We start from the raw sequence: 144,179 nt of genomic DNA on the forward strand, positions 1-144,179 counted from the left end.
AATTCCCACTTCCACCCTTCAGCAGTGAGGTGTCCTCTTCCCAAACACTCTCTTCTACCTGGTACAGAACCCAGATTTCAGCTCTCAGCCCACACAAATGAAGAGGCGCTGCCAGTGTCCTTTCCAGTTTCAGAAGTGGCCTACTAACCAGATATATATCTAAATATCTAATATCCACTCTTATTACAAAGTGTATAGAAATGCCCAAGATACAACACAAACCACTCACATTACCAACAACTAGGAAAATCTCAACCTGAAAGAGAAAGACAACCAAGAGATGCCAATACCAACATAGTACAGATGTTAAATTACAGATATGGAACCTAATAATTCTTACTTGGAAGATTTAATGTAAATGTCTTTGGAAGATTTAGTGTAAATGTTGGTTTCGCAGTGTAACAAGATTGCTCAATTAAAGGAGATCTAATAAATTAAATTTAATATTCTATACAACATGTTTATAAAATGGTCAAGACATCAGTCACCACAAAACAGTTAATGGAAGCAATTAAAGACAGCATTTTAGAAAAGAAAATGAAACAAAATAAGAGTCAATAAAAATACCATTTCACTTCATCTACATACCTTATTTTAAACTAAATTATATAGTATTCATAACGCATATATATCCCTTTCCTTGTGCACACACAGCCCATAAACATTATTAGTGCATTCATGTAATTATTGTAAGTACATACCTAAATGCTCACAGATTAGCATTATTCAAATGCTGTCAAGCACAGTTATGACTACTAGTTATGAAGCCTACTGGTGAAGAAAGATAATCAAAGTGCAAACTTAAGTAGCTTCCTGCCTACCTTGAACTACTTTCTATATTCAAAGCCGCTTAGGCTCTCTTATGATCTAGTTCCTTTAAAAACAAATGTGAATTATCTGACTGAGTTTGACAGTCCTAAGACACACTTTCACTGTGAACACTGATTCTTCTCTCTCTTTTTAAGTCATTTTTATTAACTCTTTATGGGACAATGCCATGACTCAGGGAGTTTCCTTCCCCTGAGAAGAGACTATCAGGGTCCATGTAAGCCTTTCCACTCTTAAAAGGTAGAAATGCCTGAACCGTGGGCTTTGAACCATTTGATGTCACCCACTCCATGATCACTGTCCTCTCCTGATGCATTTCATCTGTTGCTGTTTGCTGGATGATTCATATTTAAATTTAGACAAATGCAAATAATATAAAGTTACCAACTTCTCCTGCTGTAGATTTCGTTTGAAGGTGTATGGGCCTCAGGTATAGGTCTTATTAGGAAGGGAGGTTTCCATTTTATTAATAATAGAAACCAAGGAAGGAAGTTGCTTTCTCTTAATGTCTGTTCTAATGTGCTACCATGTTCATGAAGAATTATTATTCCAAAATTAGTAAATCACAAAAACACAGGGAACAGAAAATTAATCATAAGCAACCTGAAGCTAACATTTATTTTACTTAGTAGATAGGATATTTTAGAATAAATGTCCATGGTATTCAGATGATAACTATAACATACTTAAAAATAGTCACTGCCGGGTCTACTGGTTAACTGTAGTGTCACATCCACGTACACACTTAGCTGTGAAGTTTAGAGGGAAAATAGGGGCTTATAAATGCCCCATCTTTGAAGATAGTTCCTTTTTCCCTCTGCTTAATGAAAATTTTATTATGCATTATTGCAAAACTCAGTAATAACATATAGGAACTGCTACCGTTTTTCAGGTAAGATATGAGATACAGCTGAACCTTGTGTTGGTAGGTAAGGTATGAGATACAGCTGAACCTTGTGCTGGTAGGTAAGCTCCAGAAATCGTGGCAGAGCACTACATTACTTGTATATTTTCTTTTTATGGTTTGTTACATTTTTGAGTAATACAATGGAGGGAAAAGCAAGTATTGCTTCCAGTTAATTCCTCCCTGACGGCTTGTGTAACCACCACAAAACACACCCATGACAGTAAGAATTCAGATTATTATGAGGGCAATATCCAGAGCACAGGATTTCTGCAGAAACGCCTAAGAGGTAACAGCTGTGTGAAGTTCTGCTAGCATCAAGACTGACTTGGGAAGCAGTTCTTTTCTCCCTAGCTAACATCTAGAATCTATTATTCCATGCAAATCTCTATAATCACAGAGTTACCAAGTATATTTGCCTGGACTATACTTATGGGCCTTGCTCAGTGGCTTCAAGGGCTTTTAAGAATTCTCTTCCCAAATAGAAGGGGAAATTTTACGGGAATTAAACAACATTAGGAAAAGTAGAACAAAACAGAAATCCTTCTAGAATAACTTTCATATGTGACTTTATAGTGTATTATACACGCAACTGCAAATGGTGGCCTTTTAGGCAATCATACTGTGTGAGTACAATTCTGTGTCTCGGTACACACAAAATTCAGCTTGGCCCTTACTAGGCAAATGCAATCTGAACTCAATTTTTAGGAAACCATGGATTTTTCCTTCAGGGAAGAAACTGTTTGTGGTGAGGTGGTTTATTTTGTAAGAAAATTATTGTCCAACAAAGCATTTTCACAGGCTAAACGTAAAAATGATGACACTTTCCCTGCTTTCTAAATGTACCTAAATAGTTCAAATGCACTTTACAAAAAAAATGAACCATTAACCATTTCTTCTTTATATAGTTTAAAGAACTATGAAGCCATATGTAAAATTGGCTGCCTGGCAACTGGTATCGCTTGATTGATGAATTCGTAGATTCTAAGTCCTGCTAAACCCTTTCTTTCAGAGGGAAAATAATCCCACTTGCCTTTTGTCAACTGTAAATTGCCTGCATAGCAGATCTAACCCCACTTTCCATTGTCCTGCTTTTGATACTAGAGATGAACCTTGCGAATATTTCTCCTTTAACAAATGGTAAATTATTAAGTGCCATTAGCAGGTTGCTCTAGGGGATAGTACAGGGAGAAGAGGATTGCTTCCCATGTGTTTTGCTCTGCTTGCTGCTGCAGCACACAGCATCTTAAGATACAGGAGGATGCTCAGTGAGGACCCATCGGCTGAATTACAGGGCTTATCATGGGCAGCATCACTGACACTTTAGAAGTCAGCTTCTCAGTCCTCCATGGCCTCAGGCACCTTCCTGGAGAACAGTACAAAGTAACATTTCCTCCTAACAGTTCCCTAGAACTGGCCATAGAAATTGGCCTCCTAGCAATTTGTACTAGTAATGTGTCTTGGAGAACTTCTCCACCCGTAATAGGCCATGGTCATAATAAGCCATGACCATGGTGCTCCAACCAGGGTAGAGGGGGAGAGTAACAGATTATTCTACCCTTAGCCACTCTGCCTCAGGCCTACATGTATAATTCAGTATCACTCAGAACTCTTTTCTCCATTGGTATGCAATGCTTGTAGACTATACTCAACAGCTTATACTTAACTTTCTCTGTTAAAATTATACCAGTTCCTTTCTACTGATTGGTCCTTGAATAACACAATCTTCAATTTACTATAAATTCAGTAAATAAAATTTATCATCTTATTAAACTATAACTGCAGAAACTATAAAACACCACTTTCAAAAACTGTGATCTCTTCTCATGGAAGTTGAGACTAGAGTTGTGGTAACCAGGCTTGGGGAAATGGGGAGGAAGGGGGGATGGAGAAAGGCTGAGCAATAGACAGCTCTTTGGAGTCACAGAGGAACAAGAAACACTGGTATGGTGAGCATCGGTGAAGACATGACTGCACTGAACAGTGCACTCCAGAAAAGTGGACAGAGGAAAAAGAGAGTTCTTACCATAGAGATTTGAGACAATACACATGTATGCTTATTTAAAAGCTAAACTGTACAAAGGATATATGTGCCACACTGCTACATGTCACGATATATATTTGTGTGTAAATGTATATAAGATACATTTAAAAATTTAGTATGTGGTAAAAATAAATTTAAATAAAAAATGTCATCCCACAACTGTTAAGTAGATATTATTTTAAGTATCTGCTTGATAATACAATATGCCATCTAACATAAATTATTAAACTATTAAAGTTTATCTCATTTCAAAACGATTTCCCTTAGTGAAAGCACTGCTGAAATACATGCATAGAGATCAATAAAAAATGTCAGATAAAGCCGGGCGTTGGTGGCACACGCCTTTAATCCCAGCACTCGGGAGGCAGAGGCAGGTGGATCTCTGTGAGTTCGAGCCCAGCCTGGTCTAGAGCCAATGCCAGGATAGGCTCCAAAGCTACACAGAGAAACCCTGTCTCGGGAAAAAAAAAAAAAAAAAGGTAAAATAAAATCAACTATTTCAGTTCTGGAGATCAAACCAGGGTCTTGGCACATGCCTGTTGGTACTCTACCACCACTGGGCAACATCCTAACCTGTCAACTGTGTGTCTTTATGAAGTCACTTCCTCTTCATACTGTAGAATGCAATTCAAAGTTCCTTTGAATTTACTTGAGTTTAAAGTCATTCACGATCATTTCAATCATAGACGTTAAAAAAATCAGGATAATATTTAAAGTTATCGAGGGCCACTCTCACATGTATAAAATGAACACTTTCATATCATCTCCACATAAGGGTATGTTCTTTCCCTTGTCCAGATGCAGAATTCATCTAAAATTGCAGAGTTTAATTTCATATCTAACTTAGATTCATGAGTACTTAATTGCAAGCAAGAGACACAGAGATTGCCCAAGCTAGGCACAAATGAAAATGTTTTCATAGCTTATGAAGTTGGCAGGAGATGCGGAGAACCAGGCTCAGAACAACTCCAAGAAAAGTGTCTCTGTAGTTCCTGGAAGCCGGCTCTGTTGCATTCCTCTGCTAAGGAACTGCAGAGGGAGTACTGGGCTGCTGGGAGCACTTCTCAGCTTACTCCCTTACTCAGAGCCCATACTCCTTAGAGGACTATCCTAGTTTCTCATCTCACAACTCATCTCACATCTCAGATCATATGGCCAATAGTTGCTTAGAAGACAGCACAGAACTGTGGGTTCCCTGTCTCCCTGAATAACACACAATGAAGACCTAATTTGTATATTGGGTACGTTTATTAAAAGGAACATGTGACCTTTCCCAAAAGACTCAAAGGCAGATTTTGAGTTAGAGTCTGAGTTTCTCGTGGTAGACTACCATTAACACTATTCCATCATACTGAAAGTATCACGTATGGCAGATGTGCAAGGTGACTTGCCACTCTTTACTAAAATGTGCCCCTGATTTTTTCCAGGATAAGAGGTGACTGGGTCCTGCTGGCTGCTTTTCCTTTCCCTTTACTAACTTTGCACACTGAAGAACAAGTTCAGATGATCGTGATATTCACTATCTGAGTCACTGGGTTTCTGTGATTTCTGCAAATAATCACAAACTTGTTGGCTTCAAACAACAGAATTTTTTCCCTCTCTCTCTCATGGTTCCAGAGTGCAGAAGTTTATCATCAGTTTCATTGAACTGAGATAAAAGTGATAGACAAGAGGTATGATTCTTCCCTAGCTTCAGGGGAAGACTACTTCGTCTCATGAGCTTTGGGTGGTGGCTAGCACTCTTTTGCTGTGGCCACCTCACTCCAATCTTCATATCCATGCTCACATGGAATTTCTCTTTTCTGCTATCTATTTCAAATTGTCCTGTAAGGACACTAGTGATTTCATCCCTAACCCACACTTAGGAAATGTAGGCTAATACCTAACGGCACTTGTAAAGATCATTTCCCTTACGAAGTAGTGTTTATCTATCTTACAAACTAGGATCTGGCATGGTTCAATGATCATCTACAGCCAAGTACACTGAGCATCATCCAAAAAGCTTGGACCATTTTTGGAATATAGAACTACATAAATATTTACCTTATCTCTGCTGATGGGAGAGAAAATATGTTCTCCTCCTACTAATTATAGATTTAGCTATGTGATTATTGTTCAATGAAAAGTTGGGGTGATGAATTATGAAAATCCATGTTTTTATTTTTACAGGTCTACTTTTTCATGGAATGTCAGATTTTCTGTGATGCTTACTCTACTGTGCAGAATTTCTCCCCTGTGCTACTGTTGAGTTTATCTTCATTATCTCTTTGATACATGTATCATTAAATTTCCCGTTGACAAGATGGGACAGATAATCCACAAAGAGTTTTCAGTTTAGTAGGTTTCTCAGCTGGGGGCACTTAAATCATCAGGCATTGACAAAGTCAAATTAGGGCTTTGACTTTGTGGCTAGTATATTTCTCTTAACCCTTACTCATCAAGTTGTAACTGTCCAAGTTCCAGAGAAGGGTGTTCTGCAGTGGATCTCTTTGTTTTCCTCAGTTCTCAGCCCTCTGATTCACCCTAAAGCTGTGTCTGAACTTACTCCTTAGGAATTTGTAGATGCAGGGAAGCAAAAGCAGCCCTTGTACTGAGATTATCCTTCTGGGCCTCCATTTCTTCCTGCATTCCAGCAGAACAAGTGGCTTAAGCAACAGACATTGGTTGCTCAGTTGTGGAGGCTAAAGGGTATTGGTGTCGTAGAGTTGGTGACTTCTGAGGCCTCTCTTCTTAGCCTGGAGACAACTGCTTCTCCCAGTGTCAATGAATGGTCTTCCTTTTCTACACCCCTGAAGCCAAATGTCCTCTTCTTATGAACTTGCTACTTGTTAGAGCCTATCCTATTACCATAATTTTCTCTTTAAAGACTTTACTGACATATATTGAGGTACTTCAGGGTAGTCTTCAAAATAAATGTCAGAGGTGGTACAAGTCAACCAACCAACCAGGGACATGGCCTTTTCTCTGAGTTAAAATAAAGACAGTAACAATAGCCAGGCTAACATAGACAGGGAAAGCTCAGGAGCTTAGGGCCCTACACAAAACACTACTAGCAACTAAGGAATACAGAGAGCAGGAGAAATAGCCTTCCCCATGGAAGAGCACACCAATTGGTTATCAAATACCAAATGGTCCACCCTGTAAATGTACATAAACACATGTGCATGTGCAAACACACACACACACACACAAATATATATATATATATATATATATATATATATATAATGAGCACGAACATATGTGTATGTATTGCATGTAACAGCAATTAATGAAAAAAAGAAGCCATAAATTTGAAAGAAAGGGAGTGGTGAGGCTTTTCAGGAGGAAAAGGATGGAGAAATGTTACAATTTTATTATAATATAAAAAAACAAAAGAAATATTTTAAAAATATGTATTTATAAAATAATTTAAAAATTGGGATATGGGATTTCCATGCACTGGAGGCAACTGGAATTCAGAACGAAATGCAGAGCACCTCGAGGAAATGGCTCTTCGAGTTCCTATCAGAGTGATGCAGTAGAGAGACAAGGTTCCTAGGAAACAGCAAGCTTCCTGCCACACACTGACTGCCACACTTGCTGGCCTTCCCTAAGACGATGGTGGTCAACATCTCCTCAAATTTGGTAAGATGTCTCAGCCTTCTTTAACCAACAACTTAGTAAAAAATAAAAAGGCTGTTACTTCTCTAGCTAGCTTTATCAAGTAGGGAGATGCACTTTTGCCCCAAAAACTTAAGGAATTCCACTAAAGATCAAGGCAGACAGAGAACATGAACATAAAAACAAAACTACCTTTGAGAATAAAAGCACATTCATTTGAGAAAATATAGAATTCTCTTCCAAGGCAAGTTTTCAGTTCTCAAAAGCAGTGTTATACCACCACCTACTGGGAAGTTAGAAGACAACAGTCAAGGTATTTAACAATAACTAGCCTTTCCTCAAATTAGAAGCATTTTAACAGTTGTAATAGAGTCATTTAAGGAATCCCCATTGGGATACGGGATGAGGGGGACAGGGGAGGAGGGGAGGAAGAGAGAACTGAGATTAACATGTAAAAGAAGCTTGTTTCAATTGAAATAAAAAAGGAATTCCCAACATACATACTGTCAATGGTATAGAGAAATTTGGCAAAACTATTAATTTTCATTTTAGCCTCTAGTTTAACAATTTCCTTTGCAATTTTGTTTACTCTCAAGTAGGATTGATCATGGCTATATGTATTTTAAAAGTCTACATTAATGAAAATGAAGCTGATGATTGGTGTTTTACTAACTAAAGTGTTCATTTGCTGATTTATACAATGCAAGACAAATGTTTCTATGGTGAATTTGGTTCTGTATCAATACACAAGAGGAAATTAATCATAAGACGCTGCCAGGGTGAACATGCTATGTAGCCCAGGCCATCCTTGAAGTGTAGGGAGAGACCCTAGATACCGTTTGGGCATGGTCACAGGTATGTAGAGGGGTAGGACAGAGAGAGAGGACGGGAGGCGCTCCTCCTCTCTCAGGGTTCAAGTCAGGTCTTAGGAGGCATCTGGGATCTTGGAAGCTCGGAGTGCCCATGTGAGTTGTTTTCATTGTTATCATTTATAATATACCATCAATAACCATATCTTGTGTATGGTTTGTATTCCTTTTTAGTAAGCTCAAGGAATGCCTATAGTAGAGGGGAAGGCTAGAATTGAGTATGGAGAGATGGACGACTGTAATGGTCAAAGCTGTGTGAGCCCAGTAGAGAATTCTGCAGCATATTGATTCTGTATTGAGACAAATTTGCCTGATCTTCCTTCCTTGTATCCCTGGGACCCAGGATAAGAATGACCATAAGAGGCATGCATGCTATGCTGGAGTGACCCCCGGTGGCCAAATCAATCCTTGAAGCAGCGCAGTTATGAGTGCTCTGGTCACTGGGCCTGGAAGATATTTCTGCAAATCAAATTCACCATGGCATTAGGAGAGGACCTGAAGTTTAGGTTGTATTTCTGTAAGAACCATTAGTCTGATAAACACAGATGGTACTATGTTATTCTTCCTATGATTTCCTTTCACATGGTATCTGCATCACGGTTGAGGGCTGTGTCTTATGCATTAATATGTGCATGGATTCTTTATGCCAACTTTCAGGCATGTTTACATTTACCTGTTGATTATGAATTATTCTATTAAAAGTCAACTGCGATACCACATCTCTCAGTGATAAACCTTGCTCATTTTTTATTACCAACATTCCTCGCTGCAGGTTGTGTGTCCCACAAAGTACCTAAACTCCCCATGGCTAGGTTTCTGTCATTCCTACCAACCCGGAGGTACATAATTTTTTTTAAAAGGTCTCCCCTGAGATTGTTAAGGCATGTCCCAACACCAGTTCTAAGCTTAAGTCTGCATCTCCAGTTACTCAGCTGATAATTGTGAATCATTCCCTCCACCTGGGACAAAGCAGGAGCAAGGTAAGTGTCCCATTCACTAAAGAGTTTCTCCTTTTGCTTGTCCACATTACCTTTCCACGAGCTTTTAGCTTTGTGGTTTTTGTTTAATGTGCCCCACCATCCAGTTTACAGAAGAAAAAACTGCTACATGAAAATAGCAAAACCATGGGTTGATGTTTACAAAAATATTAAATTACACAAAGATGATGAAAGCCAAAAGACATCATCAGCAAATAAATATAACCTCACACTTCCTGCTGGTCCCTTCTTATTTTGATTTTGATTTCTTCATCTGCTTTTATAGGGAGAATGGTTTCAATCTTCCTTTTAGCACTGCTTATTAAAACACATTCTGACATTGAAAATAGTCTGCTTTCTTCCAGTGCAACAATTCATTAGCCCTGTTTTAACATTTTATCTAGTACTTGAAGCACCATGCTTCTTGCTGTGGTCAGCAATGCTGTTGTAACAGACTCACTGACAACCCCAGGATGGCTAAGTCACTGCATCCTGCTTCCATTGTCACCACCCTGCCTCGCTCATCCCACTCAGTGCCCTTTCTCAGCGTGGCCATTGCCCACTTGGGGGGAAAGTGTCTCTTAAAGGGAGGCTTCAGATTTTGCCCACTTCATTTGCCACGCTGTATTTTGTGGGTTTCCTTCCAACACACGCATCTTATTTCCTTATTTTATTTATTAAGATTGATAGGATCACATAATTTCTCCTTCCCCTTTCCCACCACTAAGCCCTCTTGTCTTTCCTCTCTCTAATATATGGCCTCATTCTTTCATTAACTGATATTCCATAGATATGTATACCTATATATTCCTAAATATAACCTGCTCCATCTAGTAAACACACACACACACACACACACACACACACGCACGCACACGCACGCACGCACGCACGCACACACACACACACACATGTATGTATGTATGAATGTGGCTGACAATTTGGTATTGATAACCAGTTGGTATTTCTTTCCTGGAGAAGACCATTTCTCCCACTTGAGCATTTCTTAGTAGCCTGTAGTATTTCTTGTAGGGTTGAGGCCTCTTAATGGCCCTCAAGACTCAGTTCTGGCTCTCCACTCCTCTGGGTTATCAAACTACATTACAGCAAATATCCTTGGTGCATCTCAGAGCTGGTGCTTCTAATCTATTCCCCAATTTTGCAGTGCCATTGCAAGCATGTAGACCAAAATTTTAAAATGAAATCACATTCTGAAAGCACCTCCAAAAGACTCTAGATACCCTTTTCTTTTTTCTGTTTTTCAAGTTTCAGTGATTTATTCATCAGTGTAACCAACTCCAAAAATTTCAACATGATCTCATGCATTCATGAGAAATTCTGGAAATTCTGGTTAAGTGGAAAATTGTACAGATGGCTTTGGAAAGACCTTCATTGTAAGCAGCTTCATGACAAACTTCATGGGGCCTTCTTTCTTCAGTTACCCTTTCAAATCACACATCACCCTTAAATGGAACCATTTCCTAAAATACCTGGTCATCTTTTTCCACCTTCTCTTTTTAATTTAGTTTAACCTTCTGTGAGTGACTTCTTGTAAGTTGGCTTTAACTTGAACTTTGGAACATTTAATAAATGGAATTATACTGGGGACAATGTTGTCTGGCTTTATTAATTAATGCATAAATACATTAATGCATAAATGTATTCCCATTGATATATGTGGCTCCAGTTTGCATGCTTTTACTGCTGTGTAGTCCACAGTATGCACATGGTGTAATGTTGTCCGTTTACTACTGACAGAGTTATGTCCAGATCTGAATATTGTCTCTAAGAATGTTTTGTACGTACAAACTGAAGCATGTGTGTGTGCCCCCAAATACATTCAGTATGTTCAGAAAAATATACAAAACTGATGAATAACGTATAATCAACTTTAGATATTTTTGCTATACAATGCTAGACATTCTTGTGAAGTGGTTGCACTAATTTAGACATTTACCTGTACAAGGTAAGCTTTTCCAGAACTACATAGATCCTTCACCAGAATCTGGCAGGGACAAAGCCTGACATTGGCAGTCTTAGTATGTTTATCGTATTAACTGTGGATTAACTGAATTTTCCTCATTGCTAATCAAGTTTGATTGCTAATCTTCCTAGAATTATCATCACTGGGGTATTTTGGTTTTTGTGAAAAAATGTCTGTTTTGTGAAAAATAATACAATGTTATTTTTATTATTATTATTATTATTATTATTATTATTATTATTATTATTATATTCTTACTGCAGTTTCCCTTCCCTCCTCTCCTCCCAGTCCTTCCCCCACTTCCCTTCTGCCTCCCCATCTCGGCTCCCTCCCTTTCTCTCCAGAAGAGGGCAGGTCTCCCATGGATATAAACCAAACATGGCATAGGCATAACAAGTAAGTAAGACAAGACCCCTCCCCTCATATCAACACTTGAGGTGGCAACCCAGTATGAGAAACACAGTATGCACTCACTTGTAAGTGGCTTTTAGCTGTAAAGGATAACCATGCTACAATTCACAGACCCAAAGAAGCTAAGAGCAAGGACGGCTCAAGGGGTGGGGTGGTGGGGGAACTCACGAATCTCCCGGGAAGGGGCAATAGACTAGACACTAAGGATTGGCAGGTGAAGAGGGGTCCCCCACAGGGCGGGAACAGGAAGGAACAGGTGCAGGGAGAATGGAGGGAGAGTATACTGGGAGTGACAACTGGATTTGGGGGGTGGGCATCTTGGGGACAAGTTAGAAACTTAGTGCAATGGATATCCCAGGAAACCCTGATGGTGACCCTAGCTAAGACTCCTACCAATGGGGGATATGGAGCCTAAACAGGACATCTTCTCTAACTAGTCAAGACTTCCAGTGCAGGGATTGGGACACCAACCCAGGCACAAAACCTTCCAGCTACAATTATCTTACCTACTAAATGTGCTTGGGTAAACGTGGCACTATGGGAGCGGCCAACCAAAGACTGGTTCAGTTTGAGACCCATCCATGAGGAGTCCACCCCTGACACTGCCTAGAGGGTCAGGACCCAGAGCTTCATAGCCCAGCAACCTAGGATAAAACCAAATATGACTGGGGGAGGAAAAAAAAACACAATGAAATGATTCCTTATAATGTTCTGCTATACTCATAGATTAGTGCCTAGCCCAATAGTCATCAGAAAGGCTCCATCTGGCAACTGAAGAAAACAGATGAAGAGACCCACAGCCCAACATTAGGCAGAGCCTCGGGGAATCCTGCAGCAGAGGGGGAGGAAGGATTGTAGAACCCAGAGAGGCCAAGGACAGCTTGAGAAAGTAGCCCACACAATCAAGTAACTCGGCGTCTTAGGGACCCATAGAGACTGCGCCACCAACCAAGGAGCCTACATGAGAACCTTAACTAGGAACTGCATGTGTTACACTTGTGTGGCTTCATGTTCCTGTGGGACTCCTGACAGTGGGAGCAGGCCCTGCTCTGACTCTTTTGACTGCTTTTGAGATCCTTTTCCTCATACTTTATTTTTTAATTATCAGGCTTTTTTTTTTTTTTTTGGTTTGGTTTGGTTTTGGGGGGCTGGGGTTTTTTTGCAGATTTAAACATGTGTTGCCAATCATACATGCATTTTTTTTCTGCTTTGCAGTTTATTTTCTTTGCTGTCTCTTTATGTCTTTTAAGACTCACAGTCTTTCAAAAATACCAGAGCTGTCCACAGTTTGGTACCATACGCTTTTATTTTATGATTTATGAGAAAATATTCTGAATGTACTGAGTGCTGTGATCCATAGCCAGTTTATCTCTCTGCTCTCCAGGGAACAACTCAAAAAACATGGCATAATGATCTTACCAACTTTGTTAACTGGACACAATCCCCGTGTATCTTGCAAATCTCTGGTCAGTACTTGTCAACCTTCATGGTCTGTGGGGAGTCTTCCCGTTGTTGTGCAGTGCTGGGGATCTTGCTCACTGCTTCTTTCACAGAAGCCAGCATTCCTACTGAGCCACACCCCCAGCTCCCAGGACTTCAGCAGTTTAACACTGCCTTCCTCTCCTGCAGAAGCCCTACATTCAGTTGCCAGTTGCCTCATAACTGCCTGTAACTCCAGCTCCAGGGGATCTGACGCCCTCTTCTGGATTTGGCATGTACCTACACACAGACAAATCAAAAATACTGTCTTTCAAAAATGCCATATTCATAGCAGCATTATTTGTAATAGCCAGTGAAAGGGTTCAGGCAATTTGCTGGCCTGCCCCTAATGGAACAGGCAGTACCCTGGTCAGCCCAGGGTTCCATGGGAACTAAGTCTGCACGCAGGTGCAGACGACCCCTTTTATCCCTGCCCATTTAGGCTGTCTCTCTCTTTACTGTCTCTCTCTACACTTCTCTTTTCTCTCTACTCCTCTCTTTACTCTCCTCTCTCTGCTCTTCTCTCTGTCTCTTTTACACTCTCTCTGCCTCTCTATGGTGACGGGCCATGGTGGTCAGCCATTAACCCTGTTCCTCTTTTCTCTTAGTCTCTTTACAGTGGCGGGCCTATAATAGACCGATTAATATGTCCCATGTCTCTTAGTCTTATGTCTCATCCCCTCTCTTTTTCTTTACTTCTAATTTAAGCTAAATTTTAACAGCCAGAACCTGGAAGCATCGTAGATGCTCCTCAGCTGAAGAATGGATGGAGAAAATGTGGTGCATTTACACAATGGAGTACTACTCAGCGGGGAAAAAACAATGGAATCTTGAAATTCACAGGCAAATAGGTGGAACCTGAAGAAACCATCCTGAGTGAGGTAAGCCAGACACAAAAATACAAACATGGTATGTACTCATCATATATGGAATTTAGACATAGAGCAAAGGATTACCAGCCTACAATCCACACTACCAGAGAAGCTAGGAAACAAGGAGGACCCTAAGAGAGACATGCATGGTCCCCCAGAGAAGGGGAAAGGGACAAGATCTCCTGAGCTAATTGGGAGCATGGGGGAGGGGAGAGGGAATTAGGAGAAAGAGAAGGGGAGAAGAGGAGGAGAGAGGAGGACATGAGGGAGCAGGGAGGTTGAGTCAGGGGAAGAATGGAGGAGAGCAAGACAAGAGATACCATAATATAGGGAGCCATTATAGGTTTAAAGAGAAATCTGTCACTAGGGAAATGTCCAGAGATCTACAAGGTTGACCCCAATTAACAATCTAAGTCAAGTGGCTACCTTAAATGCCCTTCTCCGATAATGAGATTGATGACTGACTTACATGCCATCCTAGAGCCTTCATCCAGTAGCTGATGGAAGCAGAAACAGACGCCCACAGCTAAACACTGAGATGAACTCTGGAATCCAGTTGCAGAGAGGGAGGAGTGATGAGCAAAGGGGTCAAAACTAGGCTGGAGAAACCCATAGAAACAGCTGACCTGAACAAGGGCCCCACACTGATTGCTGGGAAACCAGCATAGACTGTCCCAGACACTCTGAACTAGGATGTCAGCTCGGAGATCTGTTTAATCTATGGGGCCTCTAGTAATGGATCAGTATTTATCCCTAGAGTACATGAATGGACTTTGGGAGCCCACTCTACTTAGAGGGATACTCTCTCAGTCTAGTCACAACGGGGAAGGTCTAGGCCCTGCTCCAAAAGATGACAGACATTGAAGATCCCCATGGAAGGCCTCACCCTCCCTGGGGAGAAAAAAAGGGATGGGATAGGGGGTCGGTGGGGCAGGGGAGGAGGGGAGGCAACTTGGATTGACATGTAAAACAAGCTTGTTTCTAATTTAAATAAAAATTTTTACTTAAATGCATTAAAAAATGCAAGTAATGCTGCTATGAAAGGAAAAAGATTTATTCAATGAGTAGGAGTGTTTTACCTGCACATATGTAGGTGTACACTGTGCATGCATTTTGCCCTTGGAAGTCAGAAGACATTAGATCCCCTGGAACTAGAGTCACAAAAATGTGATAAGCCTCTAGGTGAATGCTGGGACAGTGAACCCAGTTCCAATGCACGAAGAATGGGAGCTCTTAACCATCGAGCTGTATCTCCAGCACCACTTCATACTTCAAAATGTGCCTTGTCCTTCTGTGCTTCCTGTTTTCCGCTCCTATAAGGCAGAAAGAGAATGCTAACTACTTGACAAACACATTTCAGATTGATATTTTCAGGAAAGGAAGCTGGAGCATGGATGTAGTAGATGGACACAAAGACCAGACATCCTTTAAGCCCTGATTGGCAACTCTAAACGGCTTTTAAAATGTTATCTTTCCAAAATTACATTGCCTGGATTAAGGAGGCAGGGGAGAGGTGGGGGGAGGGGAGGGAAGGAGTGGGGGAGGGGAACTTCCATAGGGATGTAAAATAAATACATCAATTTAATTTAAAATAAAAAAATACCTGCTCAATTTTGTATGTGGAGAAATTCATTGTACTAGGAGGTCTTACCTCCATGCTATCATCATCTATTATTCGAGGTACAGATTTCTCAGAAGCTTTCCTGCCATAAATATAAACATAAAACTGGATGGAAATACAGAAACAATTGTCTTCGCATCTACACAGTAGGTGGTCGCACAGGGCCAGGGAGAGGGGAAGCTCAGTTTGTAAGAGGTTGCCAGCACATGGCCAGAGCCAGTGTGGGAGAATCACAGGCCCAGCAAAGCCTCACGGGGCAAGATTCACCCCGCTAGTCAAAAGAACTTAAAGGTTCCAACATGCTATCCTTAGGACATTTTGTAAGAAATTACATAAATTTTAAGAAAATTATATGACTACCATAAAAACAATTTCCATGAATTTTAAAGTAAGGTACCTGTTAATCTTTGGTTTGTCCAATTTTCAGTTAATTTTATGGGTTGCCCTGGAAAGGCAGAAACAGCAATTTTCAGAATTAGTATAGGGACAGGGGCAGTTATAAATTAGTACTATTTTCATAATGTCTCAGCCCTTAATTTAAGTATACCAGCCTCTAAAAGAATAAGAAGGCAAATAGCTACTGCTCACTTAGGTTATCTGTGCTAACATGAACGCAGCCGTGCTTTTAAATTACATTTTAGGAAGTCATATTTCCATTTTTACTTCTAAGATGATAAACATCAACAGACTTAAAACTGTGCTCCTCCCAAACAAAATTTTATTTGAAGTTAAGAACTTTAGAGTATGAAAAATTTCTGAGGCCAAAAAGGTAGATACTTATCTATGCTAACAACTTTTCTCTCTTTTTTTTTTTTTCTTTTTCTTTTTTTTTTTTTTTTTTTGAGAATCCACAAATACATTCCAACAGGTGCAGGAAGACTTACCTAAAGGATCATGAAACTGCCTCAAGAACTCTGCCATGGACCACAAGACACTACCAGAAAGCAAAACAAAATCAACGTTTTTTGGCTGGCAGCTGCCACTAGAGAAACACCTGAGCTTCTATGTGTGTTCCATTTCCTGTCGCCATAGGCTGTAACTACCCCCATAGGACTGGCAGATCTTTGATTTAAAGGAAGATTAAATCATGTCAAAATTACCTACAAAATAAAACAGAAAACTCCAAAGGAAAATGGCTATTAAGGGAGAATTCCTTCAGAGTGATGTCTGAACCATTAAACATGAAAATGTATAATTATAATATTTTAAACCAATGTTAGAATATAAAAGAATACTAATGAAATTAGTGATAATACCTGCAGAGACAAGAAGATAAGTAGAACTGATGTGTTTATAAATATTAAAAATAAAAATTAATTTATGAATTATACTATCACAATTAATATTGGGAGGAGATACTTAGTGGAATTTAATTGCCCAATGCATCAAGGATAGACACAAAATGAAATATAAAAAATATAAAATTATAAAATATAAAAAGTTCAAGATATACTTGAACTTTTATAATTCTTTCCAGAGCAAAGTTATTCTCAGTATTCTTCCAAAGGCACCAAACTTAAAAGAGTTCAATAGATTTGATTACATAAAAAGTGAAAGCAGATATAAAAGGACAATAATGAATCTTAGGGTGACTGCTGGGAAGACTACCTGCAATGTATAAAAAGGGATTATTCACTCCTAAAATGTTCTTCTGCAGATAAACATGAATAACTAAAAGAAAAGAATATGTGATTAGTGAGATAGTCACACATTCAAATACTGTCACTAAACAGAAATACCAACAGCATTCTGCGGTTCTGAATGTCTGAAAGAAACAGTCCCAGTGGTGCTGTGGGTAGCAGTGTAAAATGGAACAGGAACAGTGGTGCAGCATATACTTCGGAATCTAGACACAAGTCACACATTTACAAATGAATACAACAAATGCATACATAAAAATCAGACACACATAGCAGCCTGCATTATATATCCATAGTTATATGACAACGCATACACATTCTGTATAGACAAACTCAGTACAGAGTAAGAAACAGATCTTGTATGTATGTATTTCTTTGGAAATATATCTGCATCTATTACAAAATTTTCATGCTGAAGTAGACAAGCAGTTTTGAAATTGGTGGAGACAGATTCTCAGAGGTGGCTGGGGCTTTGGACTATTTTTTTAAAATCCTGCTCATGCTGCTAAAATCCAGCCAGCTTATAGCTGACCCAAAGCCTCAGGGTAAACTGACAACAAACGTACCTGAATACTTTTTACTGTGTAAAGCCACCTCCCTGAGTTTGGGGTTATAGAACAGCCTTGACTGGTGCCACAGTTAAGACCAATCATAATAAAATGTGGTTAACTCTCCCCCACTCCCTGGTTGGTCTGAGAAGAAAGTCAGCTTGGCTGCCCCAGGTGTAGGTCATTCTGGGCAGAAAGCAGGTCTCAAACTCTAGTCTATTAGAGACACAACTGACCTAACCTCAAGGCAGCTGGTTCCAGCTCTTGTCCTGCTCTGCCAGCCCTTCTGTCATTGCCAGATCCATTTCATTTCCTTACTTCTGTTGATAGCTTACTTATTAACTTCTACTCTGGTTCCCTCTTCATTCGTAGTCTAGGAAGGTGCTCTACACATCCTGAACCCCGAGCCAGCTCACTCAAGCATGGAGTTTGATAAGAATCCTTTGAAAACATTTTCTAAGTGTTGAAACAGAATTCTAAGAATTCTCTAGTAAGAATTCATTGAACCAGCTGTGTATAACATACGCTTACACTTACATAGGAAGATGTCAAGTTTGAATGGACAGGTGAAACCTGTGTTGATTACTTTTACCTCCGATTGTGGTTTTGTCCTATACTCACCAAAAGACTGCACGGACCATGTTGGCATTAGTTGTATAGAGGAATGGATGGATCTGCGAATTCCCCAGCATGTGTATACTGCTCCACTGTGGATCTAGGCAAAAACTATATACCTACAAATGCAGTGCAATGTACACACACACACACACACCACCACCACCACCACCACCACCACCACCACCACCACCACCACCACCACCACCATAGAGCTACATAAAGTTTCATTTTGCGGAAATCTTTCCATCACAACCAGTATAAGTAAAGCCCCAGGGATAATCCACTGGTCCCTTAATAGGTAAAGTTTAGGAGTTACTATTTTTATAAAAGGTAACTACTGTATATCTCTTTACCTACTGCATCTTAGCTGCAACTCCAGAATATCAGCTCTGGGTGTTGGGGCTTGGGCCTCAAAGCTACATGTCCTCAACACTCTTCAAGGCTACCTTCATGTTAGATTGTGCTAATAAGTACTAGGGGGAATGGGAAAGTAGGAAAAACATGGCCATTTCTTTCCTTGGTTGCTGATTCTCTAAGTGAGGAACTAACAACATAGTTGATTGTAGTTTTGAACAACTTTCGGGACTTCCGACTACCCAGAAGATGTACCCTAAAGAATTATCTTACTCAGTCCTAGCAGGGCTGAGCATCAATGTCCAGTTGACCTTTTGAAGCTCTGTGGCACTGCAAGCATCTTTGCTTTCCCTTTCACTTCCCTCCTCTTAGGATTGTGAGATGTATCCCGCATTTATATCTCTGGCTTACCTTCTCAAGTCACCATGTTTACAGCTAGCTGCTCTGTGGCTACTCTGACATTCCTTAATCACACTTGCCACTGGAGATGCCATCTGAAGTGACAGTAAACTTGTTTGCAGCAGAATCAGGATAGAAATCAATACTGAAATCTAATGTGTTCTCACTGGTGTTTCTAAATATGCTTGACAAAGGGATAGACTGGAAAACAAAGGGATCCGTATCAGTAAGAGGTGGGGCAGCATCATTCAGATGAGAACATTAAAAGCATGATAAAGTAGCCAAGACTCCTGTTTTGAGTGTGTGAAATATAGCCAGTGTGACTCAGACACGTTATAGGTGCAATGACTAGAGGGCTGGAGAATGAACCGGCCTCTATTGGGTTGCCAGCTATTTTAGAAGGTGCTTACCTTATAAAACAGCATCATCTTTCTCTGGATGAGTTCATTCCTATGGTGGAGCACAGACACATGAAACAAATGCCTTAGGAAGTTCACTGTGCCGACAGCGTGCCAGACGGATTACACAGGCAAGATCAATGACAGGAGGCTACTCTTCAGCAACTCCAACAGTCCAAATGCAGGGAGAGCCAACAAACCCAATGGGCTACAGAAGTCAACACATGGCATCAGTGGAGGCTGGTGGAATTTTTTTAAATCCTCCATTTCTAAATTTATATCATTCACAAAGGCATATAACGGAATTAGATCTGGGGACTAAAAAGAGTTTGGCTTGGATGTGTGGTGGTTAAAGTACCTTTAAAATATCCAGAAATATCTGCAGCTTTACCACCATGACCATGCCTGATCTTGTCTAAAATATCCAGAACTAAGGAGATACCCAGACAATAGAAATACATACCACTCAAAAACAGAGGTTTTCAGTCAGAAGACACTGACTTGGGCATTATAAGGAATATAGGTAGGAAAAGAGTAAATTGAAGACATCTGTTTTAGGAAGACACATACATTAAAAATCAGAACAACACTAACCAACACCACCAAACTGGAAAAGAAATCTGATGGCAGCAATCAATTAAGGACTGAGAACCCTCTACATGCTTCTCCAGCCTCAGATGGACACATGGCGAAGTGGACATAGCTTCCAGCACGTTCAAGCCCGGTTGTCCCGCTGCAAGGCAGTATCACAAAACCTAACTCATTCATGCTCCTTAACTAACTAGTCTCTCAGGGTAGGACTAAAATCAATTCAATAGTAAAAAATCGCACATATTAAGTCAGCTCTCCCCTAAAAAGCACTTTAAGAATGCAAAGATAGGGAGATGAGGCAAGAAGATTCATGAGTTCAAGGACATCCTGGGCTATATAAAATATTAGGTCTGTTAAATAGGAAAGCTTGTCCAAAAGTAACATAACAGGACTTAAATAGCAACAAAAGTGCCTCATAGGTTCTTGATGCACAAGTTAACACTATTAAAGAAGCTGTGGATAATTAAAGAAAAAAGATAAGTTGCTAAAGAAAAACCTAAACATCGAGGACTACTATGGGGTAAAACAAAGAGGGCCTTTGGGATTGCCTCTGCAGAAGAGTTAAGTGTATCTTTGAAATAATGGGCATATCTTAAAACAAATGTGTAAATTCCTCTATGTGCTTGGTTCTGGTTTGATTTATATCATTTGCAGAATACTGAGCTACCCAAAATGTCCTCCCTATGTCCTGACAAACCAACTGTAGATTTCCCCACAGGAAGGGATGAAGTTGAAGGGAGACCAAAATTCCTCCAATTTTGTTGGCAAGGGAAAGGAATAGTTTTAGTCAATGTTAAAGGAGCTGATTGAATAAGAAACCTAACATGGTAATGAAGGTCTGAAGACTCACTGGCAAGAGGTCAACTAGGACATTTAAAATATTGTCACGTGTGTGTGTGTGTGTGTGTGTGTGTGTGTGTGTGTGTGTGTGTGTGTTTTCCATTGTACATAGTGCCTCAATCATGACTCATTAATTTGAGACACTTTTTCCCCCATATAGCACAGGGTGACATCAAACATCACTCTGCTCCTTTCCTCTCTCTCTCTCTCTCTCTCTCTCTCTCTCTCTCTCTCTCTCTCTCTGTGTGTGTGTGGGGGGGGCTCCCAGCTGAGACTCATTTCTTTCTATCACTTCATTATTAGTCTTTTTAACTTATTGTTTTTATTGTCAACCACTCTAAATCTAGCAGGAGAGGGAGCCAAACTGGCTTGTGGAAAGTATGGGAAGGAATTTGTAAAAAAGATGGCTACTGCAGTTTTTTTTTTTTTTTTAATACCCAATTTAGGTCTTCCTTTTGTTTTGTATTGTTTCATGTTTTTAATTACTCTTTTCACATATATGGTATCCTGACCATAGTTTCCAATGACCCCTCCCCTCATCAACACACAAAAACAAAAGTTACCATACATGTCTGTGCTGATGAATGAAAAATAAAATTCAAGAGTAATGAAGCATCCCTGAAGCAACCTTTTTTTTTTCCTTCTTTTTAATTTGGGGGACTAAGAGTAGAACCTGGAAGGCAGTCAACAAATTTGAATACAAAAACAAAGATACTGACGTCACTCCTGGAGAACCACACATGGGAGACATAATATTCTCAGTAATATGTAAATTAAAACAAGTAAAAGCCTGTCACATCTTTGAAACTAGTAAGGAATATAGGAGGATTGCAATCAAGACTCAGAAGAGGGTGCAAGTCTACTGGGTATTAAGATACACAAAATGCTGCCAAGAGCTTTATGACATGGGGTGGCTCTCCAGCTTCAACACAGGTGAAAACTCTATGAAGGTACAACTGGAAAGTTTGGAATCATAGTTATGAGGTAGGGCTTAAGAATTTTCAGTCTTAACATGACCCAAGACAGGCTGAACACTGCTTTGGAGCTGACATCTTGAGAACTAGAACACTTAAATACAGTGTATTCTGACTTGGAATTTAAAGAATGAGATATTTTCAAAATTTCAGGTTCACTCATAGATGCAGGTCTCCAAAATCCATGTGTGTATATAAGAAGTCTTTGGCCTTTTCTTAACTGACTTCAACTATTTCAAAATTTAAGAGGAGAATACTACAGTAACTAAAATGACAAAGATTGAATATTGACCTTACCATGGGACAAGAATTCTACAAGGCTCCAACCCTTAAACCACATGGTACAAGTTATACTTAATTCATCAAATAACAAAGTAATTTCAGTGACCTAAGCCATGAGAATAGATTAAATGACCCTAGGAAAACCTATTGACTATCCAGGTATGGATAAAATCCATTTATATTACTAAGTTATTTCAGCAATCCTAGGAATAAAAAGAGCTTCTTTTTAAAATTACATTTTATTTAATATATTTTAGTGTAAGCATGTCTATGTGTTTTCAGAGTACAACTTGTGGGAGTCACTGTTCTTCTTCTTCCATGTAGGTCCTAGGGATTAAACTCGGATTGTCAGGCTTGGTAGCAAATTCCTTTACCCACTGTGCTGACTCAGTGGCCCACTAACTCTTTCTAAGCACAAACTAAAATAACACTACTTACCGTAGGCATAAGCAGCACATGATTCCCTGGAAGGACTTTTAACAGAATAATTTCCACGTGGTGTTTGACTACTTTGTGCCTTAGTAATAAGCAATTATGTACATCACTATAAAGAAGTTCACCATTTGTTAGGATATCATAAAATGTCAGATAATTAACAAAACTGCAACAAGACACGTGAAGTTTCTGGACTTTTAAAAAGACATAAAGATGAGTGCAGAAGCCTAGTCAGTAAAGAACTCTAAACCCAAACACACTTTGAAACCCAAAATATGAAAACAAGGAATTTTACACAGGTAGGGTCCCAATGCCTCCTCATTCCTGACTCACCATACAACACTCCCTTTGCAAAATTATCACAGAAGTGATTGTTTTACCTTCCTCTAGTGCAGTATTTCCCAACCTGTTGGTCTCAGCTCCTTTGGGGCCACCTATCAAATATTTGCATTATGATTCACAACAGTAGCAAACCTTCAGTTATGAAGTAGCAATGAAATAATTTTATGGTTGGGGGTCACCACAACACAAGGAACCATGTTTAAGGGCTGCAGGATTAGGAAGGTTGAAAACAGCTGCTCTATTGGATCTTTTGTGAGAGGCACTTGTAGAAAGTATTGGCTTGGTGACGACGCTATAACAAACATACACATATCATAATGATATATTTTACTATGCTAACAAAGTGTCAATTATAAAGGATTTTTTTATAAATTCAAAAATAGAAGGGTGGTAACATGATTACTTTCAAAGCAGTCATCTAGATTTTCATTCACAATGTCTCTTCATTGATCTTAAAACAGAAGCTCCATCTATAAAATATTCTACATCTTTTACCTTTTTTTGAAAAAAACAGAGGCAAATAAAAAGTTAAGATTCTTATAATTCCTAGTTGAACAGTATCAATTTCATTCACAGCATTGGTTAGTAGAGGACATTTTCAATTAAAGTAGTATATAATTTACAAAAATAGAATAATTATATAATGAAAAACATTGCCCTCCATTATGAAGAATACATGTATGTGCATGTATGTGTGTATATGTGCACATTTTTCTTTTTAAATTTCACAATAGCCCTTATTCAAGTACATTTTTCAGGTTTCTCTTGAAATAATCATCTTGTTATAATATTTCCACATACATAAAGGAACAAACGTTTAATCTAAGAAAAGGTTAAAAGTTTCAGTGCATCTTGACTTAAAACCCAGTCACTCACTTTAGTGAAAATTTGACTGAATACAACATATTTAGGTCCAAGAACTCAGTTGATATAGACACACATTGAATTGCTAAATACTTAGTACAATTCCAATACGGTACCATTATAGTAAACAAAAGGACTATTCGTCTACAAATCACCCAATGCTAACCCGAGGACTAAAGTCATTTATATATCTAAAATACACAGCAATATGCAATATACCTGCTTACAAACATATAGGTAGCCATAAATAAAACTTTATTCTTTGATTTCATTTACAAGCTACCAAATATTATATATCATACACAGTGCTGAACACTTAATGGCTTAGTCTTGGAAGTTCCAGACTAAATGGAAAGCTGTTGATAAAGAAAACTGAGAGGCAATACTGCAATAGACGGTGGCAAAAGCATAGTTCTGCCACAAGAAATCAGTTGATTTGCAATTATACATAGGTTCCAGATAAAACAAAGTCTGAATGCCATGCGATTCTCGGCTTTATTGTTTGCAGTCTGGTTAAGGTCGGCATAGTCGTTTTGTCTTTTGCAGTTATTAAAATAAAAAGTTAAAAACTCTAGCAGCAACAAGCACATCCCGCCACAGGAAGATGGGGTAAGAAAAGAGTTTCTATAGTGTGTGGGAACTCTGGGCAGTTTATCTTCCATCAGCGGGAATACGACTGAGGGACAGCATGATTCGGGCGAATCTCTCACAGAGTTCATGTGCAGAATAGGAAGGTAACTTTGGTGGCTCATGGAAACCTTTAATCTCTGTAGAACAATCAAGCAGTTTTGGCAGAAAATCCGTCAGCTTTTCCTGGAGGTTGGCTGCAAATACAAATAATTAGATCTATCTGAAAACAAAGGAAAATTAAAGGACTGCCTACAATAAGTTTGCTAAGGGAGAGGATTCATCTTGAAAAATATGAAATTACTGCCATTTGAGGGATATGAGTTGTTTTTTGTTTTTTTTTTTAAAGTACATGGCAACAGAAATGTGCCCATCTTGGCTGGCAAAGAAGGAAAATGGCTACGGTATGAACATGGAAGTGCTACAGGACATAAAACAATGACAAGATAAAACCACATCTTCTGTGGCTTTACCCTGGGTGTCTCAGGTGCCTCACAGCACTGTTTAAACTTACATCCCATTTCTTGCCCTAAGTAGGAACACCATCGATTTCTCATATCTTCCACAGCAAGGACATCTTTCTCTTCCATTTCATCCACCAGCAACAAGGGCAAGAAAGGAACGATGAACTCGTTCATAATAATCAAGCCATTGTTCACTTCCCGGTCCTCTCCAGACTCGAACATTTCTGCCGCTTGCTCATTTAATTTCTGAATGGAATGAGAGAAGAGAACACAGTTTATTTCTTCTTACAATTAAGGAAAGAGTCCCTGCATGAAAGACAACACAATAACTATGTTCTAATCGTATACTAGTGTATAATGATACCATACACAAATACAATCTCGCAGGAAAACTTCTGCACATAACAAAGGCAACAGGGAAAAGAAAAGGAAACTACAACCTTCCATAATCTCATTACAAATTTCAAAGAAAACAATTCACATTAAAATTGACATAAACTTAATAGTTCTAAGAGCAAACATTAAATCAAAAATCCACTTAAAAATTCTTCTCTTACACTTAATGTATATTACTTATGTAGAGAGGTTTTTCTCCTTGTTTTTTTAACAGGAAAACAATTAGTACTTAGTGGTTTATAAGATGGAAGGGAGTAACACAAGAGTGAATAGTGACTTCAATGGAGTCCATAGGAGGGCTAGCTGATACAGTGTGCGTCAATCACACACTCTATGAGGGTAAAGTTCCGTAAAGTAGAGCAAGGTGCTTTCAAAGTAACTTTTAAAAGTCTGCAATAAACCGGGCATTGGTGGTGCACACCTTTAATCCCAGCACTCGGGAGGCAGAGGCAGGTGGATCTCTGTGAGTTCGAGAGTACCAGGATAGGTTCCAAAGCTACACAGAGAAACCCTGTCTCGAAAAACCAAAAAAAAAAAAAAAAAAAAAAGTCTGCAATAGACATTTAAATATATGTGCATATGTAACATGTAAATGAACATTTGTATACACTTACTGTATTGTCAGGAAATATTGCAAAACTTAAAATTATTCAAAGCAAGCTAAATTGCATTATTAGTATTAAAAGAATCATTTTCTGTTTCTAGTGATGACCATCACATCTACACAGAACCTGGCTGTTAACAGTGAGGTGACTGACAAGCTTCTTGCCTCACTCTTGCCAGGCTGTCTTTCAGGATCATCAACCCCAACATCTGGTCAGCATTCTGAATGTTGGGCAATATGGAAACATTGCTTGATCCACCTATTATCTAGATGCCGAATCCATTGCTCAATGAGGCCAGAGAAAGGAGATGAGATTCAAGCTTAGTTTTTGTTTCCAAAGCCAGTAGGTTTTTTTCTTACTTTGTATCTTTCAAAATGTTGCCAAACCCACAATTCAAATGCATTAAATCAAATAAATAATATTGATATGATAGAGCTTTTTGAGGAAAAAAAACTAGTGTAAATTTTTTAAAAAGTCTGGAATAATAATAATACTTTAGAGAGACTTTGAAATGTTTGAGGGAAAACTACCAGTCTCCAGCTGCAAATAAAAAGCATCATGTTCGGCTGGGCCTTGGTGGCTCACGACTTTAATTCCAGCACTCAGGAGGCAGAGGCAGGCAGATCTCTGTGAATTCAAGGCCAGCTTGGTCTCCAGAGTGAGTGCCGGGATAGGCTCCAAAGCTACACAGAGAAACCCTGTCCCGAAAAAAACAAACAAACAAACAAACAAACAAACAAAAAAAGCATCAGGTTCAATGAAATTTTGATATCATATCAACTAAGTCCAGAATGATTTATATGTCTCAGGAAACTTATTAAGTACTGTAGAGAATCATTTTTCATGATCCACCAAAAAAAGAAAGTGGTACTATAATGATAAAATCTGGAAATACAATGAAAGCAATAATCTCCCATTTAAAAAACAACAACAAAAAACAAACAAAAAAAAATTTGCCACAGTTTTATACTGACAGTGTTTATAGTCAATTACCTATGTGAGAATTTGGAAATTGTGTCCAGCATAAGGCAATGCGCACACATGCTATGTACACTTACCAGTAAACACTCCCTTCTGTAATGCGATATCAACTCTCCATCATGCCCTCTGTAGGGACCCTTGGACAAGAGCTCTTTGTTATTCTGATAAGCACAGATGAGGAACAGCAAGGAGTCTATATAACTTAAAATAAACACATGGTATTAGTATTTCATTATTATAAAACAATCTACAATCAAAGTGCTGGGAGACCCTGCTGCTCAGAGGTTGCAGTCTACCATGGCCTGGAAGCTCTCTCTGAGCTCTGCAAAATGGATCATCCGCTCCCCCCCCCCCACTTCTCTATCTAACCTTATTTGGAGACTGTCATTAGACCCAGATGCCTGATTTATCTTTAGTATGACCCTGGACACAGTTCCCTGCAGAAGCTGGCCCCTCCGATACCATATGGTAATGAGACATGATGCTAGCAATGTTAATAGGACCTTTCTTTTGTTCCCAAAATTTTATGGATGGGTTTCATCCAAAATTTTCAATTATATTCTACTAGGCTCCAATGGACAAATCCAAACCATGGTTAAAACAAATCATGGTTAAACTCAACCCTAGTCAATTCCATGGCCACAAAACAAAACGAATAGACATGAATGCTGGAGAGAAATTAGTGGGAAGTAGCTGGAGAGGACAGGGAGAGAAATGGGAGAGGTTGGGAGTGGGAGTGGTCAATATGCATTGTGTTCCTGAGTGAAACTGTTCAACAAATGTTGATTAAGTGATTTTTAAAAGACTAAGAAGAACAAAGACATAACGTTTTTGGATAAGTATTATAAAAAAGTATAGTATAAAAAAGAAAATACACTTCATATGGCGGATATGTGATCTCACTGTATTAAATTTGCAATATTCCATAATCTAAAATTGTTCCAAACCAAAACATTCATTAAAGTGTATATTTCATGATTTGCATTGGTTGACAGTCACTGAATAGGATTAATGACAAGAACACACCTTTTCCATATTTGTCTACTGTCTTACCTTTCTCGCTGGAAATTCTCCAATCCAATTATGAGATACATAGTTGTTTCTCTGAATTTCTTATAATCTTTATGCCATTCCTGTATATAAAATATTAAAAATTACAAGAGTAAAGCTATGCTAGGAATACTTACAAAACAATGCACTGTTCTGACAGATATGCAAATGAGGGGAAATAAAGAATTCAAAATGAAAATAACAGTGCATGCTACTTTTTAGCATAATAATAAATATAAAAAAATTTAGGCATTTAGTCATGGATGAGAAATTTACAAAAATATTACTAGAAATTAAGGACTAGAGGTCAATATTTCCCCAAAGCACACTACCTCATATTCCTCCAAGTTTACTTCTTCAGGTTTGATCATTTCCAGTTTGGCTTGGGCAACTTTCATTATGTTGTGACACCTTCAAATATAAGAAATACATTTCTAAATCAAAAACAAAATCCATAAGAGTAAGAGTATGTTGCACAAAACTAAACTCCCAAACACATATAAAAAAACAAAGTCTCCACAAATGCAATCAACAGTTTGATGACCTACGTAGGGTCAATCACCTCTCACAACTGCCCAGTGAGGTCCTCCGACCTTCACATGCACAATAGCAGGCATGTCTCCCCCTCTGACCTAATCCCTCTGACACACATACAAATGCAAATAACGGTTTTTTAAGCCAGATGTGGTGATGCACACCTTTAATTCCAGCACTCAGGAGTCAGAATCAAGAATAAGTTTGAGGCCAGCCAGGTCTATACAGTGAGTTCCAAAAGGCAGCCAGGGTTATATAGTGTCTCAAAAATAAAATAAAATAAATTTTCATTAACTTGAACTTTTATACCTTGGATCTATTTTTTTATGAAATTCACATTAACTAGAAAACAAATTAACAAAGGAATTTCACAAGTCATTCTGACAACAATTAGTTGTGGATGAACAAAATTAACTTTTAAATCTAGCTTTACAGCAAAGAATTTTCAATGGATAGACATTTCTCTCCACTGATTGTCACCCTGCAGCTTCCAGTGGCAACTGGGAATGTGTTGGAGAGGCTTGGGTTTTTCTAAGCTGAGGGCACTGTTGGCTTCTTTCAGTGTAGATTAGAGCTGTTGCTACATCTGATAAATCATGAAAGCCTGACCACAACATTATCTGACCTAAAATCTGCACAGTAAAGATGTTGAAAAATCACATTTTCCTTCCACAGAAGATTTATTTCTTTATTCATAATCTGAAATTATTCAAATTGCTTGAAATTTTGGAGTAATAGCAAAGCAAATACTGAAATTAATGGGAGATGTTCTGTGCTATATTGTTTTTATACACAATGCAACTTACAATTGTGGTTAGCAAAACAGCACCAAAACCAGCCCAATAAGAAACGTGTGAGTGTGAGTTAGATGTTTTATGTTTTTATATTACCTTTCATCAAAACTCAAATTTCTATCTCCAAATTGTTCGAGTAGTGTTTTCTCAATGATTTTCTTTGGAGCCTGGTTCTGGATAAAGTAGACCAGTACATGATGTAAACGGTAATCTGTTTCTGGTGGGGTATCTTCTTGAGCCAACTTAACCAGCCTTGAATATTCCAATTTAATTGCCTAGGAAATAAAACAAGAACAAATGTTTTGATGCATTATAATATAAAGTTCTTCACTATTATAACTGTATTTAAATTTTTATTTTTACCTTCAGGGGTAAGTAAGCTGGTACATTTGGGAGTCCCCATACTCCATACTCCAAAAGAATTTTCTGAATAATCAACTACATAGGGCCTTCCTTATCCCATCACCTTACAAATCCTGTGTGTGTCCACACACAGAAGTGATGAAACAGTGCATCTCGCTTATGGTGTGATTCATTTTATAAAATGCTGGCTTTGGGGTCAGAGCCTAGTCAAATTCTGTCTGAGGCATCACCACAGGGAGGCTCCATCATATTGCTTATGATTTATTAAAGCCACTGAAGATCAAAATAGCAAAAAGCCATACTAGTTTGCTGTAGAAGCTAGGTGGTCGTGGTACACACCTTTAATTCCAAGACTCTGGATTAAGAAGTAGATGGGGCTGGGAGTAGGAGGCGCACGCGTTTAATCCCAGCACTTGGGAGGCAGAGGCAGAGAGATCTCTGTGAGTTCGAGGCCAGCCTGGTCTCCAAAGAGAGTGCCAGGATAGGCTCCAAAGCTACACAGAGAAACCCTGTCTCAAAAAACCAAAAAAAAAAAAAAAAAAGAAGTAGCTGGATCTCGGTTAGTTCAAGGCCACACTGACACTGACTACACAAAATTGATCCAGTCCTAAAGAGAAAGCTCACACAAGGTGATATCTCAGCACCTGGGATCACAAACCTTTAATCCCAGCACTAGGGAGGTGGAGACAGGAGTGATATGGCTGGGCAGAGAAAGGAATATAAGGAGGAGGAGACAGGATCTGAGAGCCTTTTGTATCTTAGGATTCATGGGGACAGAATTGCTGTTTCAGCTGGGTAGAGAGAGGTAAGATCTACTGGCTTGGCTGCTTTGCTTCTCTGATCTACAGTGGCTTTAATAAATCATAAACAATATAACACCACATTCTCTACTGTGGTGCATTTGTTGCACGAGATTATATACCCAAAGAGACTTTGACAGCCCAGGAATACCTAGGCTCTTGAAGGCAGTTACACTACTACAACTACTTTGCTTGCAGGCACAGCAAGGCCCTGGGTTGCAGTCATCTCAAAATGAAGGCATTTTTGCTACAACAGTATTTGAATTTTATGACTATAATAATGATGATTACACATGCTGCAGTATCACATGTTCCTTTATAACCATAAAATACTTCAAAATTGAGAATAACAGAAAATATTAATACATCTTTCAGCATACAAGCACAATCTAGATGACATGTAACTATAAATATGTAAATTAACATGTCAAATACTGCTGTATTGATCACATGAAGTCCACATAACTAAAGATAACACTTTCAAAATATTCATTTTTATATATAAATTCTGACTGCTAATCATAAAATACTTTGGGCTGTATGCAACACATATTGCAAAAAATTCATTCAATTAAAAAAAGGTTTATTAGGTTTTTTTCCTGTCACTTTCTTTTCATGCATAACTTCATCAAGTAATTCTATGCTGCGACATTTCAGAGAAAAAAAGCAACTGAAAACATTTATTGAAATACTTTATGCCACATAACATTTAAAAGGTGAAGTAGTCCTTTCTACATAACAAAGCATTAAAAATAAAACAAGATATTAATTTCTATAGTGATATAAATTATTCCAAAATACTTTTCCTCAGGGAGAAGATGACCTTTCTCCCCAGATATACATGTCAAATTTTATTGGTCTGCTTAAAAATCACCTTAATAATCAAATATATTTTGGCATATAAGATAGTGTCACTGTGTGTTTAAATAGCACCTATATACTTTGCACAAAGATCTCTAAAAAAATCTATTTTCCCAATTTTGAGTGAGAAGAGGCATGTGAAATTTTAACAATCAATATATGTCAAACTTAAGAAAAATGTAAACATTATACAGCCTTGTGTTTTATATGCTGATCTCCTAAGTTTGCTCAGTGTGAGTCTCCATATTTTCCAAGGTAGATCCAGTCATGATGCTTTCCACCCACACTTTCTCAGCTAGTGATAGAAATGGACAGACATTCTGTGCTGTTCATCCAGCAGAGTTCTACACAACTGCCACTGGAGTAAAGTGAACATCATACACTGTCTCAAACTACTTCTGTGTTATGTTCCTAATTATATTTTTCATTATCTTTGGCTGATCTAATGGGAATTATTTTAAGGTAATTATTTTAGTTACTACAAAAACATCACATACTTACAATATGAAGTATGGTATGGCCATTAAATAATATAACCTGGTTTTCATTTTAGATTTTGCACTAGACTTTAACATAGTATCACCCATGACTACATTTCAGTATCAGTCATAAGATAAAACCTTTGACTGGGAACTTGGTAAGGTACCAGTCAACAAATAAGCCTCTTACTATTATTCCAACACTGACACTATACAATAAAGTCTATAGTCACCATGATAAAAATGGATATGAAATAAGCAGCTATAATGGAAGTGATAAGATACTGACTTAAGAGAGCATATTGAAAATTTACTTAAAAGCATAGGATTTCGATACTATAAATACATATGAATATGTTATGTTCATTATAACCTGCAAGTACCATTTTGTAATAAAACAGTTCTGCATCTAAGAACAATGTAAAAAGTAAGGTAAATTAATATCAATCACAATTTTGAAACCTAATTTAAAAGTGATATCAAAGGATGACAGAAAGTACTATCTGGTTCCTTTTTTTTTTTTTTTGAGACAGTCTTTCTCTGTGTGGCTTTGGAGCCTATCCTGGCACTCGCTCTGGAGACCAGGCTGGTCTTGAACTCACAGAGATCCGCCTGCCTCTGCCTCCCAAGTGTTGGGGGAATAAAGGCGTGCGCCACCACTGCCCGGCATCTGGTTCCTTTTTAAAATAATTTAATTATCAAAACATAATTTCCAATTTCATCCTAAATTAACACAAGTATCATCCAAGTTCTCCAAGGGTTCAAGGAATGAGTAACAATCAATTCTAAAACTCATAAAAACTTAAAAAGTTTCATCAAATATTTTATTTATAAAAGACCCTCAAAATTTGCAAGTATTTTTCCATAAAATGTCAAATATACCAATGGTGCATGAGGTGATAGGTTCATTGCTTTACATACGCCAATAGAAAACAGAGACACAAACAGTTTGAGCTTACATGGAGAATTATCAGATGAAAAAATGGCCTTTTTAAGTCAATATAAAATAAAAGATGGTTAGACAAAGTTTGTTTGGGAGATTTAGATCTTTTCCTATTTGAAGAAAATTAAAATCCTATAATCTGAATTATGGTTGAAAACATGAAAGGAGAATTAATGATTTGTGTAATCTCAGAAACAGTCATACAGACTTAGATATATGAAAAAAAACATTTATTAAAATTCATGTCCAAAGTGAGTATAAAACACAAATTATAAGCAAAATATAAATGGCAAATTATTGAATACATTATATTATCTCACTTAACATGAAGAAATAAAAATTCCCACAATAGAAAAAAATGAATAAAGTCACCAGGCATGATATTACACACCTTTAATCCCAGTACTAGGGAAGCAGAAGAAGGAGGATCTCTGTGAGTTGAAGGCCAGCCTGGTCTACAGAGCTAATAATGGTAACTATGGCTTTTAAAGACAGAAATCCTTCCTGGAAAAATAAATAAATAAATAAATAAACATTTTAATCAGGGATTAAACTTTGTAATGCTTTATTGTCAGACAATTGTCATTAAAACTAAAAACCAATATATGTGAAGTATGACAGTTGCTTATCAGCACTCCAAATTTGCAAGCATTTTGACTTCAAAATTCTATTCTCCTATCTTTGTGCAAGTATTCAATGACAGAATGATGCTTATAACTAAAAGCCACCTGAATATCCAGCAACAAAATGCCAGTCACAGACTTAAATTAAATTTAATTAAACTTTTTGTAACAGATACTATCTAACCTGAGTTATGCCCACAGAACCCATGTGAAGACAGGAGAGAACAAACTCCATAAAGTTGTCTTGTAAACTCCACATGTGTGCCAGGATATGTGTGTGTGTGTGTGTGTGTGTGTGTGTGTGTGTGTGTGTGTGTGTGCATGCGCATGTGCCCACATGTTAGTAATAATAATAAATAACATAAAACTAGGTCTGATGATAATGCATAAATAAGCCATAGTTTGGAGTACTTAATCAGGCCCAGAGTGAAAATTTTTCTCTCAAAATCAAAAATTTCTATAAATTCAACTTAAATGTTTTTCGGGTAATGTTCAAGACACAGAGAAAAACACCTTTCTCCTCAAGTTATAAATTAGGCACTGGAAAGAATAAACCATTCTCTATATAATTCACAGAATAGAGAAAGGCAGAGCAGCCATCGTATGCCAATACTCGGCTTCCATCCTGGTAGGCTCCAGCTATCCTTATGAGTGAGGTTTGGACAAAGAGCCCGTGAGCAGTACTAGGGTGTAGTGGACCGGAGGACTTAGGGAATGAGCCACCAGCAAAGGATGTCTACATGCTAATAAAGGCCCAAGACTCACATGTTAACAGCCACTAGTGTGCCTTCAAACTGCCATGTAGCACATCTTGGAAATTCTTACTAATCCTGGATTGAGCAAAGCTTGTCAAGTATAGCATTTATATGGGAACCTATATTTGTTATCACTAAGAGGTGCAAAATATCTAACAATCTATCTAACCAATCCCTATCTCACAAACTCGCTTCTCATTTGCTTCATACCTTCCTTTTTTCATTGTATATCAAATCCCGAAACTTAATACTAACTTAATACTAACTCTTTTTAAACAGCACTAAGGAGGAGAAAGGGGAAACATACACACACACACACACACACACACACACACACACACACACACACACACACACACAGGAAGTCTTTAGGTAAATCTTTAAAAAAGTAACACACAACATATAATGTTCTCACCTTTCAAATAAAATAAATAAATGAGGAAAACTTTGGAGAGCTCACATACTTAAATGGGAAAGCAAGTGATAGCGAAAAGGAAATCAACTTAACGACCTCCTGCTTCTTCAGCTGACCAAAATATTAAAAATTCAGAGAAGAGAAAAACCAGTGAACAACAAGAAGCAAAAGGTAATAAATGGAAAGATAATTTTCAGACACCATCAAAGAACTGGTTTAGTATCAAATAGAAAAATTAAAGGAAACATATTCTAATGCTTACCAACCCATGGTCTGAACTCTAAGGAAGAAATAAACTATTACCAGAAGCAATTACACAGTCCCGTTTACTGACTTTCAATATCCTTAGTCTTTTAATTAAATTACTAACAACAAATAAGACAAACTATTGTAGCAACTCAGGTAAAAATGTTCTGGTTTTCTTGAATTATCTGTATTATAAAGAAAAGGAATCTTTGAATCTTACACACAAGCAGCTCCCAAAACACCAGGCTGTTGTGATTTAGATAGTAAAACAGAAATTTGTCCAAGCAAACAAGATGCGGTAAAACATTACATTTCTTTCAAACATGAAGATGTGAAGAGTACCTTGAAGAACCCTGCTTCAGGACCACACCTGTCATACACACTTCTGGATTTACCTATCGCCATGATAATACCTTGCATACTGGGTGTCATCATGATCTGCCACAGAGATTGAAAGTAAGAGTTTCTCAATGGTTAACAGTAAAATAACAAACACCTAACAAAAAGTGAAAGGAATTATTTACATGCAACGTAAAAGCCCTTTGTTCACTACTGTTTGCAAATCAAGTGACGCCTTTATAAAAGAGCAAATGTTGTCTGATGTACAAGTGAAAGCATCATTCAGTCATTTGTACAGTGGCACAGCTGGCTTACAGGCTGCCTTTGTACAAACTGCACAAAGGCATCTTCTTGAAAGTAAAGACTTGTAAACAGGCACCCCCTTCTGGACAAATTAGAAATTAATGCTTCTCCAAGAGAACTGTTTTGGAAAAAGCAACAACCCTTAGTAAATAAATGAATAGACAGTACATTTGCTCAAGGACTGGTGAACCTCTGAAGAAGTCCATTTGAATCCCTCTCCTGCTCCTGGGCTAGGAACCTCTGCACAACTGTACAACCTGCATGTCTGTAAGCAACAGCTTTCTGCCCGAATAGCTTCTCTTAAGTCTCAAGGCACATGCACTGTTAAGCAAGGATGCCAACAGAGTCCATGGAAACCCACAACTCTGTAAGGAACAGAAGCTTGCCCACCAAAGGCAGCTTTAAGTGAGCAATCACAATTCTTTCACAAATGCCCAAAGTAGCTGACACTGAAAACAACAATTAGGTGCTCCATCGTAAGCTAGCACTTCTATTAAAATGTATCAGTTTGGATGATTTTCAAGAGCAAACATGGAACAATGTAATATAGTACTATTAATACTACATAAATTATTTAAATACTGTTGTTTTAAAGAAAATGGCTCAATCTTGGCTGTTTGCACTTAAAATAACTGAATGTGCCAGGCTTTGTTGACTTCCCATGGGAAGCCTTACCCTTTTTGAGGAGTGGGTGGGGATGGGTTGGATGAAAGGTGGGGTGGGAGGGAGGGGGGAACTGTGGTTGGTATGTAAAATGAAAAATAAAATTAAAAATAGTTTTAACTTCAAAAAATAAAACATCTCTGAAGTGAAGTACTATGAAGCTATCTTAGAGGCTATTAGAGGCTATTAGAGGCAATTTAGAGGCTATGGTCATTACCTCCTTTTCACCAAAACTCAGATTTTGACTCTGGATTATACATAGAGGGTTGAAAAGTGCCCACCACTCATTGCCTGCTTTTGCAGCTCCTCTAATCCTTCTGCCAGTTCCTGGCTCTTAAATCTAGTCCTTCAATACACATACCTTCTCATATTGGCACAGTGGTACCAATGCTTTGTAAGGTTTGTAAGTTTGATGATTAATTCTTACATAATTATAATTAAAACTCAGGAATACATTTTGGAGGAAAAAAATGATACTTAGAAAAAAATACTTAACACACATTCAAGTCTCATCCACTGATACAAATGCTAAAAAGTTGTGATATCTAAAAAAAAATCTCTGTGCCCCTGTATCACCCTCACCTCCCCTATTCTCCACTGTCACTATTCAGAGACTTCTTATCTGGCCCTCTCTCAAACACAGAAAAGAACCATTTTAAGAGTTTCAAGGAAAAACAAATACTGACAAGGAATGACAATAATCTGATAAGCTAAAACATCTCAACTTCAACTGAATTAAGGAAAATTTTATCATGAGAAACACAACTGCCTGAAGTTTGTCGGGACAACTAAGTAGATGAAATCACCAGAAAGGAAGTGGGAAGATGGAGGTGCCCGTGGAAGACAGGATGGCGAGGCACTCAGCGGCGCCCACCAGTCACCATATTTGCTGTTACAGACTGAGTCTAGAGCAGCAGAAATATCAGTTATCCATCTTGTAATCATGCCGTGGGGCTTTCTGTTGTGGTGGTAGGCAATGATGGGCAAAGGAGAAATTATACAAGTATAACAAGTTAGGAAACTAGCAATTATTTTGAAATGTGAAATGTTTATTTTACAATTAAGTGACTCTTACTGCAATTTGTCAGCCTGAGAGTAAATTGAACTCATTTCTGTACAACACAGTTTCAAAAACATAAAATCATCCCTTCCATCTACTCTCTAAGCTCACCTCTTCACCTTATATTTAATCTCCAAGTTTCTGTTAGTAAGTGGCAAGGCTTCAGAGCATAGGAGGCACAACTGTATGTTATTCAGCACGAGACACACGGTAAGTATGTGGGTGCAGACATGCCCAAGGTGATGCCTAAGGTGTTTGTCCATATCAGCACAGAGGGAGTGCAAACGGTGCCGTGCCGCACACTGCAATAAAGGTACCTCGTCGTCATACCCTCCCTCCTTTGACTCAATCATAAATTTCCCTACATGAGGGATCTCCACCTCTACAACTTGCTGGTTAGAAGGTGGTTGGCTTGTGGTATTTTCAGGGTTCTGCAGAAGAAAATCATTGGTAAGCAGATTAGAAAAGACAGCAATGGAAGCATTTGCTTTACATGAGCAGACTCATAATCTCTTTTAAAATATCTGTATTTACTAAGCATAAAATCAAATGACTTAAAGATAAACATTAAAGGCAAATTCATTAATCAAACTATAATATAAAACTATAGCCTTTCTCTTTGCACTCCAAATGCTTACGGCAGCTTTTCACAAAGTATTTTAGACTTAAATTATTTAAAAATAAGGAAGACCAGAGTTGTATTTAACAACAGTATTTAAAGCAGACAAACAGCTCTCATTGCTTCCGAATGACCTTCTTGCTGTTTCTATGAAAATAAGATTTATGACCTACTCTAAACCCAGCAGTTTGCAACGGTGAAGCTTTCACAGGGTCCTGTTTAACCACAGGTTATAATTTACACATTCTATTTCCCAGTCACCAGATAATCAAAAGCTCTCAAAGTACTTAGGCAGCTGGCTTCAGTCATTGCCATCTGTACCAGAACTTTCTTTTGCAAAAATAAACACTGGTTCTAATACGAAATATGAATAATGAAACCAATGTTTTATTTCTATTTGAAAAATAGGTGAATTTTAATGTTTTAGATATTTTCCACCATTACTCAAATATACTTCAACAATGAAAACACAAGTAATGGCTAAGAACAGTATTTCCTTTCTTTAAAAGAAATGTTTCATTTAAAATTGTTACTTTTATAACACATTTAGGGTGCTCTACTTATCTGAATTTTCATCATCTTGAAAAGAAATATCCACCCAGCACTGTTGCTTGGATCATGAGCTAACATTTAAGTATCTAGAATTTAACAGCTGTTATAAACAACAGGTATTGCCCAAATCATTACATTATTTTGTTAAATTACTTTGGATAATTTATATTGTAATAAGTCTAAACCAATCTTACTATCACAAATTTTATGGAGATGTATTTGTTGTAATTAAGAATTGTTAATATTTCTGGTATTTGAAAGATTATGCAAGATCTCCATTCAAAACAGTGAGATGTAAGCCAGAAAGTTATGAATTTCTTATGAGCAAATCAATCTAAAATCATTTGAAAAAACAGATGGGTGCTGAAGAGATGGCTCAGCAGAAAAGAGCACACACTGCTCTTGCAGAGACGCTGAGTACAACTCCCAAACCCATGTCTGGCATCTCACATTCACCTCTCACTCCATCTCAGAGGGATCCACTGTCCTTTTCTGGATTCCGAGGGTACTGCATGTGGTACACAAACCCACGTGCAGAGGCTCACATAGAATTAAAAGTGAAATGAACCATATATATATATATCAAGAAATATATATCAAGAAATATATCAAGAAAATATATCAAGAAATATATCAAGAATATATCAAATATATCAAGAAAATACCTATAAGGTCCCTGTTAAACAACTACCTGGGTGGGGAGATTTGAGTTAACAAAAACAAGCCCCTTTTGTTACTGTTACGTTTCAAAAGCATAATGTTGATACTGATAAATGCTGGAAGGATAGAGGTTTTAACTATACAAAACAACTCACAGAAAGTAGTTGAGGGTGCACTAAAGTAAAATAAATGCTTGTTTTTTACTTTCTATTACTTCAAACTCATAGTGAACAAATTAACAAAAAGTAAACAAAGGCTACAAAATTAGGAAGGTCCACGGTTACCATGACAGAATTAATTAAAAGACGTGAAACTCACTGCCTGTATGATTTTGTAAAAATGTTTTCATAGAAAGGAGTGATAAAGTATTAGAGCTATAGATTTCACTTCTGACTAGAAATATAAGCCAGTGCAAACTATTTAAGTTTCAGTTTTCTTTCTTTCAGTAAAACTAAAGTGACTGTGGAGTAAAAGCATATGTCTTGCTTTGTTTTGAGAGCAGGTATCACTTTTGGGCATTTATATGATATCCTCTTTAATACAATAGTTAAATACAGGTAATCTATTCCAAAAAAACATGTAAAGTATGTAGAAACTTTTTATTATAATGGCCTGTTTATAATAATATAAAAGTAGAAACAAATGTACAAAGGAATTGGGTAAGTACACAAAATTTCAATTATTGAGTGGAAAAATATTCACCAAGTTTTTTACTGAGTATATAGCATGAGAAAATATTTATCTTGTAAGTTTAGTTGAATAAAAGAAGAGAGGTGGCCAGGCGTTGGGGATGCACGCCTTTAACCCCAGCACTCAGGAGGCAGAGGCAGGAGGATCTCTGTGAGTTCGAGGCCAGCCTGGTCTCCAGAGCGAGTGCCAGGATAGGCTCCAAAGCTACACAGAGAAACCCTGTCTTGGAAAAAAGAGAGAGAGAGAGAGAGAGAGAGAGAGAGAGAGGCAAGACATAAAACTTCATGCTGCAACCATACTAAAAACCTTAAAACTGTAGGAACTAAAACTAAAAACCTAAAAACAATAGGAAAAAAAGAAAAGGCCAAGTTATCAGTGATGACCACCAGCCAATGACTGAAACCAGGCACAATGATTCCCTCACATCATCTGCTTGCAACACATATCCCAAAGTGTTCAGTTGGAAATCGAAGCAATTCTCCAGAAAAGAAAGTTGCCTAGACATTTGGAGATTGTCGGTTGCTTCTGCAATTATGTTTTACTGGGAGTCATGCCTACTCTACAGCTGGAACTTAAGGAACTATTTGTGAGACACCTAGAGCTGAGGAGAAGGAATTAGCACCCTGATGCCTGCTATCAAAATGAAACAAAACACAAAGTCCCATGATAACTCCACAATCACTTCAAATTTGTAAAAAGAAAAAAAAAAAAAACCTGAAGCACAAGTAAAAAGTTTCTAAGATCCTATGTCTAGTGAGAAGTGAATGAAATTCATACATAAAAGTCACAGAAACATCTATCTAAAGTCTGAACTTTCTCATTTCAGTTTCTAATATGCTAAGTAGAAATGCAAAAATATACTAAGAAATGGTTTCCAGACTCCTAAGCAATGATCCTTAGACCAAGAGACAAAAGTCACTCAGATAGCCAAAGTTTACAACTTCTTCAACAAGTTCAGATTTCACAGACACCGAAATCAATGGAGGCGCTATAACCCAAGACAACAAATGTGGAAAACAAGTAGCTTTTCCATTATACTCTCTTCCTTTTTTAGGTAGTTAAGAGACAGTACATTGCTAATTTATAAGATGATACCCACACCAAGATATCTAAGTAATGAAAATTCATGTGATGATATGTGTGAATCAAAATATTTACAATTAACTGAACTAAAATTAAACAGTTCTGCATTACACTAAATTATGGTTTTGATTTGGTTTTGTTTTCTAGACAAGTTGAAAGCAGGATATACCTTAGGTTTTAATAATTTAAGGCACCAATTTGTAAAGACCCCAAGTAAAATTTTATAACAATAAAAATATTCTCCTCATACCTAGTATCTGCCCTTATTCCCCAGGTTGTTCCCATGGCCCCCAAGAGCAGAGCTTTCAGACTCATGAAGCAAAATATTTTCCAAGAAAAGTTTTAGAGTTACCAAAATTCTTAAATTCACTTACAGATTCTAAGACATTTACAGAACTGATAATCATAAAATAAAAAATATTTTTAAATTAATTTTCACATCTAGAAGGCTGTACCATATTTTCAAGCTGGAAGTGAAAATAAGATAATTTCTGGTTATCATTTATTCCATTACAACATTGCTAGTAGAATGTCTTACTTACTGGAAACTTTGTTGAATGGCAGTTGTAAGCTAACAGGCTGACAGTCATGTAAAGTTCTAAAGTACCTATTTGCTTTAGTTTCCTGCAAAGACAATCTTCAGGTCCTAAAGGAGCTTCCATAAAGCCTGCATGGGGGCTGATTACATTCACTACTAAAACTGGGGTAGGCTGACTATGGGCATGGTGGTTTTGCAGTACAAAGTTGACATATGTTTTCCAAACCCACAATGACAACGTAACCCCATATTTCTGTGCTCATTTTGCACCCATAAAACAAATTGTTAACTTGACTACTGTAAGACGATAGTAACAATTTCTAACCAGGATACTCACAAACTGCACATTATATTTATTTTCTAATAATCCTATCACTTCTTGTGAAGCACTTTCAATGGAACAAAGACAATTGTCTTAAAAATCCTAATTACTACAGAATTGATTGGCAGATCACAGACAGGGAAAGAGGGAAACATGAAAACTGCTATTGAATTTTATACTTCTCTTTAAATTCCAAGTCAAATGGACAATTTAATCTATGATCACTGAGTCTTCTTATTCCTCTGACAGAAAAATAGAAACTGGAGAGAGAATTTTATTTAAAATCATAAGCTGAGGAAATGACAGCCCACACTCCCAGATCAGGCATGGCAGAGCCACAGCACCCCCTGCCTCCCAGACAGGGAGATTTCCATTGCATTGTGGGAATGCTGTGTTCCAAGAGCCACAAGGAAAGTTCTTACCGACTGCAAAACTGTTTCGGGCCCTTTGTCTTCATGTTCATGGGATGCTTTGGCAATCACTCGGATAGTTTCTTCTTTCCAGTGCTTTGAGAAGTCGCTTCTTGATGGCTGCTCTAGATAGTCTGATCCTCCTGCTTGTGCTTCAGGAGAAAAGAATCAGCTGTGTATCTCATATAGACCACAAGACACTAGATGAATACGATGAGCGTATTTCTAACTCAGAAATTAGACATCAACCAAGTTAAGTTGTGTGCTGTCAACTGTGACCTTCAATAAATTGCAAGAACTTACCAACAAAAAGGAACCATAAAGGAAAAGAAGAAAACCAAGAGTACTCAATTACTAAAAAATATATGCCCACTGTATCTTATGAAAGCACATTTTTTTCTACATGAAAAGTAGCAGTCTCTTTTTGAAAAACCATCCAGTGTTTTGTCAAAAGGAGAATTGGCTTGCCATTGCAATTTCAGTATGTGTTTCTCCAAGGAGTACAAGTTTACTTTTTCCCCATCTGTCTGACAAATCCTGACCCTAAGTGAACCCTACCATCTCCTTTTTGGTCTTGCCCCTTGTAAACTGAGTACTCTCAGAAGAGAAAGAAATGACAAGCTGCCACACTGGTGCCAATGTGAGTTTGTGACCTCAAATACCATTCAGGAAAAGGATCCAAGGTACTTCCAGCTCTACCTAACTTAGGAGCTCCAGATCATAGAGCCAACAGTACTCTGGATATCTAATGACCTACATAGTTTTACATCACTGGGCTTCAGCCTTTTCTTCCAATGTCACTTTGTGTCCTCTGCTCAAAAAAGCCCACACACTACCACTTCTGCTTACACTAAGAGAAGTTCGCCTTCCACCCATCAGCTCCACATATTCTTCCCTTGGCCTGTATGTTCTCCCACTTTCTGCAAACTAGCTTACTTGCTGAAGTATCAGTTGTAGAGCATAGTTCCAAGGCCTAGCATTATTTAGATTTTTGCTTTGAACAAGTCTGTGCTGTGGAGGGATATCTTGTATCACCTCTGTCCCCTCTTAAAATATGACAATGGAGAGTCTCCATCATAAAGGCAAATGGCTCCTTTTCAAAGTGAAAAATCACTAACACAAGAGAACCCCTGCTCCACTATAACTTAGAACTTACCATTTTAAGACGTCTTTACCACAATTACAGTTAATTACTACTTTAGTAAGGCTCATATCAATTGACACACTATAAATCTGATGAGCAGTCATGCTATTTCCCCTTTGCACTGCTAATTCTTCAAGGCCCAGAACAAATAGGAACATAACTTAACAGAACAACAGAAATAGCACTTAAGTAAAAGAATGAACATGAAGAATGACAAGGTACATTCTCTGCACTGCTTGGAGTTAGAATCATTCATTGCTCAAATATCCCATGAAACAAAACAGAGCTACAGTAACATTTTATAATCCAAACATTTATCACTCAACAAGTAGTACTATGTTTTCAATACAAAAACATGGGCATTGGTTTCAACAACAAACCTTAAACACCTGTGTGTCTGGTGCAAGGCTGGACACTAGGTTTCTAGTAGTGGTAACAGACAGCAATGTCTTCTCTTTAAATTAATTATGCACAAAGTCACTAATTAAAAATTGAACAGTAGTAACTGTCAAAAGGTTGGTTTGATGAGAATGCTCCTTAGATTCCAGTATTTGAATGCCTGGTCCCCAGGTGGTGGAACTGCTTGGAAAGGGTTTGGAGGCATCATCTCTTGTAGGAGATGTGTCACTGGAGACAGGCTTTGAGGTTTCAAAAGCACACACCATTTCCAGGGGATCTCTCTCCACCTCATGCTTTTGGAACAGTTACAATCTCTGAGCTACTGCTCTTCCTCCACGTCAGCCTGCCATGACAGTCATGGACTCCAATCCACTGGAACCCTGAGCCCCAAATTAAATGTTTTCTTATAGGTTGCCTTGGTTGTGGCATTTTGTTACAATAGTAGAAATACAACTAAATATAACAATATGTTGACAATAAAGTCTGGAAGTAAAATGAGGGTGTTGTTATAAGCAATTTAGTTTGTGGGATGCAGGACAAGGTAACTTTCAAAACCTAAAGTTTATTGAGTTTTTTCCCACCAAAGACCCCCAAGTAATGAGGGGGGGGTAGAGATTGTACTGCATAATAGTCAAGGTATCAAGGGAGGGCGCTGGTGGGCAAAGTGTTAGCAGTCTTGAGTCCTGTAAATGTTTTGAGGTGAACAAGAGGTAGGAAAAGCTTTAATACAAGAGCAACAAGACATGTTTACCACATTAAAAGATGACCTGGAATGAAGAAGTCTTCCAATTCTAGCTTAGCATACAGAATGAAGTCTTTCAGTTCTAGCTCCAGCACACACAGAAAATTGTGCTAGTTACATTTGGAATAATGGATTACAGAAGGAAGTAGAATTGAGGTCAGTGAAGCTACTACAAGTTACCTGAGCAATATTAAATGGGATGGTTACACTTTGGATATCAGACAGCAATAAAGGCAGGCAGAAGAGATGAGATGTAAATGTGTATTTTGGAAGCCATGGTAGAGGTCAGAACTTAAACACAAAGGTAATCCTAAGCTTTTGACTTGGGTTATTGTGAAAAGAGGGGTGATTTTTACTATAAGGAAAACTAGAAGTGAGACTGCTTAAAGCAAGGAAGGGGGGAAGTTAAGAGACGTTAATTGCTTATGTACATAACTACTTCCTGATTGATGCTGATATGTTCAATGTCCCTACTGAAGACAGGGAAGAGACAATCCTAGGCTACTTCCAACTAGACAGAGCATCTCTTTCTGGATGGTCTCCTGCAGGCATCTTAAGCTTTATACTTAGGACTTAGAAATTTGCTGACAAAGTGTTTCTTGTGTTTGCCACAGTTTCTTTTCACCATATAGCAAGAATAATGGCTAATAGAATAGTGAGCTTACACAGTAAGGAAAAAGAAAATAATCTGGTCAGACACTGATCGAATTAGCAGTCCAAGAGTTTATGGATATTAAGCAACTAAGAGTAAGAATAATTTTATTTGATGAACACAGTCAAATCTATTATAGTTCATGGGATAAAAGTTTTCTTCTTTATAGAAATGTGATTCTAAAACACTTATGGGTAATATTAAGTGATTTTGACTGAGTATCATCCAAGACCACTTTCTCTGGCTAGACTAAAAACCTGATATACATGCTTATATATTTCATCTATTTTAATTTCTTAAGAAGTCAAGGTAAATCTGCAGTCTATTATAATATAATATTAAATGTAATGATATTCAAAACCTTTTATAAATGGACTGTGAGCCCTATATACACACTTGGGACAGTACTATTAGTAACGACATTTTAGAAGACATGCCAACTGATGTGTGTCTTGAAACTTGTAGGCAGGACTATTTTGGAAATGAAATGAGTCCAGGAAGAAGAAATAGCTTTCAGAAAACATTGTTAAGGACCAATAAAAGACTCATAAAAATCTTGATATAAATCACATTAATAAGCAGGTTAAAATGAAGTACAACCTAAGAAGGGTTATAAAAAACTTTGTAGTGAAAACAGATGGAGTGATAGTGGAAGGATTCATAAAAACTTTGGGGTATTCAAAAGATCTTGAAAAGTAGACAGTCATAAATATTATCAGTAATGTCACCATTTTAGGAATGTTCCCTGCATGTGAGAGTATGAGGAACAGGGCTAAGGTGAAAGAAAGGACTAGCTAACCGGTCCTAGAAAAGTAATTGAAAAATCAGTGGATGCTCAAGGAAAAAAAAGAGGTATTTATTACCTTGACTTCCTATAAGTCATAGTCACCGAATGCATACTGACAGAGATAAAGAGAATTACTACAGAGAGACGCATCTTCTCCGCTACAAGAATGTATTCAATCACTCCCTAAACACAGCAGTGAGAGAGCAGTTAGGCTGGCTGTGGGTAAACAACTGTGGAACTCTTATTTCTGAGTCTGTAAGTTCAATTGTGTAATGTTAATAATAAAGGCTTTGAAACCTGAGTTCAACTTCAAACTAATCCACAACAGAAAGCCATATCTTCCTGGCACACTTTAAAATGTATTTCTCTATGAGACATTGCTTTCTTTTATTTTAAGAGTTGGCAGTCCAAGGTATGCTGTACATTCTTAAGTGGATGGAGCTCAATGCCCACAAACTATGGACAACATTAACTGGAGACAGTGGGTTAAGAAAAAAATGAAGAGTTGGGAAATGGGCTGGATAAGATTTAAATACATTATATTCATATCTGACATCTAAGAGTAATTTTTAAAAATTACCATGGTCTTTCACTAAGAATGAAAATTATAGAAATTCCCAAGGGAAAAAAATAAATTCAGAAAGCATTCAAAGAACACACATATATTACATAGTGTTCATTAAACTAATGATGGAGATGCTTGTTACTGTACAGAGAGGCTGCTTCTTAAAATCTTAGTACAATCATACCAAAAGATGCGTGTGAACTGAACATTCATACAAACTTTACATTTTGTTACTTTGGTGCCCCTCAAAAATCTATCTGCATTTTTGTCAAGTTTACTTTACAAATTAAAAAGTAACATAAAAATATATATTCAATAATTCACACCCAATTTTTAAAATCTCAAAACACACAAAAATTTTTGGCCGGAGGTACTGATCACAAAAACAGGGCAAATGACAATGTACAAGGTAAGGGGAGGCTGGAAGATTAGTAGAGAATGTGTATTAGTTTGACTTTGAAATAAAATGCTAGCCTTAAATTTAGATTCTCATTTTTAAGACAAAAAAAAAAAAAAAAAGACACAGAGAACGTCTAAAACTTTACGTTTGGCATCACAAAATGTAGGCTAATCACAAATGAAGTTGGGGGTCAATAAATGAATGGACAATCACTGTGTCTGAATGCCTCTGGGTCAATTATGCAGCCCCTCCACCTTACTACTGTGAATGCACTCCACAGATGTCAATGGAAAAAGACACATACACCTTGGCCAAGTTCTAGGACTGGTTAGAATCATGAATACAGAAGAGACCAAAGATGAAAATAATTTATAAAAGGAATAGAATTGATTAAGAAACTGAAAGGAACTGATTGGGGCCAAGAACTCTCTTGGTAGCTACTGAAGCAACACCATTGTAAATTCAGAGCTTCTCTGTTCTACAAGGAAGCCACTTGATGCATTGGGAGAAGAAAACACAGCCCTGCACAGTGGCAAAGCTCACTTGCTTCTAATGGTGGGTTCAGACAGACCCTGCAATACTTACACTTACATACCAGAATGATTGCCTTTTTGTTTTGTTGGTATGCTCTTTTTTTTTTTTTTTTTGGTGTTTCAAGACAGGGTTTCTCTGTGTAGCTTTGGAGCCTCTCCTGGCCTGGCACTCTCTCGGTAGACAAGGCTGGCCTCAAATTCACAGACATGCATCTGCCTCTGCCTCCTGAGTGCTGGGATTAAAGGTGTGTGCCACTGACACCCAGCTGGTATGCTATCTTATTCTTGGTCTTTAGGGATTCTGAATCCTTTGCTTCTTAATATCAGTATTGATAAATTAACTGTTCAATTTATTTCAAAAGAAATTATAAATCTGTGCAGACTTGTGTATGCCTGCATCCGTCACAATGTGATAATGGGTTAGTATATATTTCCTACTGAAAAAGTAATTCTGCTTAATGTTCAAAACAATAAAGTTAAAAGGTTTTTAACACACATAATGATGCATTGAAATATCTCTATGAAAGATGAATTAAGCAAAGCAAATCCCCAAAATGATTCCTCTAACAGTAAGAAAAGAACGGGAAAATCCCGGCAAGGGGAGTGAATAGGTAAAGACATCCCCTCAGAGTGGACAGAAACAGAGATGGGAAGACAGGAGTCTCTCTGGGTTGTCTAATTTGTAGAAATTATCTAGGTTTACTTCCTGTCTTCTCACTTTCCTAACCAGTGCAGAGAAATGAAAAATTTATAGCAAAAAATGGGTGGTCCTAAAACAGGTTTGCAGTTAATCTTTATAAACAGGATAGAAAGAAGTTTTACCTTCCATTTTCCTGAAAGCTCACTGTGTTAAATTTACTATACTATTTACTTTGAATATTTTAATGGCTTTATCAGGTAAAATTTAAGAATTACATGTTTTAGTATTTATACTTTTTATGAATTTTCCAGTTTTATTGGTCCATATACAATTTTTAGCTTGGAAGATAGTTTTTATGAGAATTATTTTATGTTTTGTATAAATTGGGTATTGATCACATGGTCCTACTACTGAACTATATTACCAACCCTGTTTTGTAATGTCAATTAAAAAGAAACCGAATCAATGTTGCTATCCCAGTATTATACAATAAATATGAGTATTTTAGTATTTGCTTTCTTAATAGACCCAGTAAGTGGATTTACATCTTTCCTAATCATAACTATTCCTGCTTCCTGCCAAGAGGACAGTAGCTGGCTCAAAGCAGGCAGAGAAATCTTAGCAATTATCTTGAACAGGGTAACCTGTGCGCTGAAGTCTGCCCAGGAGGGAGGAAGCTCTGACCTGTGGGCATGGAGGGTGCTAGACCTTTAATAAATTTTATTGCTTCTTTATACTGGTCTGCAGTTAAACTTCATTTTTGATGTCTTATACATGTGCCAGTGTTAGCGGCCTATCTATCATTTATAGCTCAGAAGATAGTTTGAAAATTTAGTTTTGGCTAACATTATTTTACCTTTTTCTTCTAAATTGGGTATTGAGTGTATGGCCCTACTACTGAATACATCAGTGAGCATAACTTATGTTAAACCACAATACTAATCGATGGTATTACTTGATAATAAAATATAACAATAAAAATGAACAAACCTGTAGCTGCAGAAAATTCCGCCTCCCTCAGTTTTTGAGCTGCTAAAAGCTTTTCTTGCAATGCTCTTTGGGCAAGTTGTGCATCCCATTCTTCTAGTTCTTTCTCAAATCGTTGGTTGTCTTCCTCAACAAAATCTCTCAAATCTGGTGGTAATGTTTCTATTCCAACAAGGGCCTGCCCAGTCTCTTTATTAAACTCCTCTGCAAATCATATTTCAAAAACTACTATAAAATTAAGAGTTAAAGGAAAAATGCAAAGCTCAAAATAGAATGCATTTCAAATGGAATCCATACTACAGACTATTAGTTATTACACGTAGTCATTATAGCAAACAATATTACCCACATTTTCTTTACAAGTCCAAAAGTGCTCGGACAAACAACAGCATGGTTATTTAAAAATGACCTAAGGGATTCTTAGAAGTTTCTAGACTGTGAAGAGTAGTGAAGAGACGGGCACAGGATTAAAATGGTCTGTGACTCTAACACCGATGTATTATCATTTTTGCTGTTATAAGACAGCACCCAATCTCTGTTTATGCAGGAAATAGCCTTTTCACAGAAGTCAGAATCAATCATGGTTTTGTTAGGGTCTACACAGAACTGAAACTGTTTCTCATGTTAAGGAATTAACCACATCACAAAACCACATAAACTTATGAAGAATGTCAATGCAGCAAGATGTTCTGAAACGTTATGTAAGTAGTACTTAGACAACTTACAGTACACATGCCTGGTCAGGAGACACCGAAGGAAAATTGACCAAATCTCCTCAGAGCCTTTACTGGATGGTTTCTTTATGCAAAGCCCATATTAGAGTAACAAAAATAAAAAGACTCACAGGGACTTTGGCTCTGAGCCAACCATATTACTAGTCAAAAACACAACTGCCCAATGGAAGAAATCTGTTTGAGAATACATGAACAAATATTTTTGGAAGGTTACAAAAAAGTTTGCAAGAGGAGATGATGTGAAGTTCAAATATCAGTCAAGTACATGAAGTTCAAATTGGACAATGGTGGTAAGTGAAACTTGAAGAAATGTCAAAGGCCAGGAAACAAAAGACTCCTGTGCTGAGCTGAGGTGTGAAATGTCAGCCAAAGTGTGGACAGAGTAACTAAAGAGCTCTCACTATGGAGGAAAACATTCAGATTCACATTTACTATTTATCTGTGAGTACAATATTTCTGCATGGGTCCCATTACTGAAGTCTAGCTTGGGTTATATTACTTCCTCAATCCAGCTTCTCACATCTGCCAGTGAAAAATACATATCACAGACGCTATGCTCTGAGTGAATTCATCACACAGCCAAATAGTCACAGAAAATTTCTTATTCAAAATCCTTCACCCTGGGGCTTCATGGCTTAACAGTTAAGAGCACTTGCTATTCATGAGGACCTGGGTACAGTCCCCAATACCCACATGGTGGCTCACAATAAGAGTCTGTGACTCCAGTTCTAGTGAATCCACTCCCATCTTCTGGTGGTCACACAAGCACTGGCTCTCACAAAGTGCACTCTCATACATGCAGACAAAACACTCACACATAGTAATTAAAAAGCAATCTCTAAATAATAATAATAATAATGGTGATGACACATCATCTTACCTTGAATTAAGAATTGTGCCTTGTCATTTATATACATTAAACAGTATGCACTGGCATTTCTATAGCCACCAAAAGAGTCCCTTACTAGTTCTTCCCATGATGACTTGGTCACAGCAATATCATTGTACTTCATCCATCTGTTTTCACGATGGTCAAAAATGTATGCCCAGTAGTGCCCTGCATTAGCCTGGCCTTCGTGAACTAAAACAGCGTGGAGGCGATAAGGGACCTAACATTGAAAGAAAAACAAAGTTGAGCTTCAAGTATACAGGCAAGAAAATCTGAAAACTACCTATTTGAGTTAAAATGGGGGAGAAGGGCATATTTTCTAAATAGGATTAAAGCAGAGGGGATTAAAGTTTTTTAGGAAAACAACAGAACAAACAAAACAAGTCAAATGATCCATTATGGGGGCAATGTAGGGAAGTTAAATAAACTAAAATATATGCAAAACGTGTAATAACTGAAAGTACACTTGTGCGTGTTAGTGGGTGGCCTAATACTTATTTCTACTGAACAAGGGCATCTCAGTGAGCATTAACATGCAAGGTTTCTCCCCAGCTTCACAGTTCTGCGAGCTTAAAAAACAGAATGCATAGTCAATGCATACCCAGACTTAAGGGTTTTTATCTTTTCTTGCTGTTTGGAAATAGTTTACTATGCAGCCCTTCTTGGCCTGAAACACATGGATATCTACATGCCTCAATATCCTAGGTGCTGGTTTTGAAGATGTGTGCTATCCCTTCCTTGCCAGATCTTAAAGTTTCACTGAGCTTCAGAGTTTTCCCAAAATTATGTATCTTTAAATAGTCATATATTTTCTCCCAATGAACATAGTTTTTTTTATTAAGATGTTTAGAAAATTGTTTATAAATTTTAGTTTTTATTGGCCTTTAAAATTTTTTTCTTTAAAAGTTTCTATTTTCATTTTATATACCAATCAAAGTTCCCCCTTCCCTCCTCCTACTGCTCCCATCCAACCCCCATACACTCCTCAGAAAGGGTAAGGCCTCCCATGGGGAGTCAACAAAGTCTGGCATATATCAAGTAGAGGCAGGACCAAGCCCTTCCTGCTGTATCATGGCTGAGAAAGGTATCCCTCCACAGGGAATGGGTTCCAAACAGCCACTGTAACTTTTTTAACTAAGCTAGGTACAGCATGAAGGAAATCTGTTAAAAATTTTAGCAGAAATTTTCTCCCATTAGTTTATGTTGTAATGCCAAATATATGATTATAATAAAATCTCTCCACTTTGTATAACAAAACACACAATGGGTATTAGTATAAGATAAAGAAGATGACGGTAGGAAGGTGGGAGAATGGCTGAACAGTCAAAAGCACTTGTTGCTCTCTTGGAGGCCGGAGTTTTATTCTCAGCACACATGAGCCACAGTTCACAACTGCCTGTAACTCCAGCTCTAAACTAATCCAACAACTTTGGCCACCAAAGGCACTAACACATACATACACAGAGACACACATACACACACAATTAAAACCAAACCATTAAAAAACGATATAAAGGTAAGGTTAAGAGTGCAAGTCAGCAGTCGTGACAATGACAGCCACACAGTGTTCACTTACTTGGATCATGGATTTGTCAGAGTACATAAGTTCAATGGTTCGATGGATTCTGGATATGCTTTCCTGCAGATCTACGGATACAAGATACGACTTAATGGATGACAAATGTCACATGGCTTTCTACCGAGAGTAATAAGAACAGGACCAAGGTTTTCTTACAATCACACTAGAGAAGAAGAGAAGTTTCCTATTCTTTAAGATGTTAGTTACCATTGGAGCCTGTGTGAAATGAGATGTTTTTCAGCACAAAGACAAAGTTAAAAATACAAAAACTAGGACTTGTCTAGGAGATATACAGAGCCAAGAAAATCAATCCACATTCGAACATCCAGAAATCTTTCAAGGAATGTCAACACTCACTACCCCATACGTACAGACAGTGTTTGTGTACACCTAAGTGACTGAACACTAAAGTAACCAAGGGAAATAGAGTCTATTTACAGAACTTCCTTTACCCACTATTTCTAATTGGAGTAGAAAAGAATCCTATAAAACTCTTTAAAGACAGTGTGTCCCAGCTACATTATTTCATTATTTTAAAATCTGGATAATAAAAATAACTATCAATATCTTAAAATATCATGTAATTATAACATACTATTAATGGGTTGAAGAGAACCAATAAGAAGTCAGAAAAGATTACCAGAAAACATGAGTAACTTTAAACTCTGGGAAGACCTACTTTAGCCTGATAGAAAATCAAGAAATCATAAAGGAAAAACATAAACTTCCTACAAACAACTAAAACTTTCATAAACATTACAAAACAAAAAAAAAAGGGGGGGTGGCTACAGAGATGACTCAGTGGTTAAGAGCACTGGTTGTTCTTTCAGAAGACTTGGATTCAATTTGCTGCACCCACATGGCAGCTCACAACCATCAGTAACTTTAATCCTAGGGGGATCAGATGTCCACTTCTGGCCTCCAGAGGCACTGCACACAAGTGATGCATCAAAATTCATGGAAGTAGAATACCTACACACAAAAAATTTAACATGAAAGAAAACAAACCCATTGAAACAAAACAAAAACTAGCATTAAGATCAAATGACAAATTGGGAAAATAATATCTACAACATGCACTATGGCAAATAGATTAATGTCTCAAATAGAGTACACTGGTTTTTAAGAAATAAGAATTTATAAAATTGCTTAATATAAAATATAGGTAAAACAACTTTACAAGTTGTTACAAGGAATGAATAATATATACAGTACTTTCAGCATTTCTTTTTTTGGTATACATTAAACTGTCCAAAATGTCTACAAAATGAATGAGGTAAATATGACATTTTTTAAAATGTGAACATTCAATGCACTCATAATAAAGGTAAAGCCAATCAAGACATTGAAATGACATGTGATCTACTGGACTGCTCCAGAGTAAAATACACCCGTGTTTGGGGAAGTCCTGAGAGGATCAACTCACATAGAACTACTTGAAAACAGTCATGATTTTAAAACTTTTAAAAACACTCTATTTATTGAAGACTATGTGTATATGTATGCCGTATAGCATATACTATATAGCATATATAAATACATACATATATATAGTAGGCCAACACTGTTTGCAGTTAATACACGGACATTAAATCCATTATTCCTGCACGTTGGAATAGTACACAATAGCTTAAATGCCACAGCTAGTATGTAGTATCAATAAGAATTGCAGATAGAAACAAATGCCTGGAGTAATTTGGTCTGTCCTAATCCACAGTATGGATACACAAGGTCTTCTTATGGCATGAATGTTCCTCAAGTTCGTCTTTCTAAAATGACGAAGAGTGGACTCATCATCCTTTCTTCCTCTTCCAGCTGGGAAACACGTTTGTCTTCTCAAAAGTTGATCTTATTTAGTTATTTATGCTACTGTGCACTGAAGGGGCCAGTGAGACTCCTCTCCCTTGCCTGCGGTCTTTCACCTCCATGTGTCTGTTGTTGCTGAATGATAGATAATTCAAAAACTTTCATTTCTTTTTTGCCTTGATGCAGCACTTTACTGTAAAAAGCTTATTAGTGCCCACCATCTGCCATGTCCAGAAGGGACTGTCCAACACATATGACAGCATTCAATAAACTCTGTGCTTAACGAATGTTAGCACATCCTAATAGTAAAATGATTTTATATGTGTTATATGTACTATTAAAATACACTCTCCACACTAAGGCTGGCAGTACAGTCATTTTTTTTTCTATCAAAATGACTATTCTTTAGTCACACTTATCCACAGGAGTCATTTTGACTATTTACAGTAAGACAATTAGGGCTGTTTAATGTAATCTCATCATTCTAATGTAAAGTAATAGTTTCTATATTCTTTCTAGCATAAGTTAGAGTTAATAGAGTATCTTTTGAAAAGTTAAAAAATACCTATAATCTACCATGAAATAATTTTGTTAAAATTATTTTATATTTTAACAGAAATTAACTATATTTTAACAGAAAATAAAGATAACAGCTCAAAATAAAGAAAAATTTCTTTTAAGAAAGATAATTCAGCCATTCAGTATGTATGCGTTAGGCACAAACACTCCCACACATAAAATCCTTATTTTTCTTACTTTGCTGAATGCTCCCTGAATATCTTACATACTGGCACTGGGTTCATGGATGCTTTCTGAAAATCTGTTAGACCAGATTTAAAAATTAAAATTCTAAGGCTGGAAATGGGGCTCAGCATCTCTAGCATGGATAAACCTCCAGACTTAACCTCAAGTACCATTTAAAAAACAGACCAAAATGAAAATTCACTTTAAAATTTTTTATACCTAAAGACAAAGTTATCCCCCTTTTTCATCATGCAAACATCAGAAAGTAGCAAACTGGTAAGTACAAATTCGGAGGCTCTATGACATTTCACCAATGGAGTAGCTGTGAACGCCAGTTTGATATAAATTTAGAACACTAGACTGCAAATCAGACCATCTGTTATATCATTAATCAGCTAAGTAATCTGGGGAAACCCTTTCGGTCCATGTGAATATGACACTCACAGCATAATAGCAGAGAACCAGATCAGTTTCTCACATCAAATCTTTTCAGAAAAGATTGAACACAAGAACTGTTGTTTGAATATGAAATCCAGAAGTGATTTTTCCCTTCAATGTCCAACGTCATCTGAAATGATGGTAACGCACCGTCAGGGGAAGCTTCTTACCTCGTGTGTCATTTTCTATTTCTGTCCTCCAGCGATGTAAACAGTTCTCCAGCACAGACAGTTCCTCCTCGGTTATGTGCCTTGGTGCTGGATGCATGGGCAAATCTGGAGGTATCCGAGACTGAGTGAATGGTTTGTGTATCACTGTTCTCAATGACAGGGCAGAACCTGATGCAGGTGATGAGCTGGGCAGTTCTGGGGCAGGGGTTCCCTGCTGTTCTGTTGTGCTGTGTTTTTAAAGAAATATACATACTACTGATTAAACTTCCAAACTCAAGCTCTGGCGGAGACTAGGCCAAATACATAGATAGCATCAGAGTCTCTCGTAGTTTCACGAGAAAAAAATGTTAAGAACAGACCTAATATCCTGATGAGACACTTAGTGCATGAAGACTTAAGTCTCATAAAGACAAAACTGTGACTCTAAAGGTTGTCTTATTGTACTTAAATGGGAAATCTAATGCATGCTCTAATTAAAGATCTCTTGCTAATACCAACTTTCATTGACAGAAAAAGTTCTACTCTAAAAGAATTGTTTTACATATCATAAAAGATGCAAAAACTACAGACCAAAACATTGCAAAGTATAATTCTGAACAGACAAAAATTTATGAACATTCCAATCAATAACTATAGATGTCCTAAGCTAATAAAGAATAATAAGATAACTAAGTGAATCTACTTTATCAGAAGGCTTGTAAGAGTTAATCACAACACACACTGACACACACAGACACAGACACAGACACAGACACAGACACAGACACACACACACACACACACACACACACACACACACACTTTATAAAACCCTGCTTGAATGCATTACAGGATGGATACAGGCAACACAGTCCATGTTTTATGGGGAAAGATTACCTTGGTAAAGACTGTGATGGTATGGAGCCACTAGTTGAGGAACTAGCATCAATATCATCAACAGGAGAGGTGCAAACAGGTTTACTGGAGGCAAATTCCAATGCATATTGTAGAACATCTACCAGGGGGAATCTTTTGGGACCCGAACCATAGCTTAAATATCTGTTAATAAAATATACCAAAGTTTTATATATATTGTCAGCGTATTTGGTTTTCTAAGTCTTATAAAATAAGGCAGAAATGAAACTCGCTTACTTTCTAAGGGAGAAGATGAAACAGAATACACATTAAGGAAATGCACTAAATGATCTTGAAGGGAAGGACAGCAAAGCTGATCAAGATGGAAAGCCGTGAGTACGGATATACCTAAGGTGCTGTTCTAAACTGCAGATCAGTGAGAAGATGCTCTTCTAAACTGTGGATCAGCAGGAAGACACAGTGATGAATCGTCTGCAAACGCTCCCTTCTCTACTCTAGCCTTGCCTTCAAGGTAGTGACTTTAACATCATTTACCTTGTGAGCACTTTTCATACATGTATGGGAATCTTTTATGAATAAAAGTCACTGGAAATATGATAATTTGAACTCAACTTTTGTTTTGTTTTGTTTTGTTTTGTTTTTGTTTTTTCGAGACAGGGTTTCTCTGTGTAGCTTTGGAGCCTATTCTGGCACTCACTCTGGAGACCAGGCTGGCCTCGAACTCACAGAGATCTGCCTGCCTCTGCCTCCCGAGTGCTGGGATTAAAGGTGTGCACCACCAACGCCCAGCCAAACTCAACATTTTATGTTATGAATATGAAGACTAAAATCAAAGCAGAGGGTAAAGTTGGAGGTAAGCAACCTGAATTACTCAAACCGCATTTCAGCCTGTAGACTTACCTGGCTGCATGACACCCACATTCTACATTTTATGCTGTTTCCTAAGGAATCAAGCAGTACTGTGGATGTAAAAACATCTGCACATACAGCCCTCCCTTGGGTACTTGATAGCACTGGCTCCAGTCACACTCCTATAATCTTCCCTCCCTGCCCATCTTATTCCCGAGTGACACTGCTGCATGAATCTTGGGAGGCCAGGGACACTAGTGTTATCTTATTTGCCATTCCCTTCAGCACAAAGTAAATCTCATGCTCTGTGTTGGAGTCCTTTAGCTCCATGTACAGCATCAGGGTAACAAGCTGTTGATAATCACATATTTAATTTCAATTTCTAAAATAATCATCTAAAGCCTATTAAAGGTGCAACCTAGTTTCTGAAATTATTGATCAAAATTTAAATCCAGAATGATTATCTATGACTACTATTATAAGCTCCCCAAAGCATATTTAACATTAAAAATCTAGTCACAAAACACATGCTTTCCCATCACAATGTCATAGCAGTTAAAATACCTTTCTAATCTTTGTTGTAATACTGTGAGGTAATCTTTAAGTCTTTTGATCTCTTCACGTTTAATTCTTGTTATTTCTCTGTTTCTGTGCATATACCTATATCAAGGAAAAAACGAGCAATCATTAGTATTCCCAAGTATCTTGGAAATAGATATGGTGTGCAGCCTAATTATCACAACAAAAGATCAACTGAAATTTTATAAGGTATCACATGTAAAACAAGAACTATTTTAACATTCCAAAATACAGTTATATAAAAGAAAATTAACATTCCCTTGACAATTAGTGAGATAACGTATATCAGTTAAGCTGAGACTCACTGAACTGTTGCAAAATTATACCATTCTAAATAAACCATACCTGTCCAGATACAAAACTTGGGGGAATTCTAATTTGTTGTGAATTTTTTCTGGTCTTCCCAATGCCTGGTTAAATTCAAATCTTGACAGTTCAAATGTTAATACAGGTGGCAGCTCAGTAAACCAATGCTGAAAGACAACAACAACAGACACTCAGAATCTCCCTCTCTGTTTTGCCCCATGGCACTTTTATGGATAGGGTGCAATGATGGTGCTGATGTCACCATCTGACACCACTGAGGAGGGAATACAATGGTTTCCTAACAGCTAAACTTCCTTTTGAAAAATTCCACAGCATTTGCAAATCCCAACAGTGGGTCTGACAATAAGAGGACAGAGGGAAGCCTTATCTCCACAAGGCTCTTCTTCCACAATTGTTCACATTAGAAATTCCAGCCAGAAGAAAAGGAGACACCTGTTGCCATTAAGACTCAAGAGCTCTGCCTTCTTCAGTCTTATGTTGAGTGATACTGAACTCAACCAGCTTGTCAAATCCCATGACTTGACTGAAAGGGAAGAAAATACTTGTCTGGTACAAATACTCACTGTTCTCGGGAAAACATTATCTTCCTATATTATTCTTTTGTCTTCTTATTTTTACCTTGAATTTTACAACTACACATTATACTAATTCAGGAAATAGATTTGTCATCAGTGAATAAAATTATGCTTATAAGAAACATATTCAGAGTATTCAAATACAAACTAGTGTTTACAGTGTTAAATTTCTTGCTGTTATGACCCAGTTGTCATCCACACATGCGCACATGAGTCAACAAAACTTCAAAAAACTTCTTTTCGTGAAAACTTCAAGATTTACAAAAGCCTACCATTTGTTTAAAAAGATGAATGTTTATATTCACAAACCAATATAGAGATGTAAAAAAAAATAGAACAAATGCTTTTTAAGTGTTTATTTTTATAAGCCCTACAACAAGATTCTGTTGAAGGAAATGCAGCACCTACTTCACAGTGTGTCAATGCTCCCAGTGTCAGGAGAATGCCACCACACCCCCTCAGTAAGTGTGGATGAGCTTAGACCTGAACCCAAACACAGGAATAAACATCTCAGGCTTAGCAAAAAGAAGTGAACTTGAATCTAGAGCTGCTACTTTTCTCCAAGTAAAGCTACTAGAAGTCATATACTTATTTGTTGCTATTTCTCCCTCCCCAAGCACTACTGATCACTGGCTCTGCTACACTTACCTGAACTGAATATGAGTAAGGTTTTGCCCAGGTCAGATATAAGGAACATGTTTTATAAGAATCACCAAAGACCTAGTATAATAAGTATGCTATGCTAGGTTTAAAAGAGAAAAGTCCCTGGAGATTGAGTTATGGGAGGTAGTGTGCTCCGAGCTTGGAACTGAACTCAGGACCTCTGGATAAGTGGCACAAGCTCGTAACTTTTGAGCCATCTGTCCAGCCCATTCCATTTAGTTCTTTCTCATTTCTAAGGTTAGATAAAAATTAAAACATTGTCTCTGATCTCTTATAGACAAATTCCTGATTCCATAGGATAATATTCCAAACTTCATTTGTGATATTCAAACAGGCCAGCATACTTTTAGAATTGTTACTTCAAAATTTACCTCAGTCCTTTAAATATCTTTCCAACTAACTTACTACACATTTTAACTGATGAGAACCCACAGTGGCTGGGAGAAGTGAAGTGACCAAAACTGTGGAAAGCAGTCTTCTACACATTTCTGTAGTACATGAGAGGATGCTCAGAGAATATTATGTAGCATGTCTGTATTGGGAACGCATTTTCTCCAATAGCAACACAGGTTTTTTCCTACTATAAAGTGAAAAAACTTCATTATCTTTGTCTACAGTTCATGAGCTCAAGATAAAAACCAGGCATTTCCTAAATTCACTTTAAGGAATCATTAATTACATACCTAGCCCTGAACTATTAATGTTTCAAGCATAGTAACATATAAATAGAAATTTATGTAGCACAATATTTTATTTCTAAACAAACAAGACCCAAATTCTTATTAATACCAATGGACATTATCATATAATCTCCATTGGGGTTGGAAAGGGTCTCATAGGCCAGGCTGTCTTGAAATCCTATATAGACCCCAGGCTAGCCTTGAACTCATGATCTTCCTGCCTCAGCCTTTCTGGTGCTGGTATTAAAAGCATACACCCAGCCCAGCATCATTTTGTACTTCTTAAGAGCAGCTGTTCATTCGGTAACTACAGATTGTTTTTTTGAAGTCTGAGGCATTTTATATGAATTATGTTGTTTGGTTTGTGGTCATCATCCTATCCACTAAGAATGGAACAGGAAATACTACACATGAAGATCTCCATATCCTTGTACATGGAGCTTCTGTCCAGACATCAGTCAGACTGATTAGGAAGACAATGATTTGTCCTGTTTTCTACAGTAGTGCACACCTTCTCCAACAGATGGATACAGATGGATGGGTACATGGACAGTGCTAGCAGGAGAGAAACTGGTAGATGTAGAAATTAAAACAACAATGTGGAGAAACATGTCTTTGGGTGTTTCTCAGTTAGTTCTTTGATGAAAAAGGCATGGTCTTCCATTCTACCTTATGCAATAAAATAGCACTCTCAGAAGAACAGGAATGTCTGTTCTGTAGGAAATGGGGTTTGCTGTACAGAACAAGACAAATTACAGCAACATGTGTTCATGTATAACATGTACCTATGTAAAAACTGACCATTACTTCATGCTGCTGACCACTACCCTAATGGGAAAGCATCACTAAAGGGTGACAACCAGAAAATGAGAGAGAAAAATTTTAGAGAGAATCTAACATAGATTGCATATTATATATTCTGTACAAGCTTCATACATATGCCTAAACTATTGTAATTAAATGCAAACATATTTTTGAAAATTTTCTCCATCATCAGCAGCTGTGTAATTAGAACCTCAAATTTGCATTGTGCCAATCAAAAGAGAATGGGAAGGAAGAGGACAATGAAAATGCTGAACTCACCTCTTGGCCTGATTTTCCTGAGTTATCTGAATGTAAGGATTCAATCTCTCCTTCGATCATCGCAGCTTCCAGGCACTCATGCAGGTCTTTGAACCCGTTGACCTGAAGTGGATACTGACCAAACATTTCAGTATTTTCAAATTTTTTTCCTATAGGGTGGTTGGAGAAGTTAATTAATGTTCCTCAATTTGGCTTTTCAGTTTCCAAAAGTAAGTATATACATGGATGCTTTTCTGAATTTGAAAGAGCACCAATGACTGTGATCCAGAGAGTAGTCGCTGAATAAAGCTCTCCTACACACACACTTACACTGGTGTACACAATGGAGCATGTCCAGGGCTCAGCTGGCTGGCTTTAGACAGAGTACAAACAGCACACCAGGAAGGGGAGGGTTAGAGATTTCCCTATATCTCACATGGATGGACAACGGATGGTTTCTAGGAACTGAATGCCTAAGTATAGGACTACTTTATCTCTCCATTCTGGAGGAATAGAAATCACTGGTTCAGAGTGGCCAGAAGATTTCCATTTCAAGAGCTAGGAATGCAAATTTCTGAACCTCTTGCTTACTAGAGTGAGGGAAATCGTGATGAATGAGATTGCCTAGTTAACTGTAGAGAAGGAAGGGAACCTATACTAAGTCCTGAGGAACCTACCTTCATATGTTATAAGAAACACAGAGGGGGGGAGGAAGGAAGGGGGAGAGAGAGAGAGAGAGAGAGAGAGAGAGAGAGAGAGAGAGAGAAAGCACACATTTTCTAAGAGTCCACACAGGCAGAAAAAATGACAAATGAAAGTAGTATCCCAGTGGCTAGAAAAGTTTGTTTTTAAAGTAAGGGCAAGATAATAGAAGAAGAGGAAGAATTAATGCCTGATGCCTTATTAGGATTACAAGAGTTCAGAACTGAACTGGATTCGGTGGATTTGCTGATAGGTAGGAAATGAATAATCTCACAAGATCTATCCTTTCAGAGTTCTGGCACTAGCACCTAACACAGGGTTTGTTGAAATAAGAAAGGGTAGGCAGGTGAAGCCGCCTCCTCACAACAAGGGACTTAACTATGAGTAGGAAAGGATGCTTAGGTAGTCACAAAAAGAATTTTGTGATGAGAAGTTGTAGGACATGGGAATACTCTGGTGAACAACCAGGGAGCGAAAGAAGTTAAAGACTCAGAACGGGGAGTGAATGGGATAAATCAACATAAAAGAGCAAGAGACACAGAATCTAAGAACGCCAAGAATGGCCCTTCCATGTTCTGACAATGAAAAGAATCTGGAAAAGGTGGAAATGGATAGAGCTAATGAAGTCCGAAGCTCATTCACAGAGGGAAAGATTTTCTCCTACAAGAATTAAGATATGAAAATAGCCCCAAAGGAAAATGGGGGAGGCCAGTTTAGTTTTCCAGGTGACGTGACAAGTGCAGGTGCATGAGCTCACTTCTCAAGTCCTCCCTTTCCCCCGGTGTTTAGATTTCCGGCCATTTCTGAAAATTCCAGATCCCTTACAACTCCCCTGCTGTGTAAGTTTTACTCAGGGACACTCAGGTACTCAGGACACTGACAGGAAAGGTACAGAGTTTAACAAGAGTCAGGAGAGTCCAGGAGTTGGTGCCAGAGGAAGTGGGGGAAAGACAGACTTAGGTATTTGTAAGAGGGCTTGAATACCAGGAGGAAAAGCTAGTGTGAGCAGGAAAAGCAGAGAGGAGCAAAGGTCAGCCACTGGGATAAAAGCTCTCCAAGCGCCCAAGATGCTTTGCAGGGAAACACATTAATAAAGCCACAGCACACTGCCTGCAAGGAACCATGGGTAAGAACAGAGGATGAGGATGAGAAGTGAAGACATGGTAGGAAAAGGATATAAAATAATTACTTTCACTGTAACAGAGTCCACATCAGCTAGCATAATATCTGAAGCAACATCCAAATACTAAGTGTTCAGATGACCTAACAGCTACGACGAAGGAAATGCTCTGAAGGGGACTGCAGTGCCCAATCCCAGCCTGCTTAGACCTATTTCCGATTTACACACCCTACTTCAGACAAGTCAGAGAGGCAAATTAAACAACCAGATGCCACTTACCATGTAGTTCACTATGAATGATTATGTAGATTCTGAAGAAAAACTGCACTTACCTCATTGTAACCTTTTAAATGCCTAACATGCAGTTTGTATCTGCCTTATTCAAGCCATTACAGAAAGATAATTTCATAAAAGGTGTACTTTGAACAATGTGAAAAATCCCCTGTGACATTTTGGGATTGTTCTCAAAAGTTTATAGCTTGAGAATCAAATATTAAAAAAACTGATATATTTAATGAGTCTGACACCTTTTTTTTTTTTAGAAAAATCAAAACAGGAATTTAAGAGACCTAATTTTTAAGAAATATGCAGCCTGCAATGAGCAGAATCACTCTTATCCAATACTCAAAAGCAAAACACTTTCATTTCTTGAAAATATGTAAGGATATAGCAATCAGTCTAAAACACGCTGTGCCAACTTGCTAAAGTCAAACTTCACAAAGTGACCATCACACTGAGATGGTTAAGTCCAGTACAGGCAGCATATTCTGTATCTGAACTGCTTAAGGCCATACATGTTTCCAGATCCGTGGAGTTTTCTAATTAGGGACTATCTACAGATGCTTGGTTTAGCTACCGCCCCTCTCTCCCATCTCCCTCTCCCACCTCTCTGTTCCTCCAGGGCTCAGGATGGAAACCTGCACTCTACCACTGAGTTAATTCCATATCCTGGGTTGAGCATCTCTAATCTTAAAATCTAGAAAGCATCATGCCAGAAAATCATAATTTCCTAGGATCACATCAGCTCTATTTAACTCTGGAGTTCTCGGTTTCACAGAGGCCCACTCATCGGAAGGAGTATTAAGATGAAAGGAAGTTGAGTGTGAAAATGCACTTTAGTCAGGGCTGTGCTCTCTGTGCAAAGGATTAGTAGGAAGGACGAGAGCAGAGCTACTAGAAGAGTAGATCAGTCACAAACAAAGACGACCAACAAACACAAAGAGCCCATGGACAGCATCTTGACTGGTAATCAAAGTAAACAAGCAACTATACCTTCAAGCACTCCCACAGCCAGGAATCTTCCGTAGAACAGCTCTACCATAGGGTTCTTTGGCTTCTCTTCATCCCTAAAACATGTTTAAAAGATAGAAATATGCTTAAAACTTTCAGATCTATAAATGAGAAAACACAGAAATATCCATTGAAAGGAACAATATATGTCAAGATGGTAACATTCGCATGGTTATCCCATACACAACTCTGTTGTTTATTGTGTCACCTTGGACAAAGTACTTAAATTTATTCTTCAATTTCTTCACCTGTCAGCTAAAGACAATTATAGTAATTGAGATGGCAGGATGGATATGAGGGATGAATGAGTTACTGCTGGGAACCAGCTCAGAAGAGAAGCCAGATGCACTCATGGGGTACTTGCTCTTCTTACTGTCACTGTACATGTCCATCTTAGACTTTCAAGTGTGTATAATACTGGGAAGGCAAAGTGATGTTTAATCCTAATAGATTCCGAAGAATAAATAAATAAAGTCATTTCTCACATTTAGACAGAAAAATGCATGGAAATTATAGCAGCAACTGCAACCAGTAAAAAGACCAAACACCCCAGTTTCAAAGTAGAGGTTCTACAGAGCAGGCATCCTTCCCTAAGGTTAAAGATCAGACCATCATCTGCAAAAGGTCCCAAGATGCATGACATTTTGCATTTTTTGTTTGAAGGAAGCAAGGAAAATCAGCAATGTTTATACTGTTGTTTGGACTTACACGATGCACCTCTAAAAGATGCTATTTAACCCCGTCTGTATAAAAGTTTGCTGTGTTCACAACTGTATAAAGAATTTTTCATTATTTTTGTGTTTAAGTTAATAAAACCAACTTTTGAAGTTCTATTTTTAAGAGCAAGATAAGCAGGTCAGTGCTTGACACAGGTCATCACAGGGTTCTTAGACCCAGGTAAGGCTGGGTCTGACAGTAATCCCATCTCCCACGAACGTCTGTTTCAGTTTGACAACGCCATGTCTCATACATAAATGACCTATTGTTGTCTTTTACATGAGTAATTTAATTTCAATTAATGTGTCTTCAAGGTCCATCCATGTTTTGTGAAGTATCAAAATTCCCATTTATTGGAAACTCAATAATATACTTATTGTTTTGTTCACTCATTATCAATGGACATTTGCCCACTGGGTATATATATTATGCATATGGTTATGCAAATTCTGCTTCAGACCGCTTAACATTACAAAAGAAAGAAGTAGGAATGTCTGAGAAGTAAATAAGGACTTTATGTTCAACTACCTTTGGGCATTAAAAGCTAACCAAGGGCAAGAACCATGCACTTTCCTAAAAAAGAAACAAACTCTCAGGGAACAGCATCATAGAGGGATCCTCTGTTTGGAAATGCTACTACAGTCTTAGTGGACCAGCGTGCTTGCTGGTGGAGGGCATCTATTCTAACGTGAGAGTGGACAGGGGAGCAACGTAGAGGTGAAGGGCAATTGGGATATCCTAACTCAGGTTTCACTAATCTTCATTGTGAGGAAACAATCAAGATGTCATGGCAGGCAGAGAAGCTACAAAACAAGGAGGACCCTAAGAGAGACATACATGGTCCCCTGGAGAAGGGGAGAGCAAATTGGGAGCACGGAAAGAGGGGGGAGTGAGCTATGAAAATGAGAAGGGGAGAAGAGGAAGGATGTGGAGGACATGAGCAAGCAGAGTTTCAGTCAGGAAGAATAGAACATAACAAGAATGGAGATACCATAATAGAGGGAGACATTTTAGATTCATAGAGAAATTAGGCTCTAGGGAAATGTCTGGAGATCTACAAAAATGACACTAGCTGACAATCTAAGCAACAGAGGAGAGACTACCTTAAATGCCTTCCCCTGATAATGATCTTGATGACTGACTTATATGCCACCTGATAGCCCTCATCCAGCAGCTGGTGGAAGTAGAAGCAGACACCCACAACTAATCACTGAACTGAACTCGAATCCAGTTGCAGAGAAGGACGAGTGAAGAGCAAAGGGGTCCAGACCAGGCTGGTGAAACCCACAGAAACAGCTGACCTGAACAATGGGGAGTTCTTGGTCCCAGACTGATAGCTGGGAAACCAGAATGGGACTGATCCAGACCCCAGGAACATGGGTTTCAGTGAGGAAACCTCGGAAATCTGCGGGACCTCCTGTAGTAGTTCAGTACTTATCCCTAGCATAGGTGTGGACTTTGGGAGCCCATTCCACATAGAGGAATATTCCCTGAGCTAAGACAAATGGGGGTGGGCCTAGGCCCTATCCCAAAGGACTCAATAGACTCTGATGACACCCTATGGAAGGCCTCACCATCCAGGGGGAGCAGAAAAGATATGTGATAGGTAGGGTTTTAGTTGTGGGGTAGTAGGGGAGAACGGGAGAGGGAGGGAACTGGGATTGTCATGTAAAACAATCTTGTTTCTAATTCAAATTTTAAAATATGCAAAAAAAGAGGATGTCTCAGCAGGAATAACTTAGAACAACTAATGCAAAAGGCAACAAGTAAATAGACAGGTATCTTGCACTCAGACCTGTCAGGCAGTCCTTGCTCTGTATGAAGCAGAGGCTAGCAAATACTGCAATCTAACCTCAAGCCTTCTGTTTTATTTTCATTTCCGCTACTGTTATAAAATACCCCAGTCAAAGAGTAGCTTAGGGGAAGGAAAGCTTATTTTGTTTACGATTCCAAGTAACATCCCATCATCTCAAGGTAGTCACAAAAAATGAAACAAACATCAGGGAACAGTCGACATAGGAGACTGAGCAAACTCCAAGGGAAAGAGAGAGCCTCTTTGTAAACAGCAGGTGAATGGCACCTGAGAACCAACTCCCAGTGCTGACCCTCCTGGTCCCCCCCCCCCACACACACACACACACACATGAAACTGTCAGGGCTCTGTGCTATAACCAATTGGCAGAGAATGAGCGGCATGAATATGGAGGGGACCTGCTCAATCTGTCCTCAGGAAAGGACTTAAGATGAAGTAAGGTCTTTCGAAATTCATGCCTTTCTTCCTCTTGAAAAGCTGAATCCTGGAAAATCACATGGCCTAAGATTAGAGCCTTTAGGAATCTCCTATCAGATCTGATAGTAGAAACTGACTGCTACCCGCAATGTGATGCCACAACTGCCAGTCAGCTTTGTAGAGCACAGATAACACTCGGTTCCCCACAGCCTCTCTGGCTGGCATGTCTGTCCTGCACCTTAGAGAACAAACTCACTGTCACTCATCGACTTTAAAGCCCATCACTGAACATCACAGTGACTTACGTTTCCTCTTCAGCTTTCATCTGAAAGGCGTCTTCTAACCAATCTAGTAACTTGTGTGTGAACTCACTCACATCTTGCTGTGGAAAGAAAATAGGTTGGGTGGTTGGTATTTGATCCTACTAATAAAGATGCTAGATACTGCAAAATAAAACTTATAGCCAGTTATTACTCACAAAAGTATCACGTGAATAGTGAATATGTCCCATAAAATGGGATGAATTTTCATAATTTAAACATGACAAAAAAAATCGGTAGTTTTAAAAGTATTATAATCACAAGATTTCATTTTAGGAAACACACAAACACACTCATAATGTAACAAATGAATTTGTAAAAAAAAAAAAAAAAAAAGTTACTTCTGTTAGTATTCAGGCATCATAGTGGCTTGTCCTGGGGTTCTGACAGGATATGCCCTCAGCTGCAGCCACTACCTGTGCACATTCACTGTTTCCTTTTAAAAGGGTCCTGCCCACCTCCCATTTCTCTCTCTTTCTCTTTCTACTTCTCTGCCTGTCTCTCTATTCCTCAAAATTCCAGGCATACCACATCCTTACATAGTACACACACACACACACACACACACACACACTCACCTGTGCATGAGATTAAACTCCCATACACATACATTTTTTAAATTATATGAATATTCTTAATTATGTTAATTGCTTTTCCTTAACAACTCCCATCATTCTATAAATTACAACTTCATTTACCTTAATACCTCCAATTTGGTTACTTTTTGCTTAGATAAGTTTTCCAAATAATACAATAATGATTTCAATACTTTCAATTTACTATTAATAAAGTTTAGAAATGCCGTCCAAATCATGTGAAAAAGTGTCATAAAGATCTATAAGATTATATTCAAACAGTCAATTAGAAGGGACAGGAGGCTACCTGCTGTGAGTCATTTGATTTGAAGGCATCCTTCAGAATCTCAACTGCTCTAGATGGATCAACATATTTCCTCTTGGTGCCAACAAGAAGTGCAAAGAGATACCTCAGTTCCCGCATAAAAGGCAAATTCCGATGCTCCTACAGAGAGAAGAAAAACAATACAAATAAAAACAGCGTCCCTGGATGATGTGGTAGACTTTGGGGAGCCCCTTTTGAGGGCCTTACCCTGCCTGGGGAGTGGAGGGGGGATGGCTAGGGGCAGGTGGGATGTTGGGGGGGAGGGGAGGGAGAGGGAGAAGAGATTGACATCTGAAGCAAGCTTGTTCGTAATTTGAACGAATAAGATAAAAAAATAAATAAAAAAATAAAAAATCCCTAATGAAATCATCAAACTATTCACTGGTCAACAGAAACTTCGACAGGAACCAGAAAGTAACTGACATATATTAGGACAAATCTGGCACTCTGTCACACTGAAAAAAAAAAGTGTCAGCTACAAAACTCAAAGGAGTTAAGAACTACAGCAGAGGACGTTAGGCTAGCCTCACAATTTCTGCATAAATATCTCATATTCATAGCTAATTATGTCACCACCCAGCCAAGAATATCCACCTCATTTAAGTCTGCTCATTATACCCTTCCCATTCATCAGGGTGCAGCTGCTGCTGACAAGGGCGACAAGAAGAGCCAGCAGTGTTCAGTGAGAGCTGGGCACACGCCAGGCACCATCTGAGAGCTCTACTCCAAACACCCATTTAAGCCGAGGACCCTCCTCATCCAGTAGTGCTTTAGACCCCTCCAAGTGGACAGCGCCTCCAAACTCAACATCCACTGGAAGGATGCTTTTGAATATGGACCACCAGCTGTCACTTCTCCTACAATGACCCTAATTATTTAACTGATCTCTGGGCCTAGTAAATGACCTAATAAACACTAGCACCTACTTATATATACTACTTTATACTGTATTAATAAAATTATTTCATACATTCATTTTGTAAATTATAAGATTCAGAATAAATTCATTGTAATTATTGTGATTTTTCAAGTTAAATGTTTAGTAAGTATAATGTTAGCACAATCATTAATCAGATCAAGCTCTTAATTTTATTCTCACTAGAATTACACATTTCTTAAAGATTTCAGTATTGCTTCTGTTTTTTGCTACACAAAGCAGTTGTTCAATTCTTACTGGTTGATTATATCAATCCTTCTGGGGGAAAAATATTTTAGTCACTAGTTACTTTAAATCAAAAAACATTTAAAAATAATGAACTGTATGTAACTTAGTGAAATGCTTTAGGGCAGTAAATTGGAAAAAGAGTTCTTAATAGTCTTTGCAACAACAATTTAATTAGTAAATAATTTAAAGACACTATTTAAATATGGAAAGGTTTTTAATTTTCCTGATTCTCATTACTGTAGCAGTATCAATATACATAATTCTATATAACTGATGTTCAGAGTAATATAATCTACATAAAAATCATTGTTTTCTCAATGCACGAAAAAGGGAACTTCAAGAAACAGGAAGGAATTCAAAGCCTTATCATTTAATCACTAAGCTAAAGACACCATTGGAGCAGTCACACATAAAGTATTCTAAAACAAAATTTCTAAGCCATAAAGAACTCCAAATAACACTTGCTAAAATGTTTCATTAACAGTAATACGATTAAAGGCAAAACACATATATGAAAACTTAATCCACTTTCCCCATCTTTAACTCGTTCTCCAACAACCCAATATAAGTTAGTTTTAAAAGTGTAAATATTAATTTTAATCAACACAACAATTTCCCCAAGTACCCTGTTTCCTGACATCCACTTCCTCATTATCACTCAGCCCATGACAAATGAGGACATCCCTTATCAAATAGAAGGATGAAACAAATGGTGTGTTGTTTTGTTGTTGTTGTTGTTGTTTTTGCTACTGTTATTGTTGTTTGGGGGGTGGGTATTTCAAGACAGGGTTTCTCTGCATAGCTCTGGCTGTCCTGGAACTCTGCCCCTCTGTAGCTCTGTGGACCAGGCTGGCCTCAAATTCAAGAGATCCACCTGCCTCTGCCTCCTGAGTTCTGGAATTAAAGGGGTGCACCACACTGCCCGGAAAAACACTTTTTTTTTTAATTAAGAGAAATTCTGACAAGATAATTTGGAAAGTAAAATACTATGAAATACTATCTGCCTCAGCCAAAACCTGCAGCTAGAAAATCTGACTATCCAAAGATACACCATTATACAATAAAGCAGAGCAACTACTCCATTTGACTAAATCACAAAAATATTGGTACACACTAAAACTACTTGAATACTATCTTTATAAACAGGCTTGTTGTGGTATAAATAATGCACAGTATGCACACCATTAAGAAATACAGTTTCCCAAACTCCATATATGAATTATCATCATCAAGGTAAGGAAACTACTTATTTACCACCCCCCAAAATGTGGTGACTCCCTAGTCAGCTCAGCTAAAAGCAATCATGTTGCATTTTCTGGACATGTATACAAATGGAATCATCCTCTTATTTAAAATGTACACAATATTTGTGGGAAGCTTTATTTGGTTAGAAAGATATTCTTAGCAGTGCACACAAATGGTGTTTCTGTCATATGATTAAACCAATCTGAGGTGTAATCTGTGTATTAACACATTGGCTTTCAAGTTCAGTGTAGCAGTAAAGCATGTCATGAGGTCAATGTAAATTCACTAGTAGAAGAAACGGCAAATGCTATATTTACACCTTTAAGACAGAAAATATCTTTCATTATCTCAAGTGGATTTAGCATAAACCAATGACTGACAATTACCCATAATTGCAACACCGGTTTTAAAGGCATCACGCACAGTGTTCCCTCTGTTACCATGCCATAATAAAGCCCTTCATTTATCAATCCATATGCAAATTTCCATAATATTCTTCTGAATAACACTCTTTCAAAGAATGGAAATGGTAACTCTCACTGCAAGAATTAACTTCTCTAGCATGTGCTCAGTGCACACTCCTCTTGGATTCGCTAATTACACACTCCTCATTACAGGGTTCTCTAGGATGCACTCATGACAAACTTCAATAACACATATGTGCTCACTACACACTCCTCTAGTATGAGATCATTACACACTCTGCTAGCATGCACTCATTACACACTCCAAGCATGCACTCGTTACACACTCTGCTAGCATGCACTCATTACACACTCCAAGCATGCACTCGTTACACACTCTGCTAGCATGCACTCATTACACACTCCAAGCATGCACTCATTACACACTCTGCCCTAGCATGCACTCATTACACACTCCTAGCATGCACTCATTACACACTCCAAGCATGCACTCATTACACACTCTGCCAGCATGCACTCATTACACACTCTGCTAGCATGCACTCATTACACACACTCCTAGCATGCACTCATTACACACTCCTAGCATGCACTCATTACACACTCCTAGCATGCACTCATTACACACTCTGCTAGCATGCACTCATTACACACTCCTCTAAGAGCTCACTACAAACTTCTGTAGCATACACTATTACACACTCCTCTAGCACAGCTGAGTACGCTAAGGATTTCACAAGTAACTCTGGTATATTCACATGGTCAATGACATCTTTTTAAATAAAATTATAAAACTGATTTGGTCTTAATCAAACTGTGAAAAGTAAGAGATTGAAGTTCTACAAAATAGTAAATGAAAGAAACAAAAGGTAAGCACAGCACACATACACACAGTTGGAAGTAATTCTAACTAATGGCATGTAAATTATACCTGCCTTCTACTGAGACGCGAGACGGGTCGACTGATGATACTAACGTGATATGGAGAGGCAACAGTCCAAACTCTCCTGCAAGGACTTTCTCCTGAAGATGTCTACGCAATTTCAATAGCAGTATGGACTTGTTAAACTGTCTTGATTTCCTTTTAAAAAGTAGTTGTTCTTTAGCCTGACCCAGCCCAGAGATTACGGCCTAAAAGTTGGCTATAATTCAGGTTTTATTTCCTCTAGTGTGCATTATAAATGTTTCATTATTTGCAGAAAAAGTGGTTTTAAAAATTAAACACTAAAAGGATAATGCAACTTAATAATTTATCACTGTAACAATGGGTCACACAAAGTTCAGTACATCACTGAAACCGAAAACGTCACCTCCTTTGTCTCTGCAGCCCTTCTCTTTAAGGCCACTGGCTCTTTACACATGACCTGATACCTGCCCCAAAGCACATCATCCCCCCACACACACCTACAACTTTCTTCCACTAATTATAAATGTATGCATGCAAATCAGCCCAATTTTTATTAAAGTTAAAATTATAAAATTTATAAAAATTAAAACTTTGAAAATAGCAGGTAATTCTGTATAACAGACACTTTTCTAAGGGCTCTAAACATTTGTCTCATTTAATCTCCTCAGCTTCTCTGGGAAATAATTACTGTTACTGTCTATACTACAGATAAGGAAATCCAGAAAGAAATTCGACTTGCTTTAGGCCCATAACTAAACCCAAGTATCAGACCCTAGAGTCTGCTCTCTTCAACCTCAAACTGCCCAACACTAACTTCCAACACAGAGGGGATAGGTTTGCCCTGAGCCCAGCACATAACTGAGTTTTAAAGGACTCTTCTTGATGATCAAGTGAAAAGAAATGCTGACACTCACAATAGTTCTGAGAAGTAATTTAAGGAAAGATCTTAAAATGTAAAATGTAGCCTACATGTAGCCCACAGGTATATTATAACTGGACAGCCCTATGGGTGAGGGGGCCTAAATTGGCCACATGGAACTGGTATGCTATTTTGACACACTGAGGAAGAAAATTCACATTTATGATATACAGAAAAAAGGATAGGAATCTACTGTAATAGAGATTAATGGCATAACATTAAAATTTAAACAGTTTCAGGTTTGATGAAGTGCTCCCAAAATTCTTAAAGAGAACATAAAGACTATAAAAGTAAGTGCTTGGCTTTTAAAATCTTTTATAATTTTACCTTTTGGTTTCGGGGTAAATCTTGAGCATTTGATGGAGGCTTGTAATTCAGAACTAATCTTCTAAATTCCAAAAGATTGAATAATGACTGAAAAAGAACAATTTAAGATATCTAAGAGAAAATTCTATTAATGGAAATGTGAATATCACTGTTTTCAACACTCATTCTTGACAGCTATACTATTTACCTAAAAAACTGTTGCAAATAGCAAAAGAATGACTATTTTCTCCTTGACAAATTATTTTTATATTTTAAAATAGTATTCTCATTTTTAATATACTTTTGGATAGGAGTTGCAAGGAATTGAACCCAAGGCCTTGTGCACACAAGGCAAGCACCCTGGCTAGCATGCTACATCCAGTACCAATATATTATTCTTCCTAACATTTATCCTGCATTCAAAGCGCAAATTTATTCAAGAACCATTTTTAAAAAATAGTATTGCATTATTAAAAGCCGTCTAGGTTACTATGTCATGAACATGAAGTTTTCTTAAAATGGATAAAATACAATGAAGAAGTTTTTAGATATGTTCTGTTTCAGATTTTTACCTATAAAAGTTGAGTACAAATCAATGTATTCATCAATTTCTAGGTGACAAAGACACAAAATATTACACATTCTCTTGATAGCCAAGAAAACACAACCTAGGAGAGAAATGTATAACTGTAAAAAATGGAATAACGCAAAGGTACATAGTAGGATAGACACAAAAGGTTTTCTAGCATGGAGTTTTGTTGATGGTGTTTTAGCTGCTAGAAACAGAATCAAGGCCTTAGACTTTCTCTACCCCTGAGCTCCATCAGCAGCCGTACACAATGACCTTGAGTGTTTGCTAAAAGGTACTTTGTAATCTAGTAACATCATAACATTTGTTCAAAATGAAGTGTACAATGGTACATACTAGAGCACATACTACATAGACCAATTCACCTGAGCATCTCTTTAAGATTCTCCTTGTAAAGATTTTACACACACGTGTCTATTTCTACAAGTTTTACAGTGCAGCTGTAGTTCTTTCTTGAGTCACTTTTTGTACAGATATAAACTGAAAATTAAATTTTATTAAATATAAATTGGCTTATTTTATAGAGCATAAAAGCAGCACCACAAATCCATGATAACAAATTATTGGCATTTATGGCACACCTTTAATACCAGCACTCAGGAGGCAGAGGTGGGAGCATCTCTGTGAGGTAGAGGCCAACCTTGTCCACAAGGTGTTCAAGGACAGCCAGGGCTGTTACACAAAGGAACCCTGCCTCAAAAAACCAAATAATAATGATAATAAAATAATAATTTTAAAATAGACAAATTTTGGTAAACCTGGCTTACCACCTATCTTTTAAAAAAAGGTCAGACAAATAAATAGAAGGACTAGAAAGCAAAATATGAATGGTAAAATGCAATTTCTAATATAAAGTATAAGAAAAGTAATATGTGATTTATTTATAATCCCCTCCTCTTTTCTTTGTTTCTTGTTTGTTTGTTTTTTTTTGTTTTGTTTTGTTTTTTTGTGACAGTGTCCTGCTGGATAGCCCTGCCCGGCCTTAGTCAGGCTGGACTTCTACTCAGAGAGACCCACATGCCACTGTCTCCTGCGTGTTGGGATAAAGGTGTGTGCTGCCACACCCAGTGAAAGTTTCTTTAAACATTATGAGTAGGTAAAATAATTAATTTCTGTTTTATTATTTTTGTTCCTTTGAGAAGGGATCTTGCAGTTGGCTCAGCTGATTTATTCACATATTTAATAAATACTAATGGAATACCCATGGCATGAACAACACTAGAGGACAGAGAATTAAGGATGTTTAAAATATGCAGTTTTCTCTTCCATGAGAATAGTCATATGATTGCAGGTTAACAGGGTGCAAGGGGGAGTATAATGCAGAAGAGACACAGGTAAAGTCAAAGAAGAGAATCTACAAGAGAGGCGGCATTTTAAAGCCAGAGCTCAAACAAGAGCTTAGAGTGCAGTAGCGAGAGTAAGGACATCAGTCAGGGAAAAGGGATACAGAAGAGCAGAGCTTCCATGTTTGTGAAAGAACAGGAAGAGAAGTTATCAAACTTCATACAGATAAACACAACTGATGACTGTGAGGCACTCACTGGAGCACATCAAGACACACACACACACACACACACACACACACACACAAAAAAATAGCAATGCTGCTTGCTACACTCTATTATGGTGATGGCAAGGTGACAACCTTGAGAAACAGCGACTGGAAAGTCACCTGCTCATACAGCGGTAGAGGAAGAATGCTTGACATAAGAATTGTAGGAATGGAACAGAGCTCAAAGGAAGTCTGGACCACTCTTGTGAGGGATTTTAAGAGGATGCTGCCAAAGAAGAATGAGAACCCACTACTATGTTGTGAACCCCCACTGCAAGGTCTTCCTTGTTTCTGAGCAGTAAGAATTCCCCTTGGTGTGGTGTGCAAGGAAAGAAACTGTTTTCTCCAGTTTATAGAGAATTTGAAAGTAAGAGATTCTACAAGTCCAGGTTGTTTCCCAGGACTTTAAAGTGCCTATCCTCTGAGTAGCAGCTGCTGCTGTTTTCTCCCATTAACTGGGAGCTGAGTGAGCTCTGACCCTGGGATAGTCTGGAACTGAAACTGTGCCAGAGGACTCTTGCCCCTTTGAAAGATTCCAAGAAACTCCACAAATCCCTGTCAAAGTTCCGGGTGCTAATGGAGGCAACTTGTAGTGAAAAGTTCCATTTTTAAGTAAATAGTCACTTGTCGGCTCACACTTGAGAACTAAGCAATGTCAGAAACAGAAAAAGAAATGAGTCTAATAACTACACATGAAGTCATAGCTCCTTGAAATAACAGTGAAGATACAATAAAAAACCCAAATTCAAGTGAACTCGTGACGTTTTCTACACACAGATTTCCACAGTATGAAACTTCATGTGTACCCTAAAAGTCACTTTTGTTAGGTTGTGATAACCCAGACTTCTAAAGCAGGAAGATTATTTGTCCTGGGTGTTTAGGATTCTGCTAGAGAAGTCAAATGTTCTTAATTAGCTAAATTTGCTGTCATAGAATAACAAATTTTTAACTAATGAAATTACTTACTTTCTATTAAGGAATATATAAAACTTTTCCAGTATGTTCCTATCACACAAACATACATACAAACACACACACACACACACACACACACACACACACACACACACACACACACACACACACATACAAGCTTGGTCATGTAGGGATCTTAGGGTAGGTGGGTACTCTATCACATTTGAAGTTATCAACATAAAACAGGGTTTCTATGGCTCTGTTAATCATAAGATATCACTTCAAATGGGAGTTTCCTGTGACTATTGTCAGAAGAAATTAAGTGCATTATTTAGATTTGAAATACTGGTTGTGTGTAGGGACTTCCTCTTCTTGAACTTCTCAGTGAAAGGTGACTGACAAAGGAGAGCATTACTATCCACACAGTGCTAGGAATGAGACAGTCCACTCACTCAGGAAGACTGGGATCACAGTTCATGTCTGTTCCTCAGTCCAAAATGTCTACACCATGCCATGAATAGAGCCTCACTAATGCACAGGAAAAAAGAAAGGATGATCCTAATGCACAACTGGAATGCCTGCATGACTCCAACGTACCAAATAGTATAAAAACAAATGCCACTCATGCCCAATGATGTCTATGTCCTTATTAGGAACAGTAAACAATTAAGCTACATTTTAACTGTTTTATGAAATGTTTAGAGAATTTTTTTTAATTTTGAAATATTGTTATTCATACTATCAAAATTAAAAAGTTTTGACAATTGTCATTACTATGTAAAAAGCTAAAAATCAGAGATCACACTAAATATATTACCAAAATAAATTATTCCTGGTTGAGAAGACAGTGGGTATGTGTATTTACAAACATCTCCTATTTTGGAGAAAGCTAAAAAAACACTCCACAAGGATTTTTTAAGGTAAAAATAAAATGTGTTAATCTTGATTTATCAATATTTATTCTTTTTTAGCATTCTAACATATGTACTGTGATGTATTTGCACATCAATACAAGTCTCAAACAAAATGCCTCTTTAAAGAAACAATTTGTAATTGTGACTTTAAGAGTATATTTTATAAATTATTTCTTTATGTATAAATAAATCTGATTCACAAAAATGTTAATTCTAATGTCCTACCTTGGTTATAATTATTATCTAAACCTTCAGAGAAATACCAACATAATTATCTTCTTTCTACCTCTTCAGAAATCAATTAAATAGTAGCAATTACTATTGGCAAGAAAGCAGGAGAAACTAACCTTACACAAATGGAAGGTATTAACTTGTGTTCTATTGAAAGCTTACTAGTAGAACCAGGCACTGTTACATACCTGTAACCCTAGCACTCAAGAGCACGAGGCCAGCCTGGGCTACCTATTAAGAGCTTGTTCGAAAATTAAATTTGTTTTTAAAAAGGGACTATTGTAAGACAATGCAATGTTTAATTAGCCAGATACGACATCTCAAACCTATAACTCCAGCCCTCAGAAGCTGAGGTAGCAGACTGTCTGGGCTATAAAGCAAGAATCCATATACAACAAAGAACAGAGGACAAAACAGTCACACTGGGGACTAAAGACAAGAAGGGCTAGGAGGTACTGAAATCAAGCCACTTTATATCACATATATGAAAGTCCTTCCTGTACAGCTACTAAAATATACAAGAAACAGCCTACCCCCACCATTGCTCTTCAGGCCCACTAAGAGCTGAATCTCAACCCTTACCTGAATAACAGCACTAAACCAGCATGTGTTGCCGACGTTCTTGAGTCCAACCGGAGCTTTGTCTTGTCTTTTTCTATCATAAGGGTTTCGAGAATCCCTCCAAACTTCTGTAGGTGTTTTCTTCAAACATGCTTTATTCTCTGCTATGCTGGCTTCAAGAACTCTTAAGAAATGAAAACACATTGTTGAAAAAGATTTACACTGTTATAGAATACAGTAAGCAACTCCATATGGTACATGAACTTTAAGAATTTGTTACACCACTCTACCATGGTCTGGGAAGTAATGATGCTGACAGTTAGAAGCCATTAAAAACATGGCAGTGACCCGGTAGCCCTCATCCAGCAGCTGGTGGAAGTAGAAGCAGACACCCACAACTAATCACTGAACTGAACTCGAATCGAGTTGCAGAGAAGGACGAGTGAAGAGCAAAGGGGTCCAGACCAGGCTGGTGAAACCCACAGAAACAGCTGACCTGAACATCGGGGAACTCTTGCTCCCCAGACTGATAGCTGGGATACCAACATGGGACTGATCTACGGGATGTCCTGTAGTAGTTCAGTCCTTATCCCTAGCATAGGTGTGGACTTTGAGAGCCCATTCCACATAGAGGGATACTCCCTGAGCTAAGACAAATGGGGGTGGGCCTAGGCCCTATCCCAAAGGATACAATAGACTCTGATGACACCCTATGGAAGGCCTCACCATGGGGCAGGGAGCAGAAAGGATACGTGATAGGTAGGGTTTTAGTTGGAGGGGGAGGTTAGGGGAGGAGGGGAGGGAGAGGGAACTGGGATTATCATGTAAAACAATCTTGTTTCTAATTCAAATAAAAAAATCTGCAGAAAAAAATGTTCTTAGGAACATTTACTAGTTTTTCTTTCAGGATATCATTGATTTTTCAATATTTCTTTTCTCTAGAATAATGTAAAATAGAAAATATCACCAAGAAATAAATTGATATATATTTTAGAATCTATTCACAACAACAACCAAAAAGAACATGGCAGAGGTCTCTCCAACTCCATGCCCCTCCCATCAATGCCTGAAGCAGGTGGGCGAGCTGGCCCTGAGGTCATAAGAGCAGGAGAGTTGTCCTTGCCCTCATCAACTACAGCACTAGAGAGAGTGACCCCTATGCCATGCCTGGGCAACAGAGTAGAGCTGGCCCTGAGGTGTAGGTATAGGAGAATCAACCCTGAGGACCTAAAAGCAGGAGAACTGGTCCCTCCCCTTGCACATTGCTGCAAGGGGTGAACTAGCCATGGCAATGCAGGAGAGCGCACCCTGGTGATGAGTACAAGGGAGAACTGTCAGGCTGACCAACCCTTCAACTACCCAGGCCCAGAACCAGGGTTGAGTTGACCAACCCCAACATCCACCCCATCTGAGATCTGCTGGAGCGCATGATGGGACCAGTCCTCCAGAACCAAAGCTGCAGGATCTCCATGACACAGAGCAACAGCAGGATAACCAAGAGGTGTCCCAGTGAGGGTCCAACATGAATAGTGCTGTAGAAACCAGAGGTCTCGAACCAGACTAATGACTCTCTGCAATGAACACGTGCATGGAATAATATGTGGATAACAGGTTTACTGCATGACTTCACTGTCACACTAGGGCATCCGTGATGAGATTTTTTTTCTCCTTTTTTTTTTTGGTTTTTCGAGACAGGGTTCCTCTGTGTAGCTTTGGAGCCAGGATCCTGGCACTCTCTCTGTTAGACCAGGCTGGCCTCACAGAGATCTGCCTGCCTCTGCCTCCCAAGTGCTGGGATTAAAGGCATGTGCCACCAACGCCTGGCTTTTTCTCCTTTTTTATAGCTTAAATTTTATTTTATTTTGGTGAGAAGGTTGCCAGGGCAGAGGGTGGATACAAAGGGATGGAGAAATGAATAGGATGGAGATGCATGATGTGAAAGACACAATAAAGAGAAAAGAAAGCTTAAAAAAAAAAAAAAGAACATGGCAGTGTCCATACCCAACAGGTAAAGTGAAGTGTCAAGTCAGATTATTTCCTAAGAAAACTTCAAATACAAAACGTTAATCAGATTAACAATAATCACAATACACACACACACACACACACACACACACACACATCCATGAGCCACACAGTGACAATCTGGACCAGATTAGACTGCATATGCAACAGTGGTCCCAAGAAGTACAATGGAAATGACATTTCCTTTGCCTAGTGGCCTCCTGTTACAACACAGTGATGATGATGCAAGTATAAGCAAACCTGTTTTTCCAGTCCTTAAAAACCACAGGACCTACAGTAATACCCAGTACAAAGCACTCAGTAACTGTGACACTGCATTTATACATTCAAATTGCTACACTATTTTGTCTTTATAGTATTCATACCTATTACAAAGCATACTCTAAAAATAAATGCCACCGTATGTTGGCAGAAGCCTCACTTTTCTCATGTTTGTTTGTTGACTGCATCAAGGGAATACATGGAGGTGTTAACCTATGATATGACATCTAGGCTTTTGTGACCACATTCTGATAAAATTGTTTATTCACACCTTTTTTAGAACTATCTTCAATATTAACCAGTATGTAACTTAAATTAGTATATAGTATTTTAACTTGAAAACACTGACACAGGCTGCAGGGTGCTCAGCTGTTAAAAGTTAGGCCTGACATGGTCAATACCATAGTTTTGATCCACAGCACTGCAAAAAATAAAGTTAATATACACTCTTATAAGTAGAAGAAGGAGGGCCATGAGTTCAAGGTCACCATCAGATACACAATAAGACCCTGTCTCATCAACTCCAAAGAAATAAACAAGTGAATAAGTAGTAGGAATTACAACTGGAGAAAAGAATCATAATCCAACAATATACATTTGTATTATATTGGGCAACTTAAGTATAAACCCAATAAATAGTAATTTTCAAAAAAAGCTAAGCTCACAACCAAAACATCAAGAGAACACATGATACAGAATTATAGGTACTAATTTGGGATATAAGCTTCTAGATAGCTCATATTAATATGATTATATAAATTGAAATATATGCATATATCCAAAGTATATATGCATTTAGAAAAAACAACATTTAAACATATAAATTTTGTAATCCTTAGCCTCCACAACAAGCACACAGGAACATGATTATGTATACATACAAAGTCATTAAGAAGTACCAATATCCAAAATAATTATATACCATATGTCCAATGAAGTCAAAAACATTTACCATTGGCTTATTACAAAAAGCAAACAAACAAACACCAGACTCCTGTGTGATAAATTCCTAAAGGTGAACTGGACAGTACATTCAAAAGAACAAAAGGAAACAAAAAATTAAAGAAATAAATTTGTGACAAAATTGTGAGCTCCATAATTAAAAAATATTTTAAAAGTTCAGAAGTAAATGAAATTTGATTACATAAGAGGCAAAAACAATACAGGTCCACATCAGTGATTTTTTTTAGACTGAAACATATCTTCCTTACTGTGCTTAAAATGTCTTTTCCTTTCTGCAGCATAGACGAATTGATATGAGCATGCTGTGTACATGTTCTTACCTGCTGATGGCTTGCTCTTCATCGGTTATTCCAGTCTCCCTGAATGCCCTGTTTGACTCTGCCAAACTCAAAGCAATCGCTCTCTGAAGATCATCTTTGTCATCTCCAGTGAGATCGATGACATCTATAAAGCAAAACTGGCTTTCTCAAAATGAAGGCAAACAAGTAAGAGTGAACCCCCACCCCCACACACACACACACAAAAAGACTGTATGCCCAATAAACAGGGACAAACCAGAAGCTAGTACCACATTAACTCTCTGTTTTATAAGCATGAATATGTCTTTAAAAATCCAATCATGGTTACCATGAACTATCATTGGTAATTTAATAGTTTCTTCTATAAAAATCTAGCGTAAGTAGTAAAGAGAAGAAAAATCTTGGTATTTATTTATTATGTAATCTCTTATTGAAAGCTATTAAACAGAAAGCCTGTTGGGAATATGGTTTATCAATAAAAAGCAAAATAAGCACTACATTGGTGCTTTCTAATTGTGTATATATTATACTGTGTGGCCACAGGGTAGTGGTGTGTGTGTGTGTGTGTGTGTGTGTGTGTGTGTGTGTGTGTGTGTGAGACACTGTGGATAGTCTTTAGCTCTAATGAAAAGTAGGAAAGGAGATGGAAGGAGATGGAAGGAGCTGTCACTTCTCTACCATGTGATTAGTTTAGGACATATGCCCTTATTTTCATTGAACACAAGATTTTCACTTTCACAGAGTTATGTAAACAAACATACTTGTTCCATTTCTTAAAAAAGAGCTTGCACACTACAAGCTCTACCTCTGCATCAAATGAATAAACCCACAACTACTATCACCATCAGTAAAGGATGCTCACAAAGTTCTGCAATATATACTGTTCAATTTCCTTGACAGAGAAGTTGTCGCTATGAATGCTATTATTATAATTTAAGAGGTAGGAATCAGTCTAATAAGAAAAAGAATATGTAATTGGAATTATCTTCATACTTACACATAATTTATAAATATCTGAATATTACATGAGAAAAAAACAGGACAAAATGGGGAAAGCTACCTTAAATTTAATCACTGAATTATAGAATTCAATGTTTATTGAGGGAATGAATACTAATGAGCATTGATAATTGCAAAAGTCTACTTCTATGGTTAGCTACATTTCTTTCATCAATAGTGGCATACAAGAACTATTAAAATATTAGAAACAGTTGCCATAGAAAGATTTTTTATAATGTCTTAAATACAATAAAACCTCTTAAAAACATAGTAAGTTTTGCTAGAATCACGTCTGGGAAAATAGGCCAAGCATACAGTACACAGAATACAGTAGCTGAAATGATGGGACACCTCACAAGCCATGAAGTACAAAGTTTCATAAGACCAGCTACAAGATATCTATACCCAGACCCAGCTAAGGAGGTACAGCTATAAGGAAGGTAGAGCTAAGAAAGGGAAGAACTATAAGGTAGAGCTATAAGAGGGTAGAGCAACCCAGTCCAGACTCGGTTCTAGGTGGTATGAAATGCATCAGAAAACAAGAGCCTTCTCAGTAATTTAAACAGAACCTGGGCAATGATGGGAGAGGATATAAATTTGAGAAAAAAACACAGAAAAGTAGAAAGCCAAGCTCTAAGAACAGGATCAATTAGCCCTGATTCCATTCCCCCATCTTTCTATTGTGTTTTCATCACGAAACAAACATGTCTTCCATATTTCCTTGCAAAAAAAAGATTATGAATATGATTTGTAACATGTCAGTACCATCACTAAAAGGAGACTTTGAAAGCAGAAGCAAAGGAGCAGCCATATTACTGTTGCTTCTGCTTTTTCCAGTGTTCTTAATGGACATGTAGAAGTTGTTCTAGAGTAATACTCCAATATCCAATGTTCAGCTGCAAGAAAGTCACTCAGAGCAAAAAGGGAACTCTATTAGCGTTTCAGTATCTAAGTGGAGCCATGGAGGTTATTCATCTAGGTCTCTATTCCCCTAAGGCAAAGTCCCAGTCCAGTCCTGATCAGAGCCACCCTAAAGGCTGTCTTCTGGTGTGGCAGAGGGGTTAAAGCACTGTGATGCTCAGTCCTGCAATGATCTGCAGTCATTGAGTTCACCACCCTTTCCTCAGCTCTCTGCAATGAGGTTTGTCAATTGCTTAATCCTTTGGATTCAATTCCTTCTTTAAAATTACAAGCATATTTGATGCTTCATGGCTGACTAGAAACTCACTGAGAAACAGCAATTAATTATACTTATACTCTTCCATGATCTATGGATTGGAGTTCACACAAAAACAAACAATATCAAGGCAGTATGTTCTGACCTATCCCACCAGTGTTGGGAAATGTGAATAATAGCCTAAGAATAGAGAAATGTAGCCGGGCATTGGTGGTGCACGCTTTTAATCCCAACACTCGGGAGGCAGAGGCAGGCGGATCTCTGTGAGTTCGAGGCCAGCCTGGTCTCTAGAGCGAGTGCCAGGATAGGCTCCAAAGCTACACAGAAAACCATGTCTCAAAAAAAAAAAAAATAGAGAAATGTACACAGATTCCAGGTGTAAGTCCTTCATTTCTTAAACCCCAATACGTTTGGTTTTTTGTCTTTTTTTTTTTTTTTTTTTTGCCTTAAATCGGCTTTATAAGTGATCTATTCATCCCTTAAGACACTTTAAAGAAGGGAAGAGAAATCCTGTAAGGAAAGAACACAATCACGATAATGTGGATAGTCACCGTCTGTTGCTGTTCATATTTGCACTGCTGATGCAGGCTGAGGCATCGGTAGCATGCTGGAATTCATATTACTTAGAAATAAATGCATACTGCCTTTTTTTAAATTCAGTTTCTCTTAAGAATTACAACTTTGATCAAAAAAGGTAATTTTACTAACCTTTGAATCTTGATTAACAAGGTTTTTAAATTGTTATTGACTAAAGCTGCACAGGTTATATGTGGCAAAGCATGCTATAACTGCTTGCCCAAGGTTGGAGTTGCAAACTTAGTATTTTTCATAGAACACCAGTTTTTGGTTGAAAGAATATATGACATACTACAAAGTATGAATACCTGAACTTCAATTTTATCAGTCATTGCAGAGCAACTGTTGTTAAAGACTAACAGGAAATTTTCATCCATGCTCAGAATTTTGGGAAAAACAAAAACAAAAACCAAAAATACCTTTCAACTACTATGATCCTAATAGTTTCTCAGAATGTAAAGGCTTTTCTGGTAAAAGCAGTTCATCAGCTGCTAACAAATTTGATATTTATCATAGTATTCTTTCATAATATAGATGGAGCTACAATTATCAATGCAGTTTCACGTCATTTAAGGGTAACAGGTTCATTCAAATAGCAAGACATTGGTAGATTTTAGTATGTAACAGCACCATTTGAAAGGCAATTGATAGTCACAATCATTCCTGACACAAATGTGACTGGAGTCAAACTGCAACTCACCCTTAGGAAATTAAGAACCACTGAAGTTTGGTATATTAAACAAAACATTCAATATTATTTGAATATACAATTAAAACACTCCTCCCTTTCCTAAAGGACATCTGTAAAAAGCCAGATTTTCCTCACAAAACAGAACCAAAGAAATTTATTCCAACAGAATGCAAACCCTCCAACACAGATCTGAGACCCCAGCTCTTCTGCAATACCACAAAGAAGAGACACCTGCAGTGGAGAAATGCCTGTACCCTTCTGATAATTTGTTTCAGAAAAAAAATATTTATACAAAATATTTACATCAACAGAATAAGCTGCTATTTTAGTAAGAATTAGTTTTCTAAGCTTGTCTGAATTTTAAGTTCTAACTAAAGAAATTTTTCTACCTTATATTAATTACCAAAAGCTCTTTGAAGTCCTTCATAAATTTGTGAGTTTAAAGGTATCCTGAAATCAAAAGTGTGCCACATTAATGCAAACATGTTTTCCAAGACTTTTGGCTAGGATTGGGGCTCTTGCAATCTGATTTTTATAATCCAGTTGACAAAAGATAAATCATAGTCACCTGACCAACAGGAGACAAATGTCAAGAAGCATTGCTACAAGCCCTGTGTGCCGATCATCCCTGTGATGAGGCCAGAACACACAAGCAGAGAACAGCTCTGACTGGACAGACTTGTCTTCCCCACTGTGGCCCAACCCAGTATGTACTGCTTTCTGATCCTTGTCCAGACACACAATTCCTATCTTCTGCCTTGCCCTGACAGCACTACAGATAAAAGACACCTGGTTCCTTGCACTGGGCTAAGAGACAAAAACTGTCTGGGCTAGAAAGGACCACACTCAGTTGCTGCTGCTACCCTCGTCTCTCTCCACATCTCTAATCCTCCAGTGGGTGGACAGATTGGCACAACTGTGATGCAGATGGGAACTGCAGCCTGCCTCTGCTGGTATTGGGCCACAGCACACTTTAATGATGGAAGAGGTTAGCTGAGATCAGATGCCATCAATCCTTGACTGACACTTCTTCCAGCACAGGAAAAGGCCTCCTTACTGGTACAGCTATTGTAATTACATTTACTTCATTGTGTTCTCATTACACCATGAAGATGCTTTTCTTCCCCCATAGTGTGACAACAATGTGACCATCACCAGAAAATACTTTTATGACCTACTCATACCACATTAATTAGATTTCAAATATCATTCTACTTAAGGAATTAGTAAGTAAAATGTAATTTTAATAATGGGGCAAGCCAGGTGTTGGTGGCGCATGACTTTAATCCCAGCACTCGGGAGGCAGAAGCAGGTGGATCTCTGTGAGTTCGAGACCAGCCTGGTCTACAAGAGCTAGTTCCAGGACAGCCTCCAAAGCCACAGAGAAACCCAATCTCAAAAAACAAACAACAACAACAAAATAATGGGGCAATGTGAATTTGTTTTTTCTTTTTTTTTCTTTTTCTTTTTTTTTTTTAAATTCTCCTCCGGATGTCTATTATTAGTTGGCAACTTGACTACATCTGGAATTAACTAAAACCAAAGTGACTAGGTACTCCTGTGTGAATTTTTTTTCTTAATTAAAACATTTGAAATGGGAAGACCCACGTTTAATCCAGATCTTTTGAAGCAGGAAGATGTACCTTTATTCTGGGCTACCCTTTTTAGTGGCAGCCTACATAAACGGCATGGGAAAAGGAACCTTGCTCTTTGCGCCTGTTTGCTCTCACTCTTGTGAGCAAATCCCTTTCTTCACTAGCATTAGAGTCTACTTCTTTGGAAGTCTGGAATATACTGACGACCACTGAATATTCGGGCCTTGAGACTTGCTGAATTTCTTTTTCAGAGATTGATAAAACAGCAAATATATTAGATGCATAGTTATCAGTTGTATAATGAAAACTAGCATTATCTGCATGTTTATTAAAAAGAGGTGAAAATTAATTTGACTATAAACAATTGGTAATTGCATAAGTAAATTGAATTCCATCCATATACCAGCACACCATATGCTCATATCTGCACCATGGCAACACTTTAGGAAAACAGTACAAGCTTCTTTTCTACCTACCCTCCCTGTAGTATCAGGGTGAGAACAACACGAAGACACTAAGGAGACATGCTGCTTGGGTACCACTTGAGGAAACTATTATGGTCATCTAAGCAGTTAACAGCATTTTTAAGATTGTCCAAACTAAGACTGGGCATTGGTGGCACACACCTTTAATCCCAGCACTTGGGAGGCAAAGGCAGGAGGATCTCTGTGAGTTTGAAGCCAGCCTGGTCTAACAGAGTGCTAGGATAGGCTCCAAAACAATACAGAGAAACCCTGACTCAAAAAACCAAAAAGGATTGTCCAAACTAAAATAATTTCCTATAACATCAGAAATACAACAATAACACTCATCTTTATAAGTGTTTGCTATCCAAGAAATAATAGCAAATGTTTCTCTAACTCCCAAATACAAGCATCCTATTGGCTTTTACACACACCTTCAGTGTTTGCATGGCTTATAACTCACTTCTCCATGAAAACACATTTTTTAAATGTGTGGGGGTTTTTTGTTTGTTTGTTTGTTTGTTTGTTTTTTACAAATGCATCATTTAGCTCAAAATCTAGTTGAATGACAATGCAAAGATTTTATTTTGAAAGAGTGAAATGAAGTTGTGCTCAGTTTAATAACTCAAAAGCAGGAAGAACTCCATGTGGAGAGTTGAACGATAAAAGGTGAACAAGAAGAGTCCTGGGTGATACACTCAGTGGTACGGGGTTTGCCTTACATGTGCTAAGATCCTGGCTTTACTCCCCAGGACTGAGAGGGAAGGAGAAAGGAATCTGAAGAGAGTGGAGGAAGAACACTTGACAGGACAGTAAGGAGTTGAAGCAACAAGTTGGAATGCAAAACTAGAACTGTACACTGAATGGTTTGTTTTAAGAGAAAAGCAACCTAGAAACTGAAGGATTCTAGGAATTGCAGATCTGAAGTGGAAACACCATTGAGCCTCACAAGTCAGCCTCAAGGGCTTCCAGTCTCACTGTTGTCTCCTGAGCCAAACACAATATCGCCTCTCTCACACAGCCCTGTGGTGCCTTCCTCACCTCTCCTCAGGTATTTGTTCAAATGTGACCTCACCCAAAAAGCACTCTCCGAGGACAGGACCTGAAATAGTAATTCCTATGCCCAACCACATCTACACCCTGGCCCAACACTTCATTCTTGGTGAACTTCGGAGGACTCAGCATTAGTATTCTCCACTCTCTGTCCTCCTTAAGCAAAAACAGACTGCATCTCTCAATGGCTTATGAAGCATTAAAAAAATCAATATTTGTGTACCAAAACAACTGAAATTTAATACCCAAATATTGAAACATAATTTTAAAAAGTACGCTAGGTGTAGTGACAACAGTAAGATGTGAGTATATGTTCCCAATTTCTACAGAGGACAGATAAATACATGGATATAAACAGCATACAAATGCAAAGTGCCTTCTCCACTCTCCAATCTTCCCTACTCTGATTTATTAATCTTCGCATAACAATCCTTGATTCTGCTTTTGTGACTGCAGAATGCACAGTCTCTAAAACTGTAATGTATGAACAGGTCTTTGTATGATATATTATAAATTTCAGCATTATTTAACTTTAATTTAGATTCCAGGTAACTATACTGAACAGCTTAGGTGTTCCAAATACACTTATTTTAATAACAGCTACTAAATTCATAATGGTAGCATCCATAAGGAAGAAGATTTAAGTTAAAAGAAAATGGGGAGTCATTCAAAAACTCTCACTTGTTTTCTGTGTCTTTCAACTTGCATGGTGAAAAAACTGAAGTTAATATTCCATGTTAGTCAATGGCTACAAGACTGTGATAGCCCATGGCCAGCATTCTCTCCTAAGTCAGGAGATTCTGAGCACAGAAACAGAAATAGGCCTAGGAAATACAAGCTTCAGTTGAAAAAAGAATGAAATAAATTTCCAAAGTCATACAGTTAAAAGTTCCCTAGTCCACATCTATTAGAACAGATCTCATGGGCTTGAAGCACCTTCCTGCATGGAATGGGAATGTTCTAACCTACTTCTAAGTGTAACTTTGGCTGCTGGTGAATGACCAAAATAGTTTCACGTAATAGAAATTTCTAGACAGAGCTGTAACTTTCACTGATTTTTTTTTCCTACCTAAAATTACTTTTTAAAATTTTTGAGGAATGGAAACCATGTAAGAGTCCAATGATAAAATCCTTAGACGTGAGAATAGAAGCATTGTTCCCATCACCATCTGGGCTTCACACCACCCAGGCCAAGCATTCTAATCACTTTCTGAAATCTAGGATGGAACCTCAAGGGCTGCCTTGTTTTTAATGGGATTCAGCTGGTATGGAGGCTAGACACCTGCAGCACTTAGAAAACTTGGAGACCCTACTACTAAATTAGTACTCATGTCGATGCATTACACCAGTTTCTGTAAACCTTAATGCTGTATTACTTTCTACATTACGATTACCTACCCAAATCCCTCTTATCTTTTGATCCATATTTTGATTGATCAACTGTAGTACATCTTGCTCTGGTGGAAATATACTGTTTTTGTCCTGTTTTAAAAAAGTTTAAAACAATTTAATAATTGTGGTATAAAAATATCACTATTATATTTCATATTGGCCAAACCCTTTGTATAGTCATGGCTAAGACAGTGTGTGCCAAGACCCAAAAACATCACAGTTTCTCCTTTGACTCAATTACATTTCTGATAGCCAATACCGTGCATTTAGTCTAGTCCAATTTAGTTGTATATGTAGTAAGGGCTGATAATTGTGCAGAAAGCCAGAGACTCGTGTCAGTGTCCTGCCCAATCACATCCCACAGGTACTCCCTTGAGACAGGTCCACCGTTAAGTCTACATCTAGCCTGGAAGCCAGCAACAATCACCAATCCTCTTGTCCGTGTCCAACATCACCAAGTTACACAGAGGCTTTCTATGTGGATTTATGGAATTTAAACACAGGCCCCCATACTTGTGTGGTCATCTCCCTAGCCTCTAACAGTCATTATTATTATTATTATTATTATTATTATTATTATTATTATTATTGTTATTATCTGAAAAGATCTCATACAATTTCATTCCTAACTTAAGTTAGGAGCATAAGACATTCTATTGAAAATTTGTTATCTAACATGGTATGGATTCTGAAAAGGCCTTGAATTTTTGCTAGTTATATTGCAAATAATTTGAGCCTTTTCCCAGAATACAACAGTATTAAATTAGAGTAGAGAATATTATGAAAGGACACTCAGTACAGTAACTGAAGTTCTGAATACAAGTTTCCTTGAAATCATCTTTTCTCTCAAAAATAAAAGGTGAAACTAGAAATATGAGATGGATTTACTATTAAAAGTATTGAAAAGATAATTACTTATTCAGTATTACAGGAAGGGGCACAAATGTAAATGTTCTTTGAATCTAGTGGCATAACTTACAATTGCCTTTGATGGTCAGAAGATACACGGTTAAAGATTCAACAGTAGCCCCAAGGAGGACTTTTGGAAAACATGTTTTGTTTTTTGTTTTGTTTTGTTTGTTTTTTCCTCTAAAAGAGACACTCAGGCCAAATAGCTATGTGCCAGCACACATATTTAGTATATGAGTTTTTTCAGTTCAGAGAGATATTTTACCAGCACTGAAACCAGAAGGTGACAGGCTGGGAGCGTGATTTTATTTACCCTAAAGCTGAGGAAAAGAAAGAAGAAAGTAATAATTTAGTGAAAATAAAACTGCCATATTGAAACTCCACTACTGTAGAGTTTCAAATACCAATGTACTTCCAAAGGAAGTGACACAGTGGTCAAACATGAGATATTTCCTTCACATCAACCCTTGGGAAATTCTACACTCTGAAAATTCTGTCAGTTATTCCTTCTACACTCAGCTTTGTGAGCAAGTCTGCACTTACTCAGACTCCTCTGCATCTTGCATCTTTCCTTCCACACACAGGCTTGCAATCCAGAAAAACTGAAAATACACAAAAGACCTTCATTTCTCAATACCTGCACAGTCAAAAGTATTTCTCAATAATCTACTGAATGTATCTCTTTACCTACTCAGTTCACAGTCACTAAGTTTATTGAATCAAAACTATTCCCTAGCAACTGTTATACTTCCAATAACTTTACAAAACAGGATACAAATATTGCTACCAAAAGTAATGACAACGAAGAGTGAGCAAGAGGCTCATTATGCAAGCACCCATTAAATTTCAACAGAGCTGTGTCTCAATGGTCACTAGTCTAGGGAATGGACACACTACCCAGTGAGCCTCCAGCTTAGCACAGCACATTATGAAACCACAGCAGCAAACAAGGCTCTCAAAGAATAGTCAGCTAAGATACAACCTGAAACCTCAATTACCAACTCTTTACTCCAAGTGAAAAGTAAAGTTGGATGATATTTTTCTAGAGCTATAGATATACATGGGGGAGGGGTTGGTTATCAAGAGACATCTGCCTTCTGACTGTGGGCTGTGCTCTCTCTAAGGGAACCTATTCAAGTCACCACTGGTGCCGCTAGCATTTTCAGTCATCCTTGCCGAGAGTTTTGAACAGGTGATACACCTGGTTTAAGCAGTATTTTCCCCTTTTGCACAGCAAATAAGCCTCCCATTAGCATAGTCTCGAAGTTCCGCTTTTCTCCCTCTGGTCATGATCTTTGTGTCCTAGGGCAACGTCAACAGCAAGAGCTCGCAAGAGTCCTTCTAAAATCTTACCTCTCCAACTAGAGCATGAAACTGAACTATTTGCCAGTTTGCATCTCTAACTATTTGGCTTCAGTAAAAACTACACTTTGCTGTCTTCCTTCTGTTTTCTTTTTTTTTTCTTTTCTTTTTTTTTTTTTTTAGCTATGTAATTAGTTCCTTTTTCCCACCACAGAAACGGATGTTATTCTCAAACACACTCCCTTCCTAGACTTAGCACCCTTCACTTTCTCCCAGGTTCTTCCAACATCAAAGCATTTCTCAACTTTTTTTTAATTCCCTTTCATTAGTCCTGAAGATTTTTCTATGCAAAATTTAGTAGCATCAATGTTCAACCAGATGATTTCCAAATGACAGTCCTTAGCAGCACACTCTGGATGTTGGCAAAACTTGTTCCAAGCAAGAGGACAGGGAAAACGGTCTCCAGCAAGCAGCTGCTAACTCTTAAGACCAAAATAACTTAGACTAGAGAGGGAAAGGTTAGAGACACTTCATGACAGAGAAAACAGTAAGTTACACACTGAGGGGGTAAGTAGCACCGGGTGTTGTAAACTTCAGCTCATTCTGTATTATTGCCAGTGTGTAAAGTAAAGGGAGAAACTGAGGCTAGAGGTGAAAACTGGGCAAATCCTCAGTTTATCCTGAGCTTGACAAAAGCAAGAATGTCGACCTCATACAAGCAGCAGAAAGGGAAATGGCTCTCCCTACGGTTTCCTAATTTTCACAGTTTCAGATTAAAACCATACATGCTCCTCAAACATGCTAGTGATCTCATGTCTCAGATCTGTAACACATACAAATAGGTGCTTATGTTTTATATATACTAGTTTGGTATTTTCGGGTACTTAAGACGAAAATCATAGCCAAGCAGACACTTTAATATTATCTCCTGTATCACAGTTATTAAACTGTGCTAACGTATGGGGGATATCATTATACAGTGAAAAATCCTAAGTGCTACATGAGAATATTCATAAGAGGATAAGCTAGGGCCTTGGGCCAAGTCTCTCACGTATTTTGACTTAAGTGTGCAAGTGAGAGTGTAAATCTCTCATATATCTTCACTTAAGGTACAAATGAGAGTACATGGTGTCTTCAAACCTCTCTCTCTCTCTCTCTCACACACACACACACACACACTCTCTCTCTCTCTCTCTCTCTCTCTCTCTCTCTCTCTCTCTCTCGGTGTGTGTGTGTGTGTGTGTGTGTGTGTGTGTGTGTGTGTTTTCATTTCAGATTAAGGAAGACTTTGATTCTATGAAAACCTTTTCTCCAAATCTTATTTCCAATGTGAAGTAAGGGAAGGAACTTTTATAATATAGTAAATTTATAAACTTATACCCTCAAAGCAAAACTCAGCTTCTACTGAAAATTGACAAATGACTATCCACTTAAAATTCTAGATTTTTGTGAATATAACTCACATAGTTGTTTTATAGTTCAAAGCAATGTATTCTATATGAGATACTCATAAAAAGATAGATAACTTAAAATTGTTTGCCTTTAATCTAGAAAATATGTTACCAATAAAATTTATATTCATTAATTTTTACGTATGATTCACCTCTGCTTAAGGAGTAAAAGTAATACAATATCAAGAAAAAAATTCAATCAATGTTTATAAACCATTAAGAAGGAAAACTTACTTGCATCGGCTTGGCTTCCCACACTGATGTATCTATCGTTGCCTGGGAGTGCTGTCTGGTAATAGCCCGTCTCTTCCTGTGTGGGGGTCTTGGCATTCTTGGCAGTGAGGAAAGCCACTGCTAACTCCAAGTTTCCATTGCTATCCTTCAAATATCAAGAAGGGAACATCCAATGATTTGGGAGTAATGACAACCAATCACACAAAATGTATGTTATTTTATCCATAATATTTTGTAGCAAAAAACATTTTGATTTAGACTTATTATTAATGCAACTAGATAATAAAACTCACTACCCATAAACTCTATCTCAATAATCATTTCATAAAACTATAATAATTATTTGATATTCATTATTAAAACTTCTATTACAATGCTAAATCAATTCTTTATTTTCTTAGTTTTTTATTACTTTGTTTTCCATTTAGAAAAATCCAGTCATGAACTTCTAATTTTAGACAAATGAGTAGTCAGGAATTTTTTTCTCTGGGTTTAGCCATAAGAGTGAAAAGTGAATACTTGAAATACAGCTTCTTTAACATGGGTACTGGATGCACACCTAGAATAAACTTAAACAAAATGTCAAGAATTCTAGGACAGAAGAGGTATCAGAACTTGACAGTGTAGAGAAGCACTGGAACTGGTGGGCAAAATTAGTCACTGCCATCAAGATGACAGACAACTCTACACACACACACACACACACACACACACACACACACACACACACACACACACACACACACTCCAGTGCTCATCAAAAGCAAAACTAACCAAAATATGCTAAAGTTCATTCAGCAGTAATGCAAGGCAGCAAAGCAGTGAGAGGAGGCTTGCTCAGCTATTATCTTTAGATTTTCTGAGAGGCTAATGATAAGTAAAATGTAATACAAGCTCAGGACAGCTGAGACAGCACAGCAAACTCGAATGTTAACCAAGTCATCTCCATAGCAGCAACCAGGATGCAGAAGGCCTGGCAGTTTAAGCAGAAAGCCAGGAGACCGTTGTGGACACCTTATTGATGTTACTTTAAAAAAGCTTACACTGTCTATACATTTAAAAAAAGAAAGAAAGAAACAGTAGCAGCAGAGCCTGAAATCACTGCTAATATTGTAAAGGTAAGACATGGTACAGAGATCAAGATAATTGCAAAATAACCATCAACCAAATGAAAGAATAACCAAAACCTGGCCCAAATCTATGGCAGGGAGTTAAGGAGAAGGTAGCTGGGAAGGCAATGTGCTTTAAAGTGTGCTTCCTTTGTGCCTATATGAGTCTCTTAAGTGACTCATCCAAGATAACAAGTTTACAATAGGCCACTATTAGATAAGTGCACTGTCATAAAATGAACTGCAGTAACGATGGCTACCATTGACAAAGTGCTTCCTAGGTGTCTAGAAGTGTACTAAGAGCTTTGAATGCCCTGCTTCACGTGAGGAAAACCCAAACACAGCGGGGAGTTTACAACTTGGCTGTTACTTAGTTTGTCTGGCTAAGTATAGATTGGTGTTATGGTTTAGATAGAAAATGTTCTTCACAGGTTCCTGTGTGTGAACACTAGTAGCCAACTGGTGTCAACAGTTTGAGAAGTTGTTGAACTTTCTAGGGAGCTGGGCTGAGTGAGAAAGGTGGCCTCACATAGAGAGGGACTAGTGCATACCATAGTCCTCACATAGAGAGGGACTAGTGCATACCATAGTCCTCACATAGAGAGGGACTAGTGCATACCATAGTCCTCACATAGAGAGGGACTAGTGCATACCATAGTCCTCACATAGAGAGGGACTAGTGCATACCATAGTCCTCACATAGAGAGGGACTAGTGCATACCATAGTCCCCCTTTTCCCAACTCTGCTGTCTGTTCTGCCAAGGTCTGAGTGTGCAGCCTCAAGCTCCTGACACCATGACCTCCCCATGAGGCAAACAAATCCTTCCTCCTCCAAGTGGTCTTTTAAAATGGATATGTATGTGTGTGCAGCATGTGTGTGTGTGAATGCAGACATGAGTGCAGTGCCTGTGGAGGCCAGAAGAGGGGGTAGACCCATTAGAGCTGAAGTTACAAATGCGTGTAGGCCACCTGATCAGGGTGCTGTGAACCAAAATCCAGTCCTCTGCAAGAGCTGCAAGTGCTCTTACCACTGGGCCATCTCTCCAGCCCTCCCAAGTTGTTTTTGTTGGGTATTTGGCCACTAACAGCACTTTCAAATTAAAGATCATGAAGTCAGTGACTGTGGTTCCCAAAGCACAGGAGTTGTTGGTGTGTTGCTAACAGTATAACTCATTAAAAGATACCTTGAAAAAACATAAAGGCCATCAGTTAGGGTTTAAGTATCCTATTTACTCTAGCACTCAAACTGAAATGAAAGTTCATGAAGAAAAAAAAACTCTTAAAATGTAAACAAGACTTAATTTGATCTATATTTCTCAAATTTAAAGGGGGAGGGGGTTCCCTCAAATTTCCAATAGCAAAGTGATGGGCGACAGCCTCATCCTCTGTGATCTCCTGGGAAAGGCACTTTCTGAAAATAAACTTGGAATGGGTTAGTCATGTATTTATCAGAATGAAAGAAAGCCTGGCAACCATCTGAGTGTCAGGCTCCCAAGAACTGGGGCTGCACTCTTGCTTCCTCTAACAACAGCATGCACAGCTCTGGATTAACACCATCAGTAACACTGCTTCATCAGTTTCCTTCTGGCAAGTGAGACAAAGCAACGCTCCCAGCAAAGCAGTGGACACTTAGCCTTATTCAGGCACCAGCGCAAGGCTGCTGCAGTTCCCATTCCAACTCTCCCACAGACTGGTGTGTGTGATCTGGGGTGGGTTACTTACATCTCCATTTCCTCATCTTCAAAGGAGAAAATGGAAGTATTGGTCTCTTGGTAATATAGGACTGAAGGCTGCCTGGTCCATCTCTCTGGTTATCACTATCTCTGGTTATCACTATTGATTTTTATTCCAATGATAAAAGTAAATAAAGACCCTCTGGTTCAGAATCAGGGACCATTTTAACTTTTTTCCACATAGTTAAGAGGCAAGAGCTCAGGGGCTATGTGTGACTACAGTGATAAAAATGTTACATACAAATACGCTCAAACTACAGTTCTATTTCAAGCAAATACTTCACTTGCTTGATCACTCTCACAGTGCACTATCCATGGGAGTTGACTCATCTCGGCACCTCTGTGGGAAAATGAAGCTGTATCTAGGATGCAACCAAAATGACACATTGGATCTGTCGCACATATACTGAAATCTGAGGTTAAATGTCCTTAAGGCATGACTAATTGAATGCTGAGTCTCTACTGATTCTCTTTGTGATCCTCCTTCACCTCTTACTCAAACCCACCCACTGAGCTCCATTTATATGCTAAAACACAGTTGGGTAACTTATTCATCAGCGCTGGGGTTATGCCCTACTATTCTGCAAGAAAAGTAGCCAACATAGAGAGGTTATGCATCACCCCTAGATACCATGAAACATCAAATCCCTGAAATTTTACAGGCTTACAATTTGCAGCCTAGGAAATGAGGCTCTTGCTTTGAGCAGAGTGCTTTCCTCCATCTGTACTGGTATCATATGGTTTAACTAAGAGCCTCAGCTTTTAAATACAGTACACAACAACAGAGACAAAAGGAAACGACACATTTAAGCTACAAGCAAGGGCCATACCTTCAGGGCTTGCTGCAGTATCTGGGTATCATTAATCCCAGTTATTTCTCTCAGCTGATTCAAAAATGTCTGCTGGTGCTAGAGGGCAGAAAAATTCAGAATTAATACACTAGGAACAATGGAAATTTTTAAAAAGACAAAATACTTTATTTTTAAGAAGAGCAAAAAAAGAAAGCAAGAAGAGAGAGTAGAATTTGAAAGTTAATAAAAATGTCATTCTTTCGTAACAAAGATGCCACACATCAGGGAGTCCTTACTCTACTCTCTTATTCCTAAACCTCAACTTCTACATTGATTCCCAGGCAGCCTTACTGAGTTAACAGTTTCCATCCTATCTTCATCTCCTCAGACGATGTCTCAGCAACAAACAGAGCAATGTTTGTGGCTTAAGTCTGAGGAGAACTCCTGGGATGTGCAGGAGATGGGCGTTTCCCAGCCTGTACAGTAATCCAGTACATACATGTAAGAGTCCTAAGATCCAGTCATCGAAAACAAAACCATCTGATTCTCCAGTCAGTCACAGAAGCTCCTAGGTTGAGCTGGTTTGACCCATTTCCTTGCCTTGTCTTCACAGTGTACAGAGTCAGTCTGGTGAATCTCATAACCCAAACATCATAATAGGCCTCTACCACCAAAGCTTCCAGTGATCCATGAACACTCCCCACCACACACCTTCTCATTTTATGTCTTAAATCACAGTCCCCTCCAACTGTGAAACAACACGATGAAATATAGGTAAATGAGCGGAGTTCTGCCTCCCAGTGGGAACTTTCTTTCACCTGGGAATGTCCCTCATTGTTCTGATAGTTCTATTTCTGACTGTTTCTTCTTGGTTGGCTAGGTCAGCTGCTGGCCCTACCCCATTTCCTCCGAGAAGACTGACGGGCACTGAAGAAGCTTCATCTCGAGTCAGTGACAATGCTGGTCACTGAGCAACCCTGCCCTTCACCTCAACTGGTACAAAGTATTCCAGACCATGGACAAGAGGACAACGGAATCACCTTTCCCGGCGTTGCTTGGGCCAATGGTAGGCGAGTCTTCCCAAAGTCTGTAATCCACAGGTCACAAGTTATCAGCAAGAAGGCAGGTGTCCTGCAGCCCACTACTATGGATGGAGGACCTTGGGGGTGGCTGTCCATGCAGCCTGCTGGCAAGTCTCTGTTATTCTTTAATCATTGATTCAGGTAAAATCTTATCCTTCTCAAGAACTCTGATGCTTTTGACGACTGATAGTCTTGCCAGCTTAAGCAAAACAGATTCCAGTAACAGGTATTTTAGGGTTTATCTATATAAAAATAGGAAAGTCTAAGATGTATAAAAGTCTGAGAATGTAGTTACAAAGGCCTGAGGATAAAAAGGCTTAAATGATGATAATGAGTTGAGACATTAAAAAGAATAAAAAATGTTCCTGATTTCTCTATTTCTCATGCTACTGTTCATAGTAAAGTTCAACAACACCACTATATGATCATAACTACAAGGTCAAGATTAAGATACTTTCCATTGTCCTAAAAAATCTGTCTATTTTAAAATGGTAATACTTTCAGCCAAGTTGCTTCTAACATGAATATGCTTCTAACATGTCTAATACTTATGTTTCCACAAACTCTAAGGATTCTTGTAAGTTCCAGGGAGCCGAATCAGATCCAAACAGGTCAGGTTCACTCCAGGTAATATTCAACTTTTCCCTGGTCTCAAATTCCCTTCCCTCATGTTAGGACACCTCGGGAACCCCTCTCTCATCTTACAATCTTCCCCTCAAGTGACAGGACCTAAGAAAAAATTTTTTCTAAACTTAACCTTGTCTTCTGCTCTGTCAACATCTTGCCAGGTCTAAGAGGTGCCAGGGAGTTCCATACAGCCTGGACTGCAATGAAATAACCAGCTTCCCCAGGACGTGGGGAAGGACGTCAACCTTCTCGGGTCCCCCAAAGATGGTCAACGCCCCCCACGTCAGCAGGAAGCAGTCTTAAGAATTCGACGCCCTTATTCCTTAACCTGCCATGTCTAAACACCCCACCTTTTTTTAATAATAAGTAGAGGTGGGAATGAAAGGTTCAGGCATTATGCTGGCCTGCCCCTGTTACCTGGTGGAATCCACTCAGGCAATAACCTGGTCAGCCCAAGGTTCCATGGGAAAGAAATCTGCACTCAGGTGCAGAGGACCCCTTTAAAAGATAGGCCCCTGCACCTTTACGCTATCTCTGCCCCTTTACTCGCTCTCTCCCTGTCTCTCTCTCTCCCCCTGTCTCTCTCTCTCTGTGTGTGCTCTCCCGTCTCTGTTTCCCCGCTCTCTCTCTCTATGGCGACTGGCCATGGCGGTCAGCCATTACCCTGTTCCTCCTCTTAGTCTACCCATTCTGCCTTTATAATAAACTTATAGTCAATATGTTTGGCTCAGCAATTTCTCTTTTCTTCTTTTTAAACAAAAGAATAACAAATATAGAAGACAGAAAACAAGCTTAGTCCCTAGAAAATGTAGGTCTCCTGAATTATTACTTCAAAATGGCTGACCCTTACCAGTTCAGTTGGGAATCTTCAGGGACACTTAAACTCCTGGGTGAACGTTTACTCAGAAAAGGAATAATTACAAACTTTCAAACCAGAAAGTATACAGAGAAAAGCTAACTCTGTAATGGGAAATCTGACAGACCACATTAACCAGGAAATCAAAGTTAATATTACTGGTAACTGGACAAAAGGGCAGTCTGCACCTCCTGGCACACTGTAACCTGTGACAGTATGTCACAACTACAAAACCTAAATAAATCTAATCTTGAAGAATGACCAGAGAGTCTCAAAGAAAGCATACAGAGCAAATGAATTGTTCTATCATCTGTTATGATGTCTACAGCTAAGAAAAAGGGTGTGTGTCTCTGGCATAAGAAGGGAAATCCAGAGGTATTACGGCACAGTGTAGCCAGAGAGGCTGCCAAACACTACTGCATGCCCTGCAGAATGCCGGTAGAGATGATGGAGAAGCATGGCTGAAAGCTTCTCAGTGGCTGGCACTCAATTACTATCACAGTCCTGACTGCATTATAGTAGGAGAGCCTCTCTTTCCTTAGGAATACATCTGAAATGTTTAAGAGATAGTATAAGACATTCATAACTGCTTCTCCAATGGTTCGAAGAAAAAAAAAAGATATGGAAATTCTTTCAATTAGTGTCCCCATATGCAACATTCATTAAAATTCTAGAAAAACTAGCCTAGAGCAAAGAGACCTGCCTTCTTTTTAAACTTCTTTAAAACTTCCACTTAAGGCTTCACTGTACAGAATAAAGCTTCAAGCCACTCACACCTTGAGGTGATCTTGGAAAATAATCGTCAGGTAGGCAAAAGCCACTTTAAAAGTGAAATCAAAGATGTAGTAACTCTTTCAAAGAAAAAGACAGCAACAAAGAGAAGAACTATTAGACCAGATATGGGTGGGTCCCCTATGCTACCTAGGAACATTATTTCCATGAAAACTGTATTAAGTAACTAAGGTGACAAGATTATCTAATAATACAATAAATATTAAAGTTCAACAGGAAAGTAAAGAAAGCACCCCGAAGTACCCAACAGTTCAATCAAAGAGTCAAACTGCCAATTTACAGGCTGAGATAGGAAAACCACATTCTCTTTAAAACTATCAACTCTTTGGTTGATTGGCATTTGAGAAAAACAGCAATAAAAATTAATGGAATAAACAACCAGGATTAGAAATTTAATATATAAAAATACCAAATAGGAATTTCTTTCCTCTAATGTACTGCTCAGCTTAGTGAACAAAACATGCTAAGAAAATAGCACAGGCCTATTTGCAATGTACTGCTCCTGTAACCTCAGCCCTTTCTTTACATAATTAGTATTTTCTCATTGGTAAATTATTCAATCATGCATCTCAAAAAAATTATTGAATATCCCAGGGAAGTTAGTTATTTATGGAAATGTTCATGGTTATTCTTCATGATCCTGGAACAAGGTTAAGAATCCAAATGTCCTTGAACCAAGAAAGCAGTTGTCAAACACTAATGTTAATAAGATAAGGTAAGATGTATATAACAATATAAAGACCAAGATCCTTCTAGAAACTTATTTGAGAAACAACTGTTAATTCCAAAGATGGGGGCAAAAGACCACTGACCCAAATCGCCATTGGGGCCTGTTGGGGGTTATTTGATCACACTGTAAACCCTGAGTTTGCATTTGCATTAATTAAAATTAACCCTGGGTCAGGAGAGTGAGTTAGCAAGTTAGTTAACAAAAAGTAATCATAGAGCATCAGAGGGGATCTGGTAGAGACAGAGAGACACAGGAGAGGAGTAGGGAGCAGTTTGGAGTGGCACCGTTTTATGCTTAGCTGAGCAGTGCACTGTCTTTGGGAGACACCATCAAGAAGAAGAGTTTAGCTAGGTGCTACTCAAACTCTGTGATGTAGCTGGTTTTCAACTCAGCCTTTGAATCTTATAAATAGATCATTTAGAGAGTTAGTGAAAGCAACTTTAACAGCAGTGACAGTGCCAGTGTCTGTGGAAACAGAATTCCCACCAGGCTGCATCTGAGCGGCCAGGCTGCAGCCAGAGAAACAGGCCTGTAACTGTGGACTCACAATTGCTGGCTGAAATAGCAGTGGATTAAAGCACAGCCACTTTGCCAAAGTAAAAACAATAATGGCCAAATTAATTAAAGCAAACTTTTTTATTCATTTACATGGGCTGCCTCCCCCTAAGGCGGGGTTTGAGAGGAAGAGAAGGTTTTTATAGAGGACTTCCAAATGGGGGAAAATAGGTAGGGTTACAGGAGCAGAACATAGCAGGTGATCAAAACAAGGGGATCACAGTAGGTAGTCATAATAAGGTAATCATAGGGGTCATATAATAGTCATGAAGACACTATTGCCATTCCTGGAGCAGGCCGTACAGAACCATTTGTAATTAGGATTACAGGTAGAATATAGCCCAATCCTTAAAAAACAGAGGTTTTATCATAAGCAGGAATGAACCTAGTGTGTCTTTACAATAAGAAATACTAGCCTAAATTTTAATACTAAGCCTAAAATGGAGGCAGGCTGGTTCATTCACAAAATGTGCCTCAAATGATTTTATGCAAATAAACCTAGATGCAGTATGAATAAAGAAGCAACCTTTTATTTTAATATGAATGCATGGCTATAAAATACAACTATGCTAGAATGGTAATATACCAAATAATAAGCAAATTAATGCTATTCTTTATCCCCTTCCTCTAAAGACTATTCCCCTGTGGCATGGAAGATGGGTACTCATCAATGGCACAACAGAGAACTGTGTGCAAGGAGAATTGGTGTGAATTGCCTCTTGCATCCCACAGAATCCTTAATAGAGGACTTGGGCAACCCACTTAATCCCAACCCCCCTCCCCCAAAAACTGGGGCAGACATGGAGAATAGCCACTCAGCTAGCTCACCAGTAAATCAGTGGACATGACAACAGTGTCTTGGTATGCAACTGAATACTAAGGTCATTTTTATGGCAATAGCTAACTGATACCAAGTTCAACAAGAAATGTGGAGAAATGTATGCAGAGAAGCAGAGTCTTTGAAATTTCACCACACATGCTCAGTGTTTTATTTTTATGAGAAGTCAGTCTCATTACTAAAATATATTACTAAAAAAAAGCCCTATTTGACAATGATTTCTGTTTTCACAAATTTTGACTGAAATTGAACAGAAGAGGAAATAATTTGGTGGGAAATTGGGAAAGGGGAAGTAAGTGAGAAAAGACAGGCACATTTTCTTAGCTAACTTTACAAGAGATGTGGAGAAGCAAGGGAGAAAATTCCAAGAAGCCACCTGACAGGCCAAGTTGTCCCCTTTGTCATTAGCTGTGCTCATCTCCTGCAGCTGTGTCTGTATTGCTAAGGTTTCTGGTGTGATTATGACCCCAGTTTGTCTGGTAAGGTTTGCACCTTCCTGTGACAGATTAATCTCTTCTGTCAGCCTGACTGGATTGAGAATCACCATGGAAACAAAATCTGGGATGCCAGTGAAAGAGTTTCCAGATTAAGTTAACTAAATGGGCAGCGCCACTTCATGGGCTAGTGTCCTAGACTAAATTAAGAGAGAGAGAGGAAGCCGGGACATCATATTTTCTCTGCATCCTGACTGTGGACAGACACGATAAGACAAATTAACTCTTGTTCCTGTTAACAACCTCCTCTGCCATGATGAACTGTGAGCCAAAACAAATGTGTCCTTCCTTGTATTTTGTGGGGTGTCTTGTTGAAGCAACAAGACAAGAAACTAAGACACTTCCCACCTACTAAACTTGTAGTTTGATACGCTCTCATCCTCACTACAAGCATACTGCATAAGGATCACTCCTCTAGGAGTTCAGATGCAAAGTGAATGGACTCACTCCAATGTCCTATATTGGGAGCCCATTATTGAGTTCCAAAGGCCTCCTTTGTATGGATTCTTAGGAACTATAGAGCAGATGGCAGGTTCTACTTGTTCCCACTACTGGACCAAAAGGGAAGACAGAATTCAACAGATTCGGTAGCTTGTGAATGCCACAAAAATCAATAAGCACAGATGTCAAAATGCACACAGGCCTTCATCCTCTCCCTTGCTATTTTCACTGCACAATGGCACCCTTCTCTTCTACGGCAAAACGCAGCACTTGAAGGATAAGGAAGCAATGGCAATTTCAATATCTCCTTTAGCTCTCCAGTTGACTATGTGACGCTGGGCCTTTTTTAATGTTTCTGTAAAAAATGGAGAGAGCACTTGAACCTACCTCTGGAATAATGGGGCCGGAGTTGAAATAGCAACAGACACTCTTACATCCTACTAAATATTGGTGCATTCTTTTAGGATTGCCAGTTCTGTGTTGAGGTTTGCTTAGTAATATCGACATCAAAAATACCCAGTTAACACTTTTTAAATAAATAAAACTATCAATAGTTATGGTTATCATCCTCAAGAACCATCATCCAAGAAACCTGGTTTCTGGCAACCAGACAGATGAGCTCAGACATACCAGCTCAGCTTCTCTGAACATTTTACAATTACTCTGAGAACACTTCAACAGCTGCAGATGACAGTATAGCCACAGTTGAAGACCTGCTCCAGTTATGAGCACCTCAGTCTGTACTAGCCATGAAGCAGTACTCTCAGCTGACTCTGGCGTACCCTGAAGCCATTTGCATCCAAACCACAAAGGGACTGCAAGCAGAAGGCTTGATTAACACAAGCATCAACTTTCACTTGAAGGACAGCATCGTGAGTGGTGCAAACATCTTGCTACACCTGCAGATAATAACTAGGGAATTTGGTTCATTTTTTTTTTTTTTGAATGAGTCCTTCTGGGACTCTTGCTACCAGCAGGTGTGCCTAGAGACTACTTCCCAAGGCTTCTCTCCAGGCAGGAGTGTCTAAGCAGTTTTTATCGTTTTCTTAGTAAAGTACACAGAACGGCTAACACAAGGTGGCAGCAGTAACAGAAGGTCGGCTGCAGAGATCCAGATAGCAGGCAGGGACAGAAACTAAGTGAGCAAAAGAGCTAAAGCCAAACTGCAGTGCAGACTCTACTCACTGGAGGGATTCCAAGGAGATGCGAGCCCTGGGAGCCAAGAATCCCAACACCCTAAGCCTGAGAGCTGTAACACTACCTGCAATCAAGATCCAAATGTCCCAACTCGATAGGTCTCAGTGCTGTAACACTAGCCTCTTTGGGAACTGAGGTCCCACCACACACAGCCCACCCAGGAGTTATCACACTAGCAAGCACTGCCTTCTGGTGTCTGGTTTTTTCACTCACTGCTACTGAAAACGAAGAAATACAGCAGCTGCTAAATTTTGGAGCCACTGGTGGCTAAACCACAACTGCAAGCCTCCAACCTGCATGTTTAAAATAAAAAATCTCTAAAGCCTAGTTCAATATACCCTAATCCTCTGGGTATATAGTCTACCAGTCCAGGCCCCAGGCCTTGGGGACTCAATGGCCGGGGACAGCTAACACTAGAAAGTCTCTCTGCACTGTTCATTTCTATTCAGGCAGAGAAGGGCCCCAGTGGGCTCACTAGTAATTTAAAGACACTATATTTAACATCAGTGTAATTCTTGAGAATTAAAAAGTGGAGGGGGGTAAATTGTTTCTTGTGCCTATGCTATACAAAATGCTGTTTTCTAAATGCTGCATAGTTTTAATAAATAAATAAATAAATAAATAAATAAATAAATAAATAAATAAAGTTCAGGGTCTTACTGTGTGCACCACTCCCCCAGAAGTTATTCTCCTTGAAGCTCCCTGAAATCTCTTCCAGAGCTTAGCACATGCAGACAGAGGTAAAAACAGCAATTGAAATGCCATAGCTCCTGTCGGTTTTTACAGAGTTTCTCACTTCATTAACAATAATGTGAAAAAATGAAAACTGCCCAAAACTTCAGTTATGCTGACACGAAATACTCAGATAATGGAAGAAAAAAACAAAGAAATGAACTAACAGTTGTATGACTTAAGTCATTCACTGGTCCTTTTACTCAGTTCCCAAAATTAAATGAATTCTGTTGAGTACAAAGCAAAGGAACTCAAGGTCTCGGTCTCTTCAAAGGTGGATGAAGACAATACATTTTGAAATGACCACTAGGAAAAAAAAAAAAGTCTTCAGATTTTCTAGCAATAGAGAAAAGACTCAATCAAGCCTTGGCCTTTATGAGCTAGGCCTTAAATGGTAGGCAGGCCTCTCTAAGTTACCTATCACCATAAGGATTACTTATTCTCACTACCACTTCGGGGCGAGGAGCCATGTGTGTCTTTCCTCCTTCCTGCATCTGCCTGCTAAAGGCAAACTGCTGTCTCAGCTTCTTACAATAACTCACCAATAATTCACTGAAAGAATTTCAAATGCATAACATGGCTTCTGTAAGGGCAAAGGAGATTTCCACAGAACCTTCCAACCATCACTTAAAGCTGTCAACGGTGGCTTAAATAAAATAATGGATTGTACATGATTCTCTGTGAGGCGGCAAAAGGTACCATATGACGAAAGTCTTCCCAGGTGAGATTACAGATTTCAGACTTACACAACAGGACATCATTCTTTTCTGGTTAATGAAGATTCAGTCAGTCAGGGACTGAAGATGGTCAGGAATTGTGGAACAGGTCTGTGATCCTAGCACTCTGGAGGCTAAAGTAGGAGAATTTCAAGTGGAAGACCATCAAGGGCTACACAGGATTAAAGAGAACCTAACTGAAAGAAAGAAGGGTAGGAAGGCTTCCTTTTCCAAACCGCAAGATGGCTGAAGCAGAACAGATACAGAAGCAGACCTTTCCCAAGATCACCTACCACAGCATGGACCTAGACCAGCTGCTGGACATGTCCTATGAGCAGCTGGTGCAGCTGTACAACAGAGGTAGCATCTGAACTGTGGCCTGTGGTGGAAGTGGCACTCACTACTCAAGGGCCTGAGAAAGGCCAAGAAGGAGGAGTCATCTATAGAGAAACATGAGGTGGTGAAGACCCACAATCACCTGCCAGAGATGGTAGGCAGCATGGTGAGCCTACAAAAGCAAGCCCTACAGCCAGGTGGAAACCAAGCCAGAGATGAGGTAAGTTCTCCATCAGCTGTGAAGCAATGCCAGCCTGGTATCGGTGCCACGCCCCTCCCACTTCATCCTCAATTAGCCATGGCCAATAAAGACTCGAGTTTAGTCCCAGAAAACCAAAAGAAAAAATGAGGGAGAGAGAGAGGGGGGAGAAAGAGGGGTATGGGAAGGAGAAAGAGGGGTATGGGCAGAAGATGAGGGGGTGTGCTAAAAGCGCATGGATTCTGGGGAAGTTTGAGAAAGCCAAAAGAAGGCTAAGCCAGAGGAACCTAGTTTCTACTGAAGCACGGTCTTTGGCATACCATTTTCTGAACATCAAACCTTCCTCTCATTGGCCACAGACCAAAAAAGAAAAGGGCAATCTTCATTTCCTGAGGCTTTCTTATAGTATGTCATTTTGACCTTTATTTGCCTTCAAATAAGATAACCCATAGCTTCTTTTTGTGTGTGAGCCTTTCCACAGTTGTCAGAGCCCCTTTCAAATGCTAACCCTTAGGTAAAGACTGAGTTTTGGGGTCTCTACCTGTGGTTCTAGCCTTGTGTTGTACTTTGTTTTCCCTTTCCTGCATCACTGGGAGTCTACAGAATGTCATTCTTACTTCTAATGCAAAGATTTGTGTGCATTGGTCACCTACAATAGATATGATTTTTCTTCAGATTTACATAAATTCTAATATAATGGAGAGAAGCTAATCACCAACTAAGAGAAGAATTATTTTTATCATTACTGTACTCCTTGTGCCTACTTCAGTGTTTGGCACACAGGGGCTCAATCAACATTAATATTAAGATAGTGCATATTAAATTTAATTAAATTCATTTTATTTACTTAATTAGAATATATTCAAATTAAATAAGAATATTAATTAAAATTAATATAGCAGGGTTGGCAAAGATGACAGACCACAAGTACACAGGGCTTGCATTCCCCTACAGGAAAGAGGGCTAATTTTCTAACTAAGCCAATTTTCTATCCAGCTCTTAGATTCTAGAACACAGAAACCAAGGTTTACTTGGTAAGAAGATTTTCTCCATCATCCTCTTCTCTCTCTAGAATTTCATACATTTCACTTTTGGACTTAGCTACTATCAGTCTTACACAAAAGTGCCAAAAGCTTAAACTGGGGGAAATAAAACTTTTCAAAGCATTTATTTAATCAAAAATAACTCATAAATTAGCTCATTCCAAAGCAGAAGTGGTGGAGACCACAGAGGTAAAACAAGCAAATGTTGGTTCAGTTACATACTTACATGGTCTACCCTGTTGAAAAGCCCCTGGTTATGTAAGTTTATGGCATGCTTTGGGGAGAGCTTTCAATGAGGCTGTCTTTAATATGGCCATTTGCAGGTTGGGTTTTCTCCAATCATTTGCAAATAAAGCAAGACTTGGGTGATTTATTAGCTTAACTGGGTTTGTCTTCGATTCTTGGGGGCTGGCCACCATCATACTCACTTTAATAAATACTGTAAAGGAATCCTCAGGAATGGCTCAGGCAGGCTGTAGTTATTGCAGCCACCAGGAGAGGCTTTTCTCTGGTTTGGTCTTTGTGGCATTTCGGGAAAAGTTAAACAAGCCGTGCCTCTACCTAGAAATCTGACAGTATGCTGTGTTGTTCTTTTCCATATCTACCTAACCTTGGCAAAGCCAGCAGTTCACATTTAACTTGTACTTTTAAAAAAAGAGCATTTTTAAAAAGCCATAAGCAAGCAGTTGTGCAACTCAGAAAAATAAACATAAAAATGAAGAAAAGACGTTAAATTGATCTATAGGAAATTGCCAGCAAAGAGTAATGAATCCAGCTACTCCGAGATAAATACAAGTTTACATCGTTTTCACCCAAGAATTCTTATCAGCACCTGTCACCCTGTCCTTAGGTCCTATCTGCAATACGCCTACACCATTTCATGAATTCTCCACCCCTAGTGAATGGCACATAAAATAATCATGAGTAAAAACTGTCAATGCAATTCTCCTACTAAATGTTATTAAATAGCACTATAACCTAAGTGCCTACAAAAATAAACACATTGGGGGGGGCAGAAAAGAACCCTACAGGAACAAACATGGTTTCTATGGGAACACCATACATATTCAGTTCCAAAAATCAAACTGGCAACAATCTTGTAGAACACAGTCTGAGTTTAAATTAAAGTACTTACATTCTAGAAAACATATAGGTAAAAAAAATTTTGATAATCAAGTCATATATTTTAACTTCCATATCTGTGGTTTAAGTAAAATAATCATTTAGCTTGTTCTTAATGCTGATATAGTTCTTTTATCCAATTAGCATGTGATATATCTCTAATTCCTGAGTTACATTTTCATAATTCATTTGCAGTGCAGAATTAAAGTCACTTACACTAATGAAATAAACATGGTTTTAGGCACTAGGGAGATGGCTCAGTGCCTAAGGCATGCTGACTAAGCATGAGGGCCTAAGTGTGAATGTTCAGTACCCACCCAAAAGGACTGATGCAGTGGCCTTGCCTGTACCCCAGTACTGGGGAGGCGGAGCCAGGGGAATTCATGGCATGGACATCGAGAGAGCCTAGAGCAATCAATCCTTGAACTCCAGGTTCTGGGAAGAGACCTGCTCAGAAAATTAAGTAGAAGCTGAGGAAGATAACAACAGTAATCCTGTCCGGACCTCACACACATGTGCACACAGAAAGAATAATGCATTAGTTAGTTGTTAAACATTCTTGTTCTAGTTTTATTTCCTGTTGCTATTAGAAAGCATCCTGTCAAGAGCAACTTCAAGGAAAAAGGGTTTGTTTTAGCTCACAATTCCAGGTACAGTCCATCAGAACGGGCAAGTCAAAGCAACGGGCATTTGAAGCCAGTAGGTGGTCACATCCACGATCAAAAGCAGACAGGGAATGGATGCAAGCATGCATGCACTTGGCTCAGGGTCAAAAGTAAACAGGGAATGGATGCAAGCATGCGTGCACTTGGCTGACTTTCTCCACTCACATGCACTCCAAGACCCAAACACAGGGAATGCTGTCACCCATAATGGATGGCTCTTTCCCATCTCAAAGTAATCAAGACAATCCCACATAGACATGCCCACTGGTCAACCTTATCTGGACAATTTCCTCATTGAGACTCTCTTCCTAGCTCATCATAGATTATATTGAGTTGAAATCAAAATTAACCAACTCAATGTTCAAAGAAGTACTTTCATACTAAAGTGTCTCATCATTCCTAACAGTTGAAATGTCAAAAAAAAAAAAAGACAACAACAACAAATGATTTCTTAAACTGAATCCAGTTTTTCTGTCCTACTGATGACAAAATAGATACCCTATAGTAGTGGTTCTCAGTCTTCTTAATGCTGCAACCTTTGAGCTCAGTACCTCGTGTTGTGGTGACCCACCCACAATAAAATTTTCACTGTTACTTCATACCTGTAATTTTGCTACTGTCATGAATCATAATGTAAATATATGATATGCAGAATATCTGATGTGACCCCAAAGGGGTCATGACCTACAGGTTGAGAACCACTGCCCTTTGGACTATAAAGTCCATCTGCTGCTTCTGAGAATGTCTCAACATGCAGAATTCAGCCTATTTCTCCCCTACCCAGAGAGCTGTATTACAACCTCTCCTGGAGAAAGGAAATCAGAAAGGCTTGAAGTTCTAAGAAGGGCCACTCTTCCACTCTTCCAAACCCCTCCTTTTTTGGTGTTGTTGGTTTGTTGTTTTTTTTTTTGGGGGGGGGGAGGTCATACTGGGAATTGAACCCAGGGCCTTACACATGACAGTCAAGTTTTCTAGCACTAAATTACATCTTCGTTTCTTTTTTAATATTTTAAATTTTTTACTTATTTTATGTGCATGCTCGTTTTGCCTGCATGTATGTCTGTGTGTGGCACATGTGTACTTGGTACCTTCAGAGGCTAGAAAATGGAGCTGGATCCTCTGGGACTGACGGTAGGAGATGCCATGGGGATGCTATGAATTGAAGCCAGCCAGGTTCTCTGGAAGAGCAGCCAGTACTCTGAACCAGTGAGTCATCGTTGTAGCACCTCTTTTTCAGTGTTTGAGGCAGGGTCTCACACACGTGTCCAAGCTGCTCTTCAACTCCCTCTACAGCCCAGGCAGGCCTTCAGCTTCAGCTCCCTACCCTCACTTCCTGACTAGCTGGTATTATAGGATCACATCATGAGGCCTGTCCCCTGCTTTACTAACTCTTCAAAATCCTTTTCCTTTTAGCGGCCACCACTCTGTTCTTGGTCAGTACTTCCTTATATTAAACCTTCATGGCTCAAATTTTTCTTTTCTCTATGTCCTGGTTGGACCTTAACTAGAAAATGTTTCCTTAATTTTTTCACTCTAACAATATGTTGTTATGTTTTCTAAAAGATAAATCTACCTATTGTATATCTTGCCTTGACAACGGAATATTTGCTGTAGAGTATACTTACTTGATGTTTGTGTATTGAGAAGGTAAGTATGTTTGCTTGTTCTTTGTCTTGGTAAGGAAGTATTTTATCTTCTCCCCCTCTTTTGGTGAGGGTATAAAAAGACAGTGCAGAATAAACATGGAGGTTCAGTATTCACTGGAGTGCCCTCCCACTCTATCCTGTGTCTCTGTCTTCTCTTTTGTATCAAAAATTTTTCTACCTGCCATTTCTTGCTTCGAACACCTCCCTCCAAGCACAGACTGGATGAATAAGCTGGACAGGACCTGGCTGTTGTTGTCTCCGGACACAAGATACTACAATCCTAGCACTTGGAGGCAATGGCAAGCAGATCTTTCGAGTTCCAGGCCAGCCTGCTCTACAGAGTGAGTTCCAGGAGCTCTATCACTATGTAGAGAGCTCCTGTCTCAAAATAGAAGAAAGGGGGGAGGGGAGGAGGAGGGAAAAAGGAGGAGGGGGGAGGTGGGGGAGGAGGAGGAGGAAGGCAGGTCCAAGCAGAGACAGGCATGGGAGGAGATGTGCAGGAAAGGACCATACTACTTCCGCTCTTTTTCTTTACTTCCTGACCACCATAATCAGTATAGCGGCCTCTGAGAGGCACTCCATTACTCCATCATAATGTACACAAACTGGAAAGGCCACCAACCATGGACTGCAGGGGACAGTGCTAACCTTTCCTGCTTTTTTTTTTTTTAAGATTTATTATGTATGCAGTATTATTATGCCTGCATGTATCCCTGTACACAGAAGCAGAAGAGGGCATGAGATCTCATCACAGATGGTTGGGAGTCATATCATGTGGTTGCTGAGAATTAAACTCAGGACCTCTGGAAAAACAGGCAGAGCTCTTAACCACAGTCATCTCTCCAGCCCCCACCTTTCCTGCTTTTAATTTGCTTGGCATTATTGTTTTCATAAAAACAGAAAACTAGCACAAGTAGACACTGGACTTCAAGGAACTTCTCCAAAACAAAATGAAATTGCAAAAAATAAAAAACAGGAATTTCACAAAACAGAATCAGAAAGCTCCATAAGAACTCAAATAGATAAGCAAATAGTTCATTAATGGTTAAGCTGTGAAATGCCCAGAAACACAAAAGGTTGACCACAAACAGAATTTTAACAAAATATTCACGAACATTGAAGAAAATATTCTCAATCTTAAAAATATACCTTTCAAAAGAACTGTGGCAAAGATCACACTTAGTACAGGACAAAACATTTCTCACAGATAATGAGGAACAATACAAAAATGCCAAGTCAATGAATCCAGATAGTGCAATAAAACAGCAAGAAAAATATCAGTACACACACACACACACACACACACACACAAAAAAAAAAAAAAAAAAAAAAAAAAAAAAGGATATACAGGAAAGTTACAAAGTAAAGAGCCTATTAGAATTAGTGAAACTATTTCGATCATTTAGCAAGGTCACTGGACAAAGGTTGTGCAAAAATCAATCGTCATCTATCTGCCAAAGAACAACTAAAATACAAACCTAAATTAATAGTGTCATCTAGAATATATCAAAAAATTAACTCAATGACACAGCAAGACCTATACATGATATGCCATTAAGAAATGAACATCTAAGCCAGGTGTTGGTGGCACACACCTTTGATCCCAGCACTCGGGAGGCAGAGGCAGGCAGATCTCTGTGAGTTCAAGGGCAGCCTGGTCTCCAGAGAGTGTGCCAGGATAGGTTCCAAAGCTACAGAGAGAAAGCCTGTCTCGAAAAGAAGAAGAAGAAGAAGAAGAAGAAGAAGAAGAAGAAGAAGAAGAAGAAGAAGAAGAAGAAGAAGAAGAAGAGGAGGAGAAATGAACATCTAAATTAATGGGAAAAAGTAGTATGGCATTAGATTAAGAGTCCTTGAGTCTATGCAATGAGAATTGATATCTATAATCAACACAAGCCTACTCAAAACTCCTACCCTGCTTTTAGTCTAACTGTACAAAGAACACTAGAATTTTATATGGAGATGCAAAAACACAGAGAACAGCCAAAACATTCTGTAAACAAAGACTGCAGAAGAACTGCCCCAACCTATTTTAAAGATGTTCTTAAAACATGGTATCTGTGACATTATATAGAGTAAGGATGGAATAGAGGAAGGTGAAAAAACAGACCCACTTATCTATGGTAAATTTTTCAGAAAGTAATTACTAACGTAACTCAAAGATCAAAAAAAAACTTAACTTTGCTTTTCAAAGCAAAGATGTTGGGACAATTACATATCCACATGAAGAGAATCTTAAAAATGTTTGTAACATATATAAAATTTATGATTTTTCTGTTGGGGGCAGGAGTTCAAGATGGGGTTTCTCTGTTGCTTTGGAATCTGTCCTGGAACTGGCTCTGGGATAGCTCAGCCATTAAATACTAGGCTCACAACCAAAATCTATGACATTTGATATATATATATATATATATATATATATATATATATATATATGAATCTTATTATACCTCAGATCACAGACATAAAAAAATTTCAAATGTATTATAGATAAACATCAAAGAAGAAAACTGGGGGAAAAGTAAAAGTACATGAAATTAAAGGATTAATCAAAAGAAAATGAAGTAAAAAAGATCAACATTTAAATATTTTTAATTCAAAGAAATTGGTAAGAAAATTAAAACATCAGTTACATATAAGACAATGTGGAAAGTACAAGAATTCCTAAAACTCACAATCAAGAAGGTAAATATCCCAGGTAAGGATATAGTAAGTGGAGACAACAAGATGACTCATTGGATAAGATGCCTGTCTATAAGTCTGACAACCTAAGTTCAGTCCCCAGAATCCTGGTGAAAAGAGGGAACCACTCCCCAAAGTGCCCTCTGGCCTCCTCATGCATGTATGACATGAGTGACTCCAAACACAGAGAGAGACAGAGTCAGAGACAGAGTCAGAGACACAGAGAGACAGAGACAGAGATACAGAGGAGACTGAAATTAAATTGAAATAAAATAAATGTAAAAGAAATAAGCAAACTGAAAGTGCCTAGGAAGTAGGGAAAGGAAGGAAAGGGGAGAGAAAGAAGTGGGAGAGGCCCTAATCAGTCAGTCCCCGTGTCTTCAGACAGTAAGATTACAATCTCTGCCTGCTCCCCCAGAAAAGGAAGGAGTACAAGGCACAACCCCTACAGTACATCACCTACAAGGCAACATCATCTTCCCTCCAACCAGCAGATCATGAGGTGTGCCCAAGCTAACCACCCAAGGGAGCCCCACATAAGCCAATGGTAAGATCCCACAGTCAGCGTTGCTGCTGCCCTGGAAACACATCACACAGCACCAGACCAAGGGACCAGAGAGCACTTTTCTGTGGGTATCCCCAGAGAGTCCCCCCATCTCACAACACAGACTGTCCTAAGCTGAGACTGGCCACCAGGTATGCTGCTGCAGAGTGTCTGTTGACTCCAGGCAAACTGTGGGGAGCTGAAGCTCCCTTTCAAATACACAATCCTTAAAGCTGATTCTAGTCTGCTTTTTAACCTCTTTCCCATTTTCTTAAAGGCTTCAAGGAACAGCTTGAGGGACTTCTTGCTGAGATCTCCAGACCCAATTCAGGGGCCTTGGAGGTGAATAGAAAAGCTCGGGGCTCCAGCCCAAGCTGGTTTTACAGAACCTTAAGGACATAAGGCATTTGATTCTTCATGTATGGTGTCATGAAATTAAACTTAAGTTTTACACATGCCATGTACATTTGCTCCCATTGATGTTAACAGAGCATCACCAAGTCTTTCCTGGTCCTTCTCCACACATCCCTCTCCTGCTTCAGTGAGAACTTAGTTCTCAGTTCTGTAACCACCTCTTTCCTTGTGCTTAATGCCCTTCAAATACCCAATCCTTTTCCACTGAACAGCAACATATCCAACAGATGCAGCAGCGGGTTGGTGGCTCAAATCAGCCTTCTTCCTTGTCCACAGATGGACCAAAAAGTATAACAGACATCTTTGCCCAATATATCTCTCCACAGCTCATCTCACACCCACCATTCTTCCTCCAAGTTCTTTCCAAACTTCTACACCAACTAAATTATGCATAACATTTGTGTTTGTTTGTGTTGCATAGTGTTAGTGTAAGACAGGGTCTCACTATGTAACCTAGACTGCTTCTAAGACTGCACACATGTGGCTATACGTCCACTATGAAAATCTTTTATACACTGGTAATAAAATATGCATTATGAAGATTGCTGGAGTATATGCATAATCAATTATTAAAGGGATAGACTGAATGTTTGACTTAAAGCATGACAAAGAAAATGCTTCCTAGGTTTCAGCAATCACCCTTTTTTATAGGATAGTCTTTTTAAAAAAATGTATAAACGTCTTTCTTTTCCTTTTCTTTCTCTCCAACCCCTCCTCTCTCTCTCTCTTTCTCTCTCTCTCTCTCTCTCTCTCTCTCTCTGCTTCAACAGCTATGGGTTAACTTGCTACATAGCCAGCTGGCCCCAAATTGAGAATCTTTCTGCCCCAGCTTTCTCACTGGTGGGCATGCCTATATAATTAACATTTTTCTTATAGCAAATTAATAAGATTTTCTCTGACAACTGCTTTTTGTTTTTAATGCACAGAGTGAACGCTGATAGCGCTTTTTGAATAATCTGTTCATTGTTTTGATCATTTAAACTGAAGAGGATATTTTTGCTTCTACATATCCTCATGCTACATTAAAATAAAAATAAATAAATGCTTGCTTGGCTCCACTGAGCACTCAGATCTGAAGGAGTGTCTCATGTGCACACACAGCTTAAAGCTTTACAAGAAGACTTAAGAGACATTTAATGGGTTGCCCAAGGTCACAGAAGGGTGAGTTAGACCTAGCCCACATCCTGTCTTTCTCTTCCACTGCTTCTTTTCCTAGCCTGGATGCTCTTTCAAGCTTTCATTGTTTCTCAGTGACTGCATGTCAGTTCTTTCTTGGGAGGCTAAGTATTCACTGTGCTCGCTTCCCTTCTAAGAACCATTCACTTACAAATCCATTTGTCAAACATTTACTGAGCCCTACTGCGTGCAGGAACAAGTCCAAGCCCTATTGAGCAACAGTGCAGGCGACTCACTCACCAGGATACTTTCAAGTAAGGGGAATCCTGCTCACCTGGAAGCACCTTTTTTACTGGGAGGAGGTTCCCAGTCCTCCTCCCCTAAGGAACCTGTGTGTGGAACTTGAATTTATGTATCTAATTTCTTCTGCCATCTAAAGATCCTCCTCGGAGGTTACTATCCAACACAAGGGCTGACCAGACAGGTCCAAAAAGAAATAACAGCAGGTTCAACTGGACTCCATGTGCTGCCAAATGCTCACCTCTAATGTATCAATCTCAGAAAATCTACTCCCACTGCACTTTTCAAACATTTCCAAACTCCCTAGCTTGGGCAAACTTCAGCAATTAAGCAGACAACACAAAAAGGGAAGACAAGGCCCCTTGCCTCTTCCTATTGCATTGTCACGAGTTACTTAGTAGGTAAACAAAACACTTAAAGTTTTGTGGGTGGTAGCTTTAAAAAAAAATCTTAACAGTTCTTTACAGTAAAAGAGGAAAAAAACACAGACAACAATTGCAACAACTCTAATAGCCACTTCCTTAAAATGTGTCAACAGACCAGCATACTCTTTAGAAGAGAAAACGGGTTAAAATTCTGTCAGCACGGCAGTATGCTCCAAACATCCTTCCTTTTCTTGACAGTCCATGAAGCTACTAAGTGAAATCGGTTTCACTTTTGTTTCTTCTTACATTTGAAGTTCATGTCCTACTTCCTAGAGTGACGTATACTTCCTAGTTCCTAGCATAGTTTTAAGACTTCAACTTTGAACTAGATTATTTCAAGTATTTATAACCATATTGTTTGAACCAGTTCTAGTGGTGATAACAAAGTAACGGTGTATTAACAAGGGAAAGAAACACATTTAGAAATCTACAGACATAGTACAGTTGGTACAGTTCTTGACTAGCAGACATGAGACCCTGGGTTCAATCACCAACACCATTAAATGTAAATATGATGGATGTATAAAACAATATGATGTTGCTCTAAAAACAGTCCCCAATGTCAATGAAATAATCTAACCTACTTAATATGTGTTGCAAAAAACAAAAAAAAAAAAAAAACACAGCATTATAACATGAATATATTGAACTAGAGAATATTCTCTTTGGGAATAACCAAGATCACTTCCAGCAATTTGATTCTTGATTCGACAGTTTTATGTACAGAGTTCTGACCCATCAAGATAGTTACCTGACTCTGTGAAAAGAAGCAGCTTAGTCAAAACAATGACAAAAGCCAGAAACAATAAATTCATTGTCATTTTAAAGTTTAAGAGAAGCTAGGAATAGCAACATTTCCCAATTTAAAATTTAAAAAGAAATTCCAAATGCAAAACAAATATAAATAAAACGATACTGAGTCTATTGCCTAGTATTCCTGAGATCACATGACCTTCCAGTCATAACTCCAGCACATACTCAAGATCAAAATCTAAAAATTATAGTGTTCAAGATAGGACATACAGGATTAGAAGGCAAACTCTTTCATCCATTATTGTCTTGACTTGTCTTGCCACAAAGTACATTACAGTCTGCAATAATCTCAATTTACAAGTAACGTCAACTAAAACAGGCTTCAAAGGCAACTTTAGCAGAAGTGCCTGAAACAACAAAGCACTATCGCTGCTTTCCAAAATTCTCCAACATCTTTATTATCTCAGGTAATATAAAATCTAAAACTATTCTCCGTGCAAAAGAAAAGAGCAGGCTGTTTGTACATATTTGTCTATTTTAATACAGCCGGCCTTACTTTAAAGACAGGCACAGGTAGGCTGCAAGTATGGTGAGTCAAAACTACAGCAGGGTGTGGCATCCATTACTCACACAGATGAGCCAAAGGCGGCTTTGGCTGTTCACTGTAAACCTAATTGCCCCTACAATTCGAATACGACTAAGCCAATGTTTCCCTTGTGCTCAAACTGCTCTCTTCACAGCACTAAGGGGGGGGGGCGGTGAGAGGCAGAACAAGTCATGACCAACTACTCTTCCGGGCGCGGAGCAGGCTATGATGGAGCATTTAAAATTCTTCAAGCAAAATCTAGAATAGCAAGTTGCTATTCTGAAAGCAAGATGTGACGATCCCCCTAAGTAAGTGTCTAGCTGATTCGAGAGAAAAGGGTGAACGCACGGGAGCAAGGTCAAACTTAGGGGACAAAAGATTTCAATAACAGCCATGAAGGTCTCCTGTCCTGAGAGAGAGTTTCAATATTCAGGAGAAAAAAGAAAGAAACAAAAGAGTAATAACCAACCAAACCTTTCTACTTGTATAGAGTCCACCCTGGGTCGATGCACCTGACCCGGCAGGTAACTCGGTGTGGGGGATTTTTTCTTTTTTCTTTCTTTCTTGAGACCAGCAGGCCTGGAATAACACCACTTCCGAAAGAGAAACTGTCCAGAGCGGGTGACAAGTGACATTCTTGAGGAAGAAAGGGGAATGGGAAAGGAAGCGAAGGGGGGAAAAGTTTAATTACAAAGCCTGGCAGCGCACTGAAGGAATGTGGGGGGTCACTCTGGGGACGCGGCCGCCGTCGGTTATGGGCGAGCAATCTGCAGAAGGGAGTGGGCACGGGAAGCCTCTCGCTACACACCCCGCTCCGCACGCAGCCCCGCGGGACCGGGACCGGGACCGGGACCGAGCACGACGCCCCGGGATGGCCGAGCCGGGCGGGGAGGCCACGCGGCCCGTCGAGGAGGAGGAGCGGCGGCTCACCTTCTGCGCCGTGCTCTGCTGCAGCACATTCTGCTCCACGGTCATGGCCCCCGCGGCGATCCCGCCTGCCGTGCTCTGCCGGGCCGGGGGCAGCGGCGCGGACAGCCCCGGAGGACGGCGTCCCCGCCAGCCGGGCGCGAAGGCGATGGCGGTGGCGGCGGCGGCGAGACGCCGCCGGAGAGCGCCACCGCGGCCGCCTCAGGTCCTCCGCGGCCCCTCCTCAGCGCCGCTCGCCGCGCGGCCCGGCCCATGGGCGCAGGCGAGGGAAAGCGCGAGCGAGCGAGCGAGCGGGAGCAAGCGGGGCCGCGTCACGCGTTCGCGCTCGGCTTCGCCTGAGGGCTCCGGGGACCACTGCGGGCCGCTGGCGAGCGGACGGAGGGAGCGGCCGGCCAGAATGGCGCTGTCCTCCAGCCGCCGCGACTCCGCCTCCCGCCCGCCCCTGCCGCCGTCACCGCCCCGCCCGCCCGCCGGCCCCACCCCCACGCGGCCCCGCCCCACCCGTCCTAACCCTACATTGTGACCTGCGGGGGCTGAGGGTGGGGCCCCGACGCTGCCCCGCCCACTAGAGGGCCCCGCCTGCCGCCTAGGCCCCGCCCACCGCACGGGCCGGCCTCCGGAACCGCCCATCCATCCAGCAGGTGACTGGCTTTCCCTGAGCTCTAACGCGCTGACCCCCAAGGCTGAGTTGGTTTACCTGCTCGCCCTCTGTCACAATGTTTCCAAAATAAACAATGTCCCTCCCTGCCTCTAAGGTCCCCAAACCCGGCTGGGCCCAGAACTCCAGCTACTTCCTATGTCACCCACGCCTTTCGAGGAATTTCACAAGCAATGAACTTGCTGGAAGAGAAAAAAAGAAAAAGAAAAAAAAGTCAAATAAGCAGAGGGCTGTTAGAAGTTCTGGGTTGTCTCCTTAGCTAATCGTTACATACATCAGTATTGACATTCCGTGTCTATTCCATGTCCTGGAATGTGTGCCAGTCACTGCTAGGCTCTGGGGATTTAAGGTTTATTTACTGAAGAGAATATAAATGGACATAAGGCAAACAACATTATGAAAGAATCACTGCCTAGATGGTGCATAATTCTACTATTCCTGTTGCCAAATTAAACAAACGATTAACAACCATGTGTGGAGTATTCTACTGTAAACGGTACTGTAAGAAAAGCCTAACAACGAGAAAGCAATCTGAAGACAATAAAATGTCTTCAACTGCACCCGCTAACCGAGGGACAGAAGTGAGGGTGCGGACCAGAGACATTGTATTGGTGGCAAAAACAATAACACAATACACATACAAATCGGGATATAATTTAATCCATGGCAAGGAAAGCAAGCTTGGTAAAGGATCCATGAAATACCAGATTTTGTACAATCATAGTAACTGGAAAAGGCCTTGTAATAACTCTTTTTCCTTTTACCCATGTTTTCTGTCTTTTGGGTGTCTTCAACCTTCTTTTGTGATATTTTTCCCTTGACTCCTTTTGTTTGTTACATTAGGTTGATAAATTATATTTTTACTTCATTAATGATCCAACACCCTTGCTAGAATATAAAAGTTGTGAAATGGTTAGAAGCAAAGAATTTTAGGGATAATGCAACAATTCCACAAATGGATTATCTCTGAGGGTGTTGAGACCCAGAGAGCGTGGGTCTGTCTGAGAATAAACTTGAGCTATGCTGCTTCTCCACAGTTGGGGACCACAGTTCGGCTTCTCTTCGTTTGCAGAGCAGCTTCATGGTTCTCTATAGAATAGACAGCCTTAGAAAATCCTTCCATTTGAAATTATGGATGTAACTGAGACTAAAGATACATCTCAACCCTAGAGAGCACGGAAGCACAAGGCTCTATGTTTGACCTTTAGTATGGCTATACCAAAAAAAGTTAGAATTAATGTTAAACTATTAAAGTGTTTTTTAGAACTATTGACAGATGTTATACTTTAATTTCAAGACTTTGGCAGTACAATGACCCTCAGAGTTCCATTCTTTTGCATTAGTTTTTAAAATCCCTAGTGCTAAATAGATGAAAAGTTTGAGGACCCATTTGCAGCATTCATATCCAGCTCATTTCTAAAGGTTTCTTACTCCATGTTTTCTTTTTTAGCACATTGTCAACTGTCTAACTATGTGGTTTTGAGGTAAAAATTTCAGGTTAATGCATATGTTTCTTTTTAGAAAGCTTGCAGTTGTAAAAAATGGAGAACAGAAACTTGAGAATTAAGATAAATTAATATAAAAACTTATAATGAGGACTGACTCATCTTCAAACTTTGTGTACCTGACAGTTGCACAAATTCTAATTGGTCTTAATAATTAAAAAAAAAAAAACTGAGTCAGATATAGTCAGGTAAATTCGGAAAGATCAGAGAAGCAGAGCAGCTAACCACTAGTTCTTAGTTCTACCAAATCCTTAGGACTTAATGGGCAATCCTGTCTCTAGGATTCCTCAGACTGAATGCAATGAGCTCCTGTCTCCTCCTGCCTTACTTTCCTCTCTTCACCCAGCCATCTCACTCCTGTCCCCACCTCCCTAGTGCTCTGATTAAAGTCGTTTGACTCCCAAGGAGTGAGAGTAAAGTTATGAGTCATCACTGTCTAGCCTCCATGGCTAACTAGTGTGGCTAGCTCCACACTCTGATCTTCAGGCAATCTTTATTAATTAAAACACAAACAAAATACCACCATAACTATTCATACATTTGCTTTACCAGACATGGTTAGTTAGACCTGTGGGTTCACAGAATACTCCATAAGAACTCCTACACTTCTGCATTGCTCTCTATTATTGATATTCAGGGGAGAGATAATATAGTAGATGTCATTTGAAATGCAAATATAGCCTTTAGTCATGCTGTAGTTTTAATATTTCTAAGACAATGTCCAGAACAACAGTATTGGGAAGTAGGGCCTAATGAAAGGTGAATAAGACACAAAGTTTACCATAATGAGTCAATAAATTTACTAGGAGTGAATTATTATTGTGATTATTATGAAAGAGTAAGATCCTCCCTTTCTGACATAACACACACACACACACTTTCTGCCATGAGATGATACATCAAGAAGGTCCTTGGTAAATGTAAACTAGGCCTTCCATCCCAGACTACTTAGACTCTGGGACTGTAAGCCATTAAATTCTGTTGGATACATAATTTACCAGTCTCTAGTGCTCTAATATTATGTAAGCATAAAATAAAGTAGGACAAATGCCAAATCTTTTTTCCATTGAGAAAAGACAATATTTTTTAACAACATTAATCATTATATTTTGTATGCACATTTGTGAACCAAGAAACTGTTCTTTTAACTATATTTCTCTTTCTTTAGAGAAGGTTTGAGATCAATTTCTGGACACTCAGAGCCTACCATGTTGCCAAAGATACTTGTAAGACATTCATAAAAAAGAAGAGTTCACTTCATAATGTAAATTTGAAGTTTTAAGGATGCAGATCTCAAATCTACATTAAGAGTGTTAGAAGTATTTTCCTCCTTTAGATACACTGATAATCTAAAGCAAACAATAAGCAGACATGATACAGAGAGGTTCTGTGATGTCACAATGGCACTTAGGAGACACAATACTCATAGATGAGGCTCTGTAAGAGGACTATCCACCTAACACAGGCACAAATGCTTGATAAATCAAATGAGCAGCTAGGAAGTTTATGGCTAGTTCTGTGGTCCTGACAGCCTAGCAATATCAGTCTATCTGACAAAACATGTTGCTGCCAGTATCTCTAGGTACCAATAGCACCTGCCTTGGTCATGTGTCACTATACTAGTACCTCCATTGGTACTGTGTCACTTTGTCAGTACCTCTGTTGGTCCTGTGTCACTATGCCGGTACCTCCATTGGTACTGTATCACCTTGGCTCTTTCTATATATGTTAAACTGATCTTGAACTCATGATCTTCCTTATCTCCCAAGTACCTGGGATTACAGACATGCATGTTTAGTATTTGTTGTAGCCACTGAAGCCTGATTTACACAGACACAGAATAAGTACATGACCAATCAATCAATCAATCTAAACTCAGAAACTGAAAAAAAAATAAAAAGCATAAAAACATTCTTTATTTGAAGTTCTAAAAATCGTAATTCGGGCAAGACAGATTTAGAACTCAATGTTTCAGAGAAATGAGGGAAAATGGGAGTTTATATTATGCTAACTGTCTTGATTTATTATATGGCAATGAAAGATCTATTGTGGTAAAACTTTTTATTGACAAGAATAATGACAGAGGCTATGTGACCAGTAGAAGATTCAGAAATAAAAGTATCTACTTAGTAAGAATTTATAGACAAGAATCTAATAACATCTTGAACACAATGTAATTATGTCTTCCTAATGCCTAATTAACTGTCTGCACCAAAATTCACATTCATAGGCAGAAGCTAGAGTCAGTCAGGCATAGGTTCTACCCTCATGCCTTTCAAACTCCATTCTCAAAAGCTCTTTCAACATTTGCTTTCCATCATGATTTACCCTGGCTGTTTTTTCACAAACATGCATGAGCCCCTTGCTATTCAGCGCCTTCAAAGTTGTTACTCAGATTTTCTTGGTATATGAAAGTTCACAGATGTTTTGGAATGAAATAAACCATTTCCAAATCTGGATGTAAGAGACTAGAAATTGCCCCTCATAATACATTGCTGGCATACTTTGCACTGGTTATTCTGAGAAACTGCAGACACAGGAGTCTCTCTGAAAAGCTTTCCTTTTGTAGAAGAGATGTATGCCTATATGGGGAATCTATGTTAATCAGGAAGCCATATCGGAGCGAGGGCTGCTCCAACAGTATATTAGTTACCATACTCATTCCATTGACAAAATACCTAGCAAAGCCATTGAGGAGACAAATGGTTTATTTTGTTATGTATTCTGTCTAACAGTTCCACAAGTGACAACTTTTCATGGCAGGGAAGGCCAGGACAGAGCTCACACAGCAGGAGGGATGCCAAGCTTCTGGAATCAGGGAGGCTATAACCCACAGGCCTATCTTCAACTATCCACTTCTTCCACCAAGGCACCATCTTCCAAAGGCTCCCTAACCTCCCAGAACAGGGCAACCCACTGGGGACCAATAGATCAAACACTTGTCCTTGTGGCAGACATTTCATATGCAACCCGTGACAAGAAGCTTATCTGAACAAGACAACCATTTTATAAATTATTGTTGGTGGCAGTGGTGGGTTTTGATTTTGAAACAGGACATGACTATACCCCAGGCTGGTCTTGAACCTACAATGTTGCCCAGGATAGGGTGACCTGGAAGTCATGAAATCCTCCTGCTTCATCTTTTCAAGTGTTGGAATTCTAAGTATGGAGCACCATGCTTGGTTTATGAACATCTTCATTCACCTTGCATTGCCTTCCCAGATTCTGTCATAATTTCTGTAGCCACACCCCACCTCCAAAGACCCAGGTCCTTATTTTGTTCCTGGCTCTAAATGCTGTGTGAGCAACTATCATCTGTATCAGACACACTAGATGATTAAATTCCCCTGATTGTTGGGACTATCTTTCCCATGTACTTAATTAAATATGGTTTCCCTCTTGTTCATCTGTCTTCTGTCGATTTAAGATTTAATTTGAAGCCGAGAAGGGTGTCAGTAGGCATCTTTTGCACCTCCTCTCAGTAGATAAAACTTGTAGATGGGCAGCAAGAAGAACTAGTCAGCTGGTATTGACTACTGCAATTCCAGGAAAACAAAAGAAGCAGTGGGGGGTAAGTGAGGTCAGTTGAAAAACTTGGCAGGCTAAGAAAAGATTGTGCTATTGAAATTCCTGCAATAGTTTAATAAGTCAGGTCATGTACAAATGACCTTGCCTAGAAATTCTTGGGCAGCTACTCCTTCAGACCCTTGGTGAATATTGGTATCTTGGATTTAAAAAAAAAAATCATAAAACTTGTATACAAATCTCATAAAAACTTTAAAAATACATATTAAGGTTATAAAATTTTAAAAGTATAGGAGCATGTAGACAAAATAGCATGTAGGCAAAAAAAAAAAGCCTCAAATATTAGTCAGAAATGCTATGTAGCTTCTCATTTAGAATGATGACATTTAAACTGCATTGGGTGATCATTAATTATAATTTAAATGATTTTATAAACAAAATAACGGGAATTATAAGAAAATCTGCATTCTTATTTTGTAGCATCCAGAAACTGTTTAGTTTATATGCCTTGTGTCATCTTATAATAGGAGATGTTAATATAACTGTATACTAATGTCTATGCTTTTTAATTTGGCCTATTGTTTTCATATTAAAATTACACAGAATTTTTAATGTAATGTTTAGTTTGATAGTTCTGCCCAAATCCACCATAAATTTTACTTTGACTATCATGTTACACTACTCTCTTTTCCTGTAGACTGCATAATTCAAGACACCCAATTCTGGCATGCCTTTTTTTTTTCTATAATATTTATGAAACAGTTTAATGTTTAAGTAAAGTACAGTAAATGATTGAAAATAGCCTTAATGAAATAGAAATAAATGCTATAATCCAAATTATGTAAATAACACTCTTAAGTTATCACAATGTATTTTTACCTTTTCACATAAAGGAACACTATTTAGCAGCTCTTTTGCATGAGTGAATTCCCACCATCATTGCTTTTGCTCTTTGTGGCCCTTGTTCATGAAAATCATTAATTCTGGAACACAAATATTGTGACACCAGGATACTATAGATTGGCAAGTAGGAAACTGATATGGGATGTCCTTCTGTAGTCTGTGAATACACGTTCTTTTTATTGGTTGATAAATAAAGCTGATTTGGCCAATGCCCATGCAGAACAGAGCCAGATGGGTAATCCAAACAAAGATACAGAAAGAAAGAAGGCAGAGTCCAGAAGACTATGTGTAGCCACAGGGGAAGCAAGATGTGGGGTACAAGCCATGAGTCACGTGGTAAAATACAGAACAATAGAAATGGGTTAATTTAATTCTGAGAGCTAGCTAGTAATATGTCTGAGCCACTGAAAAAACAATTATAATTAATATTAATCCTTATAGTGGGTATTTGGGATGGGTGGGATGAGAAACCTCCAACTACAGGCTATGTCCTCAGACTAACAATGAGGTAGCATATACAGTATGGATACATTAGACAGAGAAATGGTTCACCTCAGGTGCAAGACAGAGCACATATATTATCAGAACACTCAGAGCATTTTAGTTGATATTTTCAGACTGTAACTAACTATAAGTGATTGGAAACACAGAAATCTCAACCATGGTGTTCAAATAGCATTGAAGTTCCATCAAAAGAAAACTAGTTCCTTATGGTTGAGAGAATGCAATCTCTGGCCAGGGTGGGAACAGCATTCTAGTTGGGCACTGTGCCTCAGGAAGATAGAGCCACACTAAAGAGACAGGTGAAACATGTTTCCATTAATGAGGTGATGTATATTTCCTTCCCAGAATTCCAATTCCTTAGTCCTTACAAACTGCCATAAGATTTTGTTGTGTCTGCCTGCCTGGTATAAGTTTCCATTTTCTTTCCTGTCACTTTCATCCTGACACTGGCCGGGTCCAAGGATGCTTTTTCTGGTATTTTGGGCTCTTTTTCTCTTTCTCTAAAGTTCTCCTCCCAACCATGTGGCTGTTTGTCAGGTGGCTGTCCTCCACTCCATCTTCTACCCAACACAAGGGTATTCTTTTTTTTAATAATTTTTTTTTTATATATTTGAATTACAAACAAGTTTGGATTACATGACGATCCCAGTTCCCTTCTCCCTTCCTTCCTCCTCTACCATCCCCCCCCCAATTAAAATTCTTTCTTCCTCCTCCCCTCCTTTCCCTCCAGGCTGCCAGCATTTACATATTGCCTGCTTTTTTCTTTTAAACTCTAATAAAATTGTCCTTGGGCTTCCTTTTGAGTCCCTTCTTTTAGGGTTTTTGTTTGTTTGTTTTTATCAAGGAGAGGAAGAACCTTAAGAGGGAACCCCAATTTCTCACAGAACATTTGGTAACTAACAGAACACCCCAAACTTCCCAGTGACTGTGGCATAAATACTTATAAGTGTATGAGAACAAGGGCTAGCAATGAATCGTGTCTACATACAGGAGAACATACCTTAACATTAGAAACCCCCACCAACTTTTCAGACCCTCCTCTCCAGGATTGGCCTTGCTGCTTTGTGAGTTAGGAGAGCTATTGTAGGTTTCCATCTCAAGGGAATACAGTAAAAAGGCTGTGATCCATTGAGAATGACCTGCAGTTTTCAGTGTGCTTATGATTTTCTAGGCCATGTGCTGAGTCCTTTGTTCTTATTATTTATCCCTTAGAGCCATCCTATAAAGTTGGACTTAACAATACTACACAGAAAGACTGCAGCTGGTTTGACTGAAGCAAATTGCCCTCAGGCACCTAACCTAGAACCGGTTAGGTCAGTTTGACGCCAGGTAGGAGGTCTGTGTCAATTCAACACTCTGTACTGTCAACAGGCATTCTAAAAATGGAATGGATGCACTGATTCCTGAAGGTTCTCAAACTCTTCCTAATTTAGCAAGATGCAACCGTTCCCAACTGGACATCTATGTGATACCAGATTTGCTCTCATACGTTGGCCCAAAACAATCAAAAGCAGAGGCAGATTGGAGAATTCCATAGAAATTTCCAAAAACGTAAAACAGTATCATTCTTTTCACTGTTTTTTTTTTTTTTAAATAAAATACAACTGTTTTTCATACAGTACACTTTTATTAAAATGTAGTAAAACACCAGGGCGGGCACTCAGCAGAAGAGCCAGCAACCTGGCTGATGGGGGCCTGGATGATGTCTGTGGCACATGTTGCCACCGAGGGCCCTGTGGACATCCACCAACTGAGGGTATAGTGGTATTTGGGTCCTTACTGCAGCCAAGGGCCATGTGTAGGTCCGTGGTCCTACTGTAGTAGGGGTCTATGTTGATGTTCCTGTTCGGTGTTACCACAGAAAGCCATGTGGATGTCTGCAGGCCTTGCTGCTGCCAGGAGCCATACTTATCTGAGTGCCTGTGGTGCCACTTGAGACCATTTTGATGTCCAGGCCCGGGGTGCCTCCAAGGGCCTTGACTGGATTCACGGTCCTGCTGCAGACTCCAGCTACATCTGTTCAGTCTCAAGAAACTGTGTGGAGGCCCATGATGTATGCTTCCTCTGACTGTGAAGTGCAAGGAGGCTACTTTTACTGTGATATGGATGACTACAGTCGCACAGTTGAGCGGGAGGGTTATGAGAGATTTGTGATAATCCCCAACACTCCCCACCCAAAGTACTAGCATAGACAGGCAGCCACTAAAGAAAACTCTTAAAGTGTAACAGAGATGCTGAAGTGTAGCACTTAGCAATTGATGGCTTCCGGTAGGTGCCCAGGAGGGGAAGGACTCAGTTCTATTTAAGGGGCAGGCTACTCAGAGTTTGACCATGCCCCAGTGAATATAGATAATGCATAGTGGACTTGTTGGGTTTTTCTGTCTTTTTCTTTTGATTTTATTTCACTTCTTTTTTTGAGAGATGGGTCACCAGGGAGGTAGACATAGGGCTACCAGAATGTAGTCTTTCTCCCTTCCAAGCTATAAAGCTGTAATTTTACAAGCCCCCCACAAGAAGCAGGCTGAGCAAGCCATATGGAGTAAGCAGCACTCTCCCATGGCTTCTATGTCAGCTTCTGCCTCCAGGATCCTGCTCTGTTTGAGTTCCTGTCCTGAATTCCTTCCTGTGGAAGTGTAAGTCAAATAAACCCTCTTCTCCCCAACTTAATTTTTTTCATGGTGTTTAATTGCAGCAATAGAGACCCTAACTATGACACATGAATAATGCTTTCTCCAGAATACATGGGTTATTAAGCGAGGTTCCAAAGGCCCCCAAGTTAGCATGTACTGTTGACATTGCTCTTGGTTACCCTATTGTTGAAGATATAAGACGCTTCTGTTTCAGGGCAGAGAGAACATCAAGCATGAAATGAACAAGAAACCCCTCTCCTGTTGTCTAGTTTTCATGGTATTTGATGATGCTAACCAGGCTGCTTGGGTAGAAACTCATAAATGGACTTATTCCCAGTAGATCTAGTATCCTGATTTACCAGGCAAGATATATATATGCCTACCAATGCACTAGTGGCATGATTGTTATATGTGTAACCACCTGCTTTCTAATTGGATTTGAGGACTGTTTCACAGGAGGGTGTTAATGTCTTGTATTGTAAACCTGGCCCAAATGTTCATGGCTGGGAAGATCACAGGTCCTGGGGGTGGGGTGGGATGCTACTGTTGTTTCACTAAATGGAAATGTTATTAAGTGGAATTCTAAATAAACCCACAAATTAGTGCAGCTCTCAGCTCTGGTCAGAGAAACTCCCTTTTGAAGTGGGCAGTGGTCAATGAAGAAGCTCATAGCAGTTCATAGTGCTCAGATTAAGAGCTCAATACTAAGTGGAACCGTCAGAGGACATCTTGGAGGAGGGGCCAGAAAAAGCCAGAAGGTGAGGAGGAATTTGGTGAAATTCTGTCTTCTGGACATGACACAGTCTGTGAAGTCATCAATTCACACAAGCTGTGGTTACTCGAACAAGGTTTGCATGAGGTCAAGTCAGTCAATAGTCTAGATGGTGGGGACAGAGGCTCCTGGGGCTCTACTCATACATGAACAGCTATTGACAATTTATGTTTGTTAAGGGAGGGGAACCACTTTTATCTGGAGGAACAATTACTCATTGATTGTTCATACTCTAATGAATGACCCCACATAGATGTGCATGAAAGCTCTAATTAGACTCAGTGAATTAATTTTTAAAAGGGATAACATGAAAGTGGGAAAGCAAGACTTAGGGGGTCATAAGGAAGTAAGAGGGGAACCAAGACTGGATATAACCAACATACATTGTCTGTGTATGAAATTTTGAAAGAATACATAAAAGATATTCTTAAAAGAAAGAAGTTGCATCAAATATTTTCCTTATTCTTATTTGTACTAGCCATTAAGTGCTTGAGCTCTAGGCTTAACAACCATCTTGTAGCTCTTGAATGCAAGCATAGAAAAATAAAAAGATGTTGCTCTGCTTTTTCTTCCGCTTCCAACTTTGTTCTTCTGACTGTTTATGTCACACCTGTGCAGGAGCCCACCGAGATCAGAAGAGGGGATCAAATAATCTGGTGATTGATTTACACATGGTTGGCTGTTGTGAGATGTCCAGTGTGGGTGTTGGGAACCAAACGCAGATCCTCTAGAAGAGCAGCTAGTCTTTTCTCCAGGCCCCATGTTTTATGTTTTCAAAGAGTAAATAATGAAATGCTAACTTTTTTCCACATGAAATGCCATGATTAACTTCCAAAACCAGAAAAAATATAAATGAGCTTCACTAGTACTTTCAACAAATAAGAAGTTGCCAAAAAAGGAAGGGGGGTTGGCTATCCACTTGACATATGGCAATAATAGTACTCAAATTTCAGTACCATGGACAAAGTCTAAAAACTACCCCTAAGAGGTCTGATGGGAACTCTGCTACAGAATCAATGCCCTAATGTACATGGTGACAAGGAGACCAGGAAGCAGCCGTGTGTGGTTTGCTTGAATATGTACTTTTTCTTTCAACACAGTTCTTGGTTTGACAGCTCAGGCCTAAGGACAACAGAATGAAAGATATAAATTGTTTAAAAAATCCTAGAAGCAGGAGAAATCAGCTCAATTGGGTTTGAGGTAGAGAGAAAGCAAGATTTCACAGAGGGAAGACATCGGACATGGACTTTGGTAGAGAAAGAATGAATTAATCCAATTGATAGTATAGGCCTCAGGTCACAGCCTGTTCAGTGAAAGTGCTAACGTTTTACTTTTCCTTTGTCTTTTCTTTGTAGAAACATAAAGGCAATAACATTGTCTTTTTTCATTATCGAATTACATCCATGTGTTGAGAAGGAAGTCAGGCTAGGAAATGGGTTTTCTTTTCCTTACTTTCCTGTTAGCGAATGTCTTGAGAATGGCAGCCACACTTTATGAGGATTGCATACTCCTCACTCTGTTAGGGTGGTATTATGCACAGTTGTGAATACCATTGTGGTTTCTATGAAACCACAACATCCCCAGAAGCATTTTCTGTATTTTTCCTTTTGTATAATCATTGCTTAAAAAGGATCCTATACTTAGCCTTAAAAAAAAAGTTTACTTTGATATTCTTGCTCTGTCTTTGACATTCTTGCCAAATTCATATCTACTATACAATTGATTTCCACAATACACCACAATTAGCCTAGTTCTAAAAGATGACAACTTTTTGTAGTGCCCACGTCAAGGATGTTGTTTGGTTAATGATGGCAGTCCAATATCTGAACACCAAGTTTGTGTAACTGATCATTATCTGATTCATAATGACAGACTAGGCTCTACTTACTGACTCGGAAGACAAAAAATGCTAGATGCTTGCTCTGTAAGCATCCTGCGTGAATTCCACAATTCAGATGCTCTTCTGGGCATACTGAATCTATAGCCTGTGAGGCAAAGACAGGTTGTTCTAATTTCATTATAGAAGTGGGAATAGCAGAAAGCAAGAAGGCAGTAGCAATCAGGGAATGAAGATTTCCAATGTGGTCTCTTTCATCTAGCCAGAAATGCAGTAACACAGGGCACTGGTGACTGACAATTAACTATCTCTTTACTGGAGTTCCAAGTTCCCACTCACTTTCCATTTATTTTTTTTCTCTTTCAGGTACCAACATACTTTCTCAATTACAACTGATTCTGTTGTTTATAACAATGAAGCCAAGATTTTCTAAGGATTAGACTATATACTGTAATTGTTTCTTTAGTGCTTCTAGTATTAACATTTTCTATGGAAAATTCATTCAATTTGTGCTCTAAAAATTTCCAAGTAATGAGTCATGGCTCCCAAAGGAAGACTATCTTTATAATGTTTTATGACAAAAAGATATATTAATTTGAACAGGCCGCATGGACACCATGATGGCTGCTCTTGACTTTGAACTTGACTGGCTGTAGAACCAGCTGGGAGACTCACCTTTGGACATGTATGTGAGATTTTTTTTCTAGAGACATTAAATTGAGGATAGAGGAAAACCTACCCTGCACATAGGTGGCACATACTATGGACTGATGTTCCAGACTGAATGAAAAAGAGAAAGCAAGCAGAGGGTCAACATTCGTCTCCCTAGTTCCTGACCGCAGATGCAATGTGACCAGCTGGTCCATGGTCCTGGTGCCACACTCTGACTGCCATTCCTTTTCTTCCTCTGAGCCCAAATAAGCCCTTCTTCCCTTAGGATGCCTTTGGTTGGGAACTAACACAGACGTTCCTTCCCAATCACAAAGAAATACCCTTTCACTAGACTATTCAATGCTAACCATCACTTATAAGAAAAGCATAGCTGTGGAGTTAATATTACTTTTTCCTATGTGGAATAAGTTAGAGTAGGAAGTTTAATAGCAAAAAGGCTTAAATGTAAAAAGACAACATTATAAAAGGAACATCATTCATTCACTTGTTCACGCAATGAACATAAACAGAAGAAACAAGAGGCCAGATTTCAAGCTGAGTACAATGCAGGTTGACCTTGAAAGAAGAAAACAATCTAAATTATAGCACTGGCCCTGAAGAATCTCCCTGGCGGGAGATTCATAGATGATCTATACATCGCCTAGATAAGCATGTCCTGAAAGAAAAACACACTGATGGAAGAAACAGAGATGAGAAAAGCATACATCTCTTGTACTGAACTCTTAGCTTTGGGTTTTGATAGTTTTGCTTGGGGGTTAACTATACTATTATTAATTTATTCTTCTGCCCTTTTAAAAGGTTGACAAGATTATCATATTGTTGGCCCTTATTGAAATTAATCCAACAAAATTAAAAGCAGAAATAAATTGGTATGCTCTTATAATTGCATTATTCTGGAATTTGCCCCTTTCTGCATAGCAGTGTGAGCAGATAAAGGGAGAGGTTTATGCTGCCATACTACCTTGTCAGTAGAAGCTGGAATCTCCTGGTGTGAACTTCTCTAGTAGACTATGGAAGCTATGTTTCATGCGGAGATCACTTACAAGAAGTCAGCAAGGGTCAAATGGGAGTTACCTTACTATACATTCACACCCCTAATTAGCTAGAACCTATGCACTCTCATTTAGTTGATTGGTCTCCATCGTCTGTGAGATTATTTAAGGTTTTATTTATTTAAAATTGATTTTAAAATGTTTAAGTAAAGGACACACATAAACAAATTTTACAAATTCAAAAGAATGAAAATATTTCTCTCATCCTACCCTGTTTCTTTGTGAGGGGCAATTATAACTAAAAATTTCTTTGCTTCCTATTTGTAATGTTGTACTCCATTTACACATAAAGTTATAGTATCTAGAGAAAAAATATGGCCTTTTGTACACTTTATTTTTCTCTTCATTTAATAGTCTATATTGTATATTTTATTTATAGTGTTTCATGTGTAATACATGATACATATACTTCAGAAGAACTTTTTTTAATTTAAGAGGATATAAAAATAAGAATATATCTTCCATCCAATGCCCCCATATTCCTCCAAAAGATAGTATCATACATTTTTAAGTATAAAACAAGTGGGGTCATTTTATATTGATAAAAACACTCAGAATATTTTCACAGGTTGAAGACAGGAGTCAAAATATTGACAGCACGCATTTGGCTCTTTCAGCATCCTGTAGAGGTAGCCCTGTGATATGATCTCAATGCTTTCAGAGGGTCCTGTTCCATCTGCATTCTTTATCCTTACCCATCAGCACAGCTTATATAACAATTCCAATGAACACGTTTTCAGTTAAAATGCACAGTGCTTATGAGATGCACCTAACATATGGGGACTTTGATCCTAAATGAAACAACTTGAAGACCTTGGAAGTAACCCTTCCTCAGAAAACTTGAATCTTATTATACTTTTAGAGTCTGCCAGGCATACACTTAGCAGAATCACAAACACTCCATTTGCAAGCATTGGTACTCTAATGACTCTGAACTGTATGCCTCTTTACAGTAAAACATTAATATGTTATGTAAGATAAGCAAAATGAAGCAAATATAACTCATCGCTAACAATTCATATTCGACAAGGATGATATTTTCCTCTGGGCAAATTTTATTTTGTTGATGAACATGGAACTAAGAAAAAGGTTAAGAATCATATTCACATTTCAATTAGTGTTACTGCCTGTTCAATGAGAACAAAAACTAAATCTGAAAATGATTTTACATCAGATAGACTGAAAATGTTAAATACCCACAAACTTCTGTACAATTTAGGCATATTCACACATCAAAGCTTTGTACCTGAGAGTCACCAGTTTGTAGTTCAAAACTACACCAAAAGGAAACTAGTTTACCCGTTACTTTAGATAGCACTTGCTCAGCAAAAATACCTTACTTTTAAATATTAATCAATGTATTTAAATATTAAATAGAAAAGCTCTTTGATACTACACATAAACTAAAACAACTTGGCATCAGTCTGAGTTTCAGTGTAACAATGTTACTATTCTCTCCTTCAGAAACAACTGAGAAAAATAAAACTTAAAGACAAAAATTCCACTTAGGGATGGCCATAAAACCAGAAATAGAGTATACATATTGTCTTTGAGAACTAAAAGTTTGGGAGATTTGAGGTATTCTTATGTCTGTGCTCAGATAAATAAAAGCTCAGAAGTGTGAATCCTCAGGTATGAGCTAATGGCAGGGAAATGAAGGCAACCTGTTCATAGATGGAAAACTGTCTGCTCTTTGGGGAAGTGATTTGTTGTTGTCTATGTAATGCTTTGTTCTTTATTGAAAAGAATGCATTTTAAAACTATATTCATGGTGTTTTCAAAGGCCAGTGCTTATCTTTTATGTTTTGAACAAAATTCAAAGTTCCATGCCTTGTTTTTTGCAAGTGTATCTATTCTTTTTTTTAAAGATTTATTTATTTATTATGTATACAACATTCTGCCTCCATATATGCCTGCATGCCAGAAGAGAGCACCAGATCTCATGACAGATGGTTGTGAGCCACCATGTGGTTGCTGGGAATTGAACTCAGGACCTCTAGAAGAACAGGCAGTGCTCTTAACCTCTGAGCCATCTCTCCAGCCCAAGTGTATCTATTCTTACAGTGATAAAAATTATTTCAGATTCTTGTTGACATCAAATGTGTTTCCATCCAGTGCCCAAAATTTAATGGTAACATGAGTCATGTTCTTTGTGTGCATATGGCTTTGGGTCTGACCACTACACATTGCACAACAATGACGTGGAACATTTCTGGGTTAATTCTCATTCTCCCAGCGGTCATTAGTTGCCTGTAGGTCTTCGCAAGTATTTGCTGTAGTGACTGAAACTTGACTGACAAGTGACATATTCACTCAGCCTTTGGCTGAGATAAAGGATTTTGCTTTTGCTTCGGTAGAAACTATAATGTATCACCATGAGAGAAAAATATGACACTATGAAAGAACATGTGACCTGAAGTATTTACATCTGTCCCTCTCCTGACTAGAAGTGACCTGATTTTGTTTGACAGGGTCTTACAAATGTGATTGGTTATGGTGGATAACAAAACCTACTACGAGATACTTTTTTTTTATTCCAAAATTTATTTTTGTGTACATTATAAGCTTAGAATTGGAGCTGATAGGAGTTGGTTAAACACGGTATAAAGAAAAGACAATGAACAAAGAGAGAGAAAGAGGAGAGAAAAGTTATTTATTTATTTGTTTGGGAAGAATGAAAACTGCTTGGTATAAATAGGATTTTATTTAAATTTCATGGGTAGTATGCTATGTGATTTTTTTCCCACTATCTTTCAGAAACACACTGTAAATCATGGATTTACTGTGAGTGTATGATGGAGTTCTGTATGCTGTTGAAGAAACCACAAAAAGTACTCAAGACAACTTCCAAAGAAGTAGGGAGCCTTGGCTGAGGTTGACCCAGGAACTTCCATTAGTAAGTTTCTTAAGGATGAATGATTTACTGTTAATCCAAAACCCCCTTTTTTTTTGGTAGGGGTTGTTGAGACAGGGTTTCTCTGTGGCTTTGGAGGCTGTCCTGGAACTAGCTCTTGTAGACCAGGCTGGTCTTGAACTCACAGAACTCTGCCTGCCTCTGCCTCCTGAGTGCTGGGGTTAAAGGTGTGCACCACCACCGCCCGGCTTCCCAAACAACTTCTCATCACACATGAACATAGAAGGCACATGTTAATTTAAGTCACTTTTGAGGTTGTGGTGACTGACTTGGGTAGTCACTGGTACTTGGACTCCAAGTCAACAATAGTTAATTAATTCCCTTTCTCATTCCACCTGTGTAGCTACTAGTACCACCTGTGAGTACTAGTTTGGACAACCATCAAGTGACTAGGCATGGTTTTAAAAATAAATTTCCTGTTATTCAGGAGCTATAATACTCATCTGTACCAACAACTTCTCTGCATAAAGGTGATTAGAGACACAAGTTCATATTTCCTCTAATCCGGAAAGTTCTTGTTTCTTTTTTTTATTTATTTATCTGTCTATTTTTTATTTTTATTTTTTAATTCTTTAATTACTTCTCATATTTACATTTCCACCCCCCCCACTCCCTCAACCTCCCATCCTCCCATGTTCCCCGCCAACCCCTGAATACATCCCCCAAACTTCTCCCCAGGGATAGTGAGGCCCTCCATGAGGGACCTTCAAAGTCTGTCATATCATTTGGGGGAGGGCCTAGGCCCTCCTTGCTGTATCTGGGCTGCAATAGTATCCCTCCATAGGGAATGGGCTCCCAGAGTCCGTTTGTGCTCTAGGGTTTAAGACTGGCTCCACTGTTAGAGGACCCACAGACTGTCTTGGCCTCCTAGCTGGCACCCACATTCAGAGGGCTTGGTTTGGTCCAGTGCAGTTCTCCTTTCTTAACTAATTCTGTGCTTAGAATTTCAGACCTTAGATGCCAGACAAGCAATGGCGCAATCACACTAGGAAAAAGATTGGCAGGGGAGTTCAGCTCACCCACTGGGATCTTCAGAGCACACGTTTCTTTTAATTTCATCTCTTTAGTGAAAAGTCAATGAGTAAGACTTGGCATTTGTTATCTTTATTTCTGTCACATCCATAAAAAGAATTGTCAATGTGTGTTTAGTAAAAACATGAACCGATACAGTGGTCCACAAGCCAGACTTTCAGCAAAGTTTTTCCAATACACATGAACCCTCAAATCACATGTTAACTTTGTAAAGAACTTGTATGCCATCCTATAGCCTTCATCTAGCAGCTGGTGGAAGTAGAAGCAGACACCCACAGCTAAACACTGAACTGAACTGGAATCCAGTTGCAGAGAAGGAGGAGTGATGAGCAAAGGGGTCCAGACCAGGCTGGTGAAACCCACAGAAACAGCTGACCTGAAAAAGGGAGAGCTCTTGGTCTCCACACTGATAGGTGGGAAACCAGCATGGGACTGTTCTAGACCCCATGAACGTGGGTGTCAGTGAGGAGACCTAGGAAATCTATGAGGCCCCTTGTAGTAGATCAGTACTTATCCCTACCCTAGGAATGGACTTTGGGAGCCCATCCCAGATAGAGGGATCCTCCCTGAGCCTAGATGCACAGGGGTGGGCCTAGGCCCTATCCCAAAGGATATGAAGGCCTCACCCTCCCTGGGGAGCAGAAAGGGTATGGGATAGGTAGGGTGTTAGTTGAAGGGGCAGGGGAGAAGGCGAGGGAGAGGGAACTGGGATTGTCACGTAAAACAATCTTGTTTCGAATTCAAATAAAAAATGGAGGAAAAACGAAAGAAATAGCTGAATTTTGCCCAAGAAAGTGCAGAGTAGAGGCAGATGCTCCTTGTTTCTCATGGGATCATCAGGCTTGCACCCCTGTGAACTCAAACAATCCACTTGGATTGGGAAACTTTGGGAGTCACATGATGTGAGCTCTGCATTGGATCACACTGTGTGTCTTATAACACAGTATTTCTAAAGCAGTCTGCCATGTGTAGAATGTGAATGATATTATTATGAGCATGTGTGCATGTAAGAATCAGTAGAATTGATAGACAGTAGCATGGAATGGAATGACTAGCTCATTGTGGTTGCATAATAAATATTTGCTGAATTAAATACTCAGAAATAGAAGGAAAAGAAGAGAAAGAAGCTGTGCTTATCGCTCATTCTGATGTCTGCCCAAAGGATCCAACTGCAATTCCAATTTCTAACTTGATAGCATTAGTTGGCTTTGAGACAGCTCTGTAGCGTCCTAATGAAAGCTAAAAGTAACCAAGAAGATTTCTGAAGAAGATAATGAAGAGTCCTAAGAGTTTTTTGTGTTTTTTTTTTTTTTTCATCTGCAGGTAAAGCATAATAAGATAAAGGCTTTGGTTTTTTGTTTGTTTGCTTGTTTTAGAACCACTTAGAACATATAGATACAAATATCAAATATAATTCAAAAGTGTATGGATGGAGAAGTGAATAATTAAAAAAGTACTATACTAGGAAAGAAAAGAACAAAAGGGAAGAGAAATGATACATGTGCAATTGCAGAAGCCTACTTGGTAAGCTGTTGTTTTCTTATTCACAGCTGAAGTGTAGGGGGGAATCTGCTTCCACATTTCTATAGTAGGCATGAAGACAGATCTTAGAGGCCATTTTCATGGAGAGTAAAGCAGAAGGAATAAGTAACAAAGATTATAAGCAAAGGAGAATGCACTAATATGGTAAGTCTAATCTTGGACGACAACAGTGGCTGTTGTGGTAGATACTGTAGACAATAACAAAGTTACCTTGAGGCCTGAGACACAGCTCTTCCAGGTATTTGAAAGCAAGAGAGTTTGTATATTTGGACACAGAAAGTGAATGAAACCATTCAGAGACCATGCTTTGCTAAAGGAGCAAAGGGAGAGTTAGGAAGGATGGAGGCAAAGTCAAGGCTATAGAGCAGGGTGCCTCAACCATGAGCAAATGGCTTCAGGACACCACGTTCCACAAACAGCCACACTGCTGGAAGCCAGCCCTTCCTCCATGACTCACTGAGTCTGTCAACACCACACACTTCTAATTGCTCTGCACGAAAGTTTGTGCCTTGTTTTAACTCATCCTGCTTCCTCATTTCTGATTCTGAAGACACCAAGATTCCCCTTCTGTTCTTTTATATTTATTTGTTTTTCTCTCTAAGCCTGATTTTACTGGCCAGTTTCAAATAATCCTGGCTGACACATATTTTCTTATTATGTTTCCTCTAATCTCAACTTACCGGTGCACCTTTTCCACTTTGCCATACGTATTTGCTTCGATAGATGACAACACATCTTTAACATGGAAAATCCATTTTGTTTAGGAAAATAAGCATCTATACACATTTAAACTGTGTCTATGTGATTAATGGTGACAAAATGCCTAAGAATATTGAACCCATATTTATAATGAAAATCACTTCTGCTAACGACAGACACAGTGACAACTACAGAAGGAACAGCAAGATATTTCAAATATATTTAAAATGCTTACTTTTTAAATTGGAGAATAACAGACTTGCATTTCCAGATATCTAAATAAAACAAAGTCGATATAAGACATACTTCATGAAAACAATATCCTGAAATCCAAGTGTTTAAGGTCTTTTCACTGGGACCTTGATCTCTTTTTCATCTTGTTACCCAGCAGCCTTAATAGTGTTCTTTTCTGAGTCTTTGAATATACATTGTATACATTGTCCCCAAAAGTCTTTGCCACTTGTATATGTTTGCCTTTCTGTCATCATAGTCTCCTAAATCAGTCAGATTTTCCTCTCCAAATATTTTCCAATCCTTTCAACTCACAGAAAATCATTGCTTGTTTTTGTTGGATATGATACAATCTCCCTGTCCTCATGTGTATGTGTGTGTGTGTGTGTGTGTGTGTGTGTGTGTGTATGTGACATTCTTGTGTATCTCTTTAAAATGTATCTGTAGGATATTGTACTTGGTATGTATTGCAGTGGTTCTAGCCTTGCTTTCAATTAAAATTAGGTGGGGAAATCTTTAAAGATGTTTGGAATCTAGGCCTTGACTCAGTGGCTTCACTGACATAATTTTATACAGTTTTCCAAGGTGACTCCAATATGGCAAGTAAAGTTTGGTGACACTGTGTTAGCAGGTGTCACTTCTTATATCTATACACATTTGTGTATAGATTTGTGTGTAGATCTTATATCTACAGCAGTATAAAATTTCACATTCATAATAGTGGTGTGCATGGTGAATATGTGATCAGGTGCCTAAATACCAATTAGCTTAAATGTCAATAAGTAGAAACTGTTGACCTCTTGTCCAATAGCATATTACTACAAAAGAGCCACTTAGCAGTAACTTGACCTTCAATAGCTCAGTGCCATGAATATTTGGAAGCAAGTTACCTAAATGTTCAAACATGAACAGCTGAACTGAAATCGACACTGCCTGGAGTGACATAAAATCCTAGAGTCCAAGGAGGAAAGGCCTTAGCTAGAGCTCTTCATTCCAATGCTGGACAACTGATCCTAGCCCCAGAAAAAAACCAAAGTAGTCACAGATCTGGGTAAAGCACACAGCACAAAGAATATAGAGCATTCATCAAAATAAAATGCTATAGAATATTTGAAAATTATTTGCAAAGTCTATGTGGATACTGGGGAAAACACACAACTTCTCTCTGTGTGTGTGTCTGTCTGTCTCTGCATCTCTCTGTCTCTGTGTCTCTCTGTTGTGTATGTATGCATATGTGCACTTGTATATGTGGGTGAACTCTTCCATGTGGGCATATGGACACCAGAAGTTGACATTAGATATATTTCTCAATCATTTCTCTACTTACTTTTTTTAAATGTTTCTGAATATTTTTCTCATTGAACCTGGGTCTCACCATTTTGGCTAGCCTGGATGGTAAGAAAAACCACAAGGATTTGTCTGTCTCTGGCCCTCAGCACTGGCTTATGGGTGTGCAGAGCCACATCTAGCTTTGCATTTTCCCTGGAGATCTAGATTTGAGTCCTCAAGGTTCTGTAGAACTCTTCTCCCTGAGCAATCTTCCAAGCCCATCTCACTAATTATCCTAGCTAAATTATATACTATTTGTATGTTGCATGGCCTTGAACCTAGGATCCAGTGATTTTGCTAAACAACATTCCTGTGGGCAGCTAGGGAGGGAGAGAGAGAATGAATGAGAGAGACACGGCCCTATTTTTCAAAAAGGAAATAAGTAAGCAGCCTTTAACGTCTCCCCTAGCCATTGCTTCTTTAATTAATTCATGTCTATTGATCTCCCTTCAAGCTCACTGAGACTTTCCATAGCTGTGGGATCTATTAAGTCCAATTTCTTCATCCATTATTTCTTTTAATGTTGATCCCATTCCTGACATTTCCATTTGATGCCTTCTTAGATTTCCCATCACTCAGCTTATATGACTCAACTATCCTTGAGTATCTGATTTTTTTTCCATCACAACCTTCAACACATTATTCCCAATTAAAATTTTGACCTGATAATGTCAAAGTAATTGTCATATCTGATCCTGGCTCTAATGCTTCCTAGTCTCTTCAGACTATCTTTTCCTAACTTTTGGCAGGCCTTCTAGCTTTTTGTTATTGTTGTTGAAAGATGGACATGAAGGGTAGGAATTGAGTTAAAACAGACTTGGAGAATGGGAATCTACGTTAATCTGATTGTATTTTTTTGCTGTGGCTGTGAGTGCCAGAAATTTCAGGCTTCTTGAATAACTTCTCTTTTCCATAGCTCTTCCCTAAGCATGCTTTCTTAGGCAGTTGGCTCCTCCCAGCTCTTACAGGTAGTACTTGAAATGGTGACTGGTGAGATGTGCTAGGGAGGGGAACATTCTCTTTTAACTTCTTGTTTAGGTTGCATTTTGGTTGTATTTCTACAGCTGTGACAAAAACACCATGACCAAGGCAACTTGGTACCTACAAAGCCAGACAAAAATGTCAGCAGTTAGTAGCTCCTGGGTTAGTGATGGAGCTACGTGTCAACCCCCCATCTTCACCGCAGGGAGAGTAAGTTTTCTCTAAGAATGTGTTACTGTTGCACTGACCACACTCTGCAGAGGCTCCAGACTTGGAGTATGCGAGAGTTTCACTGGGCCTATTGTTTCAGAGGGTTAGAGTTTATGATGCTGGAGGAAAGGGATGCGGACGTGCCACTGGAGAAACAGCTGATAACTCTGATCTTGATTCACAAGCAAAAGGCAAAGAGAACACTGGGGATGGCATGGAACTATGTAAACCTCAAAGCCCACCCCCCAGTGACACATCGCCTTCAAAAAGCCACGCCTCCTAATCTTTCTCAAACAGAACCATCAACTGGGGACCAAATATTCAGGGACAGGAGCCTATTGGGGGGGGGGGGGATTCTCATGAAAACTGCTACAGATGAACTTTTGGACTTTGACCTTCACTGGTAATTCTCCAGTGCTACGTCTCTTCCACCCACAGCCTTCCATTTCCTTCTTGGGCACTGACTTGCTGGGTAAGGCTGGTAATTACTTTTCTCCTAATACATCTGTGCAAGTTAACTACCAAAAATCACAGAAAAGCCATGAGAGATGCCAGTACCCTCAAGCCCAATACCACTAAGGGCACATTAGAAGAGTTTCCCAGAACACTTTTGAAAAATGTAACAAGAATACTAACAGCAGAGGCACCTTATTAGAATGTGTTAATAAGAGCTAATGTCCTATAAAAATGAAGAATTACAGAATTACAGCTCTGGAAACTATTTTCTGTAAAAATGAAAAAGCAATAAAGTGTGGCATATAGACAGATACATACTTGCACACACAGACACACATTTACACACTTTTTGCTTTATTATCTTATCTGTTTACACTCATATTCTAGAGAGGTTTTAGGTTGTTGGAGTACATGATAGGAAAATGTTTCCACACATTCCTTTCTCCCACCTCCCCCAAAAGTTGTAATATTATTAGCATCTTGCATTAAAGTGGTAGATTTATTAAAATCAGTGAAATAACTTAGTGCATTTATTAGTGGCATCCTACTGTTTCCTTTGAGTTTGAAGAATCCTACTAGGCAGTCATCACCTTTTGAGGACAATGAGGAAGTGGATAGTCACTTTTCAAGTGGGATATGAAAAATAAACTCTTAAAAGAAAATATTTGCTCGTGTGTCTTGTAAGTTCTATAAGTGATTGAATTATCTACTTTTGAAAAATTAAATTACAATTTTTCACCTACCTTAATTTGGTGGGTATAGGCATGCTTCAACTTTCCATGACACGTATGGGAAGATCAAAGGACAGGTCTGGTTAATAAACTGTAAAGTATAGGCAAAAACAAAATCAAAATTATACCTTCTGTGGCTTTCTCGGTGATTCCCATGGGCCTCTCATACAGTAAAGCAACTTCTGCATTCAACTACAATTCTCATGTTTAATTATAAACATTTTTCCTTTACTCTGGTCCTAAACTTTAGAGTCTAGAAACTGTGTGTCCAAATACAGATTAGAAATATCATGCTCTGTTTTATGAGACTGTAAGAGATGTTCCAAATCCAACTTTATGTACAATTGACCATTGTAAAGTTGAATATATAATTAAGCTTTTATATAAAAGTTGGCTCTAGTATAAGTAAATAAATACAAATAAATGCTAGTTTGAGGTAGAAAATAAAAATACTTCAATTGGAAAATATCTTTTGATATAACTAAAGGTAGAAATGTTAGCCAACAGCTTAATGAAGTACTGTTTATTTGCAACACTTAAGACATTATGACATTTTTTCGGGTACAGGATGTTCCTATGTAGCCCTGACTAGTCTTGTAAATGGCTTTCTAGATCAAGCTGTCTTTGAACCCAGAGATCCACCTGTTTCTGCTTTTTGAGTTCTGGGATTAAAGGTGTGTGTCACCACACACTGCATTATAAAATGATGACTTTATTATAACAAATGTAGCTTGCTGACATATTTTGTTAGAATTTGATAATTAGGCATGGAGCTTCATTTTTGGAATGGTTCCCCATTTCTATAAATTTTAAGTCAAATGCAAATGTGATGCACACTTTTAACTATTCTTTCTTTCTATCTATCTATCTATCTATCTATATATATATATATATATATATATATATATATATATCGAGTGTGTGTGTGTGTTTGCATAGAAGCAAGAAGGATATCAGTGTTTTGCTCTATTGCTCCCCTCCTTATTCCTTTGAGATGGTTTCTAATTGAACCTCTAGCTTGGATGGCAGCCAGCAAGCCACAGTGATCCCTCTGTCTTTGCTCCTCACATTGCTGGGGTTACAGATGCACACATGAGCATACCTTGGCCCTAGGGACTTAAGCCTAGGTTTTTAATGCTTGCACAGCAAGTGCTCTTATCCACTGAGCCATGTCCTCAGTACTCTCTCTTGACTTATTTCTCCCCATACATAAGGATGTGACTACAAAATCAAGTTTCAAATGCAACCATGGAAAAACTCATCAGCAGATTATTTCCGCATACTGATTCCCAGGGGAC

The 144,179-nt window shown here is 38.7% G+C and overlaps 1 protein-coding gene and 1 long non-coding RNA gene across 4 annotated transcripts; both read right to left on the reverse strand.

The window, feature by feature from the left end:
- Positions 1-23,325: 23,325 nt before the first annotated feature.
- On the reverse strand, positions 23,326-118,860 carry Usp25 (ubiquitin specific peptidase 25). Of its 3 annotated transcripts, none has more exons than XM_035444374.1 (25): positions 118,702-118,860; positions 96,923-97,000; positions 93,251-93,395; positions 89,361-89,444; positions 81,429-81,552; positions 77,881-78,043; positions 73,119-73,205; positions 68,113-68,250; positions 67,216-67,292; positions 63,946-64,019; positions 60,873-61,021; positions 57,890-58,017; positions 57,530-57,625; positions 56,138-56,299; positions 55,262-55,488; positions 52,101-52,171; positions 50,516-50,744; positions 48,905-49,105; positions 42,065-42,204; positions 29,425-29,603; positions 28,333-28,411; positions 28,004-28,083; positions 27,028-27,151; positions 25,019-25,214; positions 23,326-24,701 (listed from the first exon to the last, which is right to left on the reverse strand). In XM_035444374.1, the coding sequence occupies exons 1-25, from the start codon at positions 118,744-118,746 to the stop codon at positions 24,529-24,531; spliced, it is 3,249 nt and encodes a 1,082-aa protein (XP_035300265.1). In that variant the 5' UTR covers positions 118,747-118,860; the 3' UTR covers positions 23,326-24,528. The 3 variants fall into 3 exon arrangements, with proteins under 3 accessions (XP_035300265.1, XP_035300266.1, XP_027268198.1); XM_035444375.1 differs by lacking the exon at positions 118,702-118,860 and adding an exon at positions 97,924-97,950; XM_027412397.1 differs by lacking the exons at positions 89,361-89,444; positions 118,702-118,860.
- On the reverse strand, positions 33,323-38,880 carry LOC118238772. Its single transcript, XR_004769856.1, has 2 exons — positions 37,496-38,880; positions 33,323-35,251 (listed from the first exon to the last, which is right to left on the reverse strand). It is a non-coding gene; the product is annotated as an uncharacterized LOC118238772 (long non-coding RNA).
- Positions 118,861-144,179: the final 25,319 nt, after the last annotated feature.

The sequence above is a fragment of the Cricetulus griseus genome, chromosome 4 (assembly GCF_003668045.3).
Source record: "Cricetulus griseus strain 17A/GY chromosome 4, alternate assembly CriGri-PICRH-1.0, whole genome shotgun sequence".
In the NCBI taxonomy this organism is placed as follows: Eukaryota; Metazoa; Chordata; class Mammalia; order Rodentia; family Cricetidae; genus Cricetulus; species Cricetulus griseus.

What these genes read in the sequence shown, in the direction of transcription:
- Usp25 (XM_035444374.1), bottom strand. Translation starts at nt 118,746, where the DNA reads ATGACCGTGGAGCAGAATGTGCTGCAGCAGAGCACGGCGCAGAAG. An exon ending in ATGAAAGCTGAAGAGGAAAC is followed by an intron (nt 64,020 to 67,215) that starts GTAAGTCACTGT and finishes AACATGTTTTAG; the next exon opens with GGATGAAGAGAAGCCAAAGA. An exon ending in CCGAAACAGTTTTGCAGTCG is followed by an intron (nt 29,604 to 42,064) that starts GTAAGAACTTTC and finishes TTTATTTCCTAG; the next exon opens with GCAATTAAATTGGAATATTC.